General features: G+C 40.2%; 2 protein-coding genes across 6 annotated transcripts; both read right to left on the bottom strand.

The window, feature by feature from the left end:
- Positions 1–13480: 13480 nt before the first annotated feature.
- On the bottom strand, positions 13481–73699 carry BLOC1S5 (biogenesis of lysosomal organelles complex 1 subunit 5). Of its 3 annotated transcripts, XM_055264077.2 has the most exons (5): positions 73508–73699; positions 71783–71865; positions 49816–49945; positions 33663–33721; positions 13481–23420 (listed from the first exon to the last, which is right to left on the bottom strand). In XM_055264077.2, the coding sequence occupies exons 1-5, from the start codon at positions 73617–73619 to the stop codon at positions 23241–23243; spliced, it is 564 nt and encodes a 187-aa protein (XP_055120052.1). In that variant the 5' UTR covers positions 73620–73699; the 3' UTR covers positions 13481–23240. The 3 variants fall into 3 exon arrangements, with proteins under 3 accessions (XP_055120052.1, XP_055120054.1, XP_063489015.1); XM_055264079.2 differs by lacking the exon at positions 49816–49945 and having other exon boundaries at positions 73508–73657; XM_063632945.1 differs by lacking the exons at positions 71783–71865; positions 73508–73699 and adding an exon at positions 62918–63000.
- Positions 73700–81524: 7825 nt separating this feature from the next.
- EEF1E1 (eukaryotic translation elongation factor 1 epsilon 1) lies at positions 81525–111720 on the bottom strand. 3 transcript variants are annotated; one of them, XM_055264072.2, is made up of 4 exons: positions 111534–111704; positions 106283–106483; positions 99224–99319; positions 81525–84098 (listed from the first exon to the last, which is right to left on the bottom strand). In XM_055264072.2, exons 1-4 carry the CDS (start codon positions 111618–111620, stop codon positions 84003–84005), a joined length of 480 nt encoding a protein of 159 aa, XP_055120047.1. In that variant the 5' UTR covers positions 111621–111704; the 3' UTR covers positions 81525–84002. The 3 variants fall into 3 exon arrangements, with proteins under 3 accessions (XP_055120047.1, XP_055120046.1, XP_063489016.1); XM_055264071.2 differs by lacking the exon at positions 81525–84098 and adding an exon at positions 88452–89088 and having other exon boundaries at positions 111534–111720; XM_063632946.1 differs by lacking the exon at positions 81525–84098 and adding an exon at positions 88452–90590.
- Between the last annotated feature and the right edge of the window lie 14103 nt (positions 111721–125823).

The following is a 125823-nucleotide window of genomic DNA, read 5'->3' as shown; positions in this document are numbered from 1 at the left end:
AGGCAGAGTTTGCAGTGAGCCGAAATCATGCCACTGCACTCCAGCCTGGGTGATAGAGCGAGACTCCATGTCAAAAAAAAAAAAAAAAAAAAAAAAGATTTAGGCACTACAATAAATAGAAAAAGGAAAACTAAGTATCCCTCCCATTGCAGACCTGCAGACCCTTGATTCCTCAGACCCTACCCTGAGGCAGTCATCAGTACCGGCTGCTGGTATACACTCTAGAAATATCCAAACGCAAGCATGTGTGCATTTTCTCCTTTTAAAATGTAGCTTTCTTTTTCACATAGTAATATCTTGGAGATCATTCCATATTATCATGTTTAGTGCTAACCCATCCTTTTTCATGGCTGCATAGTATTCCCATTTGAATATACCATACAATTGATTAACCAGTTCCATATTAATGGATATTTATGTTGTTTCTAGTATTTTTCTCATATGAAAAGCTACAACAAAGACCTTTGTACACATCTTAACATACAAATGCAAGTATATGCATTTATTTTTATTATTTATTTATTTATTATGGGACAGGGTTTTGCTCTGTCGCCCAGGCTGGGGTGCAGTGGCACAATCTTGGCTCACCCCAACGTCGGCTTTCCCGAGCTCAAGTGATTCTCCCACCTCAGCCTCCCAAGTAGCTAGGATCAAAGGCATGTGCCACTGTACCTAGCTAATTTTTGTATTTTAGTAGAGATGGAGTTTTGTCATGTTGCCCTGGCTAGTATCGACGAACTCCTGGCCTCAAGCAATCTGCCCACCTTGGCCTCCCAAAGTGTTGGAATTACAGGCGTGAGCCACCATACCTGGCCTAAGAATGTGCATTTTATTTTATTTTTTTATTTTATTTATTTTTTTGAGATGGAGTCTCACTCTGTCATCCAGGCTGGAGTGCAGTGGCCCGATCTCGGCTCACTGCAACCTCCACCTCCTGGGTTCAAGTGATTCTCCCGCCTCAGCTTCCAGAGTAGCTGGGATTACAGGCGCGTGCTACCATAGCCAGCTAATTTTTGTATTTTTAGTAAAGACTGGGTTTCACCATGTTGGCCAGGCTGGTCTCCAACTCCCGACCTCAGGTGATTCACCCACCTCGACCTCCCAAAGTGCTGGGATTACAGGTGTGAGCCATTGTGCCCAGCCAGTATGTGCATTTTAAATGTTGATAGATATTTTCAGATCGCCCTCCAAAGAGGTTACATCAATTTATACTTTCCTTTGAGAGATGTAGGAGTATGTAGGAGTCCTGTTCCTCACTTCTTTGCTAACATATATATTAACTATAACAAATAACTATTAATATTTTACAATCTTCCATCATATGCCTGTTCTGCCTGAAAAACCACACAAGGTGTAGTGACCTCTACGTAACCATCAGGTCCTGACATTAAGCCTTTTGCCCAGTCTCCTGTAACACCACTCTCACCGGTATAAGCCCTAACATCTAATAGGGAAAACAAGCAAGATGAAAAAAAACAAAGAAAACGGGTTACATAAACCAACCAACCAGTGCCACCTACACGTCCCTGACCTTCTGTACCACCAAATTCGTGAACCAGCCAATTTGCACCTATAATTGTTTGTGTATGTGTTTTGGGGGATGGAGTTACCAAAAGATTCCTAAAATGGTCTGCGATTACTACTTAAAAAAGATAAGCATCAGTGATCTATGTAATTAAAAAGAGAGCGAGAGAAAATTAAGATTGGAGGGCTGGATGCAGTCGCTCACGCTTGTAATCGCAGCACTTTGGGAAGCCGAGGTGGGAGGATTGCTTGAGGCCAGGAGTTCAAGAGCAGTCCGGGCAACACAGCAAGATCCCTGTCTCTACACAAAAATAAACTAGCTGGGTGCCACGGCATGCGCCTGCAGTCCCAGCTACTTGGAAGGCTGAAGCAGGAGGATCGCTTAAGGCCAGGAATTCAAGGCTGCAATGAGCTATGATCACATCACCGCACTCTAGCCCAGGCAACAGAGCAAGACCTTGTCTCTAAAAACAAAAAAGAAGGAAAAAAAATTGGATAAAAATCCAAATGCCTGATTTTATGGCTTAATGTAGATAAACTAAGTATTACGGTATACTTAACTACTAATATGTAAAATAATGAAATCACTCTAGGGCAGTGATTCTCCGATTTTGGACTAGAAACATTTCTGAAACAAAACCTGCGACCCAAAGTGGTCTTTGTCAAAGTTCTCTTACTTCAGATAGAGACATTAACCAAAAAATAGCTACCATGATCTGTCATCATTTCATAAGGTAATTTCAGTACCAAAAAGTAGAAAAGCTGTAACATGACAGTAAAACGCAGTTCCTTAAGGTGGATAAATTTAACTCTATCTCAAGTTCACTGCTCTAACCCTCATATTCTCATTTCACCATCCCGTCTGAGAATCCAAATGACACACATGGGAAACCTCTGTCCTGTAGGATCACTGTCCGTGGACTGGCATTTGAAAACTACTGCTATCAGGAACCTTCTCTTAAATTCATAAAAGCCAGGGATTCTTGCCTCTGTCTTGTATTTTACATGTGTAGTTTAGAAATCTAGAGGAGAGAGCCCCCAGTTTTCAGTTCTGGATTTGCCGCTAATTAACTTCAGTTACTGAACCCTTCTATGAACTTCAGTTCTTAATATCAGATAAGAATAACGCCTTTCCTGCCCATTTCACAGGACTGACAGGTTCAAAGAAATCCAATATGTGAGCAAGTTTTTTTGTAAACTATCATGCTTAATATAATGATTAAGTACTAACATTTATCAAGCATTTTTAAAGTGCCAGATGCTATTCTAAATGCTTCCCAGATGGTATCCCATCCACCCCTTTTGGCAGCCAAGTGAGGAAACTGAGGCTCAGAGAGGATAAAGAACATGCCAAGTTCATACAGTTAGTGAGGAATAAGGTCAGGACTGGACCCCATGACTGTCTGGTTGCAATTCCATTTTTTTGTTCTGTTCTGTTTTTTGAGACAGGATCTCTCTCTGTGGCCCAGGCTGGAGTGCAGTGGTACAATCTCGGCTCACTGCAACCTCCGACTCCCGGGTTCAAGCAATTCTTCTGCCTCAGCCTCCCTAGTAGCTGAGACTACAGGCACCCGCCACAGCACCCGGCTAATTTTTGTATTTTTAGTAGAGAAGGGGTTTTGCCATGTTGGCCAGGCTGCTCGCGAACTCCTGACCTCAGGTGATCCATCCGCCTTGGCCTCCCGAAGTGCTGGGATTACAGGCATGAGCCACCACACATGGCCTAATTCCATATTCTTAATCATTCTGATAAACTGTTTCCTAATTAGTGATATAATTATATCATTGCAATTCTTGTATGCTACTGGCTGAATACTCTAGCTACTGGCTGAACATGCAATATTAATTAACAATTTGTCAGACTCAGGCCCTTCTAAGTCAGCAAGACCTCCAGATGACAGCTTTTAGTTTAATAAACAAAGGATTTGCTCAGGATCCATTCAGCTAATAGATGCCACTTTTTATGTTCAGATATTAACCTTTGTAGATAATTACATGCCCTATCAGGTAGAGTGCTACTCTCCATTGCTAAGTAACACAATTGGGCATTATTGCACTCAAGCTGGAAACATGTCATTGGGTAAAGATGTAAAAAAAATGGGGGGAAAATGAGATATACAATCAGAAATGTCAAGCCTTTTGAGAAGTGTAGTGAATTTGCTAAATCTTTAATAAATTGTACACATGCATTAAAACGATATATGAGGCTTGCTGAGCCGAAAACTTACACCTTAAGTGACTCTGTGGTACACTATATTTTTCTCATACATTTTATTTTGTGATTTATTTAGAATAAAACATCACCTACTTTTTATTTTTACAGAAGGCAGAATCATTTTTAGTCAACATTGGCTTTCAGCTTTAGCATGTCTATAGCAGAGAAATGCATTGTGGCATTAGTGCCAGGGCAGGGTCTGCTAGTAGAGAGGGCAGCATCCAGAGTCCAGGAGCTGTGTGTGGTGGCGCAGCCAGCACCAGCATCCTCCATGTGCGTCCCTTCTTTGGACGTTCTGGTTTTGTTCCCCCCAGCACAAGACCACATTACCTCACACTTTACTTGGCAGTTTCCCAAGTAAACTTCCAGCACCCCCACCCTTCCCCTCTTTGCCGCCCAGAGCAATGCTTTCATCATGCTATTCTCCGTCTAGGAACTAGCTGGCTTTCCTGGTCTCTGTGGCATCTGGTCTGAAGTTCTCCCTTCAAGGTCCTACATAATTAGCTTCCATCTGCTTCAGCCAATTACTTTTTCATGACTTCATCAACCCAACCCTACTTCAGGCATGCAGGGGACGTCACCCTTCTTTAGCAGACAAAATGCTTATTCTTATTCTCCCATCTGGAATTTTCTACCTGCTCCCTCTACAGGGTAATATACTACAAAGAATGTAGACTTTGGAGTCAGACAACATGTAGCTATGACTCTCAGTCAGATTATCTGTCTCTCTATATATTTTTAAACACATATTGAGTGGTTACAGCATATGAAAAACTGTGTGAAGTTCTTCGTCTCATTAAGTAATTTATTCATCACTCTCTACCTGTGAGGTCACTATTATTAAGTTCCCAGCTTACAGATGAAACAGTGTAAACACAGAGGACGAAGGGCAGCCAGTCAGTGAGGAGCTGAGATTCAAATCTAAAACTGCCTGGAATTCAGAGCCAGTCGTCTTAACCATGACTTAAGAGCATCTCACTAGTTGTATAAACTTGAGCAAACTGCTTAACCTCTCCAGTCTTTAATATTCTCATGTATAAACAGGGATATAAATGTCTACTCAGCAGGATTAATGAGATTATGTGTATAAAGTTGCTATCAAAGAGTCTGGCATTCAAAAGAGGCTCCATAAATGTTTCTGTCTTGTCTCTTTTCTGCCCAATTACATTCCATTCATCTTTTACATCCTGCCTCTTCCATGAAGCCTCTTTGGAAGATGCAATGACCTATTTCGGCCTACAGTGATTTCTTCCTCCTGTAAAATCCAAGCGTTCTAAAATGTAGTTTTAAACTGTTTTCCAACTATTTCATTTAACTTAGCCTTTGCTTCCTCAACAAAAGTTTTTTTACAGGGCAGTAATCACATATTCTATACCTCATTTACACCCCCTGTAATTAGCCAAGTACTGGATACATGTTGACTGGCCTAGTGATACAGTCCCTGCATGCAGTCTAAGACAGATGTTGCTTTAGAAAAATTTCATTCTATATTTAACAATGCTTATAAAAAGGTATACGGCAAATACAAATTCATAATCTATCACTTGTCCAGTATAGGTAACAATGAATTAAAAATTCACAGACTTGAATTTAACTTTCCTACCTGTGTAAGCCTGTGCTATGCCTAGTCATTGAAGACTAACAGACAATTGGTATTTGCTTACAAAGCTATACTATATCTTGCCAAGTTTCAATATTACCAAGAAAATAATGATCATTCCAGAAAACATTAATAACACTTATCCTTAAATATAAACAGCAGCCCATTAGGGCTTAAGTGCTTCATAGACAGCTTCATAGAGTTGAGTATTCAGGGCTGGCGATTTCCCTCTGAGGTAGCTATGAAGACTAGTAAGGTAACTGGAATTTATAGAATTGGGTAACTAGTGTGTTAAGCCAATCCTGGAAGTGAGCCAAGATAAGAAAGCCAAAAATGATTCCACTGCTATAAACTAAAGCCAAACAATGAAGACAACTGATTTAAGACTCCAGACGCTGTTCATTCTCAAGTTCTTAACTAGGCCTAGACCACTGAAATCTGGCTCCAGCATATTCCACGGAATGAACGATGTACCAAGGCCTATGCCTGGCCCTCCTCCACTCAGGACTGCTTTCCTCACACCGCAGGCTGCACAGCCCCACTCGCTGTCCCTTGGGGCATGGTGGCACAAACGTACTTCTGCTTTAAGCTTTTGTCACTGACTCTTCTTCAAGAGGTAATTTGACCTATTACCTTTTTAATAAAACAAATGGACTCATTCCACCTGTAGCTTCTCAATTTGAGTCTCCTGGCTTGAAAAGAGCCAGTGGGAGTCAAGGAACAATGAGAAAGGAAGGGATTTTCTAACATGGACGTGTGGCCAACCACACCGTTCAGCCAGGCAGCGGCCAGGCCAAATGGAAAGATGCCTTAAAGAAAGACAACCTCAATTTAGCGATTTCCATAATTTATGAGGAATTGGTTAATTTCTGATACAATCAGTAATAAGCATTTTTATTTTTTAATTGTTTTCTGGAGATGGGGTCTCAGTACGTTGCCCAGGCTGGTCTCAAACTCTTGGGCTCAAGTAATCCTTCTGCCTTGGCCTCCTGAAGCTGGAGCTACCATATCCGGCTGCCTGAAATAAGTAGTTTTATATGCCAGTTTCACAGTATACTTGTAAAAGTTATGCATTTCACTAGAGCAAATGTCAAGCAAGCTGATTTTGAGGTGGAATGAAGAGACACGACATCGATACCTAAGCTTCCACACAGGGAAGTGGATCTACGAAGACCCTGAAAGCCAGACAGAGAATGGTCTATCTTTCTGGGAAAAACGTCCAGAGGCAGCCGATGAAACCCCCTAAGTAATGCTGCAGTGTCTCAAGTCCCTCGTCAATCTGCTCAGTGTTCCTCCCTGTGACTCTTATATCCAATTTATTACACCTTTCACTCCCGGGGGAGGATATGTCAACACAGGCAAATTCAAACATTCAGATGAAACGTAAAACACAATCTAGTTTCCAAACAGCTTTCTAGTCGGCCTTGTACAGGCTCAACAGCCAGCTGACTATTCTCAATTTTTTTCTCACCCCTGATTAAATAATTTACAGTACCGACTTCCTTTCAAATGAGAATTCCAGAAAGCCATGTCTAAACATTAGCAATCTTCCTAATTGTTATTCTTTCCATGGGTACCATCAGGATACCTTGGTGATGTTTAGATTGCTAAGGATTATAAAGATGCCTCTTCATAGGAGCATCTACCAATCTACATTCAAGGTAAAGGAGCCATGGGGCCCAAAAAACTCTCACGCTACCCCAAAACATGTTTTGCTGAAATATTCATTTTTTTTTTTTTTTTTTTTGAGATGGAGTCTTGCTCTGCCACCAGGCTGGAGTGCAGTGGCACCACCTGGGCTCACTGCAACCTCCATCTCCCAGGTTCAAGCAATTCTCCTGCCTTAGCCTCCCGAGTAACTGGGACTACAGGCGTGTACCACCACGCCCGGCTAATTTTTTGTATTTTTAGTAGAGATGGGGTTTCACCATGTTAGCCAGGATGGTCTCAATCTCCTGACCTCGTGATCTGCCTGCCTCGGCCTCCCAAAGTGCTGGGATTACAGGCGTGAGCCACCGCGCCCGGCCAATATTCATTCTTTCTAAAAGTTTGCATTTCTTATCTGGAAAGTCTGAAACAGAAGTCCCAAATTCTCTTTAGGAGTAAAAGGAAAACAGTGTTGTAAAATAAGAATAGTTCAATAAACTGCAAGTAATCTCTCGGATGCTTCCCAAAAGTGTACAAAAAGGAACCCAGGGCCATCATCTCCCAAGAGGCTGTAAGGCAGTACAAAGACAAACAGCTCACCATGGCCAGAGCCCCTCTCGATAGCACCGAGTGCTTGGTAATTTATTACCTCTGGTCCCTGGACTGCAGTGAAGGAAACTGGAATGTCATACCTTCATTCACAACACTGTCTCATGGAATTATTTTTTCCGGATTCCTTGGGAAGTTAAAGTATTTGAGAAGAATATCAGGAACTGTTGTTTCAGCCTGTTTTGTGAGTAGATAATTGCCTTCCAACTCCATTATTTCAGGAAATGATGTGTTCGGCATTGTTCCTAGATGAGGGGAGCAATGTGTTTTAGCAAGACCCATACATGCATATGAAAACAAAACAAAACAAAAGGCATGCAGTCTAAGTCACTTCACTCAACTCAGACTTTTAAAATCTGGTCTCTAGATAAGAGGTTGGCCCCAGACAACCTACCCACATACCAATAACATTCTTTTGAAAGGGTGTAAGCAAAATTTGTTTTAAGAAGTGAGAAACTTTTACCAAAATTACTAAATGTGGTAATAAATAACTTCGACAAATTAAGTGCCATCAAAATGGGTTCAGCAGAGACCTATTTGAAAGGCCAAATTTTTCTCTAATTTGGGTCTGAGTCAAAGACCAGCATGGGAACTAGAAGTAAAACACATTTCATCCTGAGAAATACCTTTGATTGCATGGAATATATTAGCTGATCTTCCTGAAATGTGACATCATTTGTGGTACCAGCTGTATGGGTGTGCCATCTAAGGATTTACTAAACTAGTATTTCTTTGGTTTAATATGTATTTTAAGACCACAGAAAAAAGTCTAATCCAACTAAGTGGTCCAAGGGGAACTGTTATGGACATCATTCTAAGAAGCTTAAATTTCTTATGATCATGACCTGTCGACCTTTTAATGGATGGATTACACAGAGCAAATTCCCAAATGGACATCTAGAATTGATGATAATGATAATAATTGTTATAAAGGAAACATTAAATAGAGCACATGTGAGGTTCTATTTTACATATATTAACTCATTTTATCCTCAAAACAAACTTACGAGGTTAAGTATTGGCCCTTTTACCACCCCTATTTTACAGATGGGGAAACTGAGGCACAGATATTGAGGTTCAAGATGCCTATTAAGGCATCTCAGTGCAGATATTAATCAGGTGGTCAAATATGTGAGAAAAAAAACAGGGCTGGAGATACAAATTGGGGAGTTGATAGTTAATCATCCTAAGACTGACTGCAGGGAAGTATCTGCAGGGAAGAGATAGTTGGAGGTCTAGCCTTGAGGCATATCAATAATTAGAGGTTGGAAAGAGGAGGAACACCCAGAGAGGGAGAAAGCAAACCAGGAATAGCTGGTCATGAAAAAGCCAAGTGAAGAAAGTGTTTCTAGAAGGAGAGAGTAATCAATTGTACCCACTGCCATGGAAAAATAATGTGAAACCTCAGGACCATTGGATTTGGCCCGGTGGAGGTGGCTGGTGGTTTCAGGGAGGAGTGGTACTGAAAGCCAAGCTGGGAAGGGTTCAAGGGAGAATACAGAATGCGGTAAGTGGACACAGCAGCAAATACCGGCAGCTCCCTCCAGGCATTTTGCTATAAACATGAGCAGATAAATGGAGCAGTAGCCAAAGGGAAAATGGGGAGCATAGGGAAGGCTTCTTGGGGTTAGGTGGCAGTTATAACGCATTTATAATATGCTGAATTAATGATTTTGCATAATCTAAATTTTCTTCATCTTCTGAAAAAATAAAATTAGTTTGATAATTAATGTTCAAAACATGCATTTCCGTTCTGCACACACTTAATCCATGCTGTTTTGCTTTGCAAGAAGCAGGATAGGTTACAAATGGTTGTCTACACTTGGTTCAGCCAGTCAGTCAGCCTCAGCAATGAGTGTTCCAGGTTACTTTTCAGTTGCTATAGCCTGCAATTTTGCTGTCCCTAACACTTACAGAGGGAACTTGCTCTTTTCTTCATGAAAATTTAGTCTAGATGCTCCTAGGTGGGCAATGGAGGGGGAAACGTCCACATGGAGAGTAGTAACTAGACCTCACGGGACAACATCCACCTTCTGCTTTGAGATTTCTCCCTGCCGCCACCACTATCCAATACATTTGGTGTTGAGGGACAATGCCTTGCTTAACTTCCTCTACGTAGCCGAGATCATGTTGGAACATTTGAACAAAGTTTCATGGAGAATTTGGCGGTTACAACATGGAAATGGCCGCACAATAAAATATAACTAGAGAATCTGGTTTACAAAGCATAACTCAACTCATCTCTGGTTCAGGTGCTCCTACGAAGGTGACTGCGTGACCTGTAGTCCACTTCTGTGAGGCAGAGGTTATCTGTAACCTCTACCCACTGTGGAGGGAGACAGAGAAGAAAGAAAAGGGGTAGAGGGAGAGAGAGGGTGAGAGAGAGAGAGAGAGAGGAGGTAGGTTCTCACGCCCACTTAGCCCTCTTTAAGAACGCACCACTTTCTCAGGTGATAATATTGGTAAGGTCTATTCATTTCAGGACTTAAGTATAGTCTTATTCTGTGGCCTTAGATACCTACATAAGATTTTAACACAATAAACCCAACATCCATATAAGACACACACACACACACACACACACACACACCAGATACAGAAGAGGGATTTTGTTATGCTCTCATGATTTCAGATACCACTGGGACCTGGGATCTCCAAGTGGGAGCTGAATTCACTTCATAAGATACCTAGGCCTGTGATAACCAGGGGCCAGTTGGGACAAGAAGGAAGGGATGAAAATAAATCCTTGGGGACTGCCCTGCACTTTCACTAGTCATTTGTTCAGCCCTAGTGTCATCCCGTAGGCAGCAACCTCAGAGCCGACTTACCCCACAGAACATCTCACACTAAGGAAACCAAGAACAAAATGTTACAGGAGCTCGTTTAATCTGCACATGGAGATGCTTTTATCCAGTGATGCGTTTAGGGAACCATCAGTGTCACCTAAGCACTCTTAAAGCTGTGTGTGTGTCTAGTGGTGATGGAAAGCGGTGCTTCCCAGCTGCTTCTCTTTATTGTCAAAAATCTTAGTAAAAACCTCAAAACCTCTTCAACACCAGATAAAAGGGCGACTGTGAGACTTTTTCTGAAAGTGAGTTAAAGAACAAACTGTTTTGAGGCAGTAAGTAAACAGAAAGGGAAGCAGGCCAGTGGGAGGTTGGGGCTGCAGCCGCAGACGGAATGGTCCTAAACAACAGACAGCTCCTTCAGGCACTGGAAGCTAAGAGATTCTGCTTTGCTTTCCCACCTGGCAATACGACTTTCAGAGCTGCAGCCAAATGGGTACATCCCAGGTCCCACAAGTTAAGGCTCTGAATACAGTTCTTTAAAAAAAAAAAAAAAATCATCAAATATAGTGGCTCATTATTAGCTTAAGCATTACATATCACTAATGGTACTATGGTATTTTGAGGCATGATACCGTCTTTGTGGGCCAGCTAAAAGCCTAACCACCATGTACATCATTGTTTCTACTGGGAGATGCATTCCAAGTTCCCAACAAATGACCTAAGTGAGGTTTTGGGGGAAAATACTGTTAATTGGGGTAACTTTTTTTTCAAAAAGGTAAAATTTCAAGTTTCTACTTTTGCAGTATATAGCTTACTTTAAAAGCTTAAAAGCCTTTCCAGAGAGAAATAGCAAATATTATAAACCAGGTGATGACAGACTATTGAGAAGCCTGACAGTTTTGATTAAAAACAATGAAACACATTCATCTAGTCTTTATGTTATTTCTTCATATCCAATTATTGTAAAACACAAATGCAATGTAAATAGCAAGGATAACTCAAATCTTCCTTAACCAAACTAACTCATGGTCAGCCTTGTAATACAGCAAGAACTTCCCTTATCTTTTCTCTTTATTTCAATAGTTTTTGGGGAACTGGTTGCATGGAAAAGTTCTTTAGTGGTGGTTTCTGAGATTTTGGTGCACCCATCACCTGAGACGTGTACACTGCACCCAATGTGTAGTCTTTTGTCTCTCACCCCTTTACATCCTTCCTCTCGAGCCCCCAAAATCCATTATAGCATTCTTAGGCCTTTGCATCCTCATAGCCCCCACGAACTTCCCTTTTTAATATGTGGTCAGCACATGTCCTATGCATGGGATATAAAACAGCATAAAACATTCTTTGTCCTTGAATAATTCAGTCTTCTGGGAAAGGAAATGGGAAATCCTTAAATAGAGGTAGCTGCTTAATAAAACCTGATGTATTTTCGCACTGATTATAGAAAGCAAAATACTTAACCTAAAAGACAAAGACCATTTAATAACTTTCTTGATTTCTTACTTATAGTAATGGTGTTCTCACAAGCAAAAATTCAGTCACTTTGGGCTAAGAATTACAATTTTACGTAAAAGAGAAATAGAGATTATCTAAATCTGAAGCCATGCCAGTAATTGTCATAAGTAACATAAACAGTCCATAGACGTATCTATATATGGATGTTAAAAATTCCCATCATCTTAAATTCCAAACCAAGATCTTCATCTCTATCCCTGCCCTGTCTAGACTAGGAAGTGCTATTTTCAGCTACATTCTAAAAAAAATCCTTATGCAGGCTAATAATTTCCTCAACCTATCAGTCATACATCTGAGTCCACAGAGTAACCTTCCTGTAACACTTTCATCATGCCACTTACACTAAGAGTCCCATTACCTACAGGATAAGCACAAATTATTAAAGTTGGAAATGATGTGAAAACCATCTATGTGATGTGTTTAAAGTCTCTGTATAAATTTAGTGATGGAAGCATGACCAAAATGCAAGTGTTCTCTCATTTCCAATTTCCAGTGCACTTTCCAATTTCCAGACTTTTCCACTACTGCTTCAACATCAAACAAGTCTGTGGATTATTGTCTAAATTTCCCAAAAGTATGTCCACCTGTGTTTTTGATAAACAAGGGCAGAAACCAAGCTTTAGTCAGCTTCTTAGCCCTAGTTCCCAGAACACAGGTGCTTACTGAACTAGACTGAGCTGGAAAGATTCTGCCATCCTTTTCATAATGCAAATCCTATTGCGTTCAGGTTTTATCTTTACTACAAATGATTCCCTGATCACAACTCACAAAGACAGTTCCTACTTGGGACTCACTTATTTTAGTCATACACTGCCTGCTTAGCATATCATAGTCTTTGATGTGGTATTATGCAATGTTACGGTCTTGGTTTTCTACTTTATTATTACATGGGCACAACTCAATTATAAATTCCTTTAAGATAGAGTGCTATTTCTGACTATCTGCCTTTTGGAATATAATCCTGACACAGAACAATGCTCATATGTTTATGAAATCCTACTCTGGCTTCCATGCTAGGTGGGGAAAAAAAAATACAACTAGCTGTTAAATTTCTGTTTTTGACCAATTGCTATATTTTTGTGCCTGTAAACATTAATTTAAAAATTATAACTGTCTTAATTTGGAGGAATGAACCAAGAGTTTTTTTCTTTTCTTTCCTTTTTTTTTTTTTTTTTGGAGATGGAGTCTCACTCTGTCACCCAGCCTGGAGTGTAATGGCACGATCTCGGTTCATTGCAACCTCCCACCTCCTGGGTTCAAGCGATTCTCCTGCCTCAGCCTCTTGAGTAGTTGGGACTACAGGTGCGCGCCACCATGCCCAACTAACTTTTTTTTGTATTTTTAGTAGAGACAGGGTTTCGCCACATTGGCCAGGCTGGAACTCCTGACCTCAAGTGATCCACCCGCCTCGGCCTCCCAAACCGCTGGGACTACGCGCGTGAGCCATAGCGCCCAGCCAAGTTTTTCAAAACCCATATAAAAACATTATTAGGAATGTTCCATTTCTTAATTTGGCTTTGGTTATACAAGGTGTAACTTAACGATTTTTGTACCATTCTATACTTCAACATAGACCAAATATAAAGGCATTTTTCACTGTACTTTTATTGCTGATAAAACTGCACATCACTTACATAATGAAAGACTGTATGTTTATGACATGAAGAAAGCGAGAAAAAAATACAATTCTCCTAAAAATACAGCACTCCTAAAAAAAAATGCAGCATTCCTAACCATTATGGAACTCATAGGCTTTTCTTACATTTTGGTATTTTTATTCAGCTATATAACTTACATTTATTTACTCCTAAATATCTTTGTCCATAGATGGTATGCACCCATCCACATAAAACTGTTTAGAGTGGGGAAAACATGTTATCACAGTGACACCTGCTGGTGTTCAGCTATAAATTTTATATTCTAAGTGAAGGACAGATTTTTTGGTGTCAAAATTTTTCTTAATAAAATTTAATATTAATGTTTCCCACTTAAACAACTTGCATAATTGTTAAAACCAAATCTCTGTAATACACAACTGACCACCTAAGATTTTTATTTTGTCACAATTATCTTACTGTAATTTTATTAACCATTTTCTTTAGAAAGACACTTTCCCAACAAAGCAGCTTAAGTATTCAGATGACATGAAGTTTTTTAAAAAGTGAATTAACTTGTGGCTTTCTTTTCAAATTCTCTATAAATTCTATTTTAAGGGAAACTATTACATTAAATCAACATTTACAGAATATTTTCTCTGAATGATAAATGTTAGCAATATAAACAATTTCACAGAAGTCAAAAATCAGGTCTATGTAGAGAAAATTTTAAGAACACAGATAACCTTGTACACTGACTTCTATTATGGTAAAACTTCACACTCATAAATGGTGATAATATTTGCAATGGAGGCTAACTTTTAATGCCTGCCAGGTCTCAACCAAACTTTTCTTTTTTAAAGTTAAAAGGGGAAAACAATTGCTCCAAGGAATGATGGAATGCACATGCCCTCACTCATCTTAAGTTTTAAAAAAATACAGTACTGACCACATTGGCTGCAGAGTGGACCTGCTGGCCACAGGGGACTGATGCAAAGGGCTGCATCTTGTGTACACTCTCTCCTCTCTTGCTATCAGTAAATGCTGCACCACTTGAGCCTGGTGTTGTCTGCTCTAAACGTCCTTGAATCATGCACTGGCCTCTTCCCAGGGTGGCACTTTCTATCTTAATCCTATCTACATTCATGTTATATTCTTTTTCTTTTTTCCTATTTTTTTGTGGAGACAAAGTCTCACCATGTTGCCCAGGCTGGTCTTGAATTCCTGGCCTCAAGTGATCCTCCTGCCCCAGCCTCCCAAAGTGTTGGGATTACAGGTGTGAGCCACTGTGCTTGGCTCTTTTTTTAAATTGATAAATAATTGTATATATTTATTAGGTACAATGTGATGGGTTGATATATGCATACATTGTGGAATGATCCAATCAGGCTAATTAACATATCTATCATCTCATATTTTATCCTATGGCAAAGCCTGACCACACAGCGAATGACAAAATAATAGTAAATACCTTTAATGATTCAGAGTCTTTTAGAGCAGAATTTCACATATTGACTTATTAATGTTTGTAGTACATCAGACTATCATTTTAGAAAGCGATGTAATGATAAAGAAAAATTTTTGGATCTATCTGTCCTATGGATTTTCATGATTTCACTTATGGAATTTTTAAAAAACCATGAAATATTATTTAGTCTATCTGATGTGTTGTTGCTAGCTCAACATCAGGTGGGCAAAACACTATATTCCTTGTATTTCTGCGCTGTTTTGCTCTTCCTCTAAAAGAATATAATGGGTATTTCTTGGTTATAATGATGAAATAAGATTAAACTACATATAAGGCACTTAAAAAGTGGGCTCTAAGTTATGTGATACAAATATGAGTATTGTATTTACTTACCTTAAATTAATTTGGACTATTTCTTCAGAGATAATTTGAAGCTTGAGTTTTTGTGAGGATCAAATGTTAGTGTACTGCTCTTGAAGTGTATCACATCTGAAAATCCAAGTTTGTTTTCTCTTGCTTATGGAACATAAATAGGAAAATACCAGAGGAAATACTGTTTTGCTATTGTTGCCAGCCCAGTCACAAGAAAGCATTATTTGTAGCAGTTAAGATTCAAAAATGAGCAGAGGGCTGGGCACGGTGGTTCATGCCTATAATCCCAGCACTTTGGGAGGCCAAGGTGGGTGATCACCTTGAGATCAGATGTTCAAGACCAGCCTGGCGTTTAAGAAAGAACCAAACGACTCTTCTGAAAATAAAAAAATATAATAACTATAACATGGCAAAACCTCATCTCTACTAAAAATACAAAAATTAGCTGGGTGTGGTGGCAGGCACTTGTAATCCCAGCTACTTGGGAGGCTGAGGCAAGAGAATCGCTTGAACCCAGGAGGCGCAGGTTGCAGTGAGCCAAGGTTGCGCCATTGCACTCCAGCCTGGGCAACAAGAGCGAAACTCCACCTCAAAAAAAAAAAAAAAGAAAAAAGAAAAAGAGCAGAATGAGGAAGGGCAGGCAGTAGGTGATATGCTATGACTGATTTCCATTCTCCATTCATTGTATGACCTTGATTTGCATCAAGTCAATAAAATATTAACATTTTATTGGGGTTGAAAACTATGAAATAATTAGAAAACCTTTCTGAAAGACTAAGAACAAGCTACTAGAAAATACATCGTCTGTAATGGAAGCTTCAAATATTTTGACTGAATTAATGTTTAAAATATTTTTCTGGTATTTTTCATCCTGACAGAGAGACTTACAGCCCCAAATGGCAAAAAATAAATAAACAAATAAATGAAAATAAAAAGCCTCCAGGGTACAATTTCAGGAAAGGCAGACATTATGCTAAATTCCAAAGCAATAAAACCCGCTACCTTTTCATTTGCAATGGCAACCAGAAAACCCACTACCTCTAGACACATGCACAGTAGGAAACTGTTCAGACAGTACCTGGAAATGTTCAGATAGAAAGTTTATGTATTATAAAAGCAAAGAAGAGAATTCACTATGTATCTTGGAGGCATCTTTGACTCCTCCAGATTTTCATGGCACTTTGGGTTTAATAGCACAGATCAAGCCCCCTCTATCTACATGCCCATAATAGTAGCCTGAGACATTTTCACAAACCACAATAATGTCCTAAAGATTAAAAATTCCAAAATCAAGTATTCAGGTAAGAGTTACGCAGGTTTAGAACACTACTGAACTCTTATTTGCCTATATTAGCTCATAAACAGTAAAAGATCAATCCAATAGAAGCAATAGAGAATCACATTAGTTTATGGATAATAGGAAATAATCTAACATAAAAGATTTAGTGTAATATTAAAAAAGGAAAAAAGTATCGTTTACACTAGAATACGGGCATGTTCTTTTTTGGAGAATATAATAAAATCACCATATACTTGTCTAACATGCCATTTCTGTACAGAGAAATCTGTCTGGCCACTGAACACCAGAAATGCTAGAAAAAAATTTAAACTTTATTTTACTTTATTTTTTTTGAGATGGAGTCTCGCTCTGTCGCCCAGGCTGGAGTGCAGTGGCGCAATCTCGGCTCACTGCAAGCTCCGCCTCCTGGGTTCAAACCATTCTCCTGCCTCAGCCTCTCCGAGTAGCTGGGACTACAGGCGCCCGCCACCACGCCCGGCTAATTTTTTGTATTTTTGGTAGAGACAGGGTTTCACCGTGGTCTCGATCTCCTGACCTCGTGATCCACCCGCCTCGGCCTCCCAAAGTGCTGGGATTACAAGCGTGAGCCACCGCGCCCAGCCTTAAACTTTATTATTCTTGACTGAATTTATGGCAAATTAGTGAAAACAACTGAAGGCAGCTCAGGAGACTGGGACATTCTATAGGATAACTGAGCTCTGGATAACTGCCCTAAAGGCAACCCCATCCCTGCAGCCCTAGGAAGGCTCCAGTTGTTAGGAGCCATACCTGCGTGAGGGACAGGAATCAAAGTGAGGGACTTTCTCAGTCTTCTCCACCTGCCGTAACAAAATACCACAGGCTTGGTGGCTTCAATAAAAATTAATTTTCTTAAAGATGTGCTGGCAAGAAGTCTAAGGCCAAGGTCCTGAAAAATGTGGTTCCTATGAGGCCCCTCTTCCTGGCTTGCAGATGGCTGCCTTCCTGCTGTGATCTCAGGACTTTTCCTCTAGGTGCAGGAAGAGAGCTCTGGGGTCTCTCTTCCATGCCCTATGACCTCATTTAACCTTAATTACCTCCTTACAGGCCCTGTCTCCAAATACAGTCACAATGGGGTTACAGCTTTACTCGATGAATTCAGGGGAGACAAAATTCAGTCCATAACAGGGACTGAGCTGGATGAGCAGGAGGACTTGTAAAGACTCAGAGGACACTGTCCTCAGGAATGAACTAGGAAAACACCTAAATTGACCCTTCTTCATTACTCAAGAAGAGATATAAAGGAAGAAAAACGTCTCCTCTGGGAATGCCTCAACGAAGCCAACAGTCAAGGTGTTTAGGGCTGAAATCCACATTTTGTGAGTGTGTATACACACACATGTGTGCGTGCAAAAGCTTAAGGAGTAGAAAAGGGAGAGACAGGGAATCCAGGATGAAAACTGATTTTGAAGTGGTCTGTGGTTTGTAGTGTCACAACAAACAAATTGGTGCTACAGGGAAAAAAAAATCTTCTCTGTAGGACTATATTTGAAATTAAAAAAAAAAAATCTCCCAAAAGAAAGTTCAGAGGAATGCAAACTTAAAATAAAAAATGACTGATCACATTAGGAAACTAGTCGCCATAAACTTGTTTCAGCAAAAACAACAAGCAACAAACTATAAATTCAGATCCGCAAAAAATATTGATATTACCACGTACAGAATGTAAAATAAGTACTTTTAATATGTTTAAATAAAAGAAAAAGAGGGAATAATGGAATCGTCCCAGACAACCCAGGAAAGTTTAAGAAAGAACCAAACAACTCTTCTGAAAATAAAAAAATATAATAACTATAATTAACAACTTAATAGATGGGTAAAATAGGTTAGAGATAGAGTGGAGACAGCATTAATAAAATAGATTTAAAGAAATTATCCAGAATTCAACACCTAGAGACAGAGAGATGGGAAATATGAAACAGGGATTAAGAGAGATGGAGAGGACAGTGAGATTATAAAACAGAAGTCTAATTTTATTTCCTGAAGGAGAGAATAGAGAGAATGAGGGAGATACAATATTCAAAGAGACAGTAGCTGAGAATTTTTCAGAATTTATGAAAAGTACCAATTCTCAGATTCAGGAATCTCAATCAATCCCAAAAGGACAATGAAAAGAAATATACAGCTAAACATACTGTAGTATGGCCACATTTGACTGTAGAGCACCAAAGATAAAGATCTTAAATATGACCTGAGAAAGAAGGCAGATTAGCTACAATCTGATCAGTATCAGACTGACAACTGTCATTCCAGAAGCAGCAATGGAAGCAAGAAGACAGCAGAATATTATTAAATACTGAGAAAACAGCTGTCAACCTATAATCATATACCTAGCTAACTTTCAAGGACAATAAAACAGTAAACTTCTAGGGAAATCTACCTAAACACTAACTATACGAAATAACTACTTTTGTAGTAAAACCAAGATAGAGCTAGAATTCTAGACAACAATTTGTAAGTTGAAGAGATAAATCAGACTTTGTACAAAAATCTCTAATGTATAGGAAGAGAGTAAAGATGTTAACTTTAGATTCTGTTAACTATGCAAGCTAAATTTCCCACTAAGCACTTCATTAAAAGTTAATTTTTACATATAAATAAAATACATACCAAAATGACTTGGAAACTGTCACTTTCAGTTTAACTCTGAAAGCAGTAGAAGAAAAGTAGATGGAAAAACGAAACAAAACAAAATCAAGTTGAAAGAAGTCAAGAAACAGAAAAGGTGGGACAAAAAGCACAAAATAAGATGATATAAATAAATCTTAACATATCAGCAATTTTGACAAATGTAAATGGATTGAACTCTTTAGTTGACAAATGATCAGAAAGAAAGAAAAACATCCAGTCACACAGTTTTTTTTTAAGACAGAGTCTCACTCTGTCACCCAGGCTGGAGTGCAGTGGCGCAATCTTGGCTCACTGCAACCTCTGCTTCCTGGGCTCAAGTGATTCTCTTGCCTCAGCCTCCTGAGTAGCTGGGACTACAGGTGCACGCCACTACGCCCAGCTAATTTTTGTATTTTTAGTAGAGACAGGATTTCACCATGTTGGCCAGGATGGTCTCCGTGATCTGCCCGCCTCGCCCTCCCAAAGTGCTGGGACTACAGGTGTGAGCTACCGTCCCCGGCCCCAGTCACACAGTTTTTAAAGGGCATATCTAAAACATAACAGCAAGGTTTAACAGAAGGATAAAAAAAAGATATATCCTACAAATCTAGCTAGCTGGCATAATCTATATAAATATAATATATATTTTATGTATTTTTTATATTTATGTATATATTTATAATTATTTATTTATAACAAGACTTCAAAATATATAAAAATCTATAAAACTAAAATTGACAGAATTACAGGGAGAAATTGGTAAGTTCACTAGAATAGAAAATTTCAACACATCTCAGAGTCAGAGAGATCAAGTAGAAGACAAAAGAACAGTAAAATGGAAAAAATCTGAACTACAAAATTAACAACTTTGGTCTAATGGACATCCAACAACTAAAAAACAAGCATATTTTTCAAGCAATCATGAAACATTTACAAAAACCGGTTATAATCTAGGTCATAAAGCGAATCTCAACAAATATTAACAGATCAGTCTTACATGTACTTATTTTCTGTCCACAATTCAAATGCAATTAAAACAGGAATCAGTAAACACAGAATTTAAAAATATACACGCTAGGAAATGGGAAAAAAAGCCTCATACATATGTTAGTCCAGAAAGAAGTCATAATTAAAAATTAAAAATACATAGAACTTAAAAACAAATCTTTCTATGGTGCTTTAAGATTATAAAACATTATTTCATTTATCATTACAATAATCCTATGAGCTACATAGACCCCATAGTATCTCTGCTCAACAGCATAAACACAGCAGAAATGTTACAAACTGGCGAGGCACAGTGGCTCATGCCTGTAATCCCAGCACTTTGGGAGGCTGAAGTGGGCAGATCTCTTGAGGTCAAGAGTTCGAGACCAGACTGGCCAACATGGTGAAACCCCTTCTCTACTAAAAATACAAAAATTAGCTGGGCATGGTGGTACATGCCTGTAATATCAGCTACTCAGGAGGCTGAGGAACAAGAATTGCTTGAACCCAGGAGGCAAAGTTTGCAGTGAGCCGAGATCACGCCACTGCACTCCAGCCTGGGTGACACAGTGAGATGCTGTCTCAAAAAAAAAAAAAAAAAAAAGGAAAGAAATGTTACAAATTATGTAGTTATTAAAATTTTTTTACATATAAATAAAATACATATCAAAAGTGATTTGGCAACTGGGAAACAGAAGCAAAAGTGTTCACCACTAAAAATATCAAAAGGAAGGTAAATAAACCAACTCTTATAGAAGCTATGTTGAATAGTTAAACATGTTACAAGGAAACAATTGAGTATCTTAACGTCTAAAGCTCAAAAAGCCCATCAATTCATTTTGGTTTAGGAAGTCCCTTAGGCATTTATGGAATAATATACAAACTTATAAGGTAAAGTATTTATTATTCACATGAGATGAACACAAACTATCAGAAATCTCTGCTACACAAGTTGGGTAGCCACAGTTAAGAATATATTCCCTTCACACACACAATCTTAATTTCTTGGTTACAGCATTTGTTCAATGATGTGTTGGCAATTAATCGCATTCCAAAAAGTGTCTACAGTACAAAGGGAATTTTCATTTAAGGCTCCCCTCCCTTTTCATGTGTGGGATATTTTTGGAAGTATTTTTTTTTCCATCCACTGAATTAAGAAAATTCCAACATGCCTTGGTGTCAGCAAGTACGCTTTTTAGTCCAGGTACCAGCAAATGATTGATGAGCCTGTCAAGCCTACAGTAGCGGATAGAGAAAGTTGGCAGAAGTTCAGTGTTATTGAAAAAAATCTCAAATACTTATTTCATCTCCTCTATTAACTTTAATCACATTTTCAACATGCAGCCAAGAATGAAGCTTTGACAGTAAGCCATACATTTACACAGGCAGGCATTGTCAATTTTCTGCAGTCACCACACTGAGATAACACAAGAGAGCTGGGTATTTTCTTTCTTGTGCCTTTCTTTACTAAAGAGCAATAAAAAATATGTGAGAGATTTATCCATACTTCAAATTCGTTTACCATAAATCTCTTGAAATTATTGCATTTACTTTTGCTTGGTTTATGGCAAATAAAAAATCAACTTAGTTCTTCAGTTAGATTTTTTTTTTTTTTTTTGAGATGGAGTCTCACTCTGTCACCCAAGCTGGAGTGCAGTGGTGCCATCTCAGCTCACCGCAACCTGCGCCTCCTGAGTTCAGGTGATTCTCGTGCCTCAGACTCCTGAGTAGCTGAGATTACAAGCGTGCACCACCATGCCGAGCTAATTTTTGTATTTTTAGTAGAGACGGGGTTTCACCATGTTGGCCACGCTAGGCTTGAACTCCTGATCTCAAATGATCCGCCTGCCTCGGCCTCCCAAAATGTTGAGATTACAGGTGTGAGCCTGTACCTGCACCCAGCCTCAAATTAGACTGTTAAATGCAGGTTTTTAAAGATCACAGTGATGACAGAACTTGTACATGTTTCATCATAATATACCTGCTTATGAGAACAGACATTAACACTAAAAAGGATTTACATTTAACATGGACCATTTGCTATGTGGGCAAACACTTCTGGTTCATTCAAAGCCAGGAACTTTATATGGTTCCAGAGGGACTCCCTGGCAGATTTTGTTGATTACTCATTAAACAGTCGAAACATGTATAGACATTATTTATCTTATAAAGCTTACCCACAGCAAAACAGACACGAAAATGAGGTAAATACTATGGGCAAGATTATAGTTCTTGGAAAAACTAAATGTCAAAATATATTTTTGGTAAGCTTTTCCTTCTAAGCATGCTTTAAAAGCTGAAAATAGTAAGTGCTGGAAGGCCACAAAACTTAACACGTGTCTTCCCATCCACGGAAGCCCATGGCATTATGCTGCACGGTAAAATGTGCAACCCTTCCCAAGAGGCAGCTCAAACACCACCGTGGCCATCTTTGCCGCAGCAGAGACAATGTGTTCACTCTCACCTCTCTGAAATGTGATCTCTGCTCCAAGGACAGCTGTTTTTTTTTTTTTTTTTTTTTTTTTGTCTACATTACTCATGCAGTAACACTTTATACATCCTTCCAACAGCCAAGGCGGCTATGACAGGTAGCTTCTATACCTGCCCATTAAGCCACAATAATAAACTATTGTTAACCCTGTATAGAAATGAATGAAATTATCTTTCTAAGAAGTCTATACCTACAGTTCTCTGAGCTAATCAATGGAAAGGATGATCAATTCTGACTAACAAAGAGTATATTTATTCCATTTTCCTTCCTACTCCTCTTCATTCAAATAATCAAATGTAGGCACTTAAAGCTGGAAAGATGTGGCACCCTTCTTTAAACATCCAATCAGAATGCCAGTAGAAACTTCTTTCTTCTGATATAAGAGTGCCACTGAATATATTGCTAAGCTTGAAGCAGAGGCTAAACAGTCTGGCGGGGATATTTTTCAGGAGTGAGGTGAACATCTTCTCATGAGTTTGTGATTGTTGTGGTTCAAGTTCTTAAAAGGTTGAAAATTTCGCGAGGTCCTTCTCCATCTCAGCATATTGTTCTTTAAGCCTCTCCATGGCTTTTCGGTGCTCTTCATCCACTGCAGCCCTTTTATTGGGTTGCTCCTTCATGAAGCTGTCCCACTGGAGCATATGCTGTTTCTCACTAGCTACTAAGTGGTCACTATGAATCTGAGAAAAGAAAATTAGAAAGTCACATGACATTTTCCAGACAATTATTTCATAACGTTATCTCTTGATATTTGGTTACCGTAACAGTCAGCTGGTAAGTCACAAGGAAAAAGTTGTGCTATAATATCCAAAAAAAGATGACACATTAGAAACATCTAAGGCTTCTCTCATTACAATTAAACATGGATATTCTCATTTCTTAAATTTTAAAAGTGGGCTGGGCACGGTGGCTCATGCCTGTAATCCCAGCATTCTGGGAGGCCGAGGCGGGTGGATCACCTGAAGTAAGGAGTTTGAGACCAGCCTGGCCAACATGGCAAAACTCCGTCTCTACTAAAAACACAAAAATCAGCCGGGCGTGGTGGCACATGGCTGTAGTCTCAGCTACTTGGGAGGCTGAGGTGGAAGAATCACCTGAACCCGGAAGGCAGAGGTTGCAGTGAGCTGAGATGGCACCACTGCACTCTAGCCTGGGTGACAGTGAGACTCTGTCTCAAAAAAAAAAAAAATTTTTTTTAAAAGCGTCTAGTATCTTTACATGATAAAATCAAACACAGTCCAAGTATTTTTTCATATTTCTATTTCTCCTCAAATACCATTTCACTGCAGATATTTTAAAACCAATTTAAAAAAAAATATATGCTAAAAGAATCATTGCTATAAGAAATCAAAATGTCTGTCTTACATAAAATATTTTTAAGTGCATTAAAAAGAACCATAAATTATTAGTCACTAGAAGAGAACTCGAGAAATCTCTTCTGGGATGGGCACAGTGGCTCGCGCCTGTAATCCCAGCACTTTGGGAAGCTGAGGCGGGCAGATCACCCGAGGTCAGGAGTTCAAGACCAGTTTGGCCAACATGGCAGAACCTCATCTCTACTAAAAATATAAAAATTAGCTGGTGTGGTGGCATACACCCGTGATCCCAGGGCCTGTGATCCCAGCTACTCGGGAAACTGAGGTGGGAGAACGGCTTGAATCCAAGAGACAGAGGTTGCAGTGAGATGAGATCACACCATTGCATTCCAGCCTAGGTGACAGTGATACTCCACCTCAAAAAAAAAAAAAAAAAAAAGAAATCTCCTCTGGGTCAGTTCTAGTCCTTAAAGCAAATCAACATCTCAAATATCTGTGTCAAATGTCTCAGTTCTTGAGATGTTCCTTAATACTGCTATATAAGGATGAAAGGTTTCTTCGTTTTCTTTCTAGCACCACAGTAATACAGATAAAATGCTGTATAAATAAAAAAGGTACGAATTTAGTTTTCTCCCTCCTTCCAAAGTATAATTTCAGTGATTAACTTTGAATATGTACAACAAAAATCTAAATAGAGTATGAAAAAATAACTTTATATCCCTATTTCAACTCTTCTACATGTATGTCGTTAGCAGTTACATTTTGATACAGATTAGGTTCTATTAAACAAACAAAAACTGGGATATGCAAACTATAAAAACCTAGAAGGTCGAATTGCTTGAACGTGGGAGGCGGAGGTTGCAGTGAGCCAAGACCGCACCATTGCACTCCAGCCTGGGTAACAAAGCGAGACTCCGTCTCAAAAACAAACACACACACACACACACACACACACCCCTACAAAGCACCCGAAGTCATTGTTAATTCTGGCATATTAATTCCAGCACTTGAATGAAAAAGGGACACGCAGTGTACTCAGATGCTGGTTAACTCAGATGTCAGCCACCAGAAAAACAGCTACCAGGAAAAAGAAACCATCTTCAGGCTGTTTATCATGTTCTTGCTGTTCTATTTTCTCTCTCATTTGGGTCAGGATGACAAACAGGATGAAGGGCTGAATAAACCAATGTGCTCTAAGTACCCACGAAATACAAACTTCTGCTAGTTGTTTTGCATAGCTACTTCTAAAAGCCTCTCCTTTAAGATGATATTATTCTCATTTTACAGACAAAGAAATTAAGGTTTAAGGACACTTTTATCCTCCATGGTCACTCACCTAATAGCTTGGTTGTAGATGCAAATTTAGGTCTTTCTGACACCCAAACCTATGCCTTTTCTATCACAGAGTGCAAATCAGATCTTTCCAGAGGAAGTTTTACGTAGGTAGCTAAAAATCCCTTCCACAAGACAAACGCTTTTGTGAGAGCCTTTTTGCTAGGCTGATCTGAAGCTCCCCAGCACCAAGACTGTTCAACTTCAGACTCACATCAACTTCTTTCCAATTGAAAATTCTTGGTCAAACATTCTTCTAAAATGTTTGACTGTTCCTCTACAGTCAAACTTAGCTCTAAAATATGTCCCACAGACACCTGGGATCTGAACAGATATTACAGTGGTAGGGAAAGAGGATTAGGGAGGGGTTTATTCATCCAATAAATTTGTTAAACAGGTTAAACAAAATCCAGTGCATTACTGTTTAACTTTTCAGCCTTATAGATTATAACTCTCCAAAAGATGCATGAAGAGTTTATTAAACTCTTCTGATGGAACTTTTGCAAAAACTGTTACAGTCTAAGAGAAAAACCACACTCAGGCTAGAAAAAGAAAAAATGCAGATAAACTTCATCAAAATGATATTTAGCTTTAGTTGTGTTTTAATAAATACAGAGTATTAAACATGCATACTCAGATGTTATTTAATTTGTTCATTTCTTTGTAAATGAAAAGTCATCATTTGCTCAGCTGACCTTGTGATGTGGACCACAAGGCAACAGCCCGTGTTCCCCTTCCCAACCAGAATGCATTTTATCCAGTACAGCCCAATAAAGAAAAATGTAGCTTTGGCAGGCATACAAACTTCACTTCAAATTCTGGTCTACCTGTCGCTAGTTGCACGATGCTGAGCAACTTAAAGTTTCTTTAACTTTAAAATGAGGAAAATAAATACTCCACATCCATAAATAATATTTATAAAGACTAGACGTAGAACATGTCAAGATCCTAGCTTAGTGCCTGAGGAACTTAATAAAAGGTAAATATTATATAAATCACAAGCGAAGCATCTAGAAGGCAGACCACTCCACTTTTATCCCCCTGCCATTTCAGTTTTTGTTCTTTAATTTTAATAATTTAATTTACAATAGATTATAGTAATAATTCAAACAATATAGACAACTCAAGAGCAAGAGACTTTCCCCTCCATTCCTATATTCAACTTAATCCTTGATGTAACTATTATTAACCATCTGGCTACAAGAACAGTCTTTAAGATACTGCAATATATTCGTGAATAAGATACTGCCAAAGATCAGTATTTCTATTGTGTAGTTTCAGAATATTATGAATAAAGATAAACATATTCAAGTAGCCTTTTCACATCAGGCATATCGCTTATTGGCCTTGTAGACCGAGTGAAAATAAGCTAAAAGATGACAACTTCCAAATCCAAATAAAAATCTAGTTTTGCTTCCTCATCAAGAAGTTCTTACAGTCACTCCATGCTATCGTTTCTTAGTTTCCCACTTGTAATAGTAACTGCTAGGCATTCTTATATTCTTTTTTTTTTTTTTTTTTGAGATGGAGTTTCCTTCCTGTTGCCCAGGCTGGAGTGCAATGGCACAATCTTAGCTCACTGCAACCTCTGCCTCCCGGGTTCAAGCGATTCTCGTGCCTCAGCCCCCAAGTAGCTGGGATTACAGGCAACCATCACCACACCCGAATAATTTTTGTATTTTTAGTAGAGACAAGGTTTCACCACATTGGCCAGGTTGGTCTTGAACTCCTGACCTCAGGTGATCCGCTCACCTCCACCTTCCAAAGTGCTGGGATTACAGGCGTGAGCCACTGTGCCTGGCCCATTCTTACATTCTTTACAACAATTAGTAAAGAAAAAAAGGGGGGGGGAATCGCCTATACATTCATGTATTGACAATACTGCATGCAGTCTTTACATACAAATAAAACCCAGCTACCTGGAAATAACATTTATCTGAAACTTAGTTGAAAATGTGGTAAGACCTTTAAGTCATCCAAACGAAAAAGATACTACAAAGTCCATTTACAAATATTGCAGGGCTCACGAAAAGCTCTTCTGATTCCGAGCCTGTTTGACCTACATTACATACAATTCTAACCAGCTTAGTTAACTGGTTTCTAAGACTACACCCTATGAAAAAATCACAAGTTAGAAAATGAAAAGGCTGATAAATAAGGAAAGAATAACAGGCATCAGCCTTATAGCAAAAGAGGAGGCAGATACAAAAACTTAAAACACACAGTATCTGAGGGCAGTTGGCACAGAAACATAGCACAGTCTCTCTTTCTCATTCCCTAATGACATCACCATATTCACCATAATATAAAATCTGATATTCTCAATAATGCCTGATTCCTACAAAATTATTCTGTAACATTTAACAAATTTTTAAAAATGATAAAAGTATAGAATATCTTTTTAAAGATTTCCATCCAAAGTAATCAAAGTTCATGGTGACAGAAGACAAGAAGACCCTTCGAGACAGGGAGACCTACAACATCTCCATTAAGGAGATGCCCCTCAATATTGCTGACCTCGTCTGAGAGGCTGTCCTGCTACCTGGCCCCAGCTAGGGGCAGAGCCGCAGCAGGCGTGGGGGGATGACATGGACATCTTGTCACTTTTTTCTCTGAACAAATACCACTTTCTGAGGCAAAAGAAGTTAACTGTGAACATATCAGACACCCTTTTCTTTGGGGTAGGTTCTTGCCCTAGGGGTCATTTCTCCTCCCCCAAAACACTAATTCATTTTCCTAAGCTAGCTACCTCCAGATTCCAGAGGCTCTCCCCACTCCAGCTGAGTTTCTCTGGAAATCATTCAAGGGACTATGTCACTCAACTTCATTTGCTGGAACAAATCTGGAGGGAGAGCCCCTAAAACTCCTGAGTGAGGCTGCCCAGGGGATTGTCCCCATGTAGGGACAGCAGAGGAGAGAAAATGGTAGCCATTTTTACACTGACATTGTTTTGTATGATATTTATTGATTCAAGAAACATAAAATTCAGAATAAAATGACTTGGAAACTGCCCCTTAAAAATAAAGAAATTAGAAAAACAACAAAAAAAGTGGCTAAAGTTATAAGAGCATTGTGCTTAAGGAAGATAAAAACCTTGGCTTTTACACAGAATTATCATGCAAAGCAGCAATTCCACTTGGGCATATATCAAAAAAAATTAAAGGAAGTACTTGAACAGCTATTTGTACATCCATGTTTACAGCAATGTTATGCATGATATAGCCAAAGGTGGGAGAACCTAAACATCCACAGACAGATGAACAGATAAACAGAATGCAGTCTACACATACAATGGAATATTATTCAGCCTTAAAAAAGAAGAAAATTCTGACACATGCTACAGCATGGACGAATCTCGACGACATTACACGAAAGAAACAGGCCAGTCACAAAAGAGACAAACATTGTATGAGTCTACTTACACAATGAACCTAGAGCAGTGAAATTCATAGAGCTAGAAAGTAGAATGGTGGTTTCCAGGGGTGGAGAGAAAGGGGAATGAGGAGTTACTGTTTACCGGGTACAGAGTTTCACTTTTGCAACATGAACGAGTTCTGTGGGCCGGGTGCGGTGGCGCACGCCTGTAATTCCAGCACTTTGGGAAGCTGAGGTGGATCGCCTGAGGTCAGGAGTTTGAGGCCAGCCTGGCCAACGTGGCGAAACCCCGTCTTTACTGAAAATACAAAAATTAGCTGGGCATGATGGTGGGCGCCTGTTGTCCCAGCTACTTGGTAGGCTGAGGTGGGAGAATCCCTTGAACCTGGGAGGCAGAGGTTGCAGTGAGCTGAGATCGCGCCACTGCACTCCACCCTGGGCGACAAAAGCAAAACTCCATCTCAAAAAAAATAGTAATAAATAAATTTAGAAAAAAAAAGTTCTGTGGATGGATGGTGGTGACGGTTGAACAACAATGTGAATATAGATAATGCCACTGAAATGTACATTTTAAAATGGTTATGAAGGCAAATGTTATGTTATATGAATTTTGCCACAATAAAAAAAATTTAAATCAAGTTTCAGTGGGCTCTTCTTAAATGAAATCAATTGCACTCTTCAAGATAAACTTAGAAAATGCCAACTTTAAAAGAAAATGAAGAGAATTTATTAATAACCTATAACTACATACCAAAAGTAAATAACTAAAATGGTGTTATCTCTTTCTACTTAGTAAAATGTATACATTAAGTTACAACAGAGAAAGAAATAATAATAAACCGGCACGCATGCAGGCACACACTCACCGCCCTCCACCAATTAAAGATAATTTGAAATAGAAACCAATCCTGAAGATAGGTGTCTAGAACTAGGTCTATAAAAGAAGTCTGGATTACAAAATAAAACCACACTTCTGCAGAGATTCGTCTAAGTCAGTGATTTTCAATGGAGGGCAGGGGAGGGCATTTTACGCCCCTCTCTCCCAGGAGATTGTTGGTTATTATAACACAGGTTGTGGGGAGGTGCTACTGGCAACTAGTAGGTAGAGGTCAAGGATGCTGCTAAACATCCTGCAAGGCACAGGACAGCACCCACAATAAGGAATTGTCAGGTCCAAAGTGTCAATAGTGCTGAGGTTGGGAAACCCTGGTCTACAGGAAAACTCTGAATAATCCAACTAAGGTCTAAAAGGTCTTTTAGAGCATCTGCCAGTAATATGCATGCCATTAATTTTATATATGCCTTACAGAGACATAGGAAAAACTATTTCCTTTGATAAGGAGTGTCAGTATAACAACTGCCAAAAATGATTTTGTATAGAACAATATGTACCAATGTTACTCTATTTTCAAACTCTATTAAAAACAATGTACAAGCCATGTGAACTTGTTGCTCTCATGTAAGTAATCATAAAGACGGATAACTGGATCTAATAAATATTTGTGGACAAGGTGAATCAAAAGCATTCATATTTACTTCATAATTACTTCCAGTCTGGTTGAATAGGGCTTCAAAAGTTGACACCTGTGCATGAACCTAAATTTAAATTATTGACAGATATTATTAACCATCTCATCTCCACTGGTGGCATATTTTTAAGAGCCAGTGAATTTTATAAGCCAATAATATTTTCATTTCACTATTCTTATTGCTAATACCCAAAATGCAACTTTGTATTAGTGGTAGTTTTTAAGACATGTCAAATAACTAGGGAATGTGCGTTTATTGTTCTTCTGAATGTACTTTTAGATATCAATTGTGGGAAATATGATTTGTATGAATGACGTTTATCAGTTTACTTCCTACAGAAATCCACAAATTGTCTTGACATAAAATAATTAATGAATTCAAGACCAGCCTGACCAACGTGGTGAAACCCCGTCTCTACTAAAAATACAAAAATTAGCCGTGTGTGGTGGCATGCACCTGTAATCCCAGCTACTTGGGAGGCTGAGGCAGCAGAATCGCTTGAACCCGGGAGGCAGAGATTGCAGTGAGCTGAGATTGTGCCACTGCACTCCAGCGTGGGTGACAGAGTGAGACTCCATCTCAAAAAAAAAAAAAAAGAATTAATGAGTAATGGCAGTAGTCTATTTTATCTCATTACTACTCCCATCTTTGTTCTCAGAACCTTTCAAATATACAACCAAGGGCAACAATTAACATTAGGTTGTAAAATGCAGCTAGAGGTCAGGTCTTTTGCTTTGTTTACATTGGCTAGATGAGAAATTAAACTTTACCTTTATGACATACATGTATGTGCATGCACATGTGTATGTGTGGGGTTTGAAACCTCTGCCATGTCATGGTTTCAGAAGAAGCTACATATGGCAGTAAAATAAAAAGTAAAAGAAAAAGAAAAAAGAAATAAAGACAGGACTAAAAGTTTATTGCTCCAATAAGAATGTAAAGAATTTTTACTTTGAGCAGAGAAGTATTATCTGTTTATGACTTTAAGTTGGTTAATTTATTAAATTATCTTCAGAAAAGAAAATCAGGGTAACAAATCTAAGTCTGCTTACAAACTAAGTCTCACAGACTTACCAACTTCTGGTGAAACAATGTTTTAGTATATTTAAAAATACTAATTTTTAATATATATTCTATAAAAATTAGTTTAAAAATATCCCCAGACATGATATCTATAAGAAGTGTCCTTCAGGCCAGGCACAGTGGCTCACGTGTGTAATCCCAGCACTTTGGGAGGCCAAGGCGGGTGGATCATCTGAGGTCAGGAGTTCGAGACCAGCCTGGCCAACATGGCAAATCCCTGTCTCTACTAAAAATACAAAAATTAGGTAGGATTACAGGTGTAATCTCAGCTACTTGGGAAGCTGAGGCAGGAGAACAGTTTGAACCTGGGAGGCGAACAGTTTGAACAGTTTGAACCTGGGAGGCGGCGACTGCAGTGAGCCATTGCACCACAGCCCTCCAGCCTGGGTGACGGAGTGAGATTCCATCTCAAAAAAAAAAAAAAAAAGAAAAAGAAAAAGAAATGTACTTCATGTTAAATATTAAAATATTCTTATTTCTTGGGGCCACTACTTTTTAAACCATGGGACAGACAGCACTTTTTAACTTGCAAAATCATCAGTGGGAAGGGGCTTCTCAAGTGCTTCACAGACTCTAACAGACTACGGCAGGGCTCTTACCCACACAGTGACTGCTCGCGTCGTAAACAAATGGTGAGCCGGCAGGAAAAAAATGCTGCCCTACATTTTGATAGTGAGATACAATTTTCAAAGTCATTTCAAATAATTTTTATAATGCAATTTATCCATCGATCTATCAGATAAGTAGAATAGATCATTATTCTGCAGACGAAGAGCTGGAAGCTCAAGGATTTGTCCAAGGGCTTATAGCTAGCTAGTACAGGGAACCAACACCAGAAATAAAAGAAGCCAGGTATTTCTTACCCAATCTGGTCATCTTCCTACTATACACAGGGCTAATACACCACATGTAGAAATAGTTCAAACTGACAAGAGAAACTGTTCAAATTATAATTTAATTTTAAGTTCCTTCTGCTCAAGGTCAGGCTTGAATGCCATTATCTTCCTAATAAATTACACTTTTGCCAAGATCCCAAAAAGTTCTTAGTGATGATCACAGTTCTTACTTCATCCTCTATTATTACCGTGTCAGTGCTGTGGGACTCCAAGACTTTTAGCTCCTAAAAGTAGGAGGAACTGCCCTAAAATTAACACAATCGATCATCCCCCATGGCACCTAGCAAAGTAGAGGAATTAAAAATATATCTGCTGTCCAGCCTGGCGTGGTCCACTTACGTCCCCAGCCCTGCCTGCCTTTCCAGCACTCTCTTCACGCTGTGCAAGCATCCCATCCTGACACAAACTTCCCTGACCACAGCTCTGCCTTGCCACTTCATCCAGGAGCTCAGCTGTGGCCCTGCTTCCCGACTGGCCTGCGGGGTCCCACTATCCTTGGGCAGCATTCCCGTCTGTCTTAAATGTCAAGGCCTTTCAATTATCAGATTGTTGAATTTTCAAACTTTATATCAACATTTAGATTTGAGCAGAGGGTACAGAAACTGAAACTCTGAGAAGGTTCATTCCATTCTATCTTTATACAGTGACAGATCTGAACTATTATTGTGGATTAACCACAACACATTCCAGATAAATGGAGACAGTAACATTTGTTGATACACACACACACAAGCAAAAAGGCATTATTTTCAGAGTGACTTAGTCTTTTCAATGTTTCTTAATAAGTTTAAGATGTATCTTCATTAGTTTAGAGCAATGAATAAGTTACAAAAACACTTTATGATAATTGCAAGTGAAAAGCACCAAATTATCACAGGAACTTAAATTCTTGTGCTATTTTTCCACATCTGAATTTAGTTAACATATAATTCAAATAAGCAAAGCACTGCCCACCAAATGATTCAAATACTCCTATGGCTATTCATTAAATAACCTACACAGGCATGAATGCTTCCCTTTCTAGAAGAAATATACAGAATATACTCAATACTTCAGGCTCAAAGGAAAGATTTATATCTCCAATCCGGTGGTTATTTGTTGTTCCATGTAAAAGTCCTATTTTCTCTCTCCTCCAGGAGACAAATACCACTTTCAGGGAAAAGATGGAAATGTTGAAAAGGAAAAAAGAGAGTTCTGCAATTTCAATTATAAAAATATTGATGGTATGACCACGTGACCACACCTCCTCAACACATCTTCAATGAATCAGCCATTTTAAAACACGTAAAACTCACTGAATTCAGAGAATTTTCTGATCAAAAGCAATTGCTAATAATCTGATAATAAAGATGCAAGACTTATATGCCCCATTATCTAAATGATCTTTTACCTTTTTTTGTTCCTGTTCCCTCTGTTGGAGTCTACAGACTGAGTCATTAGCTGCTTGCACTGAAATAAAAAAGATATGGGTTTTCAGTCACCAGACCACGTTCAAGGAAACACATACCTGGGGGAGGAGTGTGTGTGGAGACTACACGGATTGTTTTAGATCTCAAAAAACTATGCAGAAAACTGATGCTATTTTGGTGGCGGTGGGATGGCCAGAAGGGGAAAATTAAGTTTTGCCAATATATTCAGGATGTCATAATTAGAACAACCATAATTCTTGGGCTTTGAGCTACAAGCCGAAGGGCATTTAAATGCTAACTCCAATGACAGATTGTCTACAGCTCTCTCACTGCAGTACCTGGTAACTACATTACTTCAACAACTTTCTACTATTGTTGCCTGTGCTCTCTTGACTTCTAATTTATCCCGGCTGCCAGTGCAAGATTCAACTTCCTCTGGACCATCTCCATTAAGTCATTTCCCTTTCTTAAGAACTAACTGCTAGTAATAATTATTGTAATTATTTATTATTTACTAAGTGCCAAGATCTATGTATTATCCCTCTTAATCCCACTTTTCTATCAGGAAATGATCACTATTCCATTTTACAGATGACAAAACTGAGGTACAGAGAGGTGACACTGTCAATCAAGGAGGTTATAAAACTAATAAGTACAGGAAACAGGATTTGAAATCAGATCTTTCTGGCTGTAAAGACTTGGCTCTTACTATCAACACTCTACTGCCTCTTTAATTATTTCATCAATGAAACCAGTTGTAATTCTTCAGTTATTTAAACCTTTTCATCTGCCAGATGCATTTTTTTCTGTTCATAAATGTTCTCACTTACTTCATCCAAATAAAGACATGTAGTGTGCAGGCTAAGAGTGAGCCTTAGTCAGTCAAATTTGGCACTCAGCTGTGTGAATGATCTTGGGCATGTTTGCTCGCTCAATTATTCATTTGTCAAATGTTTACTGAGCATTTGCTTTGTGCCAGGCACTGTTCTTGTTGGTCCTCCTATCTCTCAGCACCTTAGCTCCTCATCTGTAAAATGAACATAACAACTAATAACAGGGCTTCAGAAGTGACATAAAATTTAAATGAGAACACAGTACATACTATGCTTAAAAGTAAATCATTTCAATATTAATAATGATAACCACTTAGAGTAGTTCTTCATAAAAAATAAGCAGTCAGGCCGGGCACGGTGGCTCACGCCTGTAATCCCAGCACTTTGGGACGCCGTGGCAGGCAGATCACCTGAAGTCAGGAGTTCGAGACTAGCCCGACCAACACGGTGAAACTCTGTTTCTACTAAAAATACAAAAATTAGCTGGGAATAGTGGCACACGCCTGTGGTCCCAGCTACTCGGAAGGCTGAGCCAAGAGGATCGCTCGAACCTGGTGCAGTGAGCCGAGATCGTGCCACTGCAGTCCAGCCTGGGTAACGGAGCGAGACTCCATCTCAAAAAAAAAAAAAAAAAAATATAATAAGCAATCAAGAACTGTTCATTGTTACCAACATTCTATTTATTGTACTATCCCCTAAAGAAAATCCTTTCCTTATTTCTTTCCACTAATTAAACTGTTTTGTTTCAAAAGCCCAGTTCAAGGTTTACTGTCTTCATAAAGCCCTCCTGATTAGTCCCTTCCCTCTGAGGATTTTCCCTATTTGAAATTCCTTAATCAGGTGTGTGTGTATCCTACCATTTATTAATATCTTGCCTTTGCTGAAATTGGAGGTCTGTCTAATTGTTTTACAATTATGTCTTCCTACCCCACCCCAGTCCGGCCCCAACTAGGTCACAAGTTCCACAATAGGGCAGGGACTGTGATTTCTCTTTCAGAGAAATGTTAGGCCTCTCCCTCTGGGAATATGGTAAAAGAGAAGAATTTTGTTTTCAAAAAGTTGTGTTTTTATCAGTAACCACTAATTTTAGCTATATCAAAGACAATATTTAAGTATTGAAAATTAGGTTCCCAATCATTGTTTTTTTATAAAAGAAAACATTAAAAAAAAAAAAAAAACAGGAGTTGATTAGCTCTGCCTTCTTTCTGTGGCATGTTAATATTACATCATCTTTCCCAAGCAGTGCTTCTATCATTTCCTGCGTTGTTTTTTCCCCCACTGGCTCTGCAAACATAACTTAAAATCCATTTGGCAGTTGTTAGGAGCTTCATCACTTTCAGAAGATTCTGAGCCTAACCTAAAAAAAGAGTTACAGGCTTCTGCCACTTACTTTGTCATTTGTTATGTCCTTTACAATTTTAATCAGAACACATCTGACAAAGGTGCACTTTTGTTCCTCATCAGGATTGTTATGTTTAGACAGAATATCCACTTTCAGAAATTACAGTCCCTTTGAAGCAATTCACCTTTTAACTCTTTAGGCACACAACGGAAAAGGTTTACTTTCTGAATTTATGAAACTTGCTTTTCTAAAGTCAAAGACAATCACCAGACTGCACCAAACATTCCCTTTTTGAACAATTAGTGACACCAAGAAGGCCCATTTCTCTGAACCTTCCTATCACATCTGCATCACTTACTGGTTGTAACTCAGTACGAGGCCATTTCCCCTGTTGTCTCAGTGTTTTAGGAGACTATATCGACAAAAAAAAGTCAAGAATTTATCAAGTGCTTTTTCTCTTAACCAAAAGATTATTCAAGTAGATTTGTGCCACGTACCATAGTTAACAATGTTCTATTTTCCTCACATAAAAAAGAAACAAATTCATTCTATCATGGTGTTTATAAGTAAACCTCAAATACGCACATAAGAAAATAATTTCATGCCATATGTAGAAAGCTGAAACTGGATCCCTTCCTTACACCTTATACCAAAATTAATTCAAGATGGATTAAAGACTTATATGTTAGACCTAAAACCATTAAAATCCTACAAGAAAACCTAGGCAATACCATTCAGGACATAGGCGTGGGCAAGGACTTCATGTCTAAAACACCAAAAGCAATGGCAACAAAAGCCAAAATCGACAAATGGGATCTCATTAAACTAAAGAGCTTCTGCACAGCAAAAGAAACTATCATCAGAGTGAACAGGCAACCTACACAATGGGAGAAAATTTTTGCAACCTACTCATCTGACAAAGGGCTAATATCCAGAATCTACAATGAACTCAAACAAATTTACAAGAAAAAAACAAACAACCCCATCAAAAAGTGGGCAGAGGACATGAACAGACACTTCTCAAAAGAAGACATTTATGCAGCCAAAAAACACATGAAGAAATGCTCCTCATCACTGGCCATCAGAGAAATGCAAATCAAAACCACAGTGAGATACCATCTCACACCAGTTAGAATGGCCATCATTAAAAAATCAGGAAACAACAGGTGCTGGAGAGGATGTGGAGAAATAGGAACACTTTTACACTGTTGGTGGGACTGTAAACTAGTTCAACCATTGTGGAAGTCAGTGTGGCGATTCCTCAGGGATCTCGAACTAGAAATACCATTTGACCCAGCCATCCCATTACTGGGTATATACCCAAAGGACTATAAATCATGCTGCTATAAAGACATATGCACACGTATGTTTATTGCGGCACTATTCACAATAGCAAAGAGTTGGAACCAACCCAAATGTCCAACAATGATAGACTGGATTAAGAAAATGTGGCACATATACACCATGGAATACTATGCAGCCATAAAAAAGGATGAGTTCATGTCCTTTGTAGGGACATGGATGAAACTGGAAAACATCATTCTCAGTAAACTATCGCAAGGACAAAAAACCAAACACCGCATGTTCTCACTCATAGGTGGGAATTGAACAATGAGAACTCATGGACACAGGAAGGGGAACATCACACTCTGGGGACTGTTGTAGGGTGGGGAGAGGGGGGAGGGACAGCATTAGGAGATACACCTAATGCTAAATGACGAGTTAATGGGTGCAGGAAATCAACATGGCACATGGATACATATGTAACAAACCTGCACATTGTGCACATGTACCCTAAAACCCTAAAGTATAATAAAAAAATAATAATAATAAAAAAAAAAAAAAAGAAAGAAAATAATTTCACGACTTGCAGTTCCAAAATGCAGATATAGAAGCGGGCTAGCTTCACTCTCCACAACAGAAAACCAAAATCAGGTATACAGCGCCAGCAATACCCCAGAACTCAAACATGAGGATGAGACAGTTCTCAGGGCCACAGAGAAATGAAAACACTCTGAGGAGACAGGAACAGAATTGGACTTCCATCTCTGTAACATTCCTTCCCCAACCTGCCTTGGCACCAAGCACATGGGAAATTTCTCTGACTCATGGTTTCTATGCTAAAAGAGGGATCATGGTGGATGATCAGCTTCCCCATCATCCTGGGCTCCCTGGCAGGAGAACTGTCCCTGCCTTAACCCATGGAAAGCACTGGTGATACCCGAGGGCAGACATATCCTCAAGGACAGCCAGAGAAAAAGGAGAGAGGTGCCACTTCCACCCCCAGCCTTTTAGAAACTCTGCTCTGTAACTCAGCCAAAGGAGACACCAAATCAAAGTGGCTACTCAGCAGCACCACACTGCAGGAGGTTCGTTCCCCAGGTCCCCTGGGCACAGAGGCTGCCTAGCCAGCCTTCCCACACTAACAAGATATCCCTTTGGGGACCTCCCCCATTCAAAATGAGTGGCATTCTGATTGTTTACTAGAACTAAGGCAGACTTGGGTTTAAGGTGCAGTCTAGTGCTGAAAGGAAGCAGTGACCTAGTGAAAGAAAAAAAGAAATCTGCAGGTAAAATACAAAGAATCTCTAAGCAAATGTATCCAATAAAAACAGAAACAGGACAGAGGAGATGGGAATAAATAACTAATGCTTCAATGCCAAGACGCAGATGTACGTCCACAAGAAACAACAGCAAACCAGGAACGAAGATCTCCCTAAACAGACAAAGAACCAGTCAGTGAATGACCTCAGTGAGATGGCAATATATGAACTCTCTGACCAACAATGCAAAATAGCAGTTCTAAGGAAACTCAGTGATCTCCAGGATAACATAGAAAAAAAATTCAGAAATTTAATAAAGAGATTAAAATAATTTTTTTCTTTTGAGATGGGGTCTCATTCTGTTGCCCAAGCTGCAGTGCAGTAGCACAATCTTGGCATACCACAACCTCTGCCTCCTGGGTTCAAGCGATTCTCCTGCCTCAGCCTCCTGAGTAGATGGGAATACAGGCGTGCACCACCACGCCCAGCTAATTTTTGTATTCTTAATAGAGACAGAGTTTTACCATGTTGGTCAGGCTGGTCTCGAACTCCTGACCTCGTGATCCACCCGCCTTGGCCTCCCAAAGTGCCGGGATTACAGGCGTGAGCCACCGCACCTGGCCAGATTAAAATAATTTTAAAAAATCAAACAGAAATCTTGGAATGGGGAAACACATTTGCTGAACTGAAAAATTCATTAGAGACTCTCAACAGTAGAATGACTCAAGCAGAGGAGAGTCAGTGAGCTCAAGAAAGGCCAGGCACAGTGGCTCACTCCTGTAATCCCAACACTTTGGGATGCCAAGGCGGGTGGATCACTTGAGGTCCCGAGTTCGAGACCAGCCTGACCAACATGGTGAAACCCCCTTTCTACTAAAAATAGAAAAATTAGCTGGGTATTGTGGCAGGCGCCTGTAATCCCAGCTACTCAGGAGGCTGAGGCAGGAGAATTGCTTGAACCCAGAAGACAGAGGTTGCAGTGAGCCAATATCATGCCACTGCACTCCAGCCTGAGCGACAGAGCAACAGTCAAAAAAAAAAAAAAAAAAATCACACGATCATCTCAATAGACTCAGAAAAGGCAACTGACAAAATCCAGCATCACTTTATGATTAAAATCCTCAGCAAAACCGGTATAGAAGGGACATACCCTAAGGTAATAAAAGCCATCTATGACAAACCCACAGCCAACATTATACTGAATGGGAAAACTTGAAAGTACTCTCCCTGAGAACCGGAACAAGACAAGAATGCCTACTTTCACCATTTCTATTCAACATAGTACTGGAAGTTCTAGCCAGAGCAGTCAGACAAGAGAAAGAAATAAAGGGCATCCAAATCGGTAAAGAGGAAGTAAAATTGTCACTAGTCGCTGATGATATTAACGTATACCTAAAAAACCCTTAAGACTCATCCAAAAAGCTCCTATAACTGATAAATGAATTCAGAAAGTTTCAAGACACAAAATCAATATACACAAATCAGGAACACTGCTATACACCAATAGCAACCAAGCTGAGAATCAAATTAAAGAGCTCAACCCCTTTTAGAATAGCTGCAAAAAAAGCAAAATACTTAGGAATATACCTAACCAAGGAGGTGAAAGACCTCTACAAGGAAAACTGCAAAACACTGCTGAAAGAAATCACAGACGACACATATGGAAACACATCCCATGCTCATGGATGGGTAGAATAAATATTGTGAAATGTCCATAATGACAAAAGCAATCTACAAATTCAATGCAATTCCCATCAAAATACCATTATCAATATTCACAGCACTAGAAAAAAAAAATCCTAAAATTCAGATGGTATCCAAAAAGAGCCCACATAGCCAAAGCAAAATTAAGCAAAAATAACTAACCTGAGGTCATCACACTACCTGACTTCAAACTACACTACAAGGCTATAGTCACCAAAACAGCATGGAACTGGCATAAAAATAGGCACAAAGATCAATGGAACAGAATAGAGAACCCAAAAAGAAAGCCAAATACTTACAGCCAACTGATATTTGACAAAGCCAACAAAAACATAAACTAGAGAAAGGACACCCTATTCAACAAATGTTGCTGGAATAAGTGGCATGCCACATGTAGAAGAATGAAACTGGATCCTCATCTCTCACCTTATGCAAAAATCAACTCAAGATGCATCAAAGACTTAAATCTAAGACCTAAAACCATAAAAATTCTAGAAGATGACATTGGAAAAACCCTTCTAGACATTGGCTTGAGCAGAGACTTCATGACCAAGAACCCAAAAGCAAATGCAACAAAAACAAAGACAAACAGATAAGGTTCAATTAAACTAAAAAGCTTCTGCACAGCAAAATAAATAATCAGCAAACAGACAACCCACAGGGTGGGAGAAAATCTTTGCAAACTATGCATCCCACAAAAGGCTAATATGCAGAATCTACAAAGAATTCAAACAAATCAGCAAGAGAAAAACAATGCCATCAAAAATGGGCTAAGGATGTGAATAGACAATTCTCAAAAGAAGATACACAAATGGCCAACAAACATACAAAAAATGCTCAATATCAATAATTTTAGGGATATGCAAAGCAAAACCCGAATTTGATACCACCTTAATCCTGCAAGAATGGCCATAATTTAAAAAATTTTTAAAAATTGATGGAATGTATCTCAAAATAATAATAGCTATTTATGACAAACCCACAGCCAATATCATACTGAATGGGCAAAAACTGGAAGCATTCCCTTTGAAAACTGGCACAAGACAAGGATGCCCTCTCTCACCACTCCTATTCAACACAGTGTTGAAAGTTCTGGTTAGGGCAATCAGGCATGAGAAAGAAATAAAGGTATTCAATTAGGAAAGGAGGAAGTCAAATTGTCCCTGTTTGCAGATAACATGATTGTATATTTAGAAAACCCCATCGTCTCAGCTCAAAATCTCCTTAAGCTGATAAGCAACTTCAGCAAAGTCTCAGGATACAAAATCAATGTGCAAAAGTCACAAGCATTCCTATACACCATTAACAGACAAACAGCCAAATCATGAGTGAACTCCCATTCACAACTGCTACAAAGGAAATAAAATACCTAGGAATCCAACTTACAAGGGATGTGAAGGACCTCTTCAACGAGAACTACAAACCACTGCTCAACAAAATAAAAGAGGACACAAACAAATGGAAGAATACTCCATGCTCATGGATAGGAAGAATCAATATTGTGAAAATGGCCATACTGCCCGAGGTAATTTATAGATTCAATGCTATCACCATCAAGCTACCAATGACTTTCTTCACAGAACTGGAAGAAACTACTTTAAACTTCATATGGAACCAAAAAAGAGCTCGCATTGCCAAGACAATCCTAAGCAAAAAGAACAAAGCTGGAGGTATCAAGCTACCTGACTTCAAACTATACTACAAGGCTACAGTAACCAAAACAGCATGGTACTGGTACCAAAACAGATATACAGACCAATGGAACATGACAGATGCCTCAGAAATAATGCCACACATCTACAACCATCTGATCTTTGACAAACCTGACAAAAACAAGCAATATGGAAAGGATTCCCTATTTAATAAATGGTGCTGGGAAAACTAGCTAGCCATATGTAGAAAGCTACTGGATCCCTTCCTTATACCTTATACAAAAATTAATTCAAGATGGACTAAAGACTTAAATATTAGACCTAAAACCACAAAAACCCTAGAAGAAAACCTAGGCAATGCCATTCAGGACATAGGCATGGGCAAGGACTTCATGGCTAAAACACCAAAAGCAATGGCAACAAAAGCCAAAATAGACAAATGGGATCTAATTAAACTAAAGAGCTTCTGCACAGGAAAAGAAACTACCATCACAGTGAACAGGCAACCTACAGAATGGGAGAAAATTTTTGCAATCTACCCATCTGACAAAAGGCTAATATCCAGAATCTACAAAGAACTCAAACAAATTTACAAGAGAAAAACAACACCGTCAAAAAGTGGGCAAAGGATACGAACAAACACTTCTCAAAAGAAGACATCTGTGCAGCCAACAGACACATGAAAAAATGCTCACCGTCACTGGTCATCAGAGAAATGCAAATCAAAACCACAATGAGATACCATTTCACACCAGTCAGAATGGCAATCATTAAAAAGTTAGGAAATAATAGATGCTGGAAAGGATATGGAGAAACAGGAATGCTTTTACACTGTTGGTGGGAGTGTAAATTGGTTCAACCATTGTGGAAGACAGTGTGGCGATTCCTCAAGGATCTAGAACTAGAATTATCATTTGACCCAGCAATCCCATTACTAGGTATATACCCAAAGGATTATAAGTCATGCTACTATAAAGACACATGCACACGTATGTTTATTGCAGCACTATTCACAATAGCAAAGACTTGGAACGAACCCAAATGTCCATCAATGATAGACGGGATTAAGAAAATGTGGCACATATACACTATGGAATACTATGCAGCCATAAAAAAGGATGAGTTTATGTCTTTGCAGGGACATGGATGAAGCTGGAAACCATCATTCTCAGCAAACTATCACAACAACAGAAAACCAAACACTGCATGTGCTCACTCATAGGTGGGAATTGACAATGAGATCACTTGGACACAGGGCAGGGAACATCATACGCTGGGGCCTGTTGGCGGGTGGAGGGCTGGGGGAGAGATAGCATTAGGAGAAATACCTAATGTAAATGAGTTGATGCGTACAGCAAACCAACATGGCACATGTATACCTATGTATCAAACCTGCACGTTGTGCACATGTACCCTAGAACTTAAAGTATAATAATAATCATAAAAAAAGAATTGATCTTGGCGTGGATGTGGTGAAAGTGGAACACTTTTACACTGCTGGTGGGAATGTAAACTAGTACAACCACTATGGAAGACAGTCTGGAGATTAACCTTAAAGAACTAACAGTAGATCTACCATTTGATCCAGCAATCCCACTACTGGGTATCTACCCAGAGGAAAAGAAGTCATTATATGAAAAAGACACTTGCACACGCATGTTTACAGCAGCACAATTTGCAATTGCAAAAACATGGAACCAGCCCAAATGCCCATCAATCAACAAGTGGATAAAGAAAATGTGATATATACATATATATACACATATCCATATCCATATATATATACATATACACATATACATATATATACACACACACACACACGCACACATATACACACACACCATGGAATACTATTCAGCCATAAAAAGGAATGAAATAATGACATTCACAGCAACCTGGATGGAATTAGAGACCATCATTCTAAGTAAAGTAACTCAGGAATAGAAAACCAAACGTCGTTATGTTCTCACTTATAAGTGGGAGCTAAGCTATGAGGACACAAAGGAATAAGAATAATACAGTGAACCTAGGGACTCAGGGGGAAGGATAGGAGGGAGGTAAGGGATAAAAGACTACACATTGGGTACAGTGTACACTGCTCAAGTGATGGGTGTACCAAAATCTCAGAAATCACCACTTAAGAACTTATCCATATACCCAGACACCACTGTCCCCCAAAAGCCTATTAAAATTTTCAAAAAGGAATAAAAATCCTTTTTTTTAAAAAAAAAAAAAAGGCATAGAGTGGCTGAATAAATAAGACCCCCATCTCTATGTTGCCTACGAGAAAGGCACTTCACCTATAAAGACATGCAAGTTCTATGTGCTAATGAAAAGAACGTGTATTCTGCAGCAGTTGGGTGAAATGTTCAGTAAATGTTAGCTGGGTCTTACATTTCCACGCAACCAGAAAAAGATATTCCATGTAACTGGAGACCAAAAAGAGCAGGAGTAACTATACTTATATCGAATAAAACAGACTACAAATCAAAGACTGTAAAAAGAGACAAAGAAGGTCACTATATAATCATACAGGGGTCAATTCAGCAAGAGGGTGTAACAATTATAAATATCTATGTACTCAACACTGGAACTCCCAAGTACATACAGCAAACATTAATAGATCTAAAGGGAGAGACAGAATGCAATAGCCGCAGAAGACTTTAACATCCCATTCTTAGTAATGGACAGATCACCCAGACAGAAAATCAACAGAGAAACATTGGAGAGTTCAACTACAAACTCGACCAGGCCTTAATGACACTTACAGAACCTTCATCCAACTGCAGCAGGTTACACGTTCTTTTCATCAGCACACAGAACATTCTCTGGAACAGATCATATCTTAGGCCACAAAACAAGTCTTAACAAATTCAGAAAAGATAGAGATCATTATCAGGTATATTTTCTGACCATAATAGAATAAAATTAAAAATCAGTAACAAGAGGAAACTTGGAAAATACACACATACAACATGCTCCTGAACAACCAATGGGTCAGGGAAGAAATTAAGAAGGAAATTTAAAAAATTCTTGAAAGAAATAAAATGAAAATACAACATACCCAAATCTATGGGATACAGCAAAAAGAGTACTAACAAGGAAATTTATAGCAGAAAAACCTGTATCAAAAAAATAGAGACTTCAAATAACCTAACAATGAACCTCAAGGAACCCAAAATTAGTAGAAGGAAATAAATAATAGAGACCAGAGCAGAAATAAATAAAATTGAGGCTAAAAACATCAAAGGGTCATTAAACTATTATCAACAACTATATGCCAACAAATTGGAAAACCTAGAAGAAATAGATAAATTCCTAAACACATACCAGCTACCAAGTATAAACCATGAGGAAACAGAAAGCCTCAACAAACTGATAATGAATAACAAGGCTGAAGCCATGATAAAGTCTCCTATAAGGAAAAGCCCAGGACTTGATGGCTGCATTGCTGAATTCCAGCAAACATTTAAAGAAGAATTAACACCAATTCTACTCAAGTTCTTCAAAAAACTTGAAGAGAGAATATTCCCAAACTCATTCTACAAGGCCAGCATTATCTCGTTATCAAAATCAGACAAAGACAAAACAAGAAAAAAAGAGAAAACTACAGGCGATATCACTAATGAATGTAAAGGCAAAAATCCTCAACAAAATAGTAGCAAACCAAATTCAACAACACGTTAAAAAGATCATTCACCATGATCAAGCGAGATTTATCCCAGGAATGGCAGGATGGTTCAACATATGCAAATCTATAAATAACCCATATGGTAATTTCAATAGATGCTAAAAAAGCATTTGATAAAATCCAACTTTCCTTTATGATAAAAACTCTCAACAAACTGGGTATAAAAAGAACATAGCTCAAAATAATAAAGGCCATATATGGCAAACCCACAGCTAACATCATACTGAATGAGGAAAAATTGAGAGCCTTTCCTATAAGATCCAGAACAAGACAAGGATGCTCACATTCACCACTTTTATTCAACATAATACTGAAAGTCCTGCCAGGGCAATTAGGCAAGAAATAAGGCACACGAATTGGCAAGGTATTAGGCACACGAATTAGGCACACGAATTGGAAAGGTATTAAGTCAAATTAGCTTTGTTTGCAGATCACATGATCTTATATTTAGAAAAACCTATTGACTCACCAAAAAGCTCTTGGAACTAATAAATGCATTCAGTAAAGTTGCAGGATACAAAATCAACATACAAAATCCATAGCATTTATATATGCCAACAGCAAGCAATCTGAAAAAGAAACCAAGAAAGCAATCCTATTTACAATAGCTACAAAGAACATAAAATACCTAGGAATCAACTGAACCAAAGAAGTAAAAGATCTATACAAGGAAAACTATAAAACACTGATGAAAAAAATGAAGAGGGCACACAAAAATGGAAAGATATCCATGCTCTGTAACTGGAAGAATGCCATTAAAGCGACAATAATACCCAAAGCAATTTACAGACTCAATGCAATCCCTATCAAAATACCAACGACATTTTTCATAGAAATAGGAAAAATACATCCTAAAATTTATACAGAATCACGAAAGACCCTGAATAGTCAAAGCAATTTTGAGCAAAAAGAACAAAGCTGGAGGCATCACACTACCTGATTACAAAGCATATTATTAATATAAAGCTACAGTAACCAAATCAGCATGATACCAGCATAAAAACACACAGGCCATGAATGGCACAGAATCAATAACCCAGATATAAACTCACACATTTATAGCCAGCTCATTTTCAACAAAGGCACCAAGAACATACAATGGGGAAAGGACAGGCTCTTCAATAACCAGTGCTGGGAAAACTGGATATCAATATGACTGGGAAAACTGGATATCCATACGAAGAAGAATGAAACTAAACCTCTCTCACCATACACAAAAATCAAATAAAAATGGATTAAAGACTTAAATCTAAGACCTGAAACTGTGAAATTACTAGAAGAAAGCCTAGGGGGAAACACTCCAGGACATTGGTCTGGGCAAAGACTTTTTTCTGTAAGACCTCAAAAGTAAGGCAACCAAAGCAAAAACAGACAAATGGGGTTACATCAAGCTAAAACGCTTCCGTGAAGCAAAGAGAATAATCAGCAAGTTGAAGAGACAACCCACAGGAGGAGAAAGTATTAGCAAACTATTCATCTGACAACAGATTAATAACCAGAATATATAAGGAGCTCAAACAACAATATAGCAAAAATCCCAAAGAATCCAATTTTAAAAATAGGCAAAGATCTATTTCAAAAGAGACATTTCTCAAAAGACATAAAATGGCCAACAGGAATATGAAAAAAATGCCCAAGATCACTAATTATCAGAGAAATGCAAATCAGACCACAATGAAATAGCATCTCTAGTTAAAATGGCTTTTATTTATTTATTTAATTTTTTGATGGAATCTCACTCTGTTGCCCAGGCTGGAGTGCAGTGGCACTATCTTGGCTCACTGCAAGCTCTGTCTCCTGGGTTCATGCCATTCTCCTGCCTCAGCCTCCCGAGCAGCTGGAACTACAGGTGCCCGCCACCACGCCTGGCTAAGTTTTTGTATTTTTAGTAGAGACAGGGTTTCACTGTGTTAGCCAGGATGGTCTCGATCTCCTGACCTCATGATCCGCCCGCCTCGGCCTCCCAAAGTGCTGGGATTACAGGCGTGGGCCACCGTACCCGGCTAAAATGGCTTTTATTAAAAAGATGAAGAATAATGGATACTGGCGAGGATGTGGAGAAAAGGGAACTCTTGTATACTATTGGTCAGAATATAAATTAGTACAACCACTATGGAGAACAGTTTGGAGGTTCCTCAAAAAACTAAAAATAGAACTACCATATGATCCAGCAATTCCACAATACTGGGTATATATCTCAAAGAAAAGGAGAGAGACATCTGCACTCACATGTTTATTGCAGCACTAGCCAAAATATGGAACCAACCTAAATTCCCATGAATGGGTAAGGAAATGTGGTATATATACACAATGGAATATTATTCAGCCATAAAAATGAATGAAATCCCATCATCTGCAGCAACATGGACAGAACTAGATGTTATTATGTTAAGTGAAATAAGCCAAGCACAGAAAGACAAATATTGCACGCTCTCACTCATACGTGAGAGCTAAAGAAATGGATCTCATGAATATAGAGAGTAGACTGGTAGTTACCAGAGGCCAGGAAGTATAGTGAGGAGGAGGGCATGAGGAAAGGTTGATTAGTGGATATAAATATATGGTCTGATGGAAGAAATAAGACCTAGTATTTGATAGATCAGTAGGGTGACTATAGCTTACAATAACCTATTATATAATTCAAAATATCTAGAAGAGAATAATTTGAATGTTTTTAACAAAAAGAAAGGACAAATATTTAAGGTGAATATGTGAATTACACTAATTTGGTCTTTACAAATTATATGAAAGCATTAAATTACCATAAGTACCCCCAAAATACGTACATTATACAATAATACAAAAGTAAAGTTATTTTTAAAAAGCTAAGTAAATGTAGTATTGCTTTAAAAACAAAATAATTTCAGCTTGGCATTAGGAACAGATTTTGGCCGAATGCTCATTCATTCATTTCAATGAACAAATAACTAGTGAGCGGCTATAAAGCAGCAGGCACTGCTCTAGGTGCCTGAGATACCACAGTGAACAACAACAACAAAAGTCCTGAGCTTACAGGACTCATAGTTGGGAAGACAGGGGTATGGGACCAGGCTAAAACCACAAATGTGGAATTTAATTATTGATTGGCATACAGATGATACTGAAAGGCGTGATTCTGTATGAGCTCACCAAGGGAGTTTAAACAAGAAAGCAGTCGCAGAACCAAGCCTGCGAGCACCACGAGGTGAAAAGTCGTGCAGGTAAGTGGGAACTAACGAAGTAGACTGAGAAGGAGGGGCCTGTGTTGTAAGAGGCAATCCGAGAAAAAGTGATAATCCAGGAATAAAGGCAGACTTTTCTTACTACCTTTTCAAAGATATACAGATGTAACATCCTGAAGTGGAACTTGAGCTCTGGAGGCAGAAGAGCCAGGCTTGCATGGTAGTTCCTCCAATTATTATTGGAGAATCTAGAGGGTTCAACCACTATAAATTTCAGTTTTCTCAACTATAAGGTGGGGAAGATGATAAACATTTATCTTACTGGGTTATGATTAAAAAAATGAAAAAATACAGGTGAAAATTCTAACTAGTAAAGTGCTATACAGTTTGTATTTTAAATTACAGTGTGTTCTTAAAGATTTCTAGGTAAAGATGGCAGAGTGAAGCAAAATCACACAAACTTAGTCCTTTAAATGCCTCTCAAAATAAAAAAAAAGTTTTTTAAAAGGAAAAAAACTTCACCATTTGCTAAACAGTAAAGAATTATAATTGCATACTATAAACTTTGAAAAGTAGTAGCCAAGAATAGGAACACAGATTGCAGTCAAGAACCGAGATTCCTGGCTGGGCACAGTGGCTCATGCCTGTAATCCCAGCACTTGGGAGGCCGAGGCAGGTGGATCACGAGGTCAAGAGATCAAGACCATCTTGGCCAACATGTTGAAACCCCATCTCTACCAAAAATACAAAAATTAGCCAGGCGTGGTGATACGCACCTGTAGTCCCAGCTACTCAGGAGGCTGAGGCACAAGAACCACTTGAATCTGGGAGGCGGAGGTTGTAGTGAGCTGAGATCGCACCACTGCACTCCAGCCTGTTTACACAAACAATGTGATTACAGAGTGAGACTGTGCCTCCAAAAAAAAAAAAAAAAAAATTTGTAAACATAGGTGAAAAATGTTTTGACTTTCTCACATACTGAACAGATTGTCTCGTGTACCACAGATGCACACATCTTGCTTTGGAGATTAATGCTGTTTGGAGATTAATTAATGGCAACACACATTAATCACTAGAAAACCACTTTCTCTGTAACTGAGCTTCCCTCTCCCTCTCCACCTCCCCCTATAATACCCAAGAAAATACATTTTGGTGTAGCATTCATTTGAAATGAAAAGCAATTTAAAAAAAAATTGCTGACTCACATCTCTGGAGAACCTGGCTGAGGTTGTCCCGCATTGTGTCTCTACATTTGGGAAGAGCATGTTCATTTGTTTCATGGATCATATTCTTCAAATTTTCAAGAACTCGCATTTCTCGAAGACCACGTTTTTCCTATTAAAAGAAAGTAGATGACTAATAAATATGGTGTCTTTTCTTTTTTTTTTTTTTTTTTTTGAAATGGAGTCTCGCTCTGTCGCCCAGACTGGAGTGCATTGGTGTGATCTTGGCTCACTGCAACCTCCGCCTCCCGGGTTCAAGTGAGCCTCCTGCCTCAGCCTCCCAAGTAGCTGGGACTACAGGCTCCCGCCACCACGCCTGGCTAATTTTTGTATTTTATTTTTTTTAGTAGAGATGGGGTTTCACCACATTGGCCAGGCTGGTCTCGAACTCCTCACCTTGTGACCCGCCCACCTCGGCCTCCCAAAGTGCTGGGATTACAATCGTGAGCCACCGTGCCTGGCCATATTGTGTCTTAAATCTTAGTAATTACTTTTTTTTTTTTTTTTTTTTTTGAGACGGAGTCCCGCCCTGTTGCCCAGGCTGGAGTGCAGTGGCGCTATCTCGGCTCACTGCAAGCTCCGCCCACTGGGTTCACGCCATTCTCCTGCCTCAGCCTGACGAGTAGCTGGGAATACAGGCGCCCGCCACCACGCCCGGCTAATTTTTTGTATATTTAGTAGAGACGGGGTTTCACCGTGTTAGGCAGGATGGTCTCGATCTCCTGACCTCGTGATCCACTCGCCTTGGCCTCCCAAAGTGCTGGGATTACAGGCGTGAGCCACCGCGCCCAGCCTAAATCTTAGTAATTACTTTCTAAGATATCCACCCAGGTTTTGGTTGTTAGGTTATGACTTATTGAAAATTTATGCAGCTTTCTTCTAATTATTTGGCAATAAATGCCTCATAATCTAGAGGCATTTTTAAAATTATGAAATGCTCCAAAAGTTGCAATATGAGTAATATTTTTATAGCAATGTTAAAAAATTGGCAAGAGAAATACTAAAAGAACCAGAAAAATGATCCAGATTGCCACATATTTTATTAGAAGGAAATTAAACACCCCGATCTGATCTTAAATTTCATTTTGTCATTCTATCATACAGCTTCTATTATTATGTGCTATATTTTTTCTCTGATTCCTTTTTGTTTTCTCAAAATAAAAATGGGTAGTAAAAGTAATATGTAGATACTTCCCTATATAGAAAAGAACACTGAAGGCCTGAGGCTATTATCATTAGAAAGACCTCCTCATAAGGTTGGCCCTGGCTGGAGGCTGGAAACTTGACTAGTGAACAGTTCCCTACGTTGGTATAAAACCCTTCGATAAATTATAAAAGTGGTTCACTGTGCCTAAATGGTTTACACCAAGCTTGTCCAACCCGCGGCAGACGGGCTGCAAGCGGCCCAAGACGGCTTTGAATGCAGCCCAACACAAATTATAAAACTTCCTTAAAACATTATGAGATTTGTGATTTTTTTTCTTTTTTAGCTCATCAGCTACTGTTACTGTTAGTGTATTTTATGTGTGGCCCAAGACAATTCTTCTTCCATTATAGACCAGGGAAGCAAAAAGATTGGACACCCCTGGTTTACACAAACAATGTGATTAATGTTGAATACCTCTTTCCTTCTGGAAGTCTGAAAATGTTGTATGTGCTAGGCAGAGGATGCCTCCTTGACCAGTCCCCAATAAAACCCCTGGACTCCTAGGCTCAGGCAAGCTTCCCTGTAAGATTACACTTTACATGTGTTGTCACAACTTGTCACAAGGGGAATTTAGTGAATCCTGTGTGACTCCACTGGGGGAGGACTCTTGGAAGCTTCTACCTGGGTTCCTCCAGACTGCTTCCCAAGCACCTTTTCCCTTTGCTGACACTGCTTTGTATTCTTTTGCCATAAAAGAGCTTGCCACAAGTATGACCATATGCTGACTCCTGTGAGTTCTTCTAGTGAATCACTGGAACCTGCAGGTGGTTTTAGGAACCCCGAAAACATCTCCATTCCAGAAAGTAGAGCAAAACCACCCTCCCTGCCCAAAATGAGGGTGGGCTATACTTAGTAATTTGCTTCCAAAGAACAGAACAGGGAAAGGGAAAAATATTAACATTATAACAGAGAAAACTAGCAACACGATACTAGAGAAAACTAGCAAATGCAGCAATACCTCAACCAAGCCAAGAAGGTTCGTATTATCAGTGGTGTCGTGTTGATAGCATGCACCCACTGATGTAATGTAATAAAGGTACTTCATCTCTGTGGTATTCTTTCCCAATACCCATAACCCCAGTCTAGTCATGAGAAAAACAACAGACAAACCCAGACTGGATACCTAGCCAGTACTCAAGACTCATGTAAAGGTCATAAAAAATAAGGAAAGGCTGAGGAACTGTCACAGACCAAACACTAAGGTGGCAGGATCATTCAATGCAATGTGGTACCCCAGATTAGATTCTGGAACACAAAGTGGACTGTAATAGAAAAACTGGTAAAATTCAAATAAAGTCTGGTGTTTCATTAACAGTAATGTATCAATGTTGGTTTCTTAGCTTTTACAAATGCAGCATGGTAATGTAAGAAATTAAATAACGAAAGAAATTGGGGGAGTTGTTGATATGGTTTGGCTGTGTCCCCACCCAAGTCTCAACTTGAATTGTATCTCCCAGAATTCCCACGTTGTGGGAGGGACCTGGGGGAGGTAATTGAATCACAGCGGCCGGTCTTTCCCATACTATTCTCGTGATAGTGAATAAGTCTCTGATGGTTTTATCAGGGGTTTCCACTTTTGCTTCTTCCTCATTTTTTCTTGCTACCACCATGTAAGAAGTGCCTTTCAGGCCAGGCGTGATGGCTCACGCCTGTAATCCCAGCACTTTGGAAAGCCAAGGTGGGCGGATCACAAGGTTAGGAGTTTAAGACAAGCCTGGCCAACATGGTGAAACCCCATCTCTACCAAAGATACAAAAAAATTAGCCAGGTGTGGTGGTGCATGCCTGTAGTCCTAGCTACTCAGGAGGCTGAGGCAGAATAGCTAGACCCCGGGAGGTGGGGGTTGCAGTGAGCCAAGATTGTGCCACTGCTCTCCAGCCTGGGCGACAGAGCAAGACTCTGTCTCAAAAAGAAAAAAAAAAAGAAGTAAGTGTCTTTCACCTCCCGCCATGATTCTGAGGCCTCCCCAGCCATGTGGAACTGTAAGTCCAATTAAACCTCTTTTTCTTTCCAGTCTTGGGTATGTCTTTATCAGTAGAGTGAAAACAGACTAATACAGTAAATTGGTACGAGTAGAGTGGGGCGTGGCTGAAAAGATAGCAGAAAATGTGGAAGCAACTTTGGAAATGAGTAACAGGCAAAGGTTAGAACAGTTTGGAGGGCTCAGAAGAAGACAGGAAAATGTGAGAAAATTTGGAACTTCCTAGAGACTCGCTGAATGGCTTCAACAAAAATGCTGATGGTGATATGAACAATAAGGTCCAGGCTGAGGTGGTCTCAGATGGACATGAGGAACTTGTTGGGAACTGGAGCAAAGGTGACTCTTGTTATGCTTTAGCAAAGAGACTGGTGGCATTTTTTCCTTGCCCTAGAGATTTGTGGAACTTTGAACTTGAGAGAGATCATTGAGAGTATCTGGTGGAAGAAATTTCTAAGGAGCAAAGCATTCAAGAGGTGACTTGGGTGCTGTGAAAGGCATTCAGTTTTATAAGATAAGCAGAGCATAAAAGTTTGGAAAATCTGCAGCCTGACAATGCAAAAGAAAAGAAAATTTCATTTTCTGAGAAATCCAAGCCAGCTGCAGAAATTTGCATAAGTAACCAGGAGCCGAATGTTAATCCCCAAGACAATGGGGAAAATGTCTCCAGAGCATGTCAGAGGTCTTCATGGCTGTCCCTCCCATCACAGGCCCAGAGGCCTAGGGGTAAAAAGTGGTTTGTGGGCCAGGTCCATGGCCCCCATGCTGTGTGCAGCCTAGGGACTTGGTGCCCCGTGTCCCAGCCACTCCAGCAATGGCTGAAAGGGACCGATTGTACAGCTTGGGCTGTGGCTTCAGAGGGTGGAAGCCCCAGGCTTTGGCAGCTTCCAAGTGATGTTGAGCCTGTGAGTGCACAGAAGTCAAGAATGGAGGTTTGGGAACCTCTGCCTAGATTTCAGAAGACGTAAGGAAATGCCTGGATGTCCAGGCAAAAGTCTGCTGCAGGGGTGGGGCCCTCATGCAGAACCTCTGCTAGGGCAGTGCAGAAGGGAAATGTGGTGTCGGAGCCCCCACACAGAGTCCCTATTGGGGCACTGCCTAGTGGAGTTGTGAGAAGAGGACCACCGTCCTCCAGACCCCAGAATGGTAGATCCACCGACAGCTTGCACCATGCACCTGGAAAAGCCACAGACACTCAATGCCAGCCTATGAAAGAAGCTGGGAGGAAGGCTGTACCCTGCAAAGTCACAGGGCCGGAGCCTCCCAAGACCATAGGAACCCACCTTTTGCATCAGTGTGACCTGAGTGTGAGACCTGGAGTCAAAGGGGATCATTTTGGAGTTTTAAAATTTGATTGCCCCACTGGATTTTGGGCTTGCATGGGCACTGTAATCCCTTTGTTTTGGCAAATTTCTCCCATTTGGAACGGCTGTATTTACCCAATACCTGTACCCCCATTGTATCTAGGAAGTAACTACCTCGCTTTTGATTTTACAGGCTTATAGGTGAAAGGGACTTGCCTTGTCTCAGAGGAGACTTTGGATTGTGGACTTTTGGGATTAACTGAAATGAGTTAAGATTTTGGGGGACTGCTGGGAAGGCAAGATTGGTTTTGAAATGTGAGGATGTGAGATTTGGAGGGGCCAAAGGTGGAATGATATGGTTTGGCTCTGTCCCCACCCAAATCTCAACTTGAATTGTATCTCCCAGAACTCCCACGTGTTGTTGGAAGAACCCAGGGGGAGGTAATTGAATCATGGGGGCCGGTCTTTCCCATACTATTCTCATGACAGTGAGTAAGTCTCATGAGATCTGACGGGCTTATCAGGGATTTCTGCTTTTGCTTCTTTCTCATTTTCACTTGCCGCCACCATGTAAGAAGTGCCTTTCGCCAGCCACCATGATTCTGAGTCCTGCCCAGCCATGTGGAACTGTAAGTCCAATTACACCTCTTTTTCTTCCCAATCTTGGGTATGTCTTTATCAGCAGCATGAAAATGGACTAATACAGGGGTACAAGGGAATTATCTGTACTATCTTTGGAATTTTTCTACAAATCTAAAATTAAAACAAGAAGTTACCAAAAAAAAAGAGTGGTAAACTTGACTATGAAAAAATAATAGGTTAGTTATGTTACTGAGGTTTTTCATTTTTTTTGAGCCATTCTTATAAGGCCAGCTTCTTACTTTTTCTAATTTTCCCATAATAGAATATTAACAACTTATACAAAAGTTGTGAGAGAATAATATAACGAACTCTGATATAGTCCAAGCTTCAACAATTCTCATGACTGATTTTTTTCCCCTCCATAATGCTCCACAACTCATTCCCTCTAGATTATTTTGAGGCAAATACCAGAAAGTATATCATTTCAACTGTTAAATATTTCAACCTGTATCTTTTTTTTTTTTGCTTGTTGTTGTAGAGACAGGGTCTTGTTCTGTCGCTGAGATCACACTACTGCTGGAGTGCAGTGGTGTGATCATGGCTCACTGCAGCCTTGAACTCCTGGGCTCAAGCAATCCTCCTGTCTCAGCCTCCCAGTAGCTGGGATGACAGGTGCACACCACCACACCTGGCTCATTTTTCTTTTTTTTTTTAATTTTTTGTAGAGACAGGGTCTCACTTTGTTGTCCAGGCTGGCCTCAAACTCCTGGGCTCAAGCAATCCTCCCACCCTGGACTCCTGAAGTCCTGGAATTACACGCATGAGCCACCATGCTTGATCTCAACATATATTAATATCTTTAAGACAAGAGACTTGCCTTAAACAAACAATAAGGCCACCTCTCTTTCTCTCTCTCTCTCTCTCACACACACACACACACACACACACAGTCAACAGTAATTTTTTTTTTTTTTTGAGACAAGGTCTGGCTCTGTTTTCTCGGCTGGAGTGCAGTGGCACAATCTTGGCTCACTGCAACCTCTGCCTTCCTGGCTCAAGCAATCCTCCTACCTCAGCCTTCCAAGTAGCTGGGGCTACAGGCACACATTATGACACTTGGCTTATTTTTGTGTTTTTTATACAGACAGGGTTGTCCTATCTCTCTATAAAAGACATTTGTTGACCATGCCTGGCCAACAATTTTTTAATATCAAAGTAGTGTTCACATTCCCTCAAATGTCCTATAAATGTTTTTATCCCCCAGTTTGTTTGAACCACAACCTAAACGAGTTTTATATACTGCAATTGATGAATATGTTTCTTAAGTCCTTTTTAACCAATAGATTTCCCCTTTCACTTTTTTCCCTTGCAATTTGTTGGAAAAAAAAGTGAGTCATTTGTTCTGCACAGTTTCCCACAGTCTGTTGTTTGCTGAATGAATCCCCATGGTGTAATTTAACATACTCCTTTGTCTGTTCTCTTTCCTGTAAATTAGTCGTTAGAATTAAAGCCCTGATCAAATTCAGGGTTCTGTTTTTTGTTTGCAAGAATTTTTCAGACATGGGTTGTATACTCTCAACAGCATCTTGGTAGCATTCTGTCTTTGTTTACTAGCAGAAATACTCTATGAAGAGAAACTGCCCCCATCAACAACTTGATTACTCTGAGGAATGTTCACATACAAAAGGCAAAACAGAACACTTGATTCTTTCTCCCGTATTTACCAGTTTCAAAAATAATGAGTTGGCTCCCTAGTATCCACTAAAGGTGATTAGAAAGGTTTTTTGTTTGTTTGTACATATCCCTATGACTCATAGATTTAGAGATATTTGAAGTTTTTCGATCCATTTGCAGTATTTCTCACAGGACAAACGCAAGGCCTTTTGCACAGATAATTGGTACTCAGATTATCCCAGCTTTGTCCAGTGGGAGCCTATTCAAGCTGGCTCTGGAATGCTTCAGACAAAACTCTAGTATTTTGCAGTAGCTCATTTGCTTTCTGGCATGATCTGATGCTCCAGGTTCATCCTTCCATCTCCTGCTCTGGACTTGGAATGAGCAGATGTCTAACTCCCACTGGGATGTAGAAGTGGAATTCGGAGACTGAGCACTAAGGCTGCTCACTTTTATTGGGTTGGCCACTGTTTCTAACTTTTCAGTGGACAAGGCTAGGAAATACATATTTTTTAAAGAAATAGATATATCTTGAGTTCATATTGATAGTCAAACTCAAATTCAAGACCATTGAATTTCTAATTACTCTCTTCTGTCTTATCTGTTTCTTTCCAGTTATCAAAACACCAACATAATTATTTGTTTTATCACTGATACAGTCAAGTCATAATACCAATACTAGGATCAACAAAATGATTACTAAAAAAGAAATTTAATATATATTTTTTAACTTTTTGTTTTGAAGGTATATTTCACTAGGATGTAAAGTCAAATCATTGTGCCTTGAAATTACGTGGAAGAGTTGGCTGGGCACGGTGGCTCATGCCTGCAATCCCAGCACTTTGGGAGGCCAAGGTGGGCGGATCACCTGAGGTCAGGAGTTCAAGACCGACCTGGCCAACATGGTGAAACCCCATCTCTACTAAAAATACAAAAATTAGCTGGGCATGGTGGTGTGCGCCTGTAATACCTAGGTACTCTGGAAGCTGAGGCAGGAGAATCGTTTGAACCCAGGGTGGCAGAGGCTGCAGTGAGTCGAGATCACACCAGCCTAGGCGAAACAGACTCCGCCTCAAAAGAAAGAAAAGAAAGGAAAGAAAGGAGAGGAGGGGAGGGGAGAGAGGAGAGGGGAAGGGAAGGGAGGAAGGAAAGAGGCCGGGCGCAGTGGCTCATGCCTGTAACCCCAGCACTTTGGGAGGCCGAGATGGGCAGATCACATGAGGTCAGGAGTTCGAGACCAGCCTGGCCAACATGGTGAAACCCCATCTCTACTAAAAATACAAAAATTAGCCGGGCGTGGTGGCAGGCACCAGTAATCCCAGCTACTCAGGAGGCTGAGGCAGGAGAATTGCTTGAACCTGGGAGGTGGAGGCTGCAGTGAGCCGAGATCACGCCATTGCACTCCAGCCTGGGGGACAAGTGCAAGACTTCGTCTCAAAAAAAAAAAGAAAGAAAGGAAAGAAAGAACGTGGAACAATTTATCTCTGAGTAGCAATGTCACCATCCAAAAACACAGGCTTGTTTCTGTAAATTTTACTTGATTTTTAGGAATTGCTCTTTAAATTTAAAATTTAAATTATGTAAAACATTTATATGGCTCCAAAACTACATCTGTAAAACAAAATACATTCAAAGAAGTCTAGCTTCTACTTCTATCCTTTGCACCCTATCTCCTCCATAGCTTTCCCTTTAGGTAATTATTAACAACTTATCCAACCACTGTTTTAAGTACATACATGCATATATAAATGCATACATGTCAATGTGAATATAATTATGTATATACTTTTTTTTTTTGAGATGGAGTCTCGCTCTGTCGCCCAGGCTGGAGTAGAGTGGCGTGATTCTGGCTCACTGCAACCTCCGCTACCTGGGCTCAAGAGATCCTCCCGCCTCAGCCCCCAAGTAGCTGAGAGAACAGGCACAAGCCACTATGCCCGGCCAATTTTTGTATTCTTTGTAGAGATGGGGTTTCATCATGTTGCCCAGGGCTAGTCTCAAACTCCTGAGCTCAAGCAATCCACCCACCTCAGCCTCCCAAAGTGCTGGGATTACAAGTGTGAGCCACTGTGTCCGGCGGATGTATATACTTCTAAGTGTACGCAAGCATACCTCACTTTACTATGCTTTGCAGATACTACGTTTTTTACAAATTGAAGGTTTGTGGCAACACTGTTCCAAGCAAGTCTATTGGTGCCATATTTCCATCAGCATGAGCTCACTTTGTGTCCCTTTGTCACATTTGGGTAATTCTCATAAAATTTCACAAGTTTTCATTATTATTACACCTGTTAGGTGATCTGTGATCAGTGATCTTTGATGTTACTGTTGTCATAGTTTTGGGGCGCCACAAACCACAATCATATAAGACCATGAACTTAATCTATGAATGTTGGGTCTGTTCTCATTGCTCCACTGACTGGCCATTCCCCCATCTCTTTCCCTCTCCTTGGGCCTCCGTATTCCCCGTGACACACTGAAATTAGGCCAGTTAATAACCTCACAATGGCCTCTAAGTGTTCAAGTAAATAAAGAGTCATACATCTCTGACTCTAACCCAAAGCTAGAAATGATTACACTTAGTGAAGAACACATGTCGAAAGCCAAGGCAGGATGAACGCGAGGCCTTTCGCACCAGATATTTAGCCAAGATGAGAACGGAAAAGAAACTTTTTTTTCTTTTTTTAATTGAGACAGAGTCTCACTCTGTCACCCACGATGGAGTGCAGTGGCGTGATCTCGGCTCACCGCAACCTCTGCCGCCCAGTTTCAAGCAATTCTCATGCCTCGGCCTTCCAAGTAGCTGGGACTACAGCCGAGCGCCACCATGCCTGGCTAATTTTTTTGTATTTTTAGTAGAGACGGGGTTTCACCATGTTGGCCAGGCTGGTCTTGAACTCCTGACTTCAGGTGATCCACCCGCCTTGGCCTCCCAAAGTGCTAGGATTACAGGCATGAGCAACTGTGCCCAGTGGAAAAGGAAGATTCTTGAAGGAAATTAAAAATGTTATTCCATTGGGAGGCCGAGGTGGGCAGATCACGAGGTCAAGAGATCGAGACCATCTTGGCCAACATGGTGAAACCCTGTCTCTACTAAAAATACAAAAATCAGCTGAGCAGGTTGGTGCACGCCTGTAGTCCCAGCTACTCAGGAGACTGAGGCAAGAGAATCGCTTGAACCCGGGAGATGGAGGCTGCAGTGAGCCGAGACTGCGCCACTGAACTCCAGCCTGGTGATAGAGTGAGACTCCATCTCAAAAAAAAAAAAAAAACAAAGGTTATTCCAGTGAACACACGAATAAGAAAGTGAAACAGCCTTATTGCTGATAGGGAGAAAGTTTGAGGGGTCTGGATAGAAGATGAAACCAGCCACAACATTCTCTTAAGCCAAAGCCTAATCGAGAGGAAGGCCCTAACTCTCTTCAATTCTGTGAAGGTTGAGAGAGGTGAGGAAGCTGCAGAAGGAAGGTTTGAAGCCAAGCCAGCACAGGATGGTTCATGAGATTTAAGGAAAGACACCATCTCCATAACATACAAGTGCAAGGTAAAACAGCAAGTGCTAACGTAGACTGTAAGATCTAGCTACGATCATTGCTGAAGTAGCTACACTAAACAACAGACTTTCAATGTACATGAAACAGCTTGCTATTAGCAGAAAACGCCATCTAGGACTTTCATAGCTAGAGAGAAGTCAATGCCTGGCTTTAGAGCTTCAAAGGACAAGCTAACTCTCTTGTTAGGGGTTAATGCAGCTGGTGACTTGAAGTTGGAAGCCAGTGCTCACATACCATTCCAAAAATCCTAGGGTCATAAAGAATTATGCTAAATCTACTCTGCCTGTGCTTTATAAAAGGAACAACAAAGCCTGGATGACAGCACATCTGTTTACAGTATGGTTTACTGAAGCCCACTGTTGAGACCTACTGCTCAGAAAACGACTCCTCCCAAAATATCACTGCTCAATGACAATACACCTGGTTACCCTAGAGGTCTGATGGAGATGGACAAGAAGATGCGTGTTGTTATCATGTCTGCTGATACAACATCCACTTTTTTTTTTTTGAGATGGAGTCTCGACACCCAGGCTGGAGTGCAGTGGTGCGATCTCGGCTCACTGCAAGCTCCACCTCCCAGGTTCACGCCATTCTCCTGCCTCAGCCTCCCAAGTAGCTGGGATTACAGGCGCCTGCCACCACACCCGGCTAATTGTTTTGTATTTTCAGTAGGGACCGGGTTTCACTGTGTTAGCCAGGATGGTCTCGATCTCCTGACCTTGTGATCCACCCGCCTCGGCCTCCCAAAGTGCTGGGATTACAGGCGTGAGCCATCACGCCTGGCCTACAACATCCATTCTACAGCCCATGGATTAAGAAATCATTTCAACTTTCAAGACTTATTATTTAAGAAATAAATTTCTTAATAGCTGCCACAGACAGCAATTTCACTGATGGATCTGGGTAAGTAAATTGAAGACCTTCTGGAAAGGATTCACCATTCTAGATGCCATTAAGAACATTAATGATTCATGGGAAGAGGTCAAAGTATCAACACTAACAGGAGTTTGGAAGAAGTTGATTCCAACCCTCATGGGCGACTTTGAGCAGTTCTAGACTTCAGCTGAGGAAGCCGTTATAGATGGAGTGGAAAAAGCAAAACAACTAGAATTAGAAGTGGAGCCTGAAGGCCGGGCGCGGTGGCTCACGCCTGTAATCCCAGCACTTTGGGAGGCTGAGGCTGGCAGATTACAAGGTCAGGAGATCGAGATCATCCTGGCTAACACGGTGAAACCCCGTCTCTACTAAAAAAATACAAAAAAATTAGCCGGGCATAGTGGCGGGTGCCTGTAGTCCCAGCTACTCGGGAGGCTGAGGGAGGAGAATGGCATGAGCCCAGGAGGCGGAGCTTGCAGTGAGCCAAATTGCGCCACTGCACCACTCCAGCCCAGGGAACAGAGCGAGACTCTGTCTCAAAAAAAAAAAAAAAAAAAGAAGTGGAGCCTAAAGATGTGACTGAACTGCTGCATCTCATAATAATACTTGAACAGATGAGGAGCTGCTTCTTATGGATGAGCAAAGAATGCAGTTTCTTGAGATGGAATCTACTCCTGGTGAAATTAGGCCAATTAACAACCCTACAACGGCCTCTACGTGTTCAAGTAAAGGAAGAGTCGCACAACTCCCACTTTAATCAAAAGCTAGAAATGATTATACTTAGAAAGACATGTTGAAAATGCTGTGAACACAATTGAGATGACAATAAAAGGTTTAGAATATTATATAGACTTAGTTAATAAAGCAGCAGCAGGGTTTGAGAAGACTGAAATTTCGAAAAAACTTCGACTGTGGGTAACACGCTACCAAGCAGCATTTTATGCTACAGAGAAATCTTTGTAGACGGAAGAGTCAATTGCTGTGGGAAACTTCATTGTTGTCTTATTTTAAGAAATTGCCACAGCCACCCCAACCTTCAGCAACCACCACCCTGATCAGTCAGCAGCCATCAACATCGAAACAAGATTCTCCATTAGCAAAAAGATTATGACTTGCTGAAGGCTCAGATTATTAGCAGCCTTAGCAAGAAAGTATTTTTAAATTAAGGTATGTACATTGCTTTTTAGACATAATGCTACTGCAAAATTAATAGACTACAGGATAGTGTAAACATACTTTTCTATTAATTGGGTACCCAAGAAATTTGTTTAACTTAGTTATTGCAATATTCACGTCATTGCAGAGGCCTGTAACCAAACCCACAATATTTCTGAAATATACCAATATATTGTACATACTTTTAAATTCCCTTTCTTAAACAGAAACGTGATATAGACTTTTCTTATTTCATGAGTCAAATTCATACACACATACATAATATATATATAAAATCTTTCTGTGTGTGGTCTTTGTTCTCTCTTTTTGGTGTATCTTTCAGTTATTTAGAAAAGTTGGTGTTCTTGTTCTCACGGTTATGTTTATACTAATACAGATCAAGGATCCTTAACTCGAAAATCCAAAATCTGAAGTGCTCCAAAATCGGAAACTTTTTGAATGCTAACATGATGCTCAAAGAAAATGCTTATTGGAACATTTTGGATTTTGGAATTTTTGATTAGGGACACCCAACCTATACTTTGTATGATAACTTTGTATATAACACCTTCACTTCTTTGGTGACTGTTTATTGGTTTCCTACTTATTAGCAATATTAATATTAGGGGATAATCTTCTCTCTTCCTAGCTTTTCCCTCCTTTTCGGGAGCCAATTTGAAACAGCATCCTTTTACTTCCAGTTAATATTTACAAGGCAATCAGTAAGGAAATCCTACTTTTCATATACGCTCACCATCTCCTTCTATTTTCTGATAGTTACACTGTATCTTCACTGTCAGAACACAGAGCCACTGGATATTACACTGTCTGCCTTTAACTGTGGTTTAGTCTTCATTCTGTAAGTAAATATATATTGAATGCTTACCCACTATTGTTAGGTAGAAGTCTCTCTAATCATTTTGGTTGGCTGAAATTCATTCTGCTGTATAACAGATTCCCTTAGTAAAGGCTCATTGGAAGAATCATCCCAGAGTCCTTGCATGACCTAATAGTGTGTGGTTCCTGTACCTGGTGGTCAATTTGGCTGGATATAAAACCCCTGGCTGTTATTCCATTGTCTTCTGGCATGAGACAGATACATCTGTTAACAACTGCGTTTTCTTGCCCTTATAAAGGACTTAGCCATTTTGTCTGGATGCCCAAAGGACTTTTTTCTATGAAGTCTAATAGATTTATTGGTAACTATCTTAGTGTTGTCTGTTCTGGGTTAATTTTCCCTGAATGTAGTGTGTCCTTCAATATAATTTTAGTATTTTACTTCGAGAAAGTTTTTTTGACTTCTAGTTTTTGTATTTATATTTTATATTTGCTCTACCACATTGCTTTGGTCTTCTTTTCTAGTGGCTCATTATCACACATATTTCAATTTTTCATTTCAATTTTCAACTTCACTTAAGGACTCTTCAGTTGTTTATTCACTCATGTTCCTTTTAGTTTAGTTTTCATTTATGAAATGTTTTTAAATTTCTTTTTCCTGAATCTTCCACCTTACCTTTTATTTTTGCTAATTATTTTACCTGATCATTTCTGAGTTTTTCGTTTTATGAGTTATATCATTCTTTCCTTGCTTCTACAATTTTCTTATGCTCCCAGAGCTCATGTTAAAATACTAGGTTAGGCTGGGCATGGTGGCTCACGCCTGTAATCCCGGCACTTTGGGAAGCCAAGGCAGGTGGATCACCTTAGGTCATGAGTTTTTGAGACCAGCCTGGCTAACATGGTGAAACCCTGTCTCTATTAAAAAATACAAAAATCAGCCAGGTGTGGTGGCGTGTGCCTGTAATTCCAGCTACTTGGGAGGCTGAAGCAGGAGAATCACTGGAACCCGGAAGGTGGAGGTTGTAGTGAGCCGAGACTGCACCACTGCATTCCAGCCTGGGAGAAGAGTAAGACTCTGTCTCAAAAAATATATACAATAAAATACTAGGTTATAATTTTTTGTGTGGTCAAATCTTTCTTATTTCCTTGAAGAATATTATTCTGTTCTTTATCCTCTAATAAACTGTGTGGGATTTGACTCTTGCTCAACTTTAAGTCAAATTAGTTTTCCACTATTTTTAGAAGGGAGGGGTGGTGAGAACAGCCTTTTTAACTTTAGAGTTGTAGAACTCCCTTTTTTGTTTCACAAAGTATTCAGTTTCCTACACTTTTTCTACAGTGTAAAACATTATCGTGAAAGGGTGTTTTGGTTTGGGAGTTCCAAAGCCCCTGACTGCTTCAGCACCATTAGGCTTTCCTACAGCCCCCTAGCACCTACTCCTAAGTTGCAGCCTGTGAAGTCCCCTCCCAGTTTCTGCTGCTGTTCTCCAAATGGCCCACTGCTATAGTTTGAATGTATCCTCCAAAACTGTGTGCTAGAAATATAATGTCCAATGCCACAGTGTTGGGAGGTGGGGTCCGGGCCTAATGAGAGGTGATTAGTTCATGAGGGCTGTGCCCTCATGAATGGATTAAGGCCATCATCAAAAGAATGGTTTCCTTTATAAGTAGACAAGTTCAGCCCCCTTCTCTTTCTCTCTTAACTTTTCTCACCTTCTGCCTCCCACCATAGGATGACATAGTCAGAAGGCACTCGCCAGATGAAGCCCCTTTGATAAATTCCCAGCCTCCAGAACTGTGAACCAAATACATTTCTCCTCATTATAAATTACTCAGTTTCAGGTATTCTGTTATAGCATCACGCAACAGACTAAAGCACCCATCAGGCTTCCCAAATCTATCTGGTGGGAATTTTGAGGCTGTCTAGCACTCAAGGCTCTCACAAGTCCCTCCCTCTGCATTCTTTCCACTCCCTCTGGCAGTTCTGATACCACAGAAGCCTTTTAGCTGTTGGTGACTTGGCCATTGGTATCATGGGTACCCTGTTGCCTGGTTTTATTACAGATGTAGATTGGTTTTGCTGTGCTAATTGCTCTGTTTTTAGACATATTCAAGGAGAAAAAAAAAAAAACATAAAACTATGCCACTGCCACTGCCACCTTCTCCAGATGGCACTGCAATCTGGAAGAATCAAGAGAGTGTAGTGGAAACTATTTCATTGCTTATGGCAGACTCATTTACATGTACAAGAAAATGGTCTCTCAGTTCAAAGATAAACACAACTAAGAACAGAGAGGGGAGCCATGCAGTTCCATTCAGAGGACAGGTTATTATTCTGGGGCCTATAAATGGGCTTTGGGGTTCCAGGGTGCTCCTGAAATTGCAGTCAAATTGAAGACATATGTTCTCTATGCATTTTTCTAGGGAAAAAAATTCTTAAGGGAGTCCGTAACCTACTAAGAGAACTACTTATTTAAAGGGTTATTTATTGTAGCAGGCAAACTGGTAGTTACACACAGTAAGTGAATTAGTAGCCATACCTCTCTAACAACCCATTAATAATTAATTTAAAAGACAAAAAAAGGCCTGGCGTGGTGGCTCATGCCTGTAATCCCAGCATTTTGGGAGGCCGAGGCAGTTGGATCACCTGAGGTCAGGAGTTTGAGACCAGCCTGGCCAACATGGTGAAACCCTGTTCTCTACTAAAAAAATACAAAATTAGCTGGACGTGGTGGCATATGCCTGTAATCCCAGCTACTTGGGAGGCTGAGGCAGGAGAATTGCTTGAATCTGGGAGGTGGAGGTTACAGTGAGTCGAGATGGCACCATTGTACTCCAGCCTGGGCAGCAAGAGGAAACTCCATCTCAAAAAAAAAAAAAAAAGACAGAAAAAAAGACAAGACAAAAAAAACACAAAAACCCATGACACTATTATACAAAAAAGACGTTAGAAAGTCTCTTCCCTTAAACTCACCATCTGGTGTGCATTTGTTTTTATGCTGATATATTTTTTTTTTTTTTTTTTTTTTTTTGAGACGTTGTCTCGTTCTGTCGCCCAGGCTGGAGTGCAGTGGCACAATCTCGGCTCACTGCAAGCTCCGCCTCCCGGGTTCACGCCATTCTCCTGCCTCAGCCTCTCCGAGTAGCTGGGACTACAGGCGCCCGCCACCACGCCCGGCTAATTTTTTGTATTTTTTAGTAGAGACGGGGTTTCACCATGGTCTCGATCTCCTGACCTCGTGATCCGCCTGCCTCAGCCTCCCAAAGTACTGGGATTACAGGCGTGAGCCACCGCGCCCGGCCTATGCTGATATTTTTAACTGAGGGGTACTGTTCACACTTACCACACAAGGAAGAATATACTAACATTTGTTTATTTATATATGTATATTGTTTCTGGCGTGAAAATTCTCAGAGCAAAGCTCAGCACTCATAAAGCTTGGTTTCTGAAGTAATCTGATAGCATTAGAGAGAAAATGAGAGACTGGTATCATTTAAATTTTTCTTTCAGTCACAAGATTTAAAACCATACGGTGTATATACATACTTATCACGTGTTATATGGAACAGACACTCTGATAAAATTATGTTTTAACCTGACAGTGTCTCTAGTAATCTAACCAAAAACAAGAAATCAGGAGATCAAGTGAAACTCTTGTGCTGCCTTTGGAGGAATTTTCTCTTGATCAATTTAACCCACATTGGAATTAATTAAAACAATCCCTCTCAACTCTTATAATTATTGCACTATTACTTTTCTTTTTGCCTCTAATTTTAACCAACATTTGCTTCATTTTTCGTAACACTTATTTTTCTTTTAGTCCAAACATCACCCGTTCTATGAAAATTTCCCTGAGCTCTCTTAGAAGTTGTTTCTCATGTTGTTTCCTCTTCTGAGCTCCCAAGTCTTTTGTGCTTATTTTATTATAATAATTACCCCATGATGACTCTTTGTTTACACACCTTTCTTCTCCCTAGATGGTAAACTTCATGGAGGTAGGAATTGTTTCCTATTTATTTTTACATGTCTGGTATGAGTGGTACCTCTGCCTCCATTCTCCTCTCTCTTGCTATCAACACCTAAATTTTATTTGCAGTGGTAAAATGCCTATAACAGAGACTACTAGCTATTTCCTATCTGCCTTCCTTTTTGCTACATGAAATACATGCGTAATGGCTGGAGGTCCAAAAGCCACCTTGTAGGCCGAGCATGGTGGCTCATGCTTATAATCCCAGTACTTTTGGAGACTGGGGTAGGAGGATCAGTTGAGCCCAGGAGTTCGAGTCCAGCATGGGCAACATAGTGAGACCCCATCTCTATGAAAATTAAAAAAAAAAAAAAAAAAAAAAAAAGCCAGCCATGGCATTGTAATCTGGAAGAATCAAGAGAGAGTAGTGGAAACTATTTCATTCCTTATGGCAAACTAATTTACATGTACAAGAAAATGGTCTTTCAGTTCAAAGACAAACACAACTAAGAACAGAGAGGGGAGCTATGCAGCTCCATTCAGACGATAGATTACTGTGGTCCCAGCTACTTGGGAGGCTGAAGTAAGAAGACTGCTTGAACACAGGAGGCTGAGGCTGCAGTAAGCCATGATCGTGCCACTGCACTCCAGGCTGGATTACAGAGAGTGACCCTGTCTCAAAACAAAACAAAACAAAAATGCCACCTTGTAAGCATAAAGACAAAGGCAACATCTCAGGGGGATAGAAGGTAAAACTGGAAGAAAAAGCTGACGTCATAGGGCCACCATTCCAGCCCTAAGCTAACTCTAAACTCTGCATATTGTGACAGAAAATTAATCACTTGTTAAATCCACTATTCTTCAGATATCTGTCACTATTAACACATTCCTTACTGATATACATAGGTATTCAATAACTGTTCCATAAAGCATTGCATGAATAAAGTTTGCTAAAAACTAAATAAGGAACTTATACAGGACTATATACTCTATAAGCATGTCTAAATATTTGTTGACTACCATGAGTCTCTGCTCTGCTCCACATGGGAAAGGCCATAACAGTTCCTCCAAGGCTAGAAAGACAGTGGCACAGAGGACAATGCCTTTACCCGCTGATACTAATACATTAATACTCACTGGAAGGATACCACCTGAAAGGTGAGAATGAATCTCTGTCCATAATGTTCACTGGAATCAAGGGAAAAAGAGTTTGTACAAAGTCAGGAGAAAGACAGTCAACTGCCCTTAAATACTAATGAAAACAAAAAGAGAGCTTAAGATAGCCTAACAGGACTTCAATAATTTAAGTAATGCTGCCACCATGTGGCACTTACTCCCTTCTTTAACAAATAAAATTGTATAAAGAAAAAGGTAATTGTGGGCCGGGCGCGGTGGCTCACGCTTGTAATCCCAGCACTTTGGGAGGCCGAGGCGGGCAGATCACGAGGTCAGGAGATCAAGACCACGGTGAAACACCATCTCTACTAAAAAAATACAAAAAATTAGCCGGGTGTGGTGGCGGGCGCCTGTAGTCCCAGCTACTCGGAGAGGCTGAGGCAGGAGAATGGCGTGAACCCGGGAGGCTGAGCTTGCAGTGAGCCAAGATTGCGCCATTGCACTCCAGCCTGGGTGACAGAGCGAGACTCCGTCTCAAAAAGAAAAAAAAAGAAAAAGGTAATTGTTGCCATATACCTTAAGTTTTTTAAACATATAAACAACTTTAGTTTTAAGTGCTAGCCAGTTTTTCTTAAAGTAACCTACATTCAAATGATACAGAAAAGATGATACTTCCAGGAGGTACCAGCAGCTCTGCTTCGCCACTCTTCTCTATCTAACCAAAGACTACATTTATTAATTATCTGATACCATTGTTTTGGCCAAGATAGAAAAGAAGTACAAATAATGCAGATGTATATTCAAACCTAAAGCCTCTGAAACATGTTTTTTTCCTTCTAATTTGAGAGGAGAGTATAACAGACAGAAAAGGCATTTGAGCCTGAGGTTCAGTGCTACACTAAACCCTCAGGAAGGCCAAGTGGGGAGGGAAGACCAATTGGTCTTGTGTTGGTCACTGTGTGAAAAGACTGGATCAAGTACTTTTCAAGAAAAGCAACTCAAACTTAGCTGATAAAATGTTCTTGAGCCCTTCAGAGACCATTCTTCAATAATAAAGACCATTCTTCAAAGCACTGTAAGAATGAAGGGTGGGACTATGTCTGTCTTATTCACTGGCATATCATTACTTCCTGATATTATGCCACACATAAAATAAGTGCTCAACACATTTTGTTTGACTTTATAAAATCAGCTGTTACTATAAGCTGTTTTGACCTGTAAGATTTGTGGTACATTATTACATAGACTTAGAAAATGAATACAGTGCTACATAGAGAAGTAAATTAGGGTGACATGATAAGAGTGTACTGGTGACTGCTTTGGATTAAAGGGCTGGAGGTATTTAACCTGCAATCTAAACCAAAAGTAATGAGCCATGGGAAAAATGAGAAGTAGCGGCATCTTAGGAAGATGGAATTGCTGATGCTGTAACAATTGTGATGTGTTAAAGAAAAAGAAAGGAAGAATTGTTGCTGAAACACAAGGAGTGAAGAGTTGTGTACAATAAAGTCTGAAAGACAAGTAGAGGTCAGAGATCATCTAGGCTTTTAAGTACAGCCAAGGAGCTGGAGTGCACTGGCCATGTAAAGAAAAGCCAAAGTAGGAGGAGGCTAAGCAAGGGTGTGGTACAACCGGATTTGCAGACCATTTGGCTACTTTGTGAGAAAGGTTATTTCACAGAGATAAGACTGAAATCAAGGAGACCAGGTAGGGGCCTACTGCAGGTGGCCAGGTGAGGGCTGACGGTGAGCTGGGTTGGGATGGGGGTAGTGGCAAGGAGGATAAGTAGAAAGATTTAAGATATGTTTTAGAGGTAGATTTGCCGATAATGTGGTTGCTGAAGTGAAGTAAAAAGAAGAAAATATAACTCCCACATTTAAGAACTGAATCCACACTCTATACATGTAAAACTCAACACAATTTTAAAAACATTTATACAACACACTGTAAAAATCTTATAGCAAGTTTGTATAGAAATTTCCACTTTCTTCTTTATTTTTTTGAGACAGAGTCTCGCTCCATCGCCAGGGCTGGAATGCAATGGCACGTTCTTGGCTCATTGCAACCTCCACCTCATGGGTTCAAGAGATTCTCCTGCCTCAGCTTGCCGAGTAGCTGGGACTACAGGCACGTGCCACCATGCCCGGCTAATTTTTGTATTTTTTTTAGTAGAGATGGAGTTTTGCCATGTTGGCCAGGCTGGTCTCAAACTCCTGACCTCAAGTGATCTGCCCATCTCGGCCTCCTAAAGTGCTAGGATAACCTGAGCCACCTCGCCTGGCCTCCACTTTCTTCTTACTAAGGAATTGGTAATCATCTTTACACAGCACAGTAAAGGAATAGTCTCTGGATAATTTTCTCGGTCTGCCACATTATTCTTATTCTTTTATTAGGAATAATAAATAATGATGACAAATAAATAAAATATCAAAAAGATAAAAAAGACTTAAAAATTTGTTTTAAATGATGACGATGTGGTATAATCAGATTGTGGGAACTTACTGCTTAATGAACAATGAACCAATTATACACGTTAATTAACATGTTAACTAAACCAATTATACACGTTAATTAACATGTTAGCTGAACCAATTACACGTTACTTAACATGTATAATTAACTCAGTCATGTACGTAGTTAATTCCTAGGTACCAGACAATATTCTAAAATGCACACATCCTGTGAACTACTACGCAGTTTTTGAGTCACGGCATCTTTTGCACCCAGAAATGGTTATCTAATGCAACAGCTCTGGCCCTCTATCTTGAGTGCTCTGTACCAACTGGGTTTATTAAAAGGTTCTCTCCTTTTGGCACATTTGCACATCCTGATTGGTCAGTCTCATTTGCAAAAAACTGAAACTTACACAGAATCACAAAATTGTTTGTGCAACACCATTTACCATCCCAACAGTAGTTTGAGAAGTTACTGCTTAAAGCACAATAAAACAATTATACATGTACAAAACTACAGTAATATGAAACAAGATGGCATGTTCGTGCATCACTGTGGCTGGAACATAGTATGTAAGGTAGAGAGGCAGGTGGTTAAGCTCGAAAAGCAGGAGCCAGGTCATAGAACAATGCTTGGACTTTATCCTGCTGACAGAAATATTATCAAAGGTTTTAAAAAGTGAAATAATGTTAGATTCCTCTGGCAGCAGGGTGAAAACTGGATTTGACTTGGTTGATAAAGCAGGCAAACCTGTCAGAAAGAATGGACATTTATGAGGTAAACATCTGGGTAACGTCTAAAAGATGTGGTCACTGAATGTGGAATCTGTAAGAAAGGAAATAGCCAAGGATAATTCTCAAGTTTTAATTTGACTGCTTGAGTGATTGGTGATGTCTCAATTGAGGAAAAAAATACAGAAAATGAGTCTGGAAAACTCAGACCAATCAATCTCTAAAATCCCTTTTTTTTTTCTGCTATAGCTCATTTTATAGATTTAAAAAACCTGAGATTAACAGACATTAAATACCCTAGAGTAGGCACCAGAACTTATGTCTCCTGCTGTTTAGTATGGAACTTATCCCATTAAAAACAACAATTTTTACCTCTTCATCATTTTTACTTCGTATATTTTATGAACACATGAACTAAAATCAGATTTTAAAACTGGGGAATTTCTCTTCTGTATAATAACACACTAACAATTAGGGAAGTACTTTTATAAAATAAGTTTAAATACTCACTTCAAATTCTTTTACAAAATAACGGGTTTCACCTTGAATAACTGGTCTGTGATCCAAAAGCCTTGAATGAATTTCTCCAAGATCTATGAAGATAAAATGAAATTCAGGGTTAATCCATGCTAAATGGCATAATCTCTAGCTTGTTTTACTCTCTCCCTTCCCCACCAAGAGATGAAGGTTAAAATCCAGTTTAGACTATGGACTAAGAGGAAATCTCATCCACTGCCAGTGGATGTGTACACTGAAACAACTACTTTTGAGAACAATCTTTCAGTATCCAATAAAGTTGCAGACATGTATACCTAGCATTTTCATGCCTAGATATGTAGCCTAGAAAACTCCTGCACAAATGAATAGGGCCATTTATACTATTTATTACAGCATAGGTGTAATATCAAAAGAAAAAACGCGAAACACCTTAACCATACTCATACAATGGAATTCTATGAATCACCAAGTAAAAATAAATACATCAGTTACACTTAACATAAATATAAAAAATAATACGTATTTTATAACAAATATAATAAAAAAGCAACTTTCAGAAGGATTAAAGCCATTTACATAAACCTTTAAAATATTCAAAATATTTCCTTTTGGGATATAGATAGAAGCAACAAAACTATAAAGAAATGCACAAGAATAATATACACCAAATTCTGGATAGTGGCTACCTTGAGAGGAGGGAGGGGAATGAGTGCAATTAGAGCACGACACAGTGGGGCTTTTAGTAATTTATTTATTAAGGTGGGTGGTGAATGGTCATTGTAAATCTCTTTTTCATAAGTCTGAGAAACTTATTAAGAAAAGGTCTGAATGTAAGTCTTTTGGTGAGTCAGTTTATTATTCTTCTTAGTTACAACTATGTAGTTTAAAATGTAAATCTCAAAATTCCTTGAGAAATTAAATCTAAGTAAGAATATGTATTATTCATGTTCATTCACTGGCAATGTCCCCCAAATTTTTCATTGTTGCAGATAAACGATGGGCAGATTTCAATTCTTTAATTTTATTAGGACATATCATCTTAAGTATGTCAAGTAGAAAAAATACGAATACAAGCACTGTATATAAGCACTTTACATATCTGGTATATACAAAGGACTACAATTCAACTGCCAAAGACTTTCCCGCAGGGAACAGCGTTGTGAGCTTTAGGAGTCAAACCTAATGCAGGTTCTGTGAGAATCTAGGTTGTAACGTTCTCCCAGCTCAAAGCACACAGAACACATGGACATTTCTGAACGTGAATGGTTCTTTACGGTGCTGTAGAGCCCTTTCGTAAGTCTATCTCACTTACTCCTCGCACGACCAGGAACAGATCGGGTAGGAGAGTGGGTAAAGCCAATGACCCGAAGTCACTCAACTCCTAAGCGACTGCCTCCCGCCTCCCAGGTCCAATGCCCTTTCCACGACACGTAAGTCGCGAGGCTGCCCAAAGGCTCTGCGCCCAGGGGTCCTGAGCTTGCGGAATGGACGGGGGCGGGCCTGATGGCTCAGGCTGCGGCAGAGGAAAGCGGGGAAACACGAGGAGTTGGGCTGGTTGGTTGTGGTGGGACGCATTTGGCGCGGGGAAAAAGGCGGGGACCGACCACGACTCCCCCACCCGCACAAACGCACGCGCGCCAGCCCGGGAGCCGGGGGTCGGCCCGGGTCAGAGGGCGCCCCCTGGGAGATGAGGCTGTGCTGGGATCCACCAGGAACTATAGCCCTGACACTCCGTACCCTTGATAATGAGGTGCGCTGAGCCCGCAGTCCCCAGGGAGTCCCTCTTCTTGCTGCCACCGCCCGGGGCGGCCTCACAACCCACAGGGGTCTCTGTCCCTCCGCCACTCATCCCGACCAATTCCGCCCACCCGCGGCCGCGCTGCGCCTGCGCAAACCCGGCCGCCCGCTTACAAGGCGCGCCCGGGTTTTTTTTGCGTCATTATAGGGCGCCGGAGAAATTTAATCTACTCGGCGGGCGGTTCCGGAAAGGCGCCTGCCGTGTAGTCAGGGTGTGAACTGGCAGAAGCTCTTGCCGCCATGCTGGATCAGGGCGGATGCTGCTAGAATAGGAAGGTGCTTGAACGTTGGAGCTAAACTCAGAGCCCTGGCTATATGGCTCAAGGCTGGTGCATTCCAGTCTAGTTGTCCTCCCATATCTGCTGAGAATACATTCCAAGACCCCCAGTAGATTCCTGAAACTGCATATAGTACTGAACCATGTACATACTATGTTTTTTCCTGTATATACATATGATAAAGTTTAATTTATAAATTAGGCACAGTAAGAGATGAACAATTAGAACAATTTAATAAAAGTTATGTGAATGTAGTCTTTGTGAAAATATTTTATTGTTTTGTCCTGCAGGTAATGAAACCACAGAAAGTGAAATCTCAGATAAGGGGGGACTATTGTATAGCAAAGCCAATCAGCTGGGGGCTGTTTCCCTACTATGCCATGAGTGTGGCAGACTGTTCCTGCCTTTCTTTTTTGACACCTGTTTCCTAGAATGTTTTCTTGCTCCCTCTACCTGTTCAAGTCAGTAAACTTATGCTGTATAATAAAAAATTTGATTGGACTTTGACTCTGGTTCCTGGGAAGTACCCTCAATCGTTGAAATTTCCCAAGTGATAGAAGTGTCTTTGTTATTCACAGCGGGCCTCTGGGAATACACCTGAGTTTATGCTAATGAGATGACTCATGGAGGGCCCAAAATGATTTCAGAATGGAGGCTGGCCACGCCAGAAGGGCCGGCCAACCATGAGAGCTTAGGTTTTGAGCCACATAAGCAAGCCCACCTCTGGGGAGCAGATTGGGGCTGGAGACTGAGTTCAGCCATGTGGCCAATGATCTAGTCAACTATGCCTATATAATGGAACCCCAATGAGTACTCTGGACATGGAAGCTCAGGTGAGCTTACTGGTCGATAATCATTCATCAAAGTGTCAGGAGTGAGAAGCGTTCCTGAGGACACGTAAGCTTCTGTTTGGGAAATCTCCCACATCTCGCCCTATGCATCTCTTCATTTGGCTGGTCCTGATATGTGTCCTTTATAATAAAACTGTAATAGTAAGGATAGCACTTTCTTGAGTTTTGTGAGTCATTCTGTGAAACCTGAGGGAGTAAAGCGAATAGCAATGAAATATCCTGTGTAGAGAGAAGTTGCATGGGTGCACCCTAGCAGACAGTGCTCAGGCCCTGGGCAGATGACAGAGACAGCTGGTCAGAAGTGCAGGTGGCCTGGGAACCCCAAAGCTTGTGGCAGGTGTCTGAAGGGCAGTCTTGAGGAGGACCATGCTTTGACCTCTGAAGTCTGTGCTAACTTTGGATAGCACTGCAGTTTAACAAACACTTACATGGCACTTGCTACATGCCAGGTAATCCTGTAAGTGGTCTACAAATTTGCATTCATTTAATCCTCATGGCCAGCCTTTGAAGTAGTTATTATTATTGTTCTCATTTTACAGATGAGAAGGCTGAGGCACAGAGAGATTAAATGACTGCCTGACTTGTAAGTGGCAGAGACAACTGTCTCTGTGTATGTGTTTAAGTATAGGTGGTGGGTGAAGAGAGAGTGGGGAAGGGAGATTTGGAGAGAAGGAAGAGAGAAGCCATATTAACTTTAACAGGCCACATGGGCTTTTCATTTTTTCATTCAAAAACATTTAACAAATACGTTATTGAGCAGCTGCTCTGTGCCCAGCACAGTGCTAGGAGCTAAGATACAGCGGTGAACAAGACTGATGCAGCCTTTTCCTTTCCTCATGGAGCCTGCAGGGAAGCCAACACTGAATAAGTACACAATTACTTTTCTGCAAGTCTGTTGCTTGTAGCCTGTGAATATGTGTTCTAGCCATTTGATTATACACTATTGAGTTGTATTGTTCTCTGGGATGGTGAGGTCCAGCATATGCCTCTGTTCTCTCTCCGCTTTTATATAAATCTTTACACTGCAGCTCAGACAGCTAGGAGACTGAGAAGCAACATTGGCAGTACCATTTCGCCTGGCACATTCAGCTGCTATGAGTGTGTCCTTGGTCATTGACCCATGAAATCTCAAGAGTTTTGAAGCTAAAATGGGACTCTTATCCTCTCCCTGAAGGTCTTGTATTGTCTCTTATTGTCTCTGGATTGACGAGACTTGTCCTGTATTTTTAAATGAAATTTTTATTGAGATATTTGTAGATTCTCATGCAGTTGTAAGAAATAATACAGTTTCCTTTTACACTTTGCCTAGTTTCCCCCAGTGGTAACATTTTGCAAATGCTAATGTTACAATCAGGATATTGACATTGATACAATCCACCAATGTTATTCAAATTTCACCAGTTTTCCTTGTATTCATTGTGTGTATATGCTTAAGTTTATGCAATTTTATTACGTGTAGATTTATGCATCTATCATCACACTCAACATACTGATCAGTTCCGATGCCATAAGGATCCCGTTAAGGTTCTTGTTTATAACCACATTTACCTTCCTCCCTGTCCCCACCCTGACTTCTGGCAACCTATCATCTGTCCTCTATTTCTAAAAATCTTTTCACCACAAAAATATTATAGAAATGAAATCATATATTAAGCACCTTTACATTTTTAAGAATAGCTATACTTACATCATAACCTCTATACAAGATTGGAGAATCAATATCATATACAAATATAACCATGGGATTGTAAAGGGATTTTTCCAATTACTGTACTTTTTGAGAGTCAAGACATCTAAATCATGGAGATATTGTCAACTTAGTAGAAGTAAAGTTCTGACTTTGGGGGAAATTATTTGCTGTAATCCCATATTGAACCTTGTTAAAATTAAAAAATAAATGAGTAATTACATGTATACAAATAATAAAATTATAATGTATTCCTTAGTATAAGTCCATCAAGGGGAACCATAATCGACACAGGGTGGGAGCTGGAGGGACTCCTAAGTTTATTTTGTGTTCTATCAAATCCACTCCATGAGATTTCCGCTCTAACATCTTCTATTGACATTATTTCTTATCTTCGTTTGTCTAACCTATTTTAGAAATGAGTTAAAAAATAAAAAAATGCAAAAACTGATTAAGGCAAAGGAGGAGAAAAGAGTAGGTGGTCTTGCTGGGCACCGTGGCTCACATCTGTAATCCCAGCACTTTGGGAGGCTGAGGCGGGCGGATCACCTGAGGTTGGGAGTTTGAGACCAGCCTGACCAACATGGAGAAATCCCATCTCTACTGAAAATACAAAATTAGCTGGGCATGGTGGCTCATGCCTGTAATCCCAGCTACTCGGGAGTCTAAGGCAGGAGAATCACTTGAACCCGGGAGGCGGAGGTTGCGGTGAGATGAGATCGCACCATTGCTCTCCAGCCTGGGCAACAAAAGCGAAACTCTGTCTCAAAAAAAAAAATCAAAACCAAAAACAAAAAAAGAGTAGATGGTCTTTTTGAGTGAGGTACTAAATATTACTGTGTAGCAATCTCATGAAGTTTGGAAAAGTGGCTGGGTGTGGTGGCTCACACCTGTAATCCCAGCACTTTGGGAGGCTGAGGCGGGTGGATCACCTGAGATCAGGAGTTCAAGACCAGCCTGACCAACATGGTGAAACCCCATCTCTACTAAAAATACAAAAAAAATTTAGTATTAGCACCGGGTGTGGTGGCAAACACCTGTAATCCCAGCTATTCGGGAGGCTGAGGCAGGAGAATCACTTGAACCTGGGAGGCAGAGGTTGCAGTGAGCTAAGATTGTGCCATTCCGCTCCAGTGTGAGCAACAGAGCAAGACTCTGTCTCAAAAAAAAAAAAAAAAAAAAAAAAGTTTTGGAAATGTTTAGGGCACACTGGGCATGAAAGCCAGTTTAGTGTGAAGTAGCACGCTTTGTATTAGCATTAGCAGTCTTCTAGGCTGAAGCAACTTTATAATCCAGTACTGAATCTTCCTATACCAAATGCTGCTAGTTCCCCCTAGAGAAGCTTCTGGTGTAGCTCCATCATTTGGAGAACATGCAGGGCTTACTGCAAGAGCTACTAGAAAGTAACTGCTCCGGTGACAAAGCCAACCCATCGGAACACAGAATGCATTCCATCCACCACCCTGGGCACACCTTCATTAAACTGGACTCAGCTGTGCAAAAAGACAAATGCATGAGTTGTTGTGTGCATGCAGCTAGCTCTATGTATGCTTGTCACCGAAGCTTTGGACAGGTGTAGTACAGTGGTTCTCATGGTATAGTCATCACAGCAGCAGTATTAGACTCCTCCTGAATCAGAAACTCAATTGGATCCCAGAAATGTGGTTTGAGAAGCCCCAGGTGATTCCCATGCATGCTAAGTCTGAGAACCGGTGCTTTATTGCAATGTCTATTACCTGTTTCCTCAGCATCTGATAATGAGAGTCAGTGATAGAGTTCTTTTACCCAAGTGACAGGCCTCAAGCCAAATGGTGAAAATGGTCAGGAACTGGAAACCTCATGAGGTGAGTCTGAGAGTTTGAAACTTCTAAGGGTTTTTAAGACAAGGTATGTGTGTTGCAGAAGGTCAGAAAAATGGGGATGGGGGGAAGGAGAACTTACATTACATGAACAGACTAGTTCATCGACTGCACCAAAGAAGCTTTGGAATTCGTAATCAGGTGGCTGGAAGTTTCTCATCTTGCTCAAAGCAAGCCTGCGGCCTTATTGTTTAGAGCTATGCCTTGTCAAGTTGGTCGTATGGCTACTGTATTTCAAGCTTAACTTGGACAGACAGGCCTGCCAGGCACACATTTCTCAAGCAGATGATGTTGGGGAGAACAAAAATTATCCACTGCAAGACTTTGAGGACAGATGACACCCAGCAGGAATGGCAAGCCAAATCTGCAGGAGCAATAATACAATTGGCTAGCCCTAGGGACCTGGCCTCTTTGAAGTGGAAGAGACAGCACAAGTGAGCCATTAAATTAACTCACTGGGCTGGAAAAGATGCAATGTTTTCATTACCCCCAAAGAAACAAAAGTTTAAAAGATTAAAATATTCCTAAAGGAATCATGATAATGGAAGCAGAAATCCTTGAGATAACAGCAAAAATGGCCAGCATCTCAAATTCTCCTGCTTTCCTGCCTACCTTCTTTTGGCCTCCCTTCCTTAAGTGAAAGATGAGCTTTGCTAGATTAGGTAGCAGTTGGAATTAGTTTTATTTGCTAGCAGTATTGGGAATAAAGGCAAAGCCTGCAGGAATGTGGGTGCCAGCAACAAGTAATCATTATTGCAAAATCAAATTCCCCATCTCATCTCTGATATGCCTGTATGTAACCCTAGAGCTGGGCTTCACAGTGTTATAAATCCAGCATACAAGACACAGAGCAGTGGGATGTGGAGCCCCTTGTGTATCTAAAAGCTCTGCCCAGCAAGAGAGATATATGATGGTAACTTTCTCCCCATTGCTTTTGCAATAAAATTCACCCAGTGCTCCAGGAAGAGTTAGGAATGTAATTCCGCTTCAATAAATCAAGACTAAAATTAAGATGGCCAGATATGTAGCAGCTTGCTCAGGTGTACGGAGAATTTGAAATTTAGTGCCCTGGTAATGGGCAATAGCAGATTATCTAATTATAGAGAGAAAGAAGAAATATTGCTCTCTGGGGTAAAAAGCTAAATGCTCTAATCCATTAAACTACCACAGCCCTGCCAAAGCTAGATTAATATTAAAGTTCATGTAACATCTGACTTTTTAAAAAGGAATTAAGTCCAATGTTAGAAAAAAATATAAATGAAAAAGCTATAGTTCACAATAATTCTAATTTGACCACTTGTCAAATAGTGTATTTTATCTTTGGGTGTGATGTACATGTACCTGATTATAATAGAGTTCTATTCCGTCATAACAATATATCTGCTTAAATTTTTATCAACATATCTTGAAGCTATTCTGGGCAGACTTGCTATTCTGGATGGACTTTCAGCAGGGCTGTCATGAATTACATTTTTTTTTTTTTTTTTGAGACGGAGTTTTGCTCTTGTTCCCCAGGCTGGAGTGCAATGGTGCGATCTCGGCTCACTGCAACCTCTGCCTCCTGGGTTCAAGCGATTCTCCTGCCTCAGCCTCCCGAATAGCTGGGATTACACACATGTACCACCACACCTGGCTAATTTTGTATTTTTACTAGAGACAAGGTTTCTTCATGTTGATCAGCCTGGTTGTGAACTCCTGACCTCAGGTGCTCTGCCCACTTTGGCCTCCTGAAATGCTGGGATTACAGGCGTGAGCCACCGTGCCTGGCCATGAATTACATTTTTAAAGGGGCACTGACAGTATGATGCACTGGCAGTGGGTGATCGTTCACATTCATTCCACTCCTCCCTTCCTGCCTTCTTCATCCCTGTGGGCGATCTAATGTGCCTATTACTGACAGTGGTTAACCATCGGCTCAGGTATAATTGGGTGGGGTAACTGGGAGTTTACCAATACTGCTAGCAAATAAACTGCTACATATCTGGCCATCTTAATTTTAGGTGTAACTGGGAGTAAACATGAGAATTCCTATATATCTGCTAAAAGCCTTAGTGAATAATCTTATTGCTGAACTGGGGGTGTGAGATGGGGTGTTTAACTGGGAAGTCAGGTCATGGATGGATGATTATGTCATTCTTGGAGGTATGTCACCTTTTCTACCATATTGTGATAGTCATCGCTTGGGAAGAGACTCACAACTGCAGAACTACACAAAATACTTTATGATCTCTTGGGTGCTTGGGTCTAACCATGGCTGTGGTTGTTTGACATTGTTCCCATTCTATAATTTCTATCTGTTTTAAAACTCATTTTTATTCTAATTAATGAAAAAGTTCACAGATGTTTGACTGAAGAATGATACTTCCCTACTTGGAATTTTTGGTCTGTTCCTAAAAGCTTCACATGGAATAGGTACGTACATGTGTCTAATTAGGCCAGTTGAATCAAATCCAGTGAACATGGCAACAGATGGTCTTCCAACCCTGAAATCATACAGTTCCCATTTCAGCCATGGTCTAACCAAGGTGGTGGTTAGCATGTGGGTTAGTCTCTGCCTCCTCTCTAGCTCCTAAATTAACATGATATCATATTAATGTTGTAAAATTCCCATACAGAGCTCAGAACATATTAAATACTCAGTAAATGATATCTAATTATTTACTTTCAAACAATGCTGAGTGGCTGGCAGCCTCCCAAAGAGTGCTCTATATACCCTGTTTCAGGAATGTGTTCACAGACCATTGGATTGTAAACTTTATGAGGGCAGGGACGTGAAATCCTTGGAAAGGGGCTTTCACTTTTCAGAAGGAAGAACATTCACAAAGATAGCTACACTCTCTTTTAGACAGGTCGCATCGATCTTTGTTTTTTTTTTTTGAGATGGAGTCTTGCTCTGTCGCCCAGGCTGGAGTGCAGTGGCGGGATCTCGGCTCACTGCAAGCTCCGCCTCCCAGGTTCACACCATTCTCCTGCCTCAGCCTCCCAAGTAGCTGGGACTACAGGCGCCTGCCACCACACCTGGCTAATTTTTTTGTATTTTTAGTAGAGACGGGGTTTCACCATGTAAACCAGGGTGGTCTCGATCTCCTGACCTGGTGATCCACCCGTCTCGGCCTCCCAAAGTGCTGAGATTACAGGCGTGAGCCACCGTGCCCGGCTAATCAATCTTTGTTTTTAAGAGACAGGGTCTCACTCTGTTGCCCAGGCTGGGATCCAGTGACACAATCATAGCTCACTGTAATCTCAAATCTTGGGCTCGCTCAAGTGATCCTCTTGCTTCAGCCTCCCAAAGCACTGGGATTACAGGTGTGAGCCACCACACCTGGCTCATTGATCTATTAGAAACAAAATAAGAAAGACAGCATGGTCCTTTTTTCCAACAGTTTGAAAAATGTGAGAACCCGAGACTTTTTTTTTTTTTTTTTGAGATGGAGTCTTGCACTTTCACCAGGGCTGGAGAGCAGTAGCGCAATCTCAGCTTACTGCAACCTCTGCCTCCCGGATTCAAGTAATTCTCCTGCCTCAGCCTCCCAAGTAGCTGGAATTACAGGCGCCTGCCACTATGCCCAGCTAATTTTTTGTATCTTTAGTAGAGATGGGGTTTCACCATGTTGGCCAGGCTGGTCTTGAACACTTGACCTTGTGATTCACCTGCCTCATCTTCCCAAAGTGCTGGGATTACAGGCATGAGAGACTTTTAAACTGGCAAGTAATGTAAATTCGTGTTTTATCAAAATCCCAAGATGTTCTGCCACCATTTTTATCTGAGATAGGCTCACATGTTGAGCAAGTTGGCACCTCAGGGATGATTGGCAGGTGGGAAAAGTCTTAATAATTTGGCTTCATGATTTTACAATCTTCCATAGCAGTTTGTCCTTTACTCATAACTTTCTACATATTAGGCACAGTGCTGAGTAATTTTTATACATTCCCACTGCAAATTAAACGAGATCAGTCGTCTTTACCCCTATTTCGTATGAGGAATTCCACGTGCAGTGACTTGAGCAAGGTCTCATAATTAACACATGGTGAGGCTGGTGTGCTCGACTCTACTGCTTCCCCACCCCCAAATGTTTTAATGCTGTAATTCACGTATTACAATATTCACCATTGAAAGTTAGAGGTTTTCCGTATACTCCCAGAGTGGTGCAACCATCTCATTTATTCTTAAAATTATGTACCCAGTTATTTTATCTAATAGCTAAGGCAGATTTTTTCTAGGTTGGTAAAAACTGATTCCACAAGTTAATTAAGCAGAATTTTATGGCACTCCATGTAAAGTAGTTTACAGGTTAAGTTTGAGCCAGACATTTGTGTTTGAATCTCATTCCCTTGACTATTGGTTGTATGATGTTGGGTTAGTTCCCTACTTCTGTGTGCCTCAGCTTCCTTATCTGCAAAAGGTGATAAAAAAGGAGTGAATTCACTTAAAGCACTTAGAATAGAGCCTGATACACACTAAATGCTCAATAAATGTTATCTATTATTGTTGTTATTAAAAGTTTTAACACGTATTTTAAAAAGCATTAACAGATCTTCATAACTCTGCATGCTACAGAATCCTAAAATTAGTTCTGAATCATGAAAATTAAATTGTCAGTGAAATATGAAGTGGTCAGTGGGAATTGTATTATATCCCAATTCTTTGCAAATTGATAATCCATGTGATGTCATCAATTTATTAGCAAAAGATCTTATACAGTTGATCATTTGGCACTCAGAAGGCATTTTCCCATTTAAGTATTACTCACTGTGACAGAGATAGCTGGTTGCCTATGCAGTGTCCTTTTTCCTTCTTTTCTAACTGACAGAGCAGAGCTTTATTCTGGGTGCCCTCAGACTACACACATGGCCTCCTCCCAGCTGGAGTGGCCAGAATTGTAAATCAATACAGCTGAATAAGGCTTCCAGGAAAGGCCCTTCAGGGGAATTGACAAGGTTGGGAGAGAAGCCTTTTGCTGTCCCCCTCTTGCTCTTTCTTTGGATCTTAATCAGACTTATGTCTGGAGCTCTGACGTTAATATTGGACCATATGTTGAACTTAAGAATGGAAACCACTTGTTCAGCATGGAGCAGCAGAGACAGGAGCTGGATGCTTCACACCAAAGGTGGGCTATTTCCTAACTTCTTTTACGTGAGAAAAAAACAACCCACCCTGATGTCATTGGGTCTTTCTGCAATATAAAGCTGTACCAGAAACATATACATGTAATTTACACTTATACTTTTCTCAGTCAGCTCAAAAGGAACTTAAAAAACCAGTACATTCTTTTAACAGATCGAGCACCAACTGTGGTGTGCCAATGATTGTTCTGAGGGATGGATAAGCAAGGGAAAATATAGTCTCTGCTCTCAAGAAATTACTAAGCCTGACAGAAGAAACAGATAATCAAAAACAGTACAATGATGCCAGTGCCAGAATCAGGGGCCAGGGGTGGGACAGACTTGAGGTCCATGAGGACAAGCAGAATACTGAAGAGGTTACCAAGTGAGAAGGAAAGGGCATTTCAGGCAAGTGCCTGACAGAAATGACCCAAGAAGCACAGTAGAAATTCTACAAGGAAATGAATTGTTTTGATCTGCATGCTGAGAATATGATTTAACGCTTGGCTGCAGAAGCCAGGTCTTCATCTTTCGACCATCCCTTCATCCTCCAAGATCTAAGTTAGTTGCGAGAAGTCCTGGTACTTGGTGGTACCAAGTAATACCTGTTCCATCAATGTTTTGCACAATAAAGAATTGCCTAGCAGACTGAGGGATTCAGAGGAGTAAGACACAGGAAGAAGCAGGAAAAGGGGTCGCTTGACAAAGACGTGGTCCCCCTCCCTGTCCTCCCGCTCTTTCCTCACTGCTGACCTAAAATGAAGGAAAAGAGTGAAATAGTTGGGATGAGAATGCTTGGTGGCCTGTTTCCTGTTGCCTCTATCTGTCCTGCTTCAATCCTCCTGCTGAATGGTGGGAGAAGACAGAAGTGTTGGGGCTAGGTGTAATTTGCAGCAGTGAGACATAATGTGGCAGGCTTATAGCAGACCCAGTGGTTAGCATGAAAGGTACACAGACTTGACCTATCCCTGTAAGACACATAACAACTCCCATCATTAATTTGAACCCTGTAGTCTCCGAACATACAAATACAAATTTACAGTTTTTAATTTAAAGACCATGTCTCAAAACTAAAAATACTCCTGAGGGCAATGAATTGTGAAATACATCATGTAAAAACTGTCTTGATCTGTTATAATATACAGGAAGATGTGAAAGAGTGTGGGTTCCTTTCTAGACCACCACAACAAAGTGAGTTGCACAAATTTTTCAGTTCCCCCAACCATAGAAAACTTACGTTTATACTACACTGGAGTCTCTTCAGTGTACAACAGCATTATGTCTAAAACCACAATTTATTCACCTTAACTAAAAAATATTTTGTTGCTAAAAACAGCATTAATGATCACCTGGACCTTTAGGAAGTCAATCTTCTTGCTGGTGGAGGGTTTCGCCTCCATGTCAATGGCTCCTCATTGATCAGGGTGGTGGTTGCTGGAGGTTGGGGTGGCTGTGTCAATCTCTTAAGACAACAATAAAGTTTGCCACATTAATCGACTCTTCCTTTCAAAAAACATTTCTCTGTAGTATGCAATGCTATTTGATGGCATTTCAACCAAAGTAGAACTTCTTTCAAAATTGAAGTCAATCCTCTCAAACCCTGCAGCTGCTTTGTCAACTAAGCTTATGTAATAGTCTAAATCCTTTGTTCTCATCTCTACAGTGTTCACAGCATCATCACTAGGAATAAAGTCCACCTCAAGAAACTACTTTCTTTGTTCACCCGTAAAAAGCAACTCCTTGTATGTTGAAGTTTTATCAAGAGACTGCGGCAATTCCGTACCATCTTCAGGCTCTACTTCTAATTCTAGTTCTCTTGTTATTTCCACCACATCCGTAGTTGTTTCCTCCACTGAAGTCTTGAACTCCCTCTAAGTCATCCTTTAGAGTTGAAACCAACTTCTTCCAAACTGCTGTTAATGTTGTATTTTGACCTCTTCCCGTGAACCGCAAATGTTCCTAACAGCATCTAGAATGCTGAATCCTTTCCAGGTTTTCAATTTACTTTGCCTACTCCATCAGAGAAATCACTATCTATGGCAGCTATAGCCTTACAAAATGTATTTCTTTCTTTTCTTTCTCTCTCTCTCTTTCTTTCTTTGAGAGGGAGTCTCGCTCTGTCGCCCACGCTGGAGTACAGTGGCTTGATCTCGGCTCACTGCAAGCTCCGCCTCCCGGATTCACGCTATTCTCCTGCCTCAGCCTCCCGAGTAGCTGGGACTACAGGTGCCCGCCACCGCGCCCGGCTAATTTGTTGCATTTTTAGTAGAGACGGGGTTTCAACGTGGGCTCCATCTCCTGACCTCGTGATCCGCCCGCCTCGGCCTCCAAAGTGCTGGGATCACAAGCATGAACCACCGCGCCTGGCCTACAAAATGTATTTCTTAAGTAATAAGACTTGAAAGTTGAAATTACTCCTTAATCCATGGACTGTAGAATGAATGTTGTGTTAGCAGGCATGGAAACGTTGTATTTATCTCCTTTTTATCTCCAGCAGAGCTCTAGGGGTAACCAGGTGTATTGTCATTGAGCAGTGATATTTTGAGAGGAGGCTTTTTTTCTGAGCAGTAGGTCTCAACAGTGGTCTTCAGTAAACCATACGTAAACAGATGTGCTGTCACCCAGGCTTTGTTGTTCCTTTTATAAAGCACAGGCAGGGTAGATGTAGCATAATTTTTATTTTATTTTTTGAGATGGAGTCTCGCGCTGTCGCCCAGGCTGGAGTGCAGAAGCGCGATCTTGGCTCACCACGAGCTCCGCCTCCCGGGTTCACGCCATTCTCCTGCCTCAGCTTCCCGAGTAGCTGGAACTACAGGCGCCCGCCACCATGCCCGGCTAATTTTCTGTATTTCTAGTAGAGATGGGGTTTCACCTTGTTAGCCAGGATGGTGTGGATCTCCTGACCTCGTGATTGGCCCGCCTTGGCCTCCCAAAGTGCTGGGATTACAAGCGTGAGTGACTGCACCTGGCCAGATTTAGCATAATTCTCAAGGGCCCTAGGAGTTTTGGAATGGTACATGAGCACTGGCTTCAACTTCAAGTCACCAGCTGCATTAGTCCCTAATAAGAAAGTCAGTTCGTCCTTTGAAGCTCTGAAGCCAGGCATTGACTTCTCTCGAGCCATGCAAGTCCTAGGTGGCATCTTCTGCTAGTAGCAGGCTGTTTCATATACACTGAAAATCTGTTTAGTGTAGCCACCTTCACCCACGATCTTAGCTAGATCTTGCAGTCTACGTTAGCACTTGCTGCTTCACCTTGCACTTGCCTTATGAAGATGGTGTCTTTCCTCAAATCTCATGAACCAATCTCTGCCGGCTTGGTTTCAAACCTTTCTTCTGCAGTTTCCTCACCTTTCTCAACCTTCATAGAATCGAAGAGAGTTAGGGTCTTCCCCTGGATTACGAGAATGTTGTGGCTGGTTTCATCTTCTATCCAGACCACTCAAACTTTCTCTCTATAAGCAATAAGGCTGTTTCGCTTTCCTATCATCTGTGTGTTCAATGGAGTAGCACTTTTATTTATTGATGTATTTTGAGACAGGGGCTCACTCTGTTGCCCGGGCTGGAGTGCAGTGACACGATCATGGCTCACTGCAACCTCAGCCTCCCAGGCTCAGGTGATCCTCCCACCTCAGCCTCCCAAGTAGCTGGGACTACAGGCACTCTACCATACCTAATTTTTGTAGAGATGGGGTTTTGTCATGTTTCCCAAGCTGGTCTTGAACTCTTGGGCTCAAGTGATCTGTCTACCTCCACATCTCAAAGTGCTGGGATTATAGGCATGAGCTACCACTTTTAATTTCCTTAAAACTTTTCCTCTGCATTCAAGTTGGCTGTTTGGTGCAAGAGGCCTAGCTTTCAGCCTGTTTTGGTTTTGACATGCATTCCTCAAGAAGCTTAATCATTTCTAGAGAGAGATGTGCAACTCTTCCTTTCACCTGAGCACTTAGGGGCTACTGTAAGGTTATTAAGTGGCCTAATATCAATACTCTTGTGTCTCGAGGAAGAGGGAAGCCCAGGGAAAAGGAAAGAAATGGGGAACGGCTGGTCAATGGAGCAGTCAGAACACACACGACATTTATTAAGTCTTAAGTCTTATATGGGCATGGCTTGTGGCACCCCCAAAATAATAATAGTAACAAAGATCATGGGACACAGATCACTGTTAACAGATAGAGTAATGAAAAAAATTCAATATAATGTGACAATTACCAAAATGTGACACAGAGATATGAAGCAAGCACAAGCTGACGGGAAAATGGTGCCAATAGACTCGCTTGAAGCAGGGTTGCCACAAACCTTCAATGTGTTGAAGATGCAGTAAAATGAGGTGTGCCTGTGCTCACACAGCTGGCCTGTTAAGTCTCCTGACTCAGTAACTTTAGAGACAAAAATGGCGGCCTGTTAATAATCCTCATTTTGTTATAAACAAAAAAATCATGATTTGCCTGGAGAAGAGAAAGAACTAACCTCACTGATTGCCAAGAGCTGCATAGCAGGCTTTTTTCTTCATGTTGTCTACTTTAATCCTAATTTAGCATTACCTTAATTTTTATTTTTAGAGATTAAGAAAATATGACTGACTGCTTTGTTTAAAGTTCTGCTAGAACTTTGAAGGGTCCATTGGTCAGACTCAGCATCAACACCAAAACATTAAGTAGCATTAAACGGGAAAGCCCCCAAAGACCCCATTTTCTCATTATTTGAAAAGATAAGGTCTTTAGCTCTACAATAACTATTATTTATTCAACCAGCAAGTTATAAAATATACAGATCTTTTAATAAAGTGCCTTTGTTCTTCACACAGCACTTTAACAGCAGTCTTTCCATGAGAGTTGGCTTTCAGTTTAGAAAAAATCTAGTAATTAAAAATCCAAAATTAGTGGGACAGTAAGACTTTTCCATCTCTGTGTTTTTATTTTCCTCCTTACAGCAGGAAGAATTTCCCATCTCTTTTTGGCCACTGCATATTACAATAAGCCCAACAACAAAAAAGAATCATTAACTAGAGAGGAATGTATCTTACTCCAGTTTCCCGCAGGGCAGTTCAGTAGTTAGTTTCACCCCAGTGAGTACTGACTACAGAAAGAAAGAAACAACAAAAAAATATTTTTTCAACCACATTTACTAGCTCACATAAGTATTTTAAAACAAATCCATCTGTCTTCCCTTTTGGTTTCCTTGGCACAATTTATCACAGTTCTTAACAAACTACCATAAATACCTATAAGGGGAAAATGAATTTTAGAATATGAAAGAGAGGTTAATAAATAGCCAAATATGTCAACCATTGAAAGGACCACCAATTTTAAGATTAAGCCCGACTTGCAACTTTTATTGAAATAAATGTCATCTATTAAAAACAAGGTTAATTTATAACTTGATCTCAACTTGTTTAATAGCAATTGAATTTTGACATAAAAATTGCAAAACTTCAACTAAAGAACAAATAAAACATTCAGACACAAGTTTACACTTCAAAAATTCTATCAACTTCAACAAATAATGAATGACTGTATATTAATTTACATTAGTCCTGTGGTCCAGAGTACATTTTCCATTTAAAACATTTTAATAGATCTTCTGTATAGCATGGACAGCTTCTAGTGGGAATTAGTATATAGTCTGTTCTTGATGAAGACAACACTAGACAGATGTTGCCTGATGCCTGGATAATGCTGAATGTGACAAAACCAGCGAGACACATTAAGATATTTCTCCTTTTCTTGAACTGTCAGGTCAACCTAAGTAGAGATTAAAAACATACACACACAACACGGATGTTACATAAGCACAACTATTAATATCACTTAAGTAGGAGATAGAAGTTGAAAAACAACATCAATCCCCCAAGAGTTCTCAAAAGCCAACATATTCAGACAGGAGTAAAAGTTTCAGCCCAGTGAACACTGACTTGTAAAAGTTCTTCATGTTCAATGTTATGTTCAGTACAAAACCTGATGTGCTTCCTGGGAAATATCAAGTTTTCAACAAATGGAAAATTTACATTAACTGAGGATTTGGAGGTCAAATAATTTGTTTTTTACTTCAGTGGAAAGGAAGACAGATTAAGATACAGTTCTTTCTCTGGTGTCCTTTAGTAAACCTAAAAAAAGGAAATGATCCATTTCAAGTCAATATTGCTTAATATAAGGAGGGGCTATTTCCAGTAGTGTGTGACTCAGATGAAGGAGGCTGAGTAAATGCATGAGAACAGACCTTCATAATTCTGTTTGCAATAAAGCTGAACTCAATCTTTCAGTGAATGTAGCAGTTCACCCAATTTGCTATCAAGCTACAAGAATGCTCAGAGATTTGGTTAGAGAGAGATGTGATACAAACTGCAGGTGCTTATCATTTCACTGGGCTCCAATCCCAAAATAGGTGACTCAAAGACTTTTCTCTAAGATAAATTTTAGATTATTGAGAGTTATCAGGTAAAGAGAAAACCAGTAGGGCAGTAACTTGCAGCCATGACCCCATGAATGGGTAGTGTAGTTCCTTCTCCTAAGTCACATTTACTTAACAGATAGTGCAAGTCTCTATAACACTGACAGGAGTGTTTGCAGAAAGAAATAACTCAGCCACCCTACAAGCGGTACAAACCCCCCAGCAGCCTGACTGTTGGGAGACATTTTTAGTGAGAAGAATGTCCTTTGCTTTTCAGAATTTAGCACATATCTGTTCTGCAGACAAACATTCTGGTAAGTTACCAGATCACCAAAGGTGAAGGATAAATCACTCTACATGCAATAATTATTACAGAATACAAAAGGATATTAACAATAAAATTAAAAAGTAGGCAGTATTTTCTCATTAAATGTTGATTTGGACTCGTATTTGTTGGCCCAGTTTACTTAAGTTGTTACCAGGGAGAATCTTCACTGCTTCTGTTTCATAAAAATTTAAGTTTCAGGTTTTAGTGATACATACTTAAGTCCTACACACAAGCTGCTCTAGCACATTATAAAAACATATTCATCTTGTTTAAGGTGTGTAAGGTTGTGTCTACTTAGAAAGATGTTACTATAACTGTCTCATCTATAACATAGTCAGTCCATGGCACAGAGGTAAATAACACATCAGTCAAGAAAACTGGTCAAGTATGTCCTTTTTAATGTAAAAGTTTAATTTTTATTATGAAAATTCATGGTTTCACATGAAAGAATTACATTAGGCTAACTGGTAGATTCAAACTGAAAAGAGCATCTACCTGTCAGGTGTGTTTTCATAGGCAGCATTTAATCTGTGGAATAAACTGAGCATCAGTCTACATTTCAAGAATATTTTGAAAAATATTTTGTAAAAGAGCATTTTGTTCTTTTTCTAAATCTTTACCATATATAAACGTCAGCAAGGACTTCAAAAGAAAATGTACGATTTATTAAAAGCTCAACCAGTAATAAACAGAGCTGCAAATCTAACAAGAAATGGGAGCTTTCTTACCAAAAATGAATAAATGAATGAATAAAATTCAAAATCAACTTCGACAAATCTCTTTGCTGATAGTTAAAGCAAACAGATGTAACAATAAGTTTTACTCCAACTTGATTTCATGTCAGCTGCTGAAATATATGATGATTCAAATCTGACCTCTTTCTTACCATTTTAGTCCTTTCATAGCTCTTTCATTTCAGATAATTCTCCACTCAGCCATTTGGTAAAGCATTTCCAAACAATAGAGTACTAATCCTTGTTTATGTTCAAGTTGTTTACCCAAATTTTAAACTAGGTAAAAAGGGCAATGTTATGTGTGATATCTGTATTTCAGAACAGCATTTGCTGTCACCGAAGACTAGTATAAGTTGCTTACAGGCCTATTATTTAAAGCAATAACAACATACAGAACACAGCAAAATAAATATTCTCCAACTTAAACATTTTACATTTGGAGTCTCTAGAGTCAGGATTATCAACAGAGTCACAGTAAAAAATAGTTTTTATTCCCAGAGCTCCTAAAGCTTCTGAAAATTCCTAATTTATTCCAATAATTTATTTATTTATTTATTTTTGAGACGGAATCTTACTCTGTTGCCCAGACTGGAGTGCAGTGGCACGATCTGGGCTCACTGCAACCTCCACTTCCTGGGTCCAAGCAATTCTCCTGCCTCAGCCTCCCAAGTAGCTGGGACTACAGGCACATACCACCACACCTGGCTAATTTTCTGTATTTTTAGTAGAGACGTGGTTTTGCCATGTTGGCCAGGCTGGTCTCGAACTCCTGGCCTCAAGTGATCCACCAGCCTGGGTCTCCCAAAGTGCCTGGATTACAGGCATGAGCCACTGCACCCAGCCCCCTATTCTAATAATTTTTAACTAGATGATCCATTTGACAATATTTTTAGATGATCTATTTTAAGAATGTACATTTATTCATTTTCCCTCAGGAAACTTTTGCCAGAAACTCACAGAGTTTTTCAAAAAGGATGAGGTTACGGTTACCACTTTCACCTCTTTTTACAGTTTAAACTTTGGAACTTGTCCCTTTGAGTCTGAGACAATTACGAATGACCTTGTTAACTCTGCTACTTTTTTGGAAGACATTCCCTATATAAACATTGTAAACAAAGAAATGAACAGATTTCTCCCCTCACCAAATTTACAGATTTTAAAAACATTTCTGATGGGATCTCCCAGACTATTTCACTTACAACACTGGTTTTCCACCATCCCTTTCTAGCTCCAGTTCTTTTTCCTTTCTTACAACAGGAAACAATGCAATTGTTCTAGTTGCCATTTCCTGCTTCATGTTGATCTGCATGCCTGTGTGTCTATAGTGGTGCTTGGCTCTTTCTGCCTAATAATTCCTTTAATTTGTACTGGCACTCTATCATGACTTTGAACCTTAAAGCCAAGCAGATAATATTCTGAATCACTAATTTTCCATGAAGTCATGTGAGAAACACTTTAAGTGACCCGTTCCAGATCAGGGTGACATGCTGCTTTGCTACCTTTCCAACTGGCACCACGCTGCCGCCTTTGGGACATTCTTTAGGGCCAGTGCTCCTGGACTATTTTGCAGTTATTTCTTTTATTTTTCCTTTCCTTATAAAAGAACCACATGCCTCCCATGGTGCTCCAAACTTCAGAACAAAAGTATTTCAGTTGATAACAATCTTACAGTCAAGCAGCACATAATATTACAAAGGATTTTAATAATCTTGAGTAACAGTCTGTTCACAGGGATGACTATCTACTAGTGAAATCACTTTAAGAAAGCAGTGAGTCACTGGTGTTATAATAAACAGCCACACTAACAGGCAGTATAACAAAGGAAAGGCAACATAATATTCCTCAAATGGAGTTAAGATAGACCAGATCTTAGAATAACTCAGCCATGACTAAAATTGGGCTCACAATGAAACAAAATACAGTAGAATTATCTGATGACTTGAAGGTTCCTTGACTGCTGTTTTGTACACTGTGCTGATTACATATTCCGTATTGAATAATGTGAACAAATTAAGGAATGCACGAGGACAAAAATAAATAATATTGCCAAAGCAAACAAAGCACGAAGACCTGGCAAATATCAGCAGGTGGCCAATCTGCACCTCCCACCCACCCTACCTTAATTTAACACCTAGAAATCATTTATTCCACATCTGTATGTATTTGTACCCGACTTAACTGGAATGTCATTTAACACCACGGTGCAATTCTGCCATTGTGTAGGTTTTAGTCTGTGAGGCCTGTTCCTTGAGAAGGTGTTTATTTCTCTGATTACTTTGCCTGCACTTGGACTAGAGTGGGAGAGATACTTTGACTCATGATAGGAACCCAAAAGGATGGTCAACAGTGATTTACATATTAATCTATTCAATTTCACTTTGAAAAAGATAAGGATATCTTTAATCATAACATCCTAGTCACTATATATGAAGAGGACATACATTCCGAAATAGAAAATGTAAACACACACAGAATGCTAAATATTATTAATGTAACCCTAACTTTAACATGCTGTACTGAATGAAACACTTCTGACCTGCCTAAAAACCAGGTGCCCTCCAGTGCACTTAGACTCGTAATTAAATAACTTTGCAGCTAGTGCTATGAATATTTTGCACTATAGGATTATGACCTTGTGCATTCTGCTGGCAAAGGAATTCCAAACAAGTTCCCTCCTTTTTCAGAATATTTCTTTTCCCTACTGCAAAACCTGCATAAGCTAGAGGAAAGGAAAATTTAATTACACACTTGGTTTATGAGTTGCACTTCAGTATCATTTTTTTTTTTTAATTAGATGGAGAAATACTCTCCTTCTTAATGACAGCCCGATGCTACAGCAAGCCAGATCTTGTGGGTCTGAACAGACATTCACTAGCCTGCTGGCTGTCATCACACAGGGTGACTGATGATATTTTTCCTAATATAAAGCTTAAAAAGTTAAATGTCAAAACACATGTCACATTTAAATATATATTTTTTAAAAAGCCAACAAGTTTGTTATTGTGGTTTTCAGATAGAAATTGTTCTTGGACCCCTGTTGGGTAGCCATGCTCACAGCAGCACAGTCTCACTAAAATGAAGTACAGACACCCCCAAGTTCAAAGACTGTGTTTAGGCTGCCACCAGGAGAGAGATGCTTAGGCAGCAAATCTTCTTTACCTTGGAGGCTTTTTTGTTTTGAAATGAGGTAAGTTGTGCCTCATGACCATTTTAAATTCGAAAAGCTACTAAAACATATTGAACCTAGCATGGAATAAAAGAAGCTGGTAATCAATGTATTTCAGCTCCAATAAACTTTCTCCCATTTAAATAACTACTTATATTACACTTTCACTACAAAGATAAAAAATCTGAAATAGGAACTATAAATAGGTACCAGTTGTTAAATATGGCTTTTATTTATTTTTTTAAGACAGGTCTCACTCTGCTGCCCAGGCTGGAATGCAGTGGTGCAATCATGACTCCCTGTGGCCTTGACCTCCCTGGGCTCAGAAGATCCTCCTACCTCATTCCCCCAAGTAGCTGGGACTACAGGCACAGAGCTACCATGCCTGGTTAATGGTTTTTCTCTTTTTTTTTTTTAAATAGAGATGGGTTTTGCCCTGTTGCCTAGGCTGGTCTTGAACTCCTGGGCTCAAGCTATCTACCTGCCTCGCCTCCCACAGTGGGATTACAGGCATGAGCCATCATGCCCAGCCTTAATATTGCTAATCTCCATAAGCATTTAGCTGCACAAGGCACTGTTTTAAAAGCCAAGAGGGGATGAAGAGAAATAAGACAAATCCTCTTTGGTCCCTTATTTTGTGTAAATTGAATCATATTCTTTGTAAGTATGGGGAACATTCATTCTTCACTCCTGTTGTCCCAATGTAATTATTAATAGGCCTCCTTTCACAGCCAAGTGTTTTGGATGAGAAATCATGTGGTCGCCCTATTTACAAAGAATATTTGTAATCAAACTTACCATAAGCTTTCCAAAACAATGAAAATTCCCTTAGATAGCCAAGACCATCCAAATCTTCAGATATTTTTCCGACAATTTCATGATTCTGTATTCCACTTATATGCCTCATTCATTAATAACATAATATTCTGACCAGAGATTAGCACTGGATTCCATTTTCTCTACTTCATTAATTGCTTTCATGTAAAACAGTCTAATTTCTTCAATAAGATTAATATGCCCCTGAAAATAGTTTTATACTTCTGTTGTCTCCCTCTCAAGTATGGCATAGTGGGCATACACAGTCAGTTCTCAATAAATCATTTAAAACTCATAACAGTTTTACATTAAATTAAGGATCATTCTAAGCCATTACAATAATGTTACAGAATTTAACATAATCACTGAGGCATCTTTGAGGAACAATTCAGAATAAAGTCAAGTAAATTCAAACTGAGGGATTATAGCTTGAGTAGGGGACTAATAACTGTATCACGCATTATTACGGTATGTTTGGGGGGTGAGGGGAAACTAAAAGGAATCCACTTCTATGACTGTCATGAAGCCGAGGAGTGCCGGAGGGAACTGCATTCCATTCTGAATTTTCTGGTTACAATCCCTGTCTTCTCTCTTCAACCTCAACTGAAAACCCAGACTCAAGAGGCCTCAATCTGTGCCCTCTTATTCTTGGCAAATGGCAAAGCCAACTATGTAGGAGGCTTTTTCAGAGGAGAAAACGACTTTGTTTTTCCAAAAGACAAACCCTCCACTTTGCTTTATGAGGCAGATAGCAGCCCCAAACCATGGACAGGTTGGGGCCTGCGCAGGCCTCAATTATTACGGTATTTTACAGTTTATAATACAAAGAGCTTCCCCATACATTAAGACACTTCAGTCAGAAGATCTAGTTTGGCTCTTCCAAAAACTGAGCGCTGTGCCTTTAAACCACTCAAGTTTCCTAAACATTAGTTTCCTTCTCTGTAAAAGGAGGCTAATAACACTGGTCCTATTTCCTTCTTAGTGATGAGGTACAGTGAGAAAGTATAGAGGAAACTCCTTGAAAAGCATAGAGAAATACGTTTAAAAATTTATTCAGTGTTTATGGAGGGGTGACTACATACACATGCCAGGAATTACCTCAGACAATGGTGTTACAAATATGTGTCGCTACAATCATTGAGTCAAGCAGCTTATAATTTAGAGAGATTTTCAAAGAATTACAGTAAGAGTGAAACAAGCTAGACCTGGGGTGTATATGAGGTACAAACACACACAGAGGAAGGAGCACCTCAATATGGTTTAGAGGCCTGAGAGGGATTCAGCCGACGAATGAGTGGGAACCGAGAGATACTTGGGAAATGCAAATGAAGTGGGGAGGAAGGGAAAGGCTGGGACCAGGGAGCAAAAGAGAAGAGCAATGCAAGGACACTGGGTAGAAAGAGCCCAGCATCCAGCAGGCTCTGGGGCACATGTTGTGGCTGAGAGAATGACAGGAAGGAGGACAGCAAGGGAGGCAGGAGTCAGATGAATTAAGACAGAGTTTCACTCTTGTCGCCCAAGCTGGAGTGCCTTGGTGCGATCTCTGCTCACGGCAACCTCTTCCTCCTGGGTTCAAGCAATTCTCCTGCCTCAGCCTCTGGAGTAGCTGGGATTTCAGGCATGCGCCACCACGCCTGGCTGGTTTTTGTAGTTTTAGTAGAGACGCGGTTTCACCATGTTGGCCAGGCTGGTCTCGAACTCCTGACCTCAGGTGATCCACCTGCCTTGGCCTCCCAAAGTGCTGGGATTACAGGCGTGAGCCACTGCGCCCAGCTAATTTTTGTATTTTTAGTAGAGATGGGGTTTTGCCATGTTGGCCAGGCTGGTCTCAAACTCCTGACCTCAGGTGATCTGCCTGCCTTGGCCTCCCAAAGTGCTGGGATTACAGGGGTGAGCTACTGTGCCTGTCTGAGTTAATTATTTTGAGAAAGAAAAAGACACGGTCATGAGAAAGACTGCTCCAGGGGCCACCAATCTCATCTCTTACAGTCCATCCTCTTTCGATGAACAAAAGATTCTAAATACTGGAACTTGGGCAATGTCATCGGGATCATGGGAAAAGACACATGTGAGAGGCATTTAGCAGCTGGAAATCAGGATCTGACTGGATGAATGAGGTGCATAATGCAGAAAAATGCATGAGTTCTTTTTTTCCCAAGGGAGAAGATGGGTGTTGGGGTGATGGGGAGTTGAGCCAAGCTTGTAGGCAGAGAGATGGGTATAAGAAAGCACATATTCTGGGGCCAAAGTGTCTGGTTTCTGGACCTCGTTCCACCACTTACTTGGGCAATCTCAAAGAAAACATTTGACCTCTCTATGCCTCAGTTATCTCACCTGTAAAATGGGGCTGATAACATTAGTGCCTACCCTATGTGGCTGTTATTAGGATTAAATGAGTCAACATTTGTACAGCATGAAGAACAGTGCCAAGAACATAGTGAGTATCATGTCATTGTTCATGAACAAATTTAAAATAAAGAGACTGATCATGTAGGTAGTGGACAAGATTGAAGAAAAAAGAAAGGAAATACAATCTGGAGCAAGATCCAGAAAAGGGGCAGTAGGCGGAGAGGAGATTCAGATAAGAGGCCAGATGAATGGTGATATGGTTTGGCTGTGTACCCACCCAAATCTCATTTTGAAATGTAACTTCCACAATTCCCACATGTCACGGGAGGAACCTGGTGGGAAGTAATTGAATCATGGGGGCAGGTCTTCTCTGTGCTGTTCTTGTGATAGTGAATAAGTCTCATGAGATCTGATGGTTTTATAAGTGGGAGTTCCCCTGAACAAGCCCTCTCTGCCTGCTGCCATCCATGTAAGACATGACTTGCTCCGACTTGCTCCTCCTTGCCTTCTGCCATGATTGTAAGGCTTCCCCAGCCACGTGGAACTGTTAAGGCCATTAAACCCTTTTTCCTGTATATATTATCCAGTCTCAAGTATGTCTTTATCAGCAGCGTGAAAATGGACTAATACAAATGGATTGGCCTAGGAAAAAGGCAAGGCTGAGACCAGGAAAAGGACACAAGATAGACAAGGATGCGCAATCAGGCAGGCTGGAAGATGAAGGGATTCAGATGAACAACCTCCATTTTTCTAGCCGAATAATGGAGGAAGGCTCGGTGATAAGGACTAAAGATAAAGGAGGAGGGAGAAGGAAGGGGCTTAAGGAAGGAAGTAAAGGTTTGGAAGTATCCCTGGGAGAAAAAAAAAAAAAAAAAGGAGCTGATCCAGTATGAGAGCCCAGCTGCAAATGGATAGTAAACATTTTTAGTGGCAGTAATCTACAGTGTTATAATTTCTCCAGTAGAGCTCAGCTTGGATCTTGGATGTAAGAATGAAGACATTTATTTGGACTGGCCAAGAGCCGAGAACTTACAGGGAAAGGGTGGTGACTGTGGGGTAAAGCAAAGGAGCTGAAGATACTAAGAAGACATAGCTGAAGTTACACAAAAAGGGGTCTAGGTTGGGCGGGGAAGAAAGTATACAGATTTGGAAAAGAGTCAAATTACATCAGACAGACATTAGACACTAAGAGATTAAAAGAGCTAAGATAAGCAGTGTATTACTCAGGGTTCTCTAGAGGGACAGAATTAATGGAATATATAAATATATAAAGGGGAGTTTATTAAGTATTAACTCACACAATCACAGGGTCCCACAACAGGCCATCTTCGGGCTGAGGAGCAAGGAGAGCCAGTCCGAGTTCCAAAACTGAAGAATTTGGGAGTCTGATGTTTGAGGGCAGAAAGCATCCAGCACGGGAGAAAGACGTAGGCTGGGAGGCTAAGCCAGTCTAATCTTTTCATGTTTTTCTGCCTGCTTTATGTTTGCTGGCAGCTGATTAGATGGTGCCCATCCAGATTAAGCTTGGGTCTGCCTTCCCCAGCCCACTGACTCAAGTGTTAATCTCCTTTGGCAATACCCTCACAGACACACCCAGGATTAATACTTTGCATCTTCAGTACAATCAAGTTGACACTCAGTATTAACCATCACAAGTGGTTACACAGAAGATGGGGTACTGGAGTTAAGATCTAGAGGTGGAATGGTAGGAATATGGGGCCCAGGGGATGATGACAAAACCTAAAGTGTGGCTGGAGAAGTCACTGCTGAAGAAGAGCAGAAGCACAGGAAAAAAATCAAAGTCAAGGAAAAGGAAGCAACTGAAAGGAATTCCTTTCATTTTTATTTGATAAGCTGAAAATGCAAATCTGATTTAAATTCAAGACAAAGTTTATTATTATTATTATTATACTTTAAGTTTTAAGGTACATGTGCACAATGTGCAGGTTTGCTACAAAAGGCACCTTGTATAAAGGAATTCCTTTCATTTTTATTTGATAAGCCAAAAATGCAAATCTGATTTAAATTCAAGACAAAGTTTTGAAAATCATTCTCAACACTACAGAAAAAAAGCCAGTAACTATACAAATACTCACTATAAAGCGATGAAGTCCGTAGTACAATAGGATATCTGCTAATGTAAAGTTATACCCTGTAAGGTAGACTTTATCTTCAAGATATGAATTAAGATCCTAGAAAAAAGAAAAAACAAATAAATATTAATATAAAAAACAGTAATAATAAAGTTAATTATCATGACTTAAAAGATTTAGGCTACTAGAAAACAAAATATTGCCATTTAATAAATTTACTCTTTGACATTAATATTCATTCAAAATCACAAATAATACGCCAGTCACCTCATTTTAAAAAAATAGACTCAACATTACTAGTCTCAAATAAACAAGAAAACATTAGAAAATGATATTCAAAGTGACATCTATGATCATTTTAAAGTCTAGCTCTTTGTTTTTGGAAATATTTTGTTACTCATGCTCATTAGTTACACTTACTTTTTCCATTAAAATACAAAAATTCCCCAACAATTTCAATCTCTTTAGAGAATTCTAAGAAACTCTATATCCATGAAACAATAATTCGCCCATCTCCCCTTGCCTCTAGGTCCTGGCAACCACCATTCTACCTTGTTTCTATGAATGTGACCACTTTAGATACCTCATATAAGTGCAATCATAGACTATATGTACTTTTGTGACTGGCTTGTTTCACTGAATATAAGTTCCTCCATGTAGTATGCAGCACATGTCAGGATTTCCTTCCTTTTTAGGGCTGCATAATATTCCACTGTATGTACAGATCACATTTTATCGATTCCTGTGTCAACAGACATGGTTGTTTCCACCTCTTGGCTATTGTAATGCTGCTGTGAACAGGAGCATACAAACATGTCTTCAAAACCACGCTTTGAATTCTTTTGGGTATATACTTACAAGTACAATTGCTGGACCATATGGTAATTCTACTAATTTCTTGAGGAAGTGCTATTCTGCTTTTCATAGCAGTTGCACATTTCACATTCCCACCAACAATGCACAAGGGTTACAATTTCTTCATATCCTCACCAACACATGTTACTCTGTGGGATTTTTTTTGGTAGTAGCCATCCTAATGGGTGTGAGATGATACCTCATTGTAAATGTGATCTACATTTCCTTAATGATTAGTGATTCCAGCATGTTTTCACATGCTTGCTGGCCACTGGTATATCTTCTTTGGCTAAATGTACACTAAAGTCCTTTGCCACTTTTGAAATCAGGATATTGGGTTTGTTTGTTGCTGAGTTGTAGGAGTTCTTTACATATTCTGAATATTAACCCCTTATCAAACATATGATTTACAAATATTTTCTCCTACTCTATGGGTTGCCCTTTCACTCTGTTGTCTCCTTTGATTGTGTCCAGAAATGTTTAATTTTGACATAGTCCAATTTATCTATTTTTACTTTTGTTAGAGGTATTTTCTGGCAGACCAGCATGAATACGTCAATTTCCTGAGATGGAAAATGTTGGCTTCTCTTAAAATTAACACTTAATTTAGCAGAACAGGAATTTACATTGAATTATAGTCAATTAAGTGAAACAACAGATTGAGAAAACCTTCAGAGGAAGGTTTTGTAAATGAGTTATATGAACTATTATTAAATATTCTTTGAGGCTCCTCTAAAGACTAGATATAAAACACTGTCCAGTGATCAACAGCATTTATTCTAGAAGAATTCCTTAAACTATAGAGAGGGTATTTTGTTCTGATTCTCAAATCACATCTGTCTTAGTCCACTTGGGCAACTATAATAGAATACATAGACTGGGTGGCATGTAAACAAAAGAGATTTATTCCTCACAGTTCTGGAGGCTGGACGTCTAAGATGAAGGTGATGGCAGATGCAGTGTCTGGTAAGGGCTTGCTTCCTGGTTCACAGGCAGCTGTCTTTTCACTCGGTAGAAGGGGTGAGGTCTCTCTCAGGCCTTTTATTAGGGCAATAATTCCATTCATGAAGGCTCTGCCTCCAGGACCTAATCACCCCCAAAGACCCCACCTCCTAACTCCATCACTTTGGGGGTTAGAATTTTAACATATAAATTTGGGGAGGGGGAGTCAAACATTCAGACCATAGCAACATCCCAAAGTATCTGGAATATAGTGGTTTAGCAATCAGTAAAAAATGTTTGCAGAATATAGTGGTTCAGCAACCAATAAAAAATGTTTGCAGAATTGAATTTAATCTCTTTGAGTTTGCAAAGTTAACATGATACAAGCTCAACATGAAGATAATGATGAAGACCTTTATGATAATCTACTTCCACTTAATAAAGAATAAACACATTTTCTCTGACGATTTTCATTTAAAGACAGTCATTTTCAAAATGGTATATGAATATGAGCCCCTAAAGGTGGTACAGATAAGAATATAAAGGAATATGGACACAAATGAGACAGGCATGGAAGAATCAAAATAAAATTTGGGTGGAAAGGGTAGAATGTATTGGTGTATTAGGGACTACCACTTAAATTTTATGGTACTCTGTTGAATGGATATGATTTCTCTCCAAATATCTTCAGAGAAATCAACTTTGAGAAAGTAAAAGAAATAAAATATCTTCATTAAATTTCAAATAAAACAAATACATCTTTATTTAATTTCAAGAAGTATTTAAAGACCTGAAACAATAACAGTTTTGTATATTTTCTCCAAAAACAGAATCTATATCCATGTTTTTGTGATAAAGACTGTTTTTTTTTTTTTTTTTGAGATGGAGTCTCGCTCTGTTGCCCAGGCTGGAGTGCAGTGGCACAATCTTGGCTCACCACAACCTCTGCCTCCAGGGTTCAAGCGATTCTCCTGCCTTAGCTTCCTGAGTAGCTGAGACTACAGGCACACAACATGACCGGCTAATTTTTTGTATTTTTAGTAGGGACAGTGGTTTCACTATGTTGGCCAGGCTGGTTTCAAACTCTTGACCTTGTCATCAGCCCGCCTCAGCCTCCCAAAGTGCTCGAATTACAGGCGTGAGCCACCGCACCCGGCCAAGACTCTTAAAAATGTAGTTTTTATAAACTATGATTAGGTAATATTTTCTGGGTTCGTGATATAAATAAAATTTTTCCTACCAAAAGACAGAGTTTCACACATTCAAAATATTCACAGGTGAGAACTAATTATGTCTGATGTTCGTTTCCTTTTTTTTTTTTTACTATTCTTTCTGATGCCATTGTCAAACTTGTTAAATACTTCCCCTACAATTCCACCTGATGTTTCTTTTTCCTTCCATCTATTAAACTTTCTAATAATACAAAAAAGTTGAAAAAGCAGTAAAATAAACAACTATATACCCTCCACCTAGACTCAACAAATGTTAGTGTTTTGCAATGCCTGCTTTTTGAAATTATATACTACCTTATTTATAAGGCATTTAAACTTAGCATTGTGGTTTTATCACTGAAATGGCACTTTGACAAGTAAGAATTAAACCCTTTCATAATATCCTAAAAGGAAGAGTTTTAAAAATAAGTAATAAAAACCTATACAGCCCAGTATAAACACAGGCAAGGAATACATGTAAGTGAATTTTTAAAAATAATAACATAGCTAATAAGCAGTATGAAAATGACACATTAATAATTTTATTTAAAAAAAACCAGCAAATAATTTTTTTTTTGAGACACAGCCTCGCTCTGTTGCCCAGGCTGGAGTACAGTGGGGTGACCCTGGCTCACTGCAACCTCCACCTCCTGGGTTCAAGTGATTCTCCTGCCTCAGCCTCCTAAGGAGCTGGGACTACAGGTGCGTGCCCTCACGCCCAGCTAATTTTTCTGTTTTTAGTAAAGATGGGGGTTCCACCACGTTGGCCAGGCTGATTTCGAACTCCTAACCTCAAGTGATCTGCCTGCCTCAGCCTTCCAAAATGCTGGGATTTCAGGCATGAGCCACCACATGCGGCCTCAAACGAATAATTTTTAAATTTTCTTGTTTTGGTAATTACATTGGGGTAGTGAAGGAGAAAGAGGTAATACCATGTTAGTTTTGTGGAAGAGGCCACTCTCATATGCTATGATACTATAATAATGTACTTTTCTAGAGGACAAATGAGCAACATAGCTTTAAAAATATATAGCTTTTAGCCTAGCAGTTTCTCTTGCAGGAATTTAGCCTAAGGACACCAGGTGCGGTGGCTCACTCCCAACACTTCGGGAGGCCGAGGCAGGCGGACCACTTGAGGTTAGGAATTCGAGACCAGCCTGGCCAACATGCTGAAACCCCATCTCTACTGAAAATACAAAAAAAATTAGCTGGGTGTGGTGGCATACACCTGTAATCCCAGCTACTTGGGAGGCTGAGGCAGGAGAATTGCTTGAACCTGGAAGGCAGAGGTTGCAGCCTGTGTGACAGAGCAAGACTCTGTTTAAAAAAAAAAAAAATTAGGCTAAGGAAACAAATGGGAATGTGCTCAAATATTTAGCAACAATCTAGTAACTACCCAGGGATAAATAATTTAAATTGTGGTACAATTACAGCTTAAACCTTGAACAACGCAGGTTGGAATTGCACAGGTCCACTTAAACACAGATTTTCTTCTGCCTCTGTCACCCAAGAGAGTAAGACAAACCCTTGCTCTTCTTCCTCCTCCTTAGCCTACTCAATGTGAAGTGAAGACTATGAGGATAAAGACCTATATGGCAATCCACTTCCACTTAATGAATAGTAAACGTATTCCCTCCTCCTTATGATTTTCGTAATAATATTCTTTTCTCTAGCTTACTTTAAGAATATGGTATATAATACACATAAAATACAAAATATGTATTAATTGACTTTATGTTACAGGTAAGGCTTGCAGTTAACAGTAGGCTATTAGCAATTGAGTTTTTGGGGAATCAAAATTATACATGGATTTTCAACTGCTCAGGGAGTCAGTGCCCTGCACTGTTTAAGGGTCAACTGTATATGATGCAACACTAACATGTTATTAAAAGGAGAGTGTAAGTGAATACTTGTTGACATTAAAAGGTATTGACAACATATTGTCGGTCAACAAAAAAACAGTTTATTGGCCAGGTGAGGTGACTCACTCCAGTAATCCCAGCACTTTGGGAGGCTGAGGTGGGCAGATCATTTGAGGTCAGGAGTTCGAGACCAGCCTGGCCAACATGATGAAACCCTATCTCTACTAAAAACACACAAAAAACGAGCCATGCGTGGTGGTGCGCACTTGTAATCCCATTTAATCGGGAGGCTGAGGCACGAGAATCGCTTGAACCCAGGAGGCAGAGGTTGCAGTGAGCCAAGATTGCGCCATTGCACTCCAGCCTGGGTGACAGAGTGAGACCCTGTCTCAAAAAATAAAAAGAAAAAAAACAAAACAAAACCAACAGGTTACCATGCCCAGTAGGTGCCTGTTTTTTTTTTTTTTTTTAATACATACACACATATATATAAAAGGAAAAAAAATGCATAGAAAATAGAAAAAACACCAAAGGGGTTTAATAAATATCTGATAGCCAAACATAAGCATTAATAGTTCTCTCTTGTTGGTGGGACTATGGATGTTTCAAGTGTCCTCCATTTGCTTATTTGTACTTCCTAAATTCTGTTATATTTACTGCTTTTAAAATAAAAACAACACTGTCTTAAAATAGCAAAACAAAACAAATCAACCCTTTTCTCATCTGTGCATGTGGCCAAAATCACATTGCAATCCACTCTATATACAATCGGTCTCACCCGCCAGTCTGAGTTCTGTAAGGGCAGAAACTGTGTCTAATGCACCACCAGCCCTTGGAACTGCATCCTGGTGCATTGCAAGTGCTTATATTGTAGGTGCAGATGAGCAAACTACGGTCAGACAAGGAAGACAATGCAAATTGCCCAGCTCCACATACATTCCAAAAACAGGAACATCTTAAATCAGAGGCTCCCAATTAAATATTTACATGTCTCAGAGATAACACTTTGGAAGCTATTTCTATGCTTCTAATACCACATCTATTAATATAACTTTTGAACCTTATAAACCCAATTCATTGAAATTCTGTTCCTATCTTTCAGAATCAAGTACTTCATTACTACCCTTTCCCTTGGAAAACTATGAAAGATGGTTGTGTTCACTTATTTGCCTGAAATCTCACATTCACTTAGAGGGAGGGTATGACTGCTTCCCCCTGGAAATGCTGTGAATAGTAGGGGCACAAGAGAAGGGTCCCTGTGAATGACCAATATGGTATTAAGAATAAATGGTTGATCACGACAGACATACAAAGGGCCAAGTTCTGAAACTGACTTTGTACCAGTTCTCTTGATGGCATCTATCAAGAATACAGTTTGAGCCATTTTCCCCAAAGTGATAAAGGACGATCTTTCTTGCACAACTTATATTGCCATGATATAACAATCACAATAAAATTAAGAAACAGAAGGAATTCCTATAGTGATATGCTGTTGCCTGAATAATCTCTAAGTTTCTTTCAAATTTAAAGCTTCAACAAAATCTTAAAATCTGCCTTCTTTTTATATAAATAAATTAACAAAAATAACTTCATTTGGAATTTTTTTTATTCTTGGTAACTCTGAAGCTATATCCAGTAGATTATTTTATTATTTGATGCCTTTGAAAATAAAAATTTAAAGCAATGATTCTCAAAACAGGGAAAGGTGAGCTTTCCCAGATCAGACAGTTTTTTCAAACTACAACCCTAAAAGATTCTGATTCTCTCTTGCCTCTGAGAAAGTACTTTACCCCTTAGAGAATCGGGATTGTTGAGTGGGGCATCACATTAAAAAAACAAAAAAAGTCATAATACTGTAATTACTGACTATGACAAGGGTTTTGAAGGAAAAGCACAGGGTGCTGTGACTGCATATAGAACAAAGAACCTCATCCAGCTGAGAGAGCAGTAGTCAGGACAGTTTTCAAGGCAGCATATCTCAGCTGAGATCTGAAGGGGGACGGTGCTGGGGCGGCGGGGGGGCGGGGGGGGGTGGGGAGGACAGAGTCTGTTCCAGGCAGAGGGAATAACAGATGCAAACTACTAAGGCAGAAGGAAAGAGGTGAAGAAGGCCAACAGCTGCAGCTTTTTAATCTCAGGGGAAAGAGATTTCTGATTAACATTCATGCATTTCAGCCTATAAGTCACGATACCTTCAACAGTGTGTGGATGTCATTTTTACTGGAGTGTCCATCTACTTGAGTGACCCTGTACTCCAACCACTGCTGAACGATTGCTTTTTCTTCTGCAGTACTCCCCAGCAAATATTCTTTGTTGGCTTGCTTGACTAGATGAGCTGCTATAGTAGTCAATCCTGTTAGACTTGGACCATTGTTTGTCTGAAGAACTGGAATCTTAAAAAGAAAAAAAAAAGTTCACAGAATTTAAAAAACAAGGACCACATCATGATTATAACTTCAAAGTAACCACGAAATCCCTCAACTGTTTTTTGAAACAATCCCGGATTTTACTCTAAGATACTAAATTACATACAAATGAAAGTCTGGAAAATAGCAGTTAAATAATTTACAATTTGGTAACAGATGCTTGATGATGAAACTGGTAATAACATTGCAAAAATCAGTATAATATTACTACAATAATTTTAAACTATGTACAATGAGAGAAAATGGAAACTCTAATTATACTGTATTAATTTCAATCAAGTTTACCTGCACCCTATTATATAGCAAAGTGAATATACTTAAATTAACCTGACTTCATGTTTCCCTTATTACAATAGCAATATAAAGGATCGGGTTTGCTTGCTTATAGGAAATTGACAATTAATTTAAATTTTATTGATACACAAATAAGCACAATGCATTATGAGAAATGTAAAAGACAATGGAAAGTATTACCTAATGGGAAGACCGACCAAACACAAATAACAAGTAAACAATCTCAATGACTTAAGCAAATGAAAAAAGAATTGTTTTTTGGGGAAGACTGCTGCTCTTCTCAGCAATGAAATAGAAGTAGTATCTTTTTTTTTTTTTTTTATTTGAGATGGAATCTCACTCTGTCACCCAAGCTGGAGTGCAATGGCATGGTCTCGGCTCACTGCAACCTCTGCCTCCTGGGTTCAACTGATTCTCCCATCTCAGCCTCCCGAGTAGCTGTGACTACAGGCACGTGCCACCACACCTGGCAATTTTTTGTATTTTTAGTAGAGACGGGGTTTCACTATGTTGGTCAGGCTGGTCTCGAACTCTTGACCTCGTGATCCACCCACCTCGGCCTCCCAAAGTGCTGGGATTACAAGCGTGAGCCACTGCGCCCAGCCGAAATACAATCTTGTTCTCTATAATGATTTATACTTTGCAAGGCATTTTCATACATTTGCATCAACAGGACTTGGTGAAGTATACAAGGAGATTAATACTCTACAGGATACAGATTCAAAGTAAGGAGGTAACTCCAAAGTAAAGGAGGTAAAATTCTTTCCACTTTCCATTCACTATTAATAGCTCCTTGACTTCTCACTTTTGTCTTCAACTCAAATGAAACCACAATCTCTAAGATCACCAATAAATTAAATGTGTTGAAAGAAAACAGTATGGAACCCTCTGAGGGGTGCCAGTAATGTTCTATTCCTTGATTGGGTGGTTACCTGAGTGTGTTAACTTGGTGGTAACATCAAGATGTGTGTACTGAATGTATGGTATATTTTGGGGAAAAAAGAGAAAGCAAATGACTCACAACTGCTGGGTGGAGGGGACACAACTGACTCTAAAGAGAATTATTTGTAAAAATAAATTATCCACAACCCAAGCACGCTCTAAAAAAATTTCCAGTTACATTCTCATCTAATCATTACATCTTCTAAGATAAGGTAAGTCATCTCATCCTCATTTTACAGATAATAAAAACCAAGGTTGCCTGGTTTGCAACGGCAGAGCCAGGGTTTGAATAAAGCCCTATTGGCTCAAACGTCCATTTTCTTTCCTTTACATAGCCTAAAATACACAACTCTTATGCAGTTGCAATTATGAGACACATACTATTTTCACATTCATTTTAAGGTTCCATAGTCTTCAAAGTAATTACTTTTAATGGCTGCATATGCAATAGCATGCGATGCATAATGATATTCTGGTCAACGATGTTCTGGATGGCATATCCAATGGTGGTCCCTTAAGATTATAATCAAGTATTTTTACTGTACCTTTTCTATGTTTCAATATATTGAGATGCACAAACACTTACCATTGTGTTACAACTGCCTACATTATTCAGTATAGTAACATGCAGTACAGGTTTGTAGCCTGAAGGAGCAACAGGCTATATCATATACCTACTATTTGTGAAGTAGGATATACTATCCAGGTTTAAGAACACTAAGGCCGGGCGCGGTGGCTCACGCCTGTAATCTCAGCACTTTGGAAGGCTGAGGCGGGCGGATCACCTGAGGTTGGGAGTACGAGACTAGCATGACCAACAGGGAGAAACCCCGTCTCTACTAAAAATACAAAAATTAGCCGGGCGTGGTGGCACATGCCTGTAATCCCTACTACACGAGAGGCTGAGGTAGGCGAATCCCTTGAACCCGGGAGGCGGAGACTGCAGTGAGCCGAGATCGCACCATTGCACTCCAGCCTGGGCAACAAGGGTGAAGCTCCACCCGACCCAAAAAAAAAAACAAACAAAAAACACAAACAACAACAAAAAAAACCAGAACACTCTATCATGTTCACACAATGATGAAACTGCCTAACAATGCATTTCTTGAAACGTATCCCTGTCTTTAAATAACACGTGACTGTATGTCAATGTGTTGATGTACCATAATTTAAAGAATCATTATCCTAGATAAGGATCTCTGAACTGCTTTCAATTTTTAACTATGATTGGTAATGTTGCAGAGAATGCCTTATTGCTGGCTCACTGCTGTCAGCTGTCTTCCCAGAAAATGGCTGAATCTTATCACATATGGCCAACCCTTTCCCCATACAAGTAAACAGAAACTTTCACTAGCTGCTAACTGCTAAAATGCTTTAATTAAAATTAAATTAAAAACCATACTCTGAACTCGAAAGTCTTCACAGTTGGGCCTCAAACTGTAATTTGGGGTTTACCTTGCATTGCATCATTCCTCATATTGGTTTACTTACTGCCCTAAACTTCCCAATCCTTCATAATTTATTGGTTTTACACATCTTTCAAAGCGTAATCCCTTAAATGCCAGCTCTTCCATGAGTTTATAAATCCATTTTTATAGTCGGAATTAACTTCCTTTTTCACACTCTTCAACAGTGTTTTGCTCCATATGGAGTCCTAATTAGGAAAAAGAAGTCAGGTTGAGGGGACCAAGGGAAAGCAAAAAGAGAAGGGCGATAAGCTACAAGTCTGCCTTTCTTCATGGTCCAGGACACAGCCCTTCTGCACAAATACCTCAACAATCTTTCTGTGTCCAGCTATCACCGGACCTTCGGCTGATAGAAAACTCAAGTTAGCTCACTGCAACCTTGGTGTTATCAGTACTGCACAAACCCCTCTTCAGCACACGGCAGAAGTACTATTCCGTAAAATCCCCAGCCAGCCTTTGTTTCCTTGAAGTTAGCTCCTCTCTTACTAACTTGCCTGTTGCACCTTGCAACATATTTTCATACTTTCTCTAATAAATCTGCTTTTCTTTACCTACAGCTGTCCTGGTAAATTCTTACCCTGGCGCCACCAGCCCCGGAGAGTTGCTGCTCACCCGCGACGGTCCATAAAGTGCTTACTATGTTGTGCTTTAAATTATTTGCTGATGATTGTTTCTCATACTAGATAATACTCGTATCTTGGCAATGGTCCCTAAAAAATATAAACTAGGCCAGGCGCAGTGGCTCACGTCTGTAATCCCAGCACTTTAGGAGGCCAGGGCATGTGGATCACCTGAGGTTACGAGTTCAAGACCAGCCTGGCCAACATGGTGCAACCCGGTCTCTACTAAAAACACAAAAATTAGCCGAGCGTGGTGGCGCACACCTGTAACCCCAGCTACTTGGGAGGCTGAAGCAGAAGAATCGCTTGAACCCGGGAGGCAGAGGTTGCAGTGATCCGAGATCATGCCATGGCACTCCAGCCTGGGTGACACAGCGAGACTTTGTCTCAAAAAAAAAAATATATATATATATATATATATACGTGTATATATATATACACGTATATATATATATACGTATATATATGTATATGTATGTATACGTATATATATACACATATATATGTATATATATAGTATATGTATATACATATACACATATATGGCACTCTTCCAATTTAAATGGTTGCAATGTTTGTCCACTTGGCCATATATATTTATATTACATATATATTATATAATACATACACTAAACTAGGGAGTAGGGGCCAAGGGGACGGAATCATCACTGGGGCAGAGGAAACACCGAAAGAAGGCCACCTTGGCTCCAACGCCTACTCTGCCACCAATCACAGGGCTGATCTTAGGCTGAACACTTAACCTTTCTAGGCTTCAGGTTAACTTAAATAAAAACAATACTACTACTTTCTAGACAAGATCTTCACATGGACCAAATGAAGAAGAGAAAAAATTAAAGACAAAAAACAAACATCATTTGGAAAAAATCTCAAAGGAGCGAAAAAAACATATATCCGAAGTAGTCTTCCTACAACCAATTTCCTTCTCTAATACATTCCCTCTACGACAAACAACTATAAAACACAAACGTTCTAACAGTGCCTCACCAGGCAATCTCATACCTTGTGATGTTTCCCGCATTCTCCGTGGGTCGTACACTTAAATTGATAATCCAAGGCTTTAGAAACGCCTTCCCCGAATCCCCTAGATTGGGCCAAGCCTCCTTAGGTGTTCTCTCTGCCATTTATGGTGCAACGTGGCACTCTTCCAATTTAAATGGTTGCAATGTTTCTCCACCTTGCCAAAAAGCAAGCTGCCTGAGAGGAGGAAGCATGTTCCCCTAAATCACCGCTGTATTCCCCAGGCCCAGCACAGTGCTACCTGGCACCCTGTTAGCTATCATGGAGTCACTGCGCAATAACTGAATGAAAGGTGCGATTACAGAAAAAAAAAAAAAAAAAAAGCCAGTTACTGAATACATTCCAGGTTGGTCTAAGAGCCCTGTGAGGACCCTCCTCCAACTGGTTTTGTTTCCTCATAATGGGATGATGACAATTTCCCAGGAGGTGAAGTTCAGGCCAAGCCCAACCTGAGCTGGTTACCCCCTCCCTCCAGGAGGTAGGACGGCAGGGGCCGAGGCCCAGAGGCGCCAGCCGGCTAGCGGCGCAGACACGTGGGGAGCTGGGTAGCAGCATCCTCACTCCGCCCGTAACGGGTGTCCGGCCCGGGTCCTGCCAGGGCTCGGCAGGCCCGGCTCTCGTCCACCTCTTCCCCTCCGCGCTGCCTCTCCTTCTCACCTGTCGCTCGCCCTGAGCACTGTATTTATTCCCCTTATTCAGTCCCAGGGACTTCTCCAGTAGCGACAACTCTGCGGCCGCCGCCATCTTCCGGCCGTAGCTGCTGGCAGACGCGAGACCTGCAGAACAAGAACCTCCCGCATTGGTGGAAACGGAAGTCCCACCCCTGCAAACTTCAGCGGCGATTGGCTGAACGGAAGGGGCGTGGAGAGCGCGCGCCAAAGCGCAGGAGGCGGGGCCAGTGGAAGGGGCGGAGCTGAGGGCGGGGTGTGAGAAGTGCTGGCAAATTTCCACTCGAACTGTTGGGGAGCTGCTGGTAGAGCGGCCCTAAGGCCGGGCTTCGGTGGCTGCAGTAGACTGGATCTGAATCTCTAAATGGCAATCTATTGACATGGCTGCCAGCAGTAACTCGTTAACTCATTTGCTAGTCTAAGAGAATTTATATATGATGGGAACTGAAATTTACCTTAGTTTGGTTCAGGAATCTGTAAATTTGAACAACCAAATGGAATAGCAAAGAGTTCACAGTCCATTAGGATTTTCTAATGTGTAGCATAATTCATGGGGATTTTAATTGTGTTGTAGTGGTGAATTCGAAAAACTGGGTTTTCTTCTGTTAATCTACAGCTCAACACTAGCAGTAGAATTATACATTTAAAGATTAATCACAGAGCATGGAGTATGTCAGATAGGGGTCAAATAATTACAGCTCAAGGAAATCAGCCATTAATGGAATTAATGATCTTTATTTGCAGTACCAGAAAGCTGGTTACATAATTTGTGAAGTTTTGGTGTATAAATAAACAAGGTGCATAACTTTGCCCCACTAACTTGCTACATTCTTGTATCTTCGAAAAAAAAAAGAAAGAAAATTAGTAGTATATGTTGAATATTTCCAAAAGATTTGTGAAAATACAAAATATTTTCCACATTGAAGAATGAATAAACAAAGTGTGTATTAGTCTGAGAGAAATAGAACAATCCTACAAGGTAATTCATCATTGAATCAGAAATATCAAAGTTTAGTGGGGAATGTTGTTACTGTGTTACACCTTCCCTATCCCAGAATACTTAATGAGTTTACTCTGGCAGCAGAAGTAAACATAAGGAAAAGAAACTTTTGCCAAATCAACATAACAAAATACAAAAGAGATTTCAGTATAAGTGGATTGTTGTGCACTAAATTATCTGTTTTACTTTCCATATTCAGATAATTAAATGACTATTCTACTATTTTTAAAAGACCAACCCTCTAAGATAATTCACATATCTATTTTCAGTGTTTAGGTACACTGTTTGCTTGTAATAAAACATTTTTTTAAAAAATTAACATTTATCCAATGCCAATGGGTGGTATATTTAAAATAAGGTTTGGCCTTTACATAATTATAGAAATAGCAAATTAAAAAAGAAATCCCTAAAAAACTGAAAGCAGAACAAAGCATATTGTATATCAAATTGATGACATCATCACCCAGTGTGGACCTCTTTTAAGTGACTTTATAGCACAGTCATTTAATTGTATACTCTTAGTAAGATATGCTTTGAGGACAAAATTCATGAAAACCTGTTTTTGGTTCTTTTTGTTTGTTGGTTTGGTTAGCATCTTGGCAGTGTCAGCATTGGTATGGTGCTGTATGTGTACTGTGGAATAAAGCAAAGACACAATCATGTGGTGTTGCTGGAAACTTGGGTGTTTGGTGTTGCCCAAAAGAGAAGCAGTTGTAAGGTAGATGAGGTTAAATCAAAACTTTCTGGTCCTGAATTTGAATTGTAATATCAATATGAACTTATGACGCTTTTATCTTAAGGAAAATGAAAAGTATTTCCTATCTCTGTTTACTTAAAAGGCCTAGAAACAAAGACAACTCAGTAGCAATGAGCACCCCAGCACCCAGATTCTGGTTTCAAATACTATTTCTCACAAAAAGAAATGGAGGCTCTTTGGAGACTGGCTGAATCCAAACCTGGGAGGGAGATCAGTCTGGACCATCTAGTTATAGTAGAAAGAAAAGAAAGTATCTAAGAGTAATGAAGGGAGTCAAAGGGTAGGATCAGATCACTTGAGGGTCAATGATAGTCATTACAAGTTGAGGGTCAATAAGAATAATTGCAATGAATTGAAACATGTCGAATATGTTTAAGTCTATGAGTTCATAATGACACTAAAAAAACAAGAATAAAATCGAAATAACCCTCATTGGTTACCTTTGGAGGATACTAGAGATCCAATTAATTATTTTGAAAAATGATAAAGAAAACACATAGAGAAACCAATTTTTTTTCATGATTATCCTATGTAAACTGTATCTCAGGGAAACTAAACTCTGATGAGGAAAAATGTCTTTATAGAATTCTAACTAATAAAAACAGAACAATAGAATATCATTGTTTTGCAGCTACTGATATAATAATGAATCTAGGTGACAATTATCAATAGCTATTCACATCATAAAAACAGAGACAAACAGACATAAAGTGCTTCCGAGAGAGGTGTACATCATCACCCAGTCTTGCCAATCGAATATGAATTTGACCAAGCCTTTTGATCTAACAGCCAATTTACAAGAAATAATAGCAGGAAAGAGGATCATGTTAAATGATGTCAGGGAGATGTAATGAGCAAATTCTAGATCATGAAAACTATAGGACAAATGATCCAGTTGTTTCAACAAGTAAATTGCAAAGCAAAATGAAGAGGCAGAGAGAGGTGAACCTATAAGTTGAAAGCGTTATAAGGGAACTGTCAACCAACTGCAATATATAAATCTTTTTTTCAAGTCTGATTCCAACTAATAAACTGTTAATTTTTTTAAGTGGATTGTCACATCATGATTGTGGCAAATGTCTACTACATTCCATTTTATATACTATGGGTATTAAATTACATGCTCAAATTCACATAACTAATAGATCTGTGCATGAATCATCTGGGGATTTAAAAAAAAATCCATGCCATACTGGAGATTCTGATTCACTTTATCTGGGGTGGGACCGGGCGCTATTATTATTATTTTTTTAATCCCCAGCTGAGTCTAATATGTGGCCAGGGTTGAAACCCCCTATGGCAGATGGAGAATTTCAACTCTGCTTTCTGGCTTTTAAACCCACACTGTTCTGATTTTCTAATGTCTCCTTTCTCTGTTACGGTGAGCAGGTGCAAGCTTTACTTCACTTAACATTAGACATAAGAAAGAGGAGAAAGCTTATATTTTATTAGAAAGAATCAATAAATGTATTTTTAGATGATCTATGTATTTGATCTGGAAATATCTATATCAAGACAGCCTTACTCATAATAAAGGTCACTTGATGAATTGATTTTGTCAAATAGAACACTTCTGTAATCTGCTATTATCACAGTCAAGTTTTAAATCCACAGTACCTTAGGATATAAATTAAACGTCAAATGAAATTAATTTGGCAAGTGGAACATAAACTGGATGGCTTTTCTTTTTGGAGCATGCCTGACAGCTTTCTGTATGTCATACAGGCATCTGTTAAAATGAGCTGCATATGCCAGAAACTGTTACTGTATCAGATTGCTCTTAGCAATGCCATCATCTGCAAATTTTCAGTTTTAGAAGAGTTTAACTTTCTATTTCAGAATATAGTAGGGTTTTAAACTTAGGTGTGAATGATATTAAATATGTAGTAAATGAAGTGATGCAGGTGCTATGCATGCATTTTCTTCTCTCTATAGATACCTCTCATATCTATGTATGTCTTGCACTTATCACGCTTGTTTATTGAGCCATTACTATGCGCCAGGCACTGTATGATGCACTGGGGACACATTGATGAACAACCCCCATCAAACTTAGAGTATCTCGAGAGGAAAGACACTAGAAAAATTTTGCGATAAGGCAAAGATCAGGAAGCGGAAGGCATGATAAGAATGCAGAGAAGGCACCTGGCCAGGTGCGGTGGCTCACGCCTGTAATCCCAGCACTTTGGGAGGCCAAGTTGGGTGGATCATGAGGTCAGGAGTTCAAGACCAGCCTGGCCAAGATGGTGAAACCCCATCTCTACTAAAAATACAAAAATTAGCCAGGTGTGGTGATGGGCACCTGTAATCCCAGCTCCTCGGGAGGCTGAGGCAGAGAATTGCTTGAATCCGGGAGGTGGAGGTTGCAGTGAGCCAAGATTGCGCCACTGTACTCCAGCCAGAGCGACAGAGTGAGACTCAATCTCAAAAAAAAAAAGATTGCTTCCAGGAGGTCATGGTGTTCAAGTTGAGACTTGAAGGATGAACAAGAGTTGGTCAGGTGAGAGGTGGGGTGGAAAACTGAGGGAGCGTTCTGAGCAATGGGAATTGCATGTGCAAAGGCTGCAAAGTGAAAGAGGGCATGATTCTTTGGAGTAACTGTTCAGGCTAGACAGGTAACCAGATGCTGGACTGGAAGGGTCCTTGAACGATGCCTCTAAAAATGTTGGGGCATCCTTTATTTTTGATGGTTAATTTTATGTGTCACCTTGACTGGGCTTCAGGATGCCCGGATATCTGGTTATACATCATTTCTGGGTGTGTCTGTGAGGGTGTTTCCAGAAATGATGAGCATTTAAGTTGGTGGACTGAATGAAGATGATCGCCCTCACCAGCGTGGGTGGACATCATCTGGTCTGTGAGGACCTGGAAAAAACAAAAGTATGAAGGAAGGTGATATTTACTCCTGACCTGACTGCTGAGCTGGAACACTGATCTTTTCTTGCCCATGGTGCTCCTGGTTCTCAGGTCTTCAAACTCAGATGGGAATCTGCACCATTGCTGTCCAGCTCTCAGGCTTTTGAATGGTACCACCATGTATTAGTCCGTTTTCACACTGCTGATAAAGACATACCTGAGACTGGGCAATTTACAAGAGGAAGAGGTTTATGGGACTTACAATTCTGTGTGGCTGGGGAGCCCTCACAATCATGGTGGAAGGTGAAAGGCACATCTCACATGGCGGCAGACAAGAGAAGAGAGCTTGTGAAGGGAAACTCCCATTTTTAAAACCATCAGATCTCATGAGACATATTCACTGTCATGAGACCAGCATGGGAAAGACACACCCCTATGACTCAATAACCCCCAACCAGGTTCCTCCCACAACAGTGGGAATTGTGAGAGTTACAATTCAAGATGAGATTTGGGTGGGGACACAGCCAAACCATATCACACCATCTTTCCTGGGTCTCTAATTTCCAGACACAGATCACTGGACTTCTCAGCCTCCATAATTGTGTGAGCCAATTCTCATCTACAATCATTTATATACACCTATCTCTATGCGGAGGACAGAGTCTTGCTATGTCACCCAGGCTGGAGTGCAATGGTGTGATCTCAACTCACTGCAACCTCTGCCTCCCAGGTTCAAGCGATTCTCCTACCTCAGACTCCTGAGTAGCTGGGATTGTAAGTGTGCACCACCACGCCCAGCTAATTTTTTGTATTTTTTAGTAGAGACAGGGTTTCACCAGGGTGGCCAGGCTGATCTTGAACTCCTGACCTCGTGATTCACCCACCTCAGCCTCCCAAAGTGCTGGGATTACAGGTGTGAGCCACCACGCCTGGCCTCAGGTGATCTTTCTTAGCTGCCAATCTATTTGGTCACTCCTTCCAGAAAACATGCCTGTGGCTCTTCACGGCACTTAGAATTTAGTCCAGACTCCTTCATCTGGGAGCTAAGTTCCTTTATAACGTGACCTCTGTTGACTTTTTCATGCTCACTTCTAGACACTTCCTGCCTGGCATTTTTTGCCCCAGGCCTGGCCATCTCCTCATAGCTCCTGGGAGCCCAAAATATTCTCTTGCCTCTGGGCCTTTCTGTCTCTGGTTCACTCCAGCAGGAATGCCCCCCTTCCTCTCTTAGGGCTGAATTTGAGCACTCATAACAGCCTTGGGAATGCTCCCGACACAAGACAGACCCCACTGTGCTGAGGCTGCCTTCTTGGTATCTGCCTGCCCTGGCCGGCATGCTGACTGAGCACACAGACTGCATCCTGTTTATTACTGAGTCATTGCACCGGGCACCAGCCTTGGAACAGAGTGAGTACTGGATACATTCATTTGCCGAATGAATAAAGAATCATGCAGACATATGGAATGATGTTGAAAGCTAACTCAATGGGTCAAAACAAGTAACATGAGAACTGTGAGGATATCATACAGTCTCATCTTTAAGCAAACATTAAACACCAAAAATTAAAAAACCCTTATCTGGTGGTTGACCAGTGCAAATGAAGATGACTCAAAACTACAAGTCAGGAATGTGCAACCAATGTACTGAAAGAAAAAGCACTTTCCTTCACTAGTCTCCCAAACACTCGTTCGTTGATCCCCCAAACCATCTTCTTTGGGCTCAGAAAGTGGCCATTTATTACATTATCACCATCATCGTCGCCGTCGTCCTCATTCTCCTCCCTCTCGGCATCTGGCTGCCAAACATTTATTGATCATTGCTCTGTGCTGGACTCTGTTCTAAGCTCTTGTATTAACTCATGAATTATCACACCAGCCTTTGAAGCAAATACCATTGTTATCCCCATTTTATAGATGAGGAAATTGAGGCTCCAAGAAGGGTAAGAAAATGAATTTTCTGAGCATCACAGATAGAGAAGTACCTTAGAAAAGAACAAAGTATCCCCCAGATTTTGAGGCCTGCCCCGACATCCTCTCTGTAGCCTCCTAATTCTCCGACTCAGTGGTGACTCAATTTAGAACTCCAGGCTCTTCTTGGGGGACTCCAGTTCATCAAGGCTTGGGTGGATCTTGGCTTGAGAGCCATGCTGGGGACCCTGCTGCACAGTGTCACTGAGATTGTTGCAGAGGAGGTGTGAGAGAGGAGCTGTCGGTACAGCTCCAACCACAGCCCTGGGGACAATGACAGCAGAGAGTCACAGGATTTTTAGCAGCAGAACATCTTCCCCACACTCTCTGGAGGAAGGCTCAAGGGTGGAGCATGTCCTCGGTGCCACCCTTCAAGTGAAGAGTCAGCTTGGGGCCAGCATGCTGGTGACAGGCTAATTCTTTCTGTTCAAGAGCAGCACAGTCCACTGGAGGGACATGTGCCCTAGAACTACTTCCTTTCAGACTCTGCTCAGGGTCACCTTCTCTCTGAAGACTTTCCTAATCCCTTCCTATCCTCGCCCCCAACCCAGGCAGCGCTGGTCACTCTGCGTTTTGGGTTCTGCTGAACCCTGTATCTGCTCCCTACAAAGAAATTTGCCATACTTCATCGCACCTATTTATTCACATTTTGGACTCTTCCAAATAGACTCTAAGTCACTTGAGATGCAACTGACACAGAGTAGGCATTCAATAATATTTCTAGAATGAGTGAATGAAGGTTAATGAATAGTAATCATTGGGGTGAAATATTAGAGGAACAGAGGAGTGTTGAAAGGGAATGGGGCTGGGTGTGGTGGCTCATGCCTGTAATCCTAGCACTTTGGGAGGCTGAGGCAGGTGGATCACTTGAGGTCAGGAGTTTGAGGCCAGCCTGGCCAACATAGTGAAACCATGTCTCCACTAAAAATACAAAAATTAGCTGGACATGGTGGCACACGCGTGTAATCCCAGCTACTTGGGAGACTGAGGCATGAGAATCACTTGAACCCAGGAGGCAGAGGTTGTAGTGAGCTGAGATTATGCCACTGCACTCCAGCCTGGACGACAGAGTGATACCCTGTTTCAACAACAACAGCAACAAAAAAAAAAAAAAAAAAAAAGAAAGAAAGAAGACAGGCTTTAGAGTGGTGCAAAGGTAGCTGGGCATGGTATCATGCACCTGTGGTCCCAGCTACTTGGGAGGCTGAGGCAGGAGCCCAGGAGATTAAGGCTGCCGTGAGCTATTGTTGTGGTTGTGAATAGCCACTGCACTCTAGCCTGGCCAACAGAGCAAGACTTTGTCCTAAAAAACAAAAACAACAACAAAAAACCCAAAAAACAAGCAAACAAAAAGGAAAGGAAGAAAAAAAAAGAATGAGAAACAAAGCTATATACAGGCTCAAGGACTAGCCATCCACACGCTGATGTTGAAGGGCCCCACGTGTTCCCATCTGTGATGGGGACTATTGGTTTCCTACCCCAAAGCTATTTTCCTCTCCTTTTCACCATATAATAGAGCACAGCTTCCATAATACTGCCAGGAAGTACAGGGGCAAAGCTTGTAAAACAAAGGTTGATAACTTTGGTCCCAAGTTGGTAACTTATTCTTTCATGGCCTTTCTCTGCTAATAATTTTTAAGATGGCTTTTAAACAGTTATCTTAGAATCTTTTGTAAACTTCAGTTCATTTTAGACTTTTTCTTTCTCCATAACATTCAGGTGTGTATTAGTTACAGTTGTCTTGATAACAAGTAGTTCCACTGTCTCAGAGACTTAGCACGTAGAACACTCATGCCACAGTTCAATGTGGGTCTCTGACTGCCAGGCATTTAGGAACTCAGACTTACAGTCTAGTGATTCCATCATCTTCTAAGGCTTCAAAGTCCCTTTCTGGGCCCTAGGCTCTTGTCATTTGAACTATAGATGAGGCAAGAGGGAGACCATTGAGGACTGCACTAGGTATTATGGGCTAGGTCTGAAAATGTTGCACATCACTTCTGTCCACATCTCATTGGCTGAAACTCAGTCAGAAAGACACACCTGGCTAAAGGGAGGCTGAGTGAAGTGATCTGATCTGTCTGTCTGCTGGTTATTCTGTACCTGTCCCCCAGTTTTATTCTCCATTCTCCTTGGCCCTGCTCTTTGACACAGATGGCTGAGTCTGTGGATGACATTACCCAGAGTCTTCTACCTTCTGGCTTCCAGATAGGTTCAGTGTGGGAGGCACAGTTAAGAGATTGGGGAGCATGAGTTTGGAGTATTTGTGCCTTTCTTCCTTCCTGCATTTGCCTGTGCAGTAGAGTCTGACTCTGTTTGTAATGTTTCACTGTTCACAGCATTTAGGCCTCCATCCACCCTTGCCCTGCCCACCATCATACATCTGGGACTTCATGTAAGGAACTCCCCACCCCAAGCTCCTGACCTCTTGATGCAGTGGGATGTTTGAACCCCTCAGCTTCATGCCAGCTTGCACCTGCCCTTCCCCAGAAGTCCTCTGTGTGTTAGCAATAGACTTTCTTTCTTACTCTCTTGGTGCATGAAGGAGGGTCATGAGTCTCCACATCTGATCTATTGATTGGGAGGAAGTCCGTACCCTATTGGTGGAATGACCAGAAAACAGGCTGTGTTATCTGAGAGCAGTTGGTAACCTAGAAGTGATAATGGCTTTCTATTCTTGCTAGTCCCTGGGCACCTCAGCTTCCCAGATTGGTTTTCTTAATCCTTTCCATGCTTCTATATCTAGTCCTTTCTTTAGAGCCTCTTGAAACATCAGAGTTGGATTCTTTTTCCTGCAGAAAACCTGATGGATAGGGGAAGAAGAAGGAAGTGGTCTGGTGAGCATTTAGTCAGTTGCTGCCACATTACGGTCAGTGCCAATTTTTAAGTTTAATCCTTGGCTTTCAGCGAATATGGATATATATGGTCAACATCACTTGTCTTATATAAATGCACTAATATATATAATACATATACTGATGAAAGTAGATGGACTTTTATGAGGAACTTTAGTAGATGAGGGTCCTTTTCACATTGAAAAATTTTGCTTTCAGACTTTTTTTGAGATTAAAATGGCATTTGAACATTGGGATGAAGACTACTCATCTGAAACTGGGCTTCAGCTAACTGGGCACAAACATGCTTTATATAAATTTTCCCTGTAGGGTCCAAAGTCGTTCTTTTTTTTTTTTTTTTTTGAGACAGAGTCTCGCTCTGTCGCCCAGGCTGGAGTGCAGTGGCACAATCTCGGCTCACTGCAAGCTCCGCCTCCTGGGTTCATGCCATTCTCCTGCCTCAGCCTCTCCGAGTAGCTGGGACTACAGGTGCCCGCCACCACGCCCGGCTAATTTTTTGTATTTTTAGTAGAGATGGGGTTTCATCGTGGTCTCGATCTCCTGACCTCGTGATCTGCCCGCCTCGGCCTCCCAAAGTGCTGGGATTACAAGCGTGAGCCACCGCGCCTGGCCTAGTAGTTCTTTTTTTAATTTTATTTCTTTTTCGTAACAGGGTCTTGCTCTGTCACCCAGGCTGGAGTGCAGTGTCACAGTCTTGGCTCACTGCAGCCTCTGCCTCCCGAGTTCAAGCAATTCTTCCACCTCAGCCTCCCGAGTAGCTGGGATTACAGGGCCATGCCACCACACCCAGCTAATTTTTGCATTTTTAGTAGAGACGGGGTTTCACCAGGTTGTCCAGGCTGATCTCGAACTCCTGACCTCAGGTGATCCAGGCCCCCCAATCCCCTTCAGGCTTCCAAAGTGTGGGATTACAGGCGTGAGCCACGGCTCTCAGCCGGCCCAAAGTAATTTTTAGTGAAGGGGTACTGCTGTAAAAAAGAGTCTGCAAACTAGATGCATTTCCCCCTCCAATTCATCCTGCTGAGATGCACATAGATGTGTGTGTCTTAGAACCAGCTGATGCTGGGAATAGGTCCCTTGTCATTAAGGAGGAAGATGCCAAGGGAGTCAGGAGGAGAGATGTGTGTTCCTATAGTGCTGTGTGGAATTCCGCAGATGACCTAGCTGCTCATGTCTTACTGTCAGTTTCTGCAGTTAAATCAGGCAGTTGTAACTTGTGTCTCTCTACTTTGTTTGATTCCATATCAAGCATCCTGCAAATTGGCGGGCATTTTTCAAATTCCCTTAAAGTTTGTGAACAAGAATCTCCAAGGAGCACTTGCCATCTCGGTGCCTGATTTGTGTATGCTCACTAGCTTGCAGCTTTTTCCAGGTTCTCTGGTGTTAAATTAATAACAAATGATGTAGAGCTGACAGGCAGGTGAAACTGGGGAGAACCGTGATATTAAAAAAAAATCCCAATCTATTATGTGGCACAATGTGCAACACTTTGTCAGATTTTGCCTGTAGGTATCTTAATTTTACTTAAATATTTTGCTCATATCTTTTTAACCCAGAAGATGGGAACATAGCCCTTAGCATCTCTCAAGCAGACTGTGTAGCATATGTTAGTGTGATACAGAATACCAAACTCTGCCAGTTATTTGGCATTCTTTGAAAAGGCACTAGATAAAAATAAAGCAGATAAAAATACTTTCATGGTGGAGGAATTGTCCGATTCCCACTCGAAGTTATAAGGGGCATATTTTGGATCAATATAAACATTATTTTCTCACAGACAAAGCCATCCAACTATGACTGCCTCAAAGTTAGAGTACTCTTTGTCATTGTAAGTATTTAAGCAATTGGAGATCATCTGCCAAGATTCTTTGGAAATGATTCGTTGCAAGTATGCAAAATATTGGAAGAATACTTTGCAGTTTTAAACTGGATACATTCAATCTGCTTTACATATTAAATTTAAACGTAATCTTTTAAAAATACTATGGAAAATTAATATACACACAAGTAGGGATAATAATATAATGAACCCTTATTACTGATTACCCAATTTCAGCAATGACAACATTTCTTTTAAAGAACAGTGCCACTGCTAAAAACAAATTTAGAAGCTTCTGGATTGGATGATGCCTGAAGTCCCCCAAATTCTATTTTATAGGCAATATAAGAGTCAGCCAAAAAGTGAACACCACTCAATGTCCATCATCTGATAATGAATAAACATAGTATGTCCATACAATAAAAAAAAAAACCCACCAGGCTTTACCGAAGGGTTGAGGCAACTGTAGGGAATGACAGCAAAATGAAAAAACCTAAAATTTCCTTCCGAATTTGACTGTCCATTTCGTTCAAGAACTGGCCCCATCCAGAAGTTACACCTGTCCTGAGGGGTCCCCTCATGGACATTCACAGACCCTAATTTCATTTCTTCTGTCCACAGATTTGCACAATTTCATAAAGGTGCTTCTTTTTGCTAAACTTCCATGATGTGGCTGTCCATTGGTCTTTCAGAAAACCATCTCTTATACACACTAAAATTGATCTCGCTCTTCCAGTCAGTTCATTTCCCCAAGGCTAGTCTGAATTATTCAGTTTAGAATACCACTCCAAAAGAAGGGATCCAGGATGACAGTCAATTCTGGCCTTGTCTTGCCAATGCCATGGAGTAGTTCAAGGAGATATGAATGTTCCAAGCCCACCCTCACCAGTGGGGCCACTATCGCCGTTTATTCTCCATTTTGTTCAGTAAGTAACTGTTAAAACAAATATAATTACTCATTTCCTAGGGATAAACAAATATAATTACCCATTTCCTAAGGAGCGTTTAAGCTGTATACTTGAAACTGAAGGTCACAAACTTTGTAGCCGGCAAATTGGACCTAGTATGTGGATATGTTTTGTTTATCCAGTATAACGTTGGCTTATATAGTTAAAAAAAATTAGAATAGTTGGCAACCCTTAATGTCGAGAGATTTTACATAAAAATCCAGATTTCTGACTTTTCTTGAGGAATAGGAAAACCTGGCAACTGAGCATTCATTCCTGCTCTAGAACCAAGTGTCTGGAAGTCAGTGGGTTCTGCTGCTTCTGGAAGAAGGGTGATCTCTCTTTGCTTCGACTTAGACCTCATTTTCTCGTTAGTATTCCCCAGAACTAAGGCAGTGAATTGGTTACTTTTCATCATCTTGCACCGGTCCATTTCTCTTTCTTACCTGGCCCCTTAGGCATTTGAATTTGTGAGCCTCGATTTAAAGCCATAACGAAGAGCAATATTTTCCTGATTGCTGTTAGCACCCCAATGTTATTGTCTGCTTCTTTTTTTTTTTTTTTTGAGATGGAGTCTCGCTCTGTCGCCCAAGCTGGAGTGCAGTGATGCCATCTCGGCTCACTGCAAGCTCCGCCTGCCGGGTTCCCACCATTCTCCTGCCTCAGCCTCCCGAGTAGCTGGGACTACAGGCACCTGCCACCACGCCCAGGTAATTTTTTGTATTTTTAGCAGAGACGGGGTTTCAACGTATTAGCCAGGTTGGTCTCGATCTCCTGACCTCGTGATCCGTCCGCCTCGGCTTCCCAAAGTGCTGGGATTACAGGTGTGAGCCACCGCGCCCGGCCATTGTCTGCTTCTTATGCTAGGAAGTGTAGGTCCGTTTTTTAAAATATCCTCCCCATGCATTCAAATTTGTCTCCCCCAGTTCTGCAGCTATTTTTTTTTAAAGGCTCATTACTGAGCAAACATCTGTTTACGACCCACCTCTGTAAATCCCTAAATGAATGACGAACTTTGAAATGACTTCATGAGGTTCTCAGATGAAGTAAATTATCAGCTGCACAATCTGGGGAGAAGAGACTAAGGGGAAAGGAGTGACTATTTTTTAGTAATACATGACTCAAAACCTCGACTATTTGTTATATCACCCCTACCCACGCGTGAGTTGCTTCTGGGGTCTCTGAAATAGAGCAAATTAATATTTTCATTTAGTTTTATTCTTGAAAGGGTGAGTTTCTCCACACGCAGCATGGCTTTGTCTTCTGGATAGAGGCAATAAATAAGCAAACAGTAAATAATTGAAATGATTCAGTAGTGATAAGTGCTGTTGAGAAAATAAAACAGATTTATTTTAGGAGGTGGGTTCAGGAAAGATCTCTCTAAAAAGGTGGCACTTGAAATGACACCTAAATGACATGAAAGAACCTCTGAGAAGGTGTCTGTGGTACCGCAAGTACAAGATTCTGAAGCACAACAGATTTTGATTGAAAAGGGGTTGAAGAGAACTTGGTGAATAGAGAGGGGGAGAGATAGGGGATGAGGTCAGAGTGATGTGTAAGGACCAGGACATCAGAGGCCATGATGGGGTCTTTGGGTTTTATTTCAAATACACCGGGGAGCCTTCAGAAGCTTTAAGCAGGGGCATGATGTAATTTGCTGTACATTTTTCAAGATCATACTGGTAGTCATGTGAAGAAAGGATGGTGGGGCAGAATGAATGGCTGCAGGGAAATGAATTTATAAGCCATCCACGGGGTTCAGGTGTGGGATTATGGCATCTTGGTCTATCACTTAGGATTAGGATTGTGATACTAATGGCTGATTATGTCATAAACTCAACTATATTGGCTTCATCAAAGGGGTTTCTCACATAAGAAGTCTGTTGATGGCAGTCCATGGCAGTCCATGGCTGCTCTTTTGTGCCTTTAGAGTCCAGGCTCTTTCTGTTTTCAGCCTCTGTCATTCTAACATGTTGCTCTTGTTCTCATGGTTGACAGATGGCTGCTGTACCTCCATTGCATGTGCCTTTTTAGGCCAGGAGGGCAAAAGGGAAAAGGCACTTCCCTTTTATCATGAAAA

This window comes from Symphalangus syndactylus, chromosome 23 (assembly GCF_028878055.3).
Source record: "Symphalangus syndactylus isolate Jambi chromosome 23, NHGRI_mSymSyn1-v2.1_pri, whole genome shotgun sequence".
Taxonomy (NCBI): Eukaryota; Metazoa; Chordata; class Mammalia; order Primates; family Hylobatidae; genus Symphalangus; species Symphalangus syndactylus.
This window is presented reverse-complemented; position numbering and strand designations above follow the sequence as displayed.

What these genes read in the sequence shown, in the direction of transcription:
- BLOC1S5 (XM_055264077.2), bottom strand. Translation starts at nt 73,619, where the DNA reads ATGAGTGGCGGAGGGACAGAGACCCCTGTGGGTTGTGAGGCCGCCCCG. An exon ending in AGCGCACCTCATTATCAAGG is followed by an intron (nt 71,866 to 73,507) that starts GTACGGAGTGTC and finishes TTATCTTCATAG; the next exon opens with ATCTTGGAGAAATTCATTCA. An exon ending in GGGAACAGGAACAAAAAAAG is followed by an intron (nt 23,421 to 33,662) that starts GTAAAAGATCAT and finishes TTCTTTTCTCAG; the next exon opens with ATTCATAGTGACCACTTAGT.
- EEF1E1 (XM_055264071.2), bottom strand. Translation starts at nt 111,620, where the DNA reads ATGGCGGCGGCCGCAGAGTTGTCGCTACTGGAGAAGTCCCTGGGACTG. An exon ending in GTGCTCAGGGCGAGCGACAG is followed by an intron (nt 106,484 to 111,533) that starts GTGAGAAGGAGA and finishes TTTCTTTTTAAG; the next exon opens with ATTCCAGTTCTTCAGACAAA. An exon ending in ACGGACTTCATCGCTTTATA is followed by an intron (nt 89,089 to 99,223) that starts GTGAGTATTTGT and finishes ATCTCTACTTAG; the next exon opens with GTTGACCTGACAGTTCAAGA.